The sequence below is a fragment of the Lathamus discolor genome, chromosome 7, assembly GCF_037157495.1.
Source record: "Lathamus discolor isolate bLatDis1 chromosome 7, bLatDis1.hap1, whole genome shotgun sequence".
Lineage (NCBI taxonomy): Eukaryota > Metazoa > Chordata > Aves > Psittaciformes > Psittacidae > Lathamus > Lathamus discolor.
This window is the reverse complement of record NC_088890.1, coordinates 14,337,868-14,459,763: the sequence shown is the minus strand read 5'-3', so window position 1 is coordinate 14,459,763 and position 121,896 is coordinate 14,337,868. Positions and strand designations below refer to the sequence as shown.

General features: G+C 39.6%; 1 protein-coding gene and 1 long non-coding RNA gene across 5 annotated transcripts; one reads left to right on the top strand and one right to left on the bottom strand.

Annotated features, from left to right (window-relative positions):
- Positions 1 to 10,543: 10,543 nt before the first annotated feature.
- On the bottom strand, positions 10,544 to 22,525 carry MDFIC2 (MyoD family inhibitor domain containing 2). The gene is made up of 4 exons (XM_065687650.1): positions 22,486 to 22,525; positions 20,745 to 20,849; positions 15,527 to 15,748; positions 10,544 to 10,803 (listed from the first exon to the last, which is right to left on the bottom strand). The coding sequence occupies exons 1-4, from the start codon at positions 22,523 to 22,525 to the stop codon at positions 10,544 to 10,546; spliced, it is 627 nt and encodes a 208-aa protein (XP_065543722.1).
- A 6,312-nt stretch (positions 22,526 to 28,837) lies between these two features.
- On the top strand, positions 28,838 to 74,398 carry LOC136018205 (uncharacterized). 4 transcript variants are annotated; one of them, XR_010614293.1, is made up of 5 exons: positions 28,838 to 28,966; positions 29,752 to 29,856; positions 72,211 to 72,278; positions 72,982 to 73,046; positions 73,311 to 74,398. It is a non-coding gene; the product is annotated as an uncharacterized LOC136018205 (long non-coding RNA). The 4 variants fall into 4 exon arrangements; XR_010614291.1 differs by having other exon boundaries at positions 72,208 to 72,278; XR_010614292.1 differs by lacking the exons at positions 72,211 to 72,278; positions 72,982 to 73,046; positions 73,311 to 74,398 and adding exons at positions 51,609 to 51,705; positions 52,135 to 52,318; positions 53,847 to 55,069.
- The last annotated feature ends 47,498 nt before the right edge of the window (positions 74,399 to 121,896 follow it).

Here is a 121,896-nt window from a genome sequence, read left to right as displayed (position 1 = left end):
GGAGGGATGTATGATCTTGTGACACAGTGGAAATAGAGCAAGTTTTGTCTGGTCGAAGGGAGAGTATTTCCAAGGAAACATGAGGGGTTCAGGAGGGTTCCAAAGCCAAGGCAAGGCAAAATACTTTCAATCCAATTGTCTGGCTTTCCCAGGCTTGTTTTATGAGGAGGCCCTAAGATGTGAATGAGGAGTGATCTTGTTCAGCCTGAAAAATAAAATTAACACCAGTATGAAAAGGACTGAAGCCCAGAGAACTGCAAGTGCCTTATATTTTTAACTGAAGGATGCAAAGTCTCAGCTGAAGATGTAACTGAGGTCCATTTGGGATAATGTATTTCATATTTGCCTATGAGTAGAAAGTAATGTTAAGATCCCTTATATGGATGCAAGGCCTTTTTTTGTGCAATAAAGGAGAAAAGTGTTCTTTCTCTTCCTTCTCTTATAGCACTTTATACCCTGTCCTGGGCCATTTCCCCTCAGATCTGTCATTTCTGTCTCTTTTAGATAGGTCACTCCATCCCTTACAAATCAGCCTGTCCTTCCTTTTCTTTCTGTTTCATTGCAGTTCCCAGACAAAGTTCAACAAAAGCCTGAATCCCACTAGCCAGGAACAAGCCTGGGTTGTACCACCTCCTTCCTTGAAACTGATACTCATGTTACTCTTTCTTGCCAGCACCTTTGGAGTTCATTTTGAGTCTCTGTACTTCTGGTTTGTGCTTTGTGTGCATTTTGATCCCCTCTCTTTCTCTGTCTCGTGCCAGCCCTGTACATCAGCTCACCCTCTCACTGATGGCATCTCTGGGGTTTCAGAGGGATTGATAACACTGAATGACAAAACTTGGGTAACCTGGGTTGTGGATGGATGGCTGCAGTGCCTGCCAGCAGTGGCTGCTGTAGGTAAACCAGAGCACTGACATTTATACCACTCAAGTTGCCTCACTTCCATGAGTGAATCTCCGCAGAGTTGTTTCTCTAGGTGTGACTGTTTAGAGCACAGTCCTCCCTGTAAGTCAGATATTCTGCAGTAAAATAGACTCCAGCAACTTCATTGCTATATATAAAGTTTCCCTCAAACCTTTTTCAAACGAAGTCCTGTCTCCTCCCTAGGAAGCATCTGCTTCCCATTGCCAAATTCTTCTGCGTTCCTGTCCCTTTGGTCGTGTTTTCTCTGAATCCTTTAAAAAATGTGCATTTTGGCTGCGCGGTCATGCCAAGGAGTGTGAGAGTTTGCACATTTCAAGCAGGGATTGGCCCGTCTCGAATTGGTGCATCCAGAGAACCTGTCACAAGTTCCTTGAAGCACTTCTGCCTTCTGTTGTGCTGGCACTGAGCTGACGGGCGCTCATTTTGCATGTCTCGGCTCCGCGTTTGGCTGGTGAGGATATTTGCAAGGCTGGATATTTCTGGTTCTACTCCACAGAAGCCTTAAATGGAGTATTTGCTGTGCCCTGCCTTACAAAAAGGAGCCTAGTAATAAAACTTTGAAGGCTCCTGCTCAAAACCCTTATGTCAGACCTGCCTGGGTGGTGGTACGTCTCTCTCCCTGTTTGCTGAAGGAGTTTCTGTATTTTTTGTCTGTCGCCACACTCTCTTAGCTCCCCTGCCGATCTTCTCCCTTTGCCTTACCAATGGGTTTCATAGGGCTTAATAATGACATTTCTTCTTATACCATTCAAGCCATCTTCCACACATGGATTCAAAGGCTTGGAAGTGGCTTGAAAGTCAATTCAGACCATGTGTCGTTGTGCAGGACTGCACTGATGCTGTTCCCTACACACTGTAGGGCTGACAGCAGAAAGCGTTTATGGTCTGAAACACCAGAGCAGGTCCTTTTCCATGAAATTATGTCCTTGGAGCCTTAAAAGCTACATTTCTGCTCAGCCCCTTAAGGCTTTCCCATAAGGTGGTGGCAGAAGGAGTCTGTGCTGACCGATTAGCAAACACCAGCAGCTGCAGATCAGTATCATGCAGCATGAGCCACATCCCTTGAGGTTACCAAACTTGAAGTGATAGCATATGGATGCAGGTCTATCACCTGCCTCATCTGTCAGTGGTGACTTAATTATCTGGCACCTGGAATCCTCTTACTGCCCAAACAGAAGGAAAAGAAATGACTGATTTAAAGCCTCCTTTCTCCAAGTAGATGCTGATCTTGTGTTGCCAGGTAATTTTAATGGTGCCTTCTGACCTTAAGAGGGATGAATCTAAGTTAAATATCAGGCATTTGGATCTCAGCAAAGTTCAGATTTCCAAAATGAAGAAATACAAATAGCTAGAGAGGCGACGCTGTGCCTTCTCTGGATGGCTGAACAAGTGCCATTAGCGCTTGAGTGTATTCCCAACTAGATATAAAAGGAATCAGGAGTGTTAAGGAAAAACAGAGTAAAGTGAATGCCTATTACAGCTGTCGCAATGGGAAAGTTGCAACATTTGCTTGTAGGAAAAGATGCAGAAGCACACAGAGTACCTGTTAGTGTGAGCGAAGCCAGACTTGGGCAGGATTTCAAGTGTTACAGACACAATCCTGAAGGCTATATGCAGAGCAGCGTGACTTTTCCATGATGTTGGTTAAGAAGACGTGCCATTGCAGATTCTTTTTTTCTTTCTTTTTTTCTTTTTTCTTTTTTTTCCTTTTTTCTTTTAAGGCTGTTTAAGTTTCCTTGGGCCTTTATAGATTAGACACAGTTTAGCGGTATTCAGTATGCCAGGGGACTGAACCAAGGGAACGGCGTCCTCAGTTGTGTTATAAACACAGCTTGTCCCCTACCCCCTGCTCCAACCCGCCCCCCCCCCCCCCCCCCCCCCGATTAGATTTCTAGCTGAGAAATAAAGTTCTTGGAGGAAAAAAAAATCCACCCTTGGTCCCTTTGTTCCGCTTTCCTGTTCACAGGATGTGTAGTCTTATACTTATCCCTCTTTTGTCTTTAAAATTAGGAGTTCTCTGAGTCAGAAATAGTCTCCTCCCCTGACTATAAAACACTGGTCCTGACAGAGCCATTACAGACAAAGACTGGGGAGTTTATTCTACCAGAGATTCTGGAGTTTGGGGAAAAACACCAGTTCAGATAGACGTTAGAAAATGAAAGAACTCATGTAGGATTGTCAGAGAAAACTCATTCTGGAAAAAAAAAACAACCAACAAACAAACATAAGTTTTCTATTCTAGTTCCTATTTTATATTTTAATGAAATGGAACAGATAGTTGACCTGAATCTCAAGGACTTCCTAGTCTCCCAGGCAAGTTCCTGGGTCATTCTTCTTTCTGTGGGGTGCAAAAGTCCCATGGAGCCCTCCAGGGAAATGAGCAGTTCCAAGTACTGCTTTGCCTGTGATGCTGCAAGGTCTGCTTTAGCGAATGATCACTCTGACATGAACAACAGTGTTACTGGAAAATTTCTGCTTAACTTTAGCTCTGATAATTATACAGCTTCTAAAGGTGTTTAACAAAGAATGTTGGTTCTGGCTTTGTCTTAAGAAGGTATCTACCACAATTAATCTTTGCCCACTCTCCATCCTTTCTTGCTTCTTGGAATATAGAGGCATTGCTATGAATGTCTGAGAGTCTAAACGTGGATTTCTACGTACACATAAACACTCAAGTGCACAAATGGATGTTTCATCACATCATGCCATAATGTCATATAACTTCACATAATGTTGCACGTCTGCAATGAGAAGGCACAGTCTTCCATCCTTATTAGTCAGAGTAAAGCATCAAAGGTTAACTACTTTCTGTCTGAAATTTGCACAAAGTATGTTAGATCTGACTTTACTGTGCCGTGATAAACTTTGCTTAGTGTATCTTGTATAAAGGTAAAATACATTTTCCATGACTTAAAACTTTGTGGATCAGTGCTATGCTAAGGACAATTAGATTTAACTTCTCTGGAAGCTCCAAAGGCATTTTAAAGGACTTGCTCTTTTGCTCCAACTCTAGTGCTCAGAGAGACTGAGACATTTTTGGAATAGGTTTTGATGGACTTACATGAAAATTTATATGACTAAGAATTGGATTTGTTCCTCTGGAATATTATGGATTATTTTTATGTTGGAATTACATAAGTGTGCAGAGCTGCATACAGTTGGCTTAATGTAGCTAAAAATATATATCCTGATTTCCATTTGGAAAGGTAGCTGGATTTTTCCAGCTTTCCCTCTCAGTGATGACTTTATGGCGTGTAGGGGTTATAGATTATAGGAAAAAATTGAAATGCATAGTAAAATCAAGGGGTTTAAAATTAATTAATATTTGATTATATCTTTGAGAAGATTAATATTGATGCCTGTCCTTCTCCACTCCTCATTTTGAACTGAGTTGAAATCCCTTACAAATGAAACTTATTTCAGTGAGACCATATGGATTTAAATGAGGACAGGAGTGGGCAGTGTGTGATGAAGCAGAAATCTCCAAAAGCTGGGGCAAAGGCCTGCTGGTGCTTGTCCCGCTTTCCTACTCATTGCCTCTGGTGCAGCAGAAATCAGAAAGAATAGTGTTTTAGGGAGCCACTGAAGATCATGAGCTAGTAACAACTACCATCAGTTACATTACCCAAAGTTATCCCATCTCTTTCTGCTTCTTAGTCCTTTACCTATCCCTCTCTATTTATATACAGTAGACTTTTTAAGACACTGTACTATGCAAAAAACGCATATTAGAGGGTCATTTTTCTGACTATATTTTTGATGAATAGTCTCTTGAAGTGCAGGGTGAGCTCTCCTGTTCCAAAAGAGAACAGATTAGAAAAACCTGATCCGTCTATTTTAAACAATTGACCATCCCATTTAACATCAGCCTTCGGCACATTTTGGTTCACCCTCCACGTAGAGCAAAAACATATTACAACACACCCCAGAGGTTTTTAGCACCTGAAACTGTGGTTCCGTGTGCAGCTTTGCTGTTTCCTGAGTAGAAGAGCTTGTGTGTATGATGGCTGTACCGAGTGATTAGGCACATTGACTCTCTGAGAGGATGAATGATGCAAATATACAGCAATAAAGATGAACAAAGGGTGTCCCTGGAAATTAACTGCGCACTTGTTATTTATCTAGAACAAGTACAGTATAAAATTGATGAGCTAATGGGATGTTTCCATCAGGTTTTTAAATGCTGTGTAAGATGGAATATGTTTCACAGCATAAAACCAACATTCTACTTTTGTTTTCCTTCCTCTGTTCCTACCCAGAATGTTTTCTAAAATGGACATGTCACTTTGGGTATACAATCTCATCATATTTAGATTTGATTTAAATCCTGTCTTCTCTCAGCTGTGCTTGCTAATGGAACCACTCATGCTTTTTATACAGTTGATCTAATAATATTTTCTTCACTGCTCTCTGGCATTATTTTTTACTTTATAGAAATCATGGCAAAACTAGCAATATAAATTGAGTCTGCATTTTAATGATATTGATGGTGATTTTCCTGTGCACTTGCATAAGGTGGGTTTTCATTTTTCTCTCTTTGTACCATGGTCATTTTAATGTACTGTGGCATAAGCATGTGAATGACTTCAGTTGCAAGATTCTGTATGAAGGAAGCAGATTTTTCCAATACACTTTGTCACTTAAACTGACATCAGCAGAATATTCATCAGACATCTTCATTTTTTGCTTTTTGTTTTATTAGTAAGATGGTCTAGTGGCCTGTGAACTGGTCACTTTTCAATACAAAGCCATTGTGGGCTCACCACTGAAAAGTACCAGGTCGGGGATTCTCACCATTTTCTGATTTGTTGATTCCTTGTATTTCAAATGGGGATTGGCGAATAGACAATTTTTATTTAGTGACCATAGATTATTTTTTTTTCTGGATATAGCTAGAAAGAGGACAAATTACATACTTAAGAAGGTATCTACCACTCTCCATCCTTTCTTGTTTCTTGGAATATAGAGACAAGATAATAACAGCTACTGGTTCTGTTTCATTTTATACTTGCACAACCTCCATGATTAATTTAATAGGTGTGGAGGGTAAGAGCCATAATGAGTGAGTTTTCTCCTTATTTTAAAAGAGATATGAGATGCCAGTTACCACCTCAGGAGAGTGAAGCCCTTTACAGAAGCAGCAGATGCAGCTCAGCATCACTCTATTGTGCGTCAACTTTGACCACGGAAGAGCTAGCTCTTGGGACAGAAAGTGCTCTGTTTATACTCAGACCTTGGCATTTTTCCTAAGGTACCAATTATAATGGTGTTTTTTGTGATATGGGCACACATCCATTATGACTTGGCTTGCACCCACCAACTCATTTTGCACAGGCCATGGAACATGCATCACATGGCAACAATTCCCATTGGTGAGCAATGTTAGGGAAGTCTAGATTGTTACCAGCGGAACAATGAACTTCATAGAACTGTTCCATTGTGCAATTATATGAAGTATGCTAAGAGAAAGTGCAGTTTCTCAATAATTCCCTCCTTTTTTTTTTTTCCAAACCACAGGAATGATAGATTATTAATCATGATTAATACTCAGTTACTGTGAATTATAGTGGAACAGTGCCTGGAAATCCCAGTCTGTTTGGTAAACTTCTTTTCTTGCATAACAGGAAACTTTCTTTGCATTTAAGACACCTCATATATATCTTGACATAGATGAAGATTAAAGCAACGGAACCACCCATTTCATGTAATTAAAAGGAAAATTTAATAGATACATACATTCTTAGTCCATTACTGTTGAGCTTTTTTTTGGTACTGTACAAGCATAACAATATGAGAAATACAATTGCAAACATCTTAATTGTTCCCATATTTTGCTTTCTTCCTGAGAACCAAACTCTTCTAGAGCTCAGGTGTAGCACTCAGCCTGAATCCTTCAGTACTGGAGTTAAGGCAGAGCTGTATGTTTTGAAATTTGGAAGATCTTGGTCATTCTGGTTGTGATTGCTTAGGAGAGTATGAATGATCAAAATGCTCTAGGAAGCAGAGGAAAGTCAAAGCAGGTAATATAGTATGCTCCATCCCTGTAATTGGAGTGTACATGGGCTAATTTTTGTTAGCCCCATATCTAAAGTAACTCATAATGTGCGTGGAGTGTAAGGCACCAGAACAGGATTATGGAAGGGCTCATGTTCAGTCAGAGAATTGAATTTCCTTAGAGATAACTGGTCTTTAAACCTTTGGAAGCACCCTGAGGCCATTTGTATTCAGTCCTGTGTGTGCAGTACAATATTTAGCGAATGAAAATTTCTGCTGTAAAGAGTTTATGTCCTGATCTGTCCTGTGTCCTGAGAGCCCAGTGAAAGGAGGTAAAAAGACATTTTCTTTTCAAGGGTGAGGCTGTTGGGTCATTTCCAAGAGGAGGTCCTTAGAGAGCATCCCATGGTCCCTTCCTCTAGAAGGTAGCAATGTAGCTCTTCATTATGATCTCTGTCTCTCTCTTCCCCCAGCCAATCTGTCAGCGCATTTATGGTGCTGAAGAGAGGCGTCGTGTCGGAGCGATGTTCCCGTTTGCAAAATGGTAACTTCTATTTGTTGTTCTGGGGAGCTGGTTTCACACGCTGCGGAGCTGACATCTCTCCGGGAGCACAGCTGAGTCCAACATGTTCGGAACAGCCATCCACCCAAACGCCTCCTACTCAAGCACTCAGACCTTCCTTCCTTCCTTCCCGGTAAATAGAAAATACAGAGACAGACTTGAATTGTTTCAAATTATTTCTGTTTCACTGAAACCCATGTTCAGATCTGATAAATGGGTATTTATCTGGCCCAGGAAGTCAGTTTAGTGTGGGAATAGGATGGCTCTACAAAGAGGAAACCACGTTTCTGGAACAGTTAATGGAAAGGTCTGACTGGCTTTCTCTGGTGTCAATATTTTAAAGGGTTCCTGTGTGCCGTGAAAATGCAATGTTGAAATCAACAATTTTGTGACAGAAAACAAAGTCATCATAAGCTCTGCTTCTACTACATTGTACGTTTCGTTGCTCATACAGAAGGCCTCTCAAAATCTACTTCCTAAAACAGGAAACAGAGCAATGTGCCATTGTACACTTCAGGCAAGAAGATATTGCTGCATTATTTAGAACACCATCATTCCCTACAACAGCAGCTCTCAATATATCCATCGTTCCCTACAACAGCAGCTCTCAGTATATCCCACAGCATGATTCAATTTGTATTGCTGGGACATCCTGTCTAGCCATGGCTATGGCCGTGACCATTGTAATTCTGTTTTCGACCTTACCATGCCCTATAGTAGACATGACCTCAGTTTGCCAGCCTATGGATTATAACATGGAGAAAAAGCCCTCTTGAATAATGATTCCTAGGAAAAGAGTTGAAAAAAAAACCCAGACATTTGTGCGAGGATTCCTTAATTCAGCTACATAGCTGATACATGGAGACTTCACTTGCCATGGTTGATCCCGGAGTGGTCAATATGTATTACCTTGAAGGCTCAGAGCTGGAATGAGACATTCTGGTTCACAAGACAAGTTCCCTATCTCTGCATCCCTCACTGGAAGCATTCTGAGGTATGCCACCCTCTGGTTTCCTCTCTTGAGCTCCTTCCAGCCATTGCATATGAAATGTACTCTTTTGGACAGCAGCATCAAGAGCAAGGACTGCCAGCATGCATTTCTATTGGTGCTTCTCTATGAAATGGTATGTGTCACAGATTTTCCCCTTTTCTCATTCTAAAATGCTTTGGGTCAGTGTCTTTATTCATACATGCACTGTTGCTACCTTGTTGAGAGCAAGCTGTGGTGGAAAGTGGAATTATCCAATCCTCTTATAAGTTGACCTGATAAGTTGTGCTGAGAGTTTAGTTGTGAGACTCACTATTGAGAAATTTAAGGTCAAAATCTGTAGGAGAGTGCAAACTGAAGCATTAACACTCAGCATTTCCCAGCCCAGGGTGTGCAAAACCAGATCCTCTGGGATAGGAATGGTTAGTGCTTTCTGGGTCTGGGTCCAGACCCAGCTGGCCAGCTAGCACAGGTGTGGCAATTAAGGCCTAATGACTTTGTTCCTTCAGGTGACTACAACTCATAATGTTATATCTCAATTAAAACTAGGAATCCCCATTGATGTTCTGGAAGGAGCACGGAAACAAGGTATGCTGGCCTTCGTGTTTCATTTCTAAGTTTTGTTGGCCTTGGGTCTCTAACCTTTCTAAGATAAGATCGTTAGCAGTTCTACCTACTTCTTACTTCCTGATTTTTTGAAAACATGAATTTTCCAGAACTTGGGGGGGGGAAACAAGAAATTCACACAAATTTGTGTTTCGATTAAATATTCATTTGTTAGGAACACAGATTTGAAACTTGGATTATTAAACAAGTGACTTCAATGATTTTAGCAATGCTGAGTACCCCAGAATCTTATTCAGGATTCTCCACGTACTTCTGCACTGAGATCAGTGGGGTTTAGGAAGAAGTTTCAGCGCCTATACAAAGCAAACACTGTCTTTGGTGTTAGTCTATTAATATCTAATGTGAGCAAGCAACACTGTGTTTTCCTCTGTGCTTAATACGTGCATTCTGCACCCTCAGGCAGCTGAATTTACAAGCTTTTGTTGTCATATGTATAATGTACAATATGTATTTCCTTTTTATTAATCAGACCTGCCATCAGAAAAGAAATAGAGGGAGTTTTGAAAGCACAGCCAGGATAGATACTGTCATTTTGCAATCTTTTGTGCACAGGTGGAGATGCCTGTTTCCACTAGAATGGGTGGTAATATTGTGCTGCTTGCAGAATTCTCACAAATGAAAATCAGGCAAAGGAGTTACTGGCTATCCATGGGGTAATTCTCCTCTGGAAGTGTGCAGTCAATTCCCATTTAGGCTAATTACACTTAAGGAGCCCTTTCCTATAGCTAATGAACAATAGGCATAACCTGTTATTACATAACCATAGGCACGCACATTAATACACTGTCGAATTGCACTACCCTGTTAAAATGCTTCCTCTACAAAATTCACTGGAGATTTTTAGAGACATTTGCTGTAATTACTGCTAGCATGGTTTCTAATTCATTTAATTTTCTTTTCTACCTAAACTGAGTGTATAAGTGTGTTTTAAGAGATTGAATAAATAAATTTTTAATTATAAAATGATGCTATATCATACATTATTAATAATAACCAACAATGTGTAATATATGTTTAGGTATGAATCCATTAGGAAGATGAACTAATATATATCAGTCCTAAAATAATGTCCTAATTTGTCCTGTATTTATGAATGGGGAAATCCATGTTTAAAGCAATTAGAGGTTTATAAAAGCCTTGGACTGACAGTGGGTAAAGCATTGAGCAAGCTTGGCACTTAGGAATTCTGTTGTTGTCTGCGCAAAGGAGAAGACCCTTTCTGGTCTTCTTTAAACCCTTTATTGGTTTCAGCAGTTTGTGAAATCAAACAACCAGAATAGTACAGGTATACAGACCTCCAGGGTGTGAGCAGCATGATGCACATAGTCCTGGTTGGCAAACACTCCAGTTATTATTGTTATCTATAAAAAACCCCCAACAAACCCTCCTTTGTACTCTGTCAGTTTACTTTCAGGTAGTTTTGAGGGATTTTGTCAATTATTTCCCTATTAGCGATAGCAGACTTCAGAAATCTCCATGGCAAGTTCCAGGCATTCACCAGTCTCGTGGCAGGACTCAAACAGGCTGCAATCAATGTCACAGTCACAGTTGCAGTCATTGTTGGCATGGTCTTCATTTGAGGTCTGGTAGTATCTATTGGATGGACAACAGGTATCTATCAGCCAATGTTCACAGGTATCAGGCAGCATTATAAGAAAGTCCCAAAATTGGCAGAACAAGCAGGCCAGGATAAGTGTCGCACATTCATCTAAGAGAAAGGAAAAGCAGCGAGATATAAGAAAAAGGACATGCTTGGTTACCTAGGTTTTAGGTGACCGCGACTACACAGAAATGAGATGCAACGCAGCACACAGGGTAGGCAAAAAAATATATTGATGATAAGTACTTCCATTGAGTCAAATGAAAGGATTTATTTTTTATGTTGCTTGTTCTGGAAAAACAACAGTGGCATGAAATTGATTTGGATGAAAATATTCTGTGGCAGTGAAGTTCAGAGGAGCAAGTACTCCAACCACCTTTATGGTTGTTCTTACAGGTCCTTTCCAACCTAAATGATTTTATGGGTTTATATTCTTAAAGTGTTTGGGCTGTAAATTTCAGCACAGGAGTGACCCTCATGAAGCAGGGATGCTCTGTGGAGGGGGTTGCAGCCTTGCAGGAGTGCACAAGTGCTACTGTTTCATGGTGCCACATGTGCTACCTGACCAAGCTTCCTGGTTTCACCTGGGAGAGAGTTAATTTGCTTTCCAGTAGCTGGTGCAGTGTTTTGGATTTAGTATGAGAAAAATGTTGATAACACACAGATGTTTAGTTGTTGCTAAGAGGTGTTTATACCAAGTCAAGGACTTCTCAGCTTCTCGTGCCCTGCAGAAAGAAGGCTGGAGGGGCTGGTAAGCAATTGAATTGTGCATCACTTATTGTGTATATTCTAATATTTTTTATTATAATTATTGTTATTATTTTATTTCTTTTCTATCCTGTTTAACTGTCTGTGTCTTAACCCATGAGTTTTCTTAATTTGACTCTTTTGATTCTCTCCGCCATCCTGCTGTGTGGTACTTAGTTGCCAGCTGGGGTTAAGCCAGGACACTAATGCACGTGACACTGGAGCTTATTTTCTTTTTCACAAGAATTTGCAATTAAAGATGGAAATCATCAGGATGGCCATGGTATTCTAGGAAAGAAAAAAGTCAGCAGAAAAAACTCCAAACAAATAACTTTTAGGGGCATTTTTTCCTGCATACATAGAGTTCAGAACTCATTCCTTCTTATTTAAACTATCCCTTTCTGTACTGTAAGTCTGGTCCAGTCTGGATCAGTCCTCACTGGAAGTCAGTGTGCAAATACCTAAAGCTTTCACGGAGAGTGGATCGGCACACATGTTTCTAGTGACATGATTAAATGACAGGTAGATTGCCTAGCCAAAGACAGGCAGGAGAAGAGCATTTATGGTGGACAGTGTGCTGATTGATTCTCAGCCCAGAGTCCTTCCACTTCATGACCAAAATGGGTTTCTCACCTCTTCATTCACAGACTTGTAAATTTTTGAACAGAGAGAAAAGTTTGGAAACCGGAATCATCCCGGATGTGTGTCTGGAGCCAGTAAATATTCCTGAAAACTTGCTCACTGTGACAAAAACTTTGTGTTATATTTGTTCCCCTCAAAAATCAACTAATCAGCTCCCAACCGTTTGAGTTACAGCATCTGGGGAAGCTGCCTCCGGGTGCAGCAGGGATCGGAGCAGGTGTGAGATTCTGACTGTGTGAATCCAGTTGGAGTGCAAAGACCCAGACCTTTCAATTTGTATTTTTTTTTCCCTCCTTGTTTTTGGAAAGGAAAAATGCCTTCAACAATATGAATGCCTTTTCATTGGTTCTTTCAGGAAAGCATATGGTTATAACCACATTTCTTGCCCTAGGATGACTAACTGTGAACTCATTCAACTGCATTGGTTCTGTTGTGGCATTTTCTATCTCACGTAACATAAAGTTCACTGCCAGGAACTTTCCAGAATTATGCTTTTTTTTTTTTTTTTTCTTTTGAAGAAAGCTTTCTTGATGAAAAACAAAATTAAAAAATCATTCCAGCTTCTTTATACATACAAAAAAGAAGCAGTTAAAGCAGGTAGCAAGAATAAATAACATGTGGTGGAACTTGTTTCTAAGTAGCATATCATCACCAATGTTATCAGTTTTAATACTTTTTTAAATATGTCAGAATCTATTTAAGTTCAGACAAGCACAACTAACTCCCAAGTCAGTTCTGTAGAATGAGAGTGACTAGATTTTGGTGATACTTAGTAAATTCATGCTTATATTTTTTTCTAACTAAATGAACTGAAATAATTATAAAATTGAAACATTTAATAAGGTGACACTGCTGCATTTAATTGTATGAAATTTACGCTGTAGAAAATGTAATCATTTTATTCAGTAGTCCTTGGTGTAATTAAGACTATTCTTCTTAGGTATCTTATGTTTATGACATTTCCTTCCTATACGTAGAAGCGAGGGATGAAATTCAAAATTATATACCAGTTAAAGATCTTTTAATATTTTTCCTCTCTCCAAAGATCTGTTTTCTAGTAACGTATTTGTCTCCTGAAGGTGTTAACCATAATGGTGCTTATGTAATCTGGAGAGAATAGATCTGATTCTTAGGGCTTCATCCAGGATAAAGAGCACACAAAAAGCAGAAGATTTTAATAATAAAGTAATGTTTCAGCACAGAGTCTGTGATGTGCAGTAAAGATGCTTTTAAATTCCCATCAGAGCACACACCATGAACTGTGATAATGGATGTAACACATTTCGAAAAATCTGCATGTGTGAGGCTTTTTTGTCCTGTTTTAAGTGGGGTAATGTATATAAATAATAGATATTAGCAATTAAACATCCATTCCTATGCATTCATTTATATATTTGAAAATAAATTAACCACAAACTGCATAAAAGAAGATGCAATCTCCTGTTTTCTCCTCTGTTTTCCCTGCTGTTTGTGAAGCGGCATTACTGCATTTATCTCGGTGAGAACAGCGACCTCAGCTCTCATTCTCTACATTAGTAGATTAATTAGCACAAAAGAAGAATTTCCAATAATTTTGCTAGTCTGCCTCATCTCTCAGTTTTCCTGCTCTTGTTTGATGGCTGACAGCTTACCCTCCGCTTGTGCAGAGGATGCCCTGAACAAACCAGGCCTAAATCTCACTGAACCCAGGATGGTCACTGTTGGTGAGATCTGTGAGCTTTGGATCTGCTCCTCTCTAAGCACAGAGAACAAAATAATTGCTGATTTCCTCAGCTACCTCTCTGTCTTCAGAGGTTCTCCATGCACCAGCAAACAGGATTTGGCCTCATGTATGTGGAACAAGCAGTAACTTGTCAGAGTAGAGTGAGCAGAGTATGCAGTGACAACCACAAATCTGGCTTCCTTTGGTTTCCTTGGCTTCCTTCCAGCCTTTAACATTATTAATTGAGCACAGATTGTTTGGGGTTTTTTTGTTAATTTACTTCGCTTTTAGCTTTTTTAAGGAGTATGAAATCTGTTATTTGCATCACATGGCACACACCTGTGTGCCAGTAATGGTTGAGGGCCTGATCAGATAGTCAGCAAACTGAGAAAACGGTGAGTGTCTGGACTAGAAAATGAGTCCCCTAATTAAAATAAATATTTCAGACCCTTCATTGAAATTAAATGTATTCTAATAGATGCATCAGAGACATCCTTTTTATTACAGGATCGGTAATATAATAGAGATGGTAATGGTTCCTGGAGAGCATGGTGGTTTATTGTGATGATCTGTATTTAGAAATTCTTTATTTAGGAATTGTTAAATGATAGACACGATAGATCCCAATTCCATTGGATATAGCACACTAGTCCATTACTGTAAAAGATACACATAAGAAACTTCAAAAATGCTTCGCAGAAGCCCCTTTTGTCACATCCACTGGTTACTTAACAAGGAATAGCTGGTTCTCAGTGTAACTCCACTAAAATCGGGGGTGTTATATCATTTAGTTTAACAGGAGTCACGCCCCTTGGTCTGTATGAGTGTCCACAGCCTGCTCTGCTCCTTAACTCTTGGTTATGCTCTTGCCTCTGAAACCCTTTCAAAAAATAGTGCAGGTATCCAGCTCTAACTTGTGCTTTTATGTGATAAAAAGGATCAGCTCCTTTACAGAAAAGGTAAGACAACTCTGATCATGAGCCCCAGAGCAAGTTATGTTTTAGTAATGTTGATTTGTGAAAATGCACTTGAACTACTGGGCATCTGCTGCAGTTATGGTTTGTAATTACCTTTCACAACACTTTGTTTTCAAATATGCTTCTTCAACACACAGAGCATACTGAGCTAACTAGAAGTCCTATCCATGTGTATCCACCTGGCCCAGGCATTAGTTTTCTGCAGAAGCAGACCAGAGTATGAAGATTGTTCCTCATCCTGATCCATGTGAGTTTTGCAGTATAGTCAGCAGGGAGGATTTGGTGATGGGTCAGCAGAATGGCAGGGTTCCATGTAATGGTCCATAAAGGAACTGCACACACAAGTCTGTAGAAGTAATATACTGACCACCAAACACAGCATCTGCTCAGCAACCACAGTACTACCAATGGCAAAAGTGGTAGCTTCTGCTATTGGGGAGAAATGTGTTCATCTGTTTATCTGATACTGACACTAGTACCTCTGTGCAAACACTCATTATATAAGTACAAATGCACTGTTGCACAATAGGCTCTAAACTCCTCTTCTATGACTTTAATATCACTGATAATTTAAAGTAATCTTCTGTAGATTCTCATCAATCACAGAAATGTTGCAGGGCAACTTAATGCTGCTTTTGGCTGTGTTCTTGAACCTCCTGTTCAGCATGCAAGCGATTATTTCAAGTTAGATACACATGGTGCTTTTTTGCAGTGGGCATTATTTAGAAATCAGCTTAAATGCGATCTGTTTTATAAAACATACCATCACTGTCTCTCTGATGTACTGATGCGTCATCTTCAATGTAAGTGAATTCTCTGCATTTCTCCAGGGAAGCAATGGATGATGTGCTCGCATCTGAGAATTTCTTCTCATTTTTGGTACCCTTTGATGAGGCGTCTGTGATGCTGAATTCTGCGACAGAGCTCATAACCATGCCTCTCATAGGCTTTTCATCTGTATGTTTTTCATTTGTAAGATGGTTATCTGGTGGGATTAGGGAAAAAAAAAGAAAAGACTTGTTTGTGATACCAAGACAGAGATCTGAAAGAATAACATGCAGAATCTCCAAGCCTACAGTTGTTTACTTCCAAGGCCTCACCTTTCTTACCTAATGATTTCAGTCTCTTTGTGCAAGTAAAGTTTATTCATAGCATAGGTATTTGTGAACTTGCATTCTAAGCTTTTCTCTTAATCCCAGTGGATTTAGAGGCTAAGTAATAATTCACTTCCAGTGCGTGGGATCAGGATGGAGAGAGAACAGGACTATTGCCTCAGCTGACATCTGCTTTGAGTGTGATATCCTAACTTCTGTTTGTGATAAGAAAGAAGACAAAACAATTATCTTGTTATTTTTCAACAGCATCTCTGTTTCCCTGAATTTACAGCCAACAACGTGCATGTAGGTGGTACCTAGATGCAGATGTGCCAGCTCTCCATGGCTCATAAGCTTGTAGCAAAGAAAGCCAGATGGTCTCTGTTTAACATTCAGATTCATTATTTCGTAACTTCATCTGCACTTGTGCCGCTGGCCTGGAAGTCAACTAGAAGATAGGATACTTCACATGCTGTCAGCGTGCCAGAGAGGCAGCTCAAAAACCAGAGGGAGAGCTTAATTTTAAGCCCCAACTAGGGGAAAGGTTAAGAATAGTTCTGAGCTCAATTTATTCTTGAAGAACTTCTCAGGCACAGATAAACATGGACTGATATATAGTTTCACTTACGCTCTGAAGTGATCAAGAGGCCAAGAAACACAGTCATTCTCTCTATGGGTGGGATGGTAAAACCTCATCAATTCTTATCTACAGCTGATTAACTCCTGCGCCTCACATCAAGCACAGCCTCACTTTTTATCTTACTTAAATCTTGTGATATGCTTGCTCTTGAGCTATATACAGAAAATCAATCTTTACAAACACCTCAGTTTTGCAAACACTATTTTCTGAGAGGAACAGAAAATGCTCTAAAGTAGTTACTGTGTGCTCTCCTGCAAGGAGCTGCGAGAGAGACCCTGCATATCTCTTGTTTTTCAGGTACCTTTGACCCCTAATGTATATTAAAGGAAAGCCAAGAAAAGGTTGTTAGAGAGTGAAATCTTGACGAGGCTGCAGTTGTGCCCCTAGTATCCTTGCAGGAAAAAGGAGGAAATGTGGATGAAATGGGTGGATTGCAAAGCAGGTGAAAAAACACTACGACCGTAGGGCTCACAGTGGGGGAAAGCAAGGATTTGAGGTCTAACCGGTGTCCAGTGAAAGCCACCAAGGTGGTGATAGGTCTTGGGGCATCTGATCTATCAGGAGAGGCTGAGGGAGCTAGGCTTGGTTGGCCTGGAGAAGAGAAGGCAAAGAGCAGTGCTGGGTGCTCTCTTCCACTTCATAACCAGGGTAGCGAAGAAGCCAGACCCTGGCTCTTCCCAACAGCGCACAGAGGTAAAAGGGCAAGAGGCCACTGTCACAAGCTGCACTCAGGGCAATTGGGATTGCATACAGGTACAAATTCTTCATCATGGGAGGTGTAAAGCACCTGGGCAGCCCCCAGCAAGGCTGAGGAAGTGTGGAGAGCTCAGCTGGGTAGGGATTGCAGTAACTGCTCTTACTGCAGAGTTAGCCATGCTTTGAAGGAAAGGCCAGATGAGGTCCCTTCCAAGCAAATTTCTCCATAGTTTCTGTGATTCTATTTACTTACACAGTGAGTCAGCAATTCATTTAAATTTTTACTCATAGTCAGATTTTATGCCATTTTAGATCATCTTCATGTGGTGAAATATGTAGTAGCAGAAAAGCTGCTTAGAAGTTAGCCGAGTAAGATGTTGGGAGAGGATAATAAGAAATACTAAGCTATCGTATTCATTTTATCTTTAAATCACTGCTTTTAAAATGTGCGTTGGCAGAGGTTTGGGCTTGGTTTAGAACTTGCAATACCGACAAAGTCTACTATGAGGGAAATATGAATCTTCCCTGTCCTGAAGACTTCACAGGCTGGCCATAGGCAGAGAGCTACCAGTGCGACAGAGAGAAGTGTAAGGAAGGAAAAAGCAGTGGCACACAGAGGGGTCTCAGAAACCCATACCTGTCAGGTTTTGTGAGCATTACAATGAAAGAAAGCCACAGGCAAGACTTGGGAAAGGCAGGAGAAGTGATGGCTCCTCCGGGTGTGAACCAGCAGTGCAGAGTGCAGTGGCGCTTGCCTGCAGGTTATACACTGGGTCGCAGGAAACCAGCATCCTGGGCAAGCTAAGTGTGATTTTACCTGTCTGTGATATTTTGTTGACGGTTTTCTCTCCAGAGTAAGTAAATGAAGCTTCCCCCCACCCCCACCCTGACATCTTGGCTGGCTTTTTTGAGACCAAATTGTGGAAAATCATGCATTTTGGATGTACCTACATGCACAGTAACCACTGTTTTCCAGTGTTTCTAAGTCAATGTCATACCACAATTTTTCCTGCACTTTCATTCACCAACATAGTGTCTGCAGGAAAAGTTGTGCTAATCGAAGTAGCAGAGCACTAGAGGAAACAATGTCCTGCTTATGCATTGGATTTGTTGGACAATAATGGATTTGTGAGCCCAAAAGACACATGCCCCACCTGTTATTCAGGTGCCAATCTTACAATGGATCTTTTTGTCCAGGTTGAGAGCTACACACAGGCTGAGCAGTTGAATACAACAGATCAGATTGAAAGACCTAGGCAAGAATGATGGTTTCTATAATTTTCCACTTTCAAAATTGGCCCAAAGGTCTAAACTGGATATATTTTAAATCGCAATGTATCTGTTGAGTTCCCCATTTCTGCAACAATATAATAGCCCACAAAATGCATTTAAGCATTCAACAAATGAGACTGAAAAAAATCAGACGGAAGTAATCAGTAAATGCCAGACTAACATTTACTGTATCCACTGACTTCTACTATTCATGCTTCGAGTCAATTTTTATTCTTGAAGTGCTATTGAAGAGAAATCAAAACCAGAAATAGAAAGGCATAGACATAACCTGAATTTTTCAATGCAGCACCATCAAACAAAAGGGTAACAAAAGCTGTCATTCAAGGACTCTTCTGTTTGTTAAAGCATACTACATCTTTGAAAATACAGTACATTTTAGTGTCAGACTCTTAGTTTGAAAAGCTCCCTTTCAGTAATGTTATACTTGTCTTGTACAGCTAGATCAAGTCTTCATGCAATCACCGTAACAAGCAACTTGCTATGACAAGCGGGATCCTTGCTTCCAGAAAACAGTGCGATAGAGGCTAAAGCAGTGTACAATTATAGGTCTCCATTTCATTTTTATGCAATTACCTTCAGTTCAGCTGTGGGTCCATCTACATTATGTCTTTTATCAATTTGATGTTTGCACAAAGTGTCTAAAGAAATAAAGATTACGCTAGACGAGCATTAAAAAAAGGTAGTTAGCCCTTTTTTCTCTTTTATAGCTTGTTTCTGTATGGATCATGTAGGTTGAGAGTTAGAAACAAATAAGTGGAGAAAATAAGCTTTAAGAATGTATTATGCACAAGTGATATTATTTAAGATTACTGCTAAATGAGAATGTAACAAAACCCCCTAAATTACAGTTAGAGATGAGAAGAGGGTCAAACTTTGTTACTGTTTTGTAAAAGCCTATGTTCAGCTCCAACTATGCACTAATGTCTGTGTTTTTCATGTGTAGAAATCATCCACTGAAGTGAATTAAAAGGGGAAAATAAGTGTATCATGATGAAGAAAGCTCAGATTATTCAGTGTTAGACTGTTAGCAAAGGCAACTAGAGGTAAACCCCCACAATGTGCCATTTTTAAAGGGTATCATGAAGTAGCAGCTTTCTCATACAAGAAAGCTGGGCTTGCCTTGGCTGTTGCAGTAGGACTGTGATCATTCACCCATGTTTGTATTAAAGATAGACATAGTCTCAAGACTCACACAAAATTCTTTTTTTAGTTGGATGACTCAGGTGGCTGACTATAGTGTCTAAATTCATGAAAACACAAAGTAAATCACTTTCCACTGATGCCTGCCCCAGATCCCTCTGGTTGATAATGAGGAACAGTGATATCAGGACTGGCATTTTACAGTAGGGCCCCTGACCTCTGGTTCTCTTCATTGATTTAGGAACAACCCAAGGTCTTGCAGCCCTGGAGAATAGATGGCTAGAGTTTCCTAGCAAACTTTAGAAAACAAATTTATATAGTGGCATATAAATGCTCTGTTTCTGGCAAGGGACTGTTCTGCTCTGTTCTGACTCTTCTGCTCTGTTCTGCTGGACAGGGATTGCAGCAACATGGGTAATACTAAAGATCTGTTCAGAGCAACTGGTTAGGGGGAGCTGCCACTAAAAGAGAAGGAGGAGAACTGATTTATCACCCTATGTAGGGCTCATACGCATCTCACAAGCAAAGAAGAAGGGAGCCTGTGGCTGGTGGTATTTGTTCCCAATCCATCCTGGCAGTGGCCCTTTGCCTCCCATCCCAGTGGCAAGGAGTCCCAAGGGTTAATAGTGAACTGTGCAAAATTCTGGCAGTCTAGAATGTGTAACTTTTTCATTTCACCATGAAACATCTTCATGTATCAGTGCAGTGAAAGAACCAAAGGAACGCCTGGCTGATCTCCCTGCCATTCGTTATCCCATGCACTGCTGTCGCTACCTGTCTATTTAATATATCACATAGTCATCACTGAAAGAGCTGTGTGACATGTCCATTCAGTCCTAAGATGAAGCAAGCAGAGCTACATCAGACCTGATGGATGATAACTTGTAAGTATAAAGGCTTAAACTGAACTCATTTGGTTTGAAAAGACTCATAGTAAAATGAAACCCAAACCCCAGGTTTCAGTGGCCATGTTTCAAAGAAGAAAAAGTAAAAAGAAAACAAAAAAACTTTTTCTTGTCATTCTAAAGGACATTATTGTCTGCCAACAGCAATGGGAAGGGATGTCAGGGATATCTCCGCATGGTGTGAAACATGCGTGGGGCCAGCTTCTTGCTTACCTGGCTGGTCCTCACTGCTCGGCGTCACCCCAGGGAGCACCGGGAGAGGCAGGGAGCTGGTGCAGCTGTCTTGGTGGAAGAACAAAACAACATTGCAGAAGAACACTGTAAATAAATGTGGTTTGACATGTGTATCACCCCAGACACTTAGTCATTGACTTCAAGAGTTGTTGCTTTGAGTGCAAATAGAAACAAGTGTGATTCCTTGCAGATAGAAATTACATGGGATGATGCACTGTTTCTGTTACCCTCTGTCTCATTTCTGGAAAGGAAGCTAAAAATAAAACAAATTCCTAAGAAAGTTTCATCTGAGAAGAGGGAAGAAGATCACTGGTAAACACAGAATTTCCTCTTTCAGGTAGGTTCAGAGAATGTGAGGGCTGGGAGGTCTGTGATGAAATGTGGGGTGTTAGCCATACCCAAACACCCCAGAAACCTTAGATGAGGTTCCCAAATCATAAGCAAAGGAGGAGAGAGGAAATTGCAGCTCAAGCTCCAACTTTTGTGGTTTAGCCGCCTTGACTGACAAGATGCCCAAGGTCCTCATTGTGGCAAGCCCAGGTCTCCACATGGGTGCTGAGCTCCTGCACTTCTGCTGTGCTTGCTAGGCAATCCACTCCACATGTAGGGCTCGGAGGCTTAAGCCTTCCTCTCTTTTCCAAGGTCAGGGAGGCAAAGTAGGAGGAGGTGTAGGACTATCCCTATGGTGAGTGCAACAGGTGGAGCAAACTCCATTGGAACTGCTTCCATCCACGTAGGAAAGGCCAGAGGGAGAGAGGGCCTCACAACTGACCTGAAGAAAGCTGACCTAGGCTAATATATCATGGATGGTTTCATAGTTTTGTGCCCATTACATTTTGCTGAGCACAGGCATAAGGATACAGGGGATTTAGAGACTTTATTTTTGTCATAAGAAAACAGGAAATAGTACACAAGACTATAAATATATATTTGGCTTCATATGACATCATGAACTTGTGCAAGTGCTTCTGTTCTGATTTATGATGATGGACTGGTAATTCACAGGAGCTTTGGGTTCATTTTATTTTGCTGTTGCAGTAGCAAATCTAATGGTGCAATCCCAGGAGGGGGTATTTTATCAATAGTGAATTTTTGACCTCATTGCATGCATTTTAACTTTATGAATTAGTGACCCAGGTGACTGTAAAGCCTTCTATATGCTTATTATAAATCTATCACAGGACTGGCAAAAAATTTTGGCCCAGATCCTAAACTCTGACAGGCATGTGTTGATGGACTGCATAGCAAACACTTCCACTAATATTTCTCACTAATTATACCATATATTAAGAAAAATGAATGAAGCCAATGTTTATACGCAGCTTTAACTGCTTTTGATATAAGAAAGCAACAAAATCCCTAATAAATTTTCACCTTCAACATTTCTATTCATTATAATTTTTACCATGATGAATGAAGTTAGAACTGTAGAGGGAGGGGGTTCATCTTGAAATCTGTTCAGTGAATGACTGAATTTACTTCCCTTCCCCAACTTGTGTTGAGGAAGGAGGGAACAGATGGACACAGGAAGAAGAGGGAGGCAAGTGCGGAATGAAGGAGATGGGTGAGGAACAGATGGAATCGGGGGAAAGTGAAGCGGAGAGTCAGCAAGGATGGTAGGAAAGTTTTCCACTTGACCTTGAGTTGAAATGAAGATTTGCATACACCATGGGGCAGCAAGATTTTGGGATGAAGCTTTTTTCCTTTCTGTAGCACTTACGCCTCAAAGTCTCATGGGCCATCCCAGCAGTTCGGGCCATTCCAGCAGTCCAGTCCACCCCGGGGGATGTGCAGAACCAGAATGGTGATTTTCCCAAGGCGATGGCTGCTACAGAAGGGTGCCTGCACTTTATAATGGTAATGGTGGGGGAGAAATGTGTGCAAATGCAGTACCCAAAACGTGTTGGGATGTGGTAAGTCTCCCTGGCATCCCAGCCAATCCAGAAATTGAAGCTTATGATTTTGAAGAGGTATCCTACGCCCTGTTTGTTAGGAGCCAATAGCCAAAATACTCAAAGTGATTTATGATTTTACCTGCTTAAACTAAGACATTTGAGATGGCCCGATTTTCAGAATATGCTGAGCATCTGTGCTTTGAGGTGTATTGAGTTATATAGCCCAAATCACTAGTAAGTCCCGGAAAATCTTGATTATATTCTTAATTCTATTAAATTGCCTGCATATAGTCCATTGATTCTGGCTTTGCTAGCTGAAGAATGGGAGAGGTGAAAGTTAAATATTGGCCATGTGTGTCATTCCCTTTGAAGAAAATGGGAGCCATGTGCACTCACCTAGCAGCAAAGTTTGGCCCCAAGTATGATTTCACAGCTGGACCCTAACTTCAGGAATGCCAAAGCACTAAATGACTCAATTGGAGTAATCTGATCAATGCTGTATTTTCACTGTGGATTTAAATTGCACACACAGCAAGAGCAGAGTTAGTTTCTTCTCTCTCAAAATCACTTTTCTCTGCAGATTTGATAGCATAAATACGAAGTTTTGCTCTCATCACAGGAATAAGTGAAATGGCAGAAAACGTATGTCAAATAAAATGCACAACATTATGTCCTTTTTACTTTTTGGAGGGTGTTTAAGAAGATGGCTTCATTAATTTTGACTGAATAAACGGTTCCTTTAAGGGATTTCAATAGGTGACATGAAAAATGTTAATACGAATGATCAAGACAATGGAGGTTAAAACTGTTTTGAAAATATGTTTCTTTTATAGATCTCAGCTGTTGGAAGAGTTACAGAATAAATATACGGTAGTGCTGACATTCAGTGCTGTTTCATCTTAGCAGAAGGGTTTTTAATAAAGACAATTCTTTTCAAGGAATGCTTTCTGCAGCCAGTCTTCAAAAAGAGGTTTTCCCCCCTCCTAGTTTAATAAAATCAAAGTAATTTATGTCATATTGATACGTCGATATGTTTTTCAATAAACTTTTTCAGAGAGTTTTTTTTTAAATTCTCTTCACTTTAAAAATTATAATTATATGTCTTCCTCCCACTTTGAAAATGGCACAAGGTGCTCATTTGCAGAGCTCTACTGTTCAAATCTTCACTGAGAATAGAAATGTCATGACTCAGTTAACAATGCTTTATTATTCACATTGATCTTTTTTTATAGTGTTCTTTATCTCAAAAACATTGTAAATCAGATATCTTCCTCCCACTCTTTTGTTCATTTGCAAATTTTTATTATTCTACTTTGAGAAAGCAACGGAGTGTCAAGAGTCAGTGTATATTGTTTATGTTCTTTTTTGCTTTAAAGTTACTTTTAACTATAAAAAGTAAGATGTACAGCAGAAAAAAAAAAGCTGGATTTAAGGATGCTTAAAAAAGAATTGAAAGGATCATCGTGAATTTTATGTTGTCGCTTACACTTTAGAGTTGCAATGGACTTTGCAAGAAGTGGGACCAAATGCTTAATGGAAAGGTTTTTATGTGCTAATTCTGAAGTCCCTATTGCATCAGACATCATCATCTGCATTTAGACACCACACGTAATTCGTGCTTTCAATGAACACAATAGCAAAATTCACAACTGCTTTTGTAGCGTGTTCAGTGGATGTTCGGTTTACAGGTGCTTGCCCAGAGACCTGCACTTCCTATTGCTCTGTGTCAGAACTTGGTGCCTGGTCCTCGGGAGCCCTGAGCTGATAAGCACCAAGATAAGCCACCAGATTTTCCCAGGAACTTCACAGCTTTGGTATTAAGCATCAACTGCAGCAGAAACACAGCCACAGCTGGTCAACAGGCCGTGCTGTCACTGAAATCCACGGGTCAGGGTGCAGGTTATAGCTGTGCATCCCCCAAGAAAGCCATGCTGGAGCTGCCATGGTTTGTTTCTAGCCCAGATCTCCCAGATTCTCCTTCACCCACTGTTTTCTTTCCTCAAAGGTTTTCTTCAGGTCTGTATTTCTGTCCTGGCTGTTGTGACTGTATGAAATGGCCTCTGTGAAATAAATTCACTGTAGTAATTGGGGATAGTCCAGAGAGCAGCAGGCTCTCCTGGCATTTCACATATTGCTTGCTGACAGGTAATTTTTTTATCTTTTTCCTGTTTTGAATTAATTTCCTCCAGGGCATCCTGGCACCCTGTTGTTACTCCAGCAGCTCTTGAAAGAGACCATCTTCTCTGGGAGGAGCGGCTATTTCTGAAGCTGAATTCAAGCCTCAGGTTGGATTTTTGGATCTTGCAGGTGCTGTGGCAACTCTATCACATGAAACAACCGTGAAAAGCTTTTGCAAAGAAAAATAAAGTTCCATATTCTTTTGTTTACTTCTTTCTGTTTCAAAGCTGCACTCTCCTGACATTTTGCTAAGAGATAATTAAACTCAAAGCAAGTAATTCTCAAACTGAACCTGAACCAGAAGCACACAGCCCTGTCCTTCCCCCTCCAAGTGGAAAACTAAGCATCTACTTATTTTCATTAATGTCAGTAGGTCACTCCAGCCACCACAGAGCTGTGCCAGTCCTTGGTCTGTGGGGATTTGGGGTCTACAACCCCACACACAGCTGCTGGAGCTGCATGGACACCCTGCACCATGTGCTGAGGCAGGTCCATCCCAAGACTGACAGGCAGGCGCTTGTTGTACTGCAGGGATAACTCAAACCTCTTAAATTTTCTTTATTCCTGGCTGCAGAGTGTGAAGCATTTTGATGCATTATCTTTTCTGATTGGATTGTGTTGTTTTCAAATTAAAGAAAAAAACAAGCTTTAGTATTATTATAGTCTTTTTCTCAACAGCCCTGGTGCATTAATTCAGTCTTCCTTCCTTCCTCTCACAGTTAATTACTCATCCCACCACTGAGGTTAAGATTGTCTTCCAATATGAACAAGTTTCAGAAATAAAATCCTAATCAGAACAGAGTAGCCAGAAGTGGACAGAGCTTTATTTAAGATGCTGACACAGTAACTGATGGTAGGCCTCACCCATGGACATGCTTGTGTGTGTAATTGCTCACTGCTCAGTTTGCGAATTTTATAGGTAATGTAATGTAAAACAGAAAATACTGAGTTTATTACAAAAGATTTTTTTTTCCACATAAAACTCTCTCATTAAATTTGGAAGGCACTTAAAATTCTGTTTTATTTTTGGTAAGCACTATCTATTGAAAATTGAAAATATCAGAGGGATCACTAGGCAGAATTTGTGAACTTTCCAATGAAAAGACAGCACAGTGTCTTCCTTTCGTGTTCCAAGGTCTTTGGCAATTGTGCTACTTTCTGACTGACACTAAAGATATGTCGAGAGTTTATTCCCAAAGCAGGTATTACACATGGTTATGGTCACAAATATATCCTTGCACAGCATCAATGCCAGAGGAGCTCTGAGGCTGTCAGAATTCTGATTTGGTGGGGGAAAACACCACCAAAACCACATATATTCTTAAAATGTGTCCAAATGTTTTAAACGCTGTCAAATAGAGCTTCAGATCACAGAAGAGGCAGCATTTCTCATAGATGGTCCTTAAAGATCTACTTGTGGTAAATTGGCATGTGATAATGTCTTCTAGTAAATTATGAAAGCTTTTCTTTGATTCAAATCCAATGACAAGTGGTAATCTGTGAGGCTTACATCTTCTAGAGACTTCCAAGCAAACACTTAGATTTTTCAGTCTCTCTTCTCTATGGCGTACTGAACACAACTGGGAGCCGGACTTGTCCTCTATAGCAAACCTCAGGAATCTTATTGCCATGTGAGTACCTCCCGAGGTGCTGTGGAGAAGCCTTTGCTAGACCATGATGGGAAACCATTTATTTAGCTCTGCAAGGGCCTGATCCAGTATCACCAGGTGTCTATGGAAAGACTTCCAGGGAGCTCAGCAGATCAGGCTCCAAAACAACCTACAATAGCCTCCAATAGCCTTCTCTGGGTTTCTTTGCTCTTTTTCTCAGAAAGTCATAGCCGAAGCAATCAGCAATATCTGAAGCAGAGGATGTATCATGCCATACATCTTCACAAAACATTTGTCTTCCCAGGGGACACCAAAGATGCAGAACATCTATTCCGGGGGCACACAGATGACATCCACTGTTTCTTAATTATGTAACAAGTACTTTTAGGACAGTGTATTCTTGCCAGCTCTGGCAAAGGCAAGCATGGTAACTGTTCTGCTCACAGTATTAAATACACTTTTCTTGCTGTGCAGTGGAAGGATGTGTTTAAACTCACAGTCTATCACTATTCCTGGATAGTGTAGGAGAGTCCAGGAACACTCAAGATGTCTTTTCCTGTGTGTATTAACTTGTTCAGAACAAAATAGTGTTCTTAGAAAACATGGATCTTACGGCAGAAGAAAGTTTCTTTCATGGCTGTACTACAAGGGTTTCCAAACAGCTGCTTGCTCATTTGGGTGCATGAAATATTAGGTTCAGCCTGCTCACACTCACAAACACATAATTTCTTCTCACCGTGGCACCTTCACTGTGGTCATTTCCACCTGGTTTTGTGATGCTGGCAAGTGCCATACTAGCACAATGTCTTCATTGTACAAACTTTCAGAGGAGAGCTGCAGAGTTCCTGCAACCTCAGTGAAACACCATCCTCTCCCCAGTGCCGGCTGTTTGTCCTGTTTAACAAGGAACTGCAATGCCAAGGAGTTGTGCTAGTGCCTGATGTGAACACCAGATGTTTCAGGTGTTGCTTGATGGTTGGTCAACACATTCCTGCCTCTCTGTGGACCATGCACAAGGATCAAAGGGTTGGTTGGGCAACCTTCAGCACACGGAGCTCACCAAAGCCCCAGAAGAGGCACCCTGGGCATTAAGGGTAGGAGAGCTCAAGAGTTCCTCACATCAAAACTTCCACTGTAGCCTTTGCTCAAGGCTCAGGTATATCACCCCTTCCAAGCAAGGAGGTCACAGTCCAGGCTCTGAGAGGAAAAAGTGCATGTGAGAGAAATGGAAGAGGTGTCACTGTTTCAACAGAGAGTAGGCAAAATCTAACGCCCATTAATCCTTTAGAGCAGGGCCTCTGGTTTGTTCTTTTTGCAATCTGTTCTGTATTCAAAGCAAGTACATTTTTTCTGTCACCATACCACTATTGTTAACAACTATAAATGTATTAAAAACACAGGGGCATTTTAGTATGTGTATTGTGCATAAGAAATATTGTTACATGACAAGCTCCAATTGGCAAGTGAAAAGAGGTTTTATTGAAGGAAATAGCAGTAGCAAACAGTGAACTATGCAGAATAATGGTAATTGTTCCTTTAACATTGGCAGCGCGCGTTCACTTAATATGACTGCTCCTCTGTCTCTGCCTCATCCAGACCCAGAGGACCTGTTAGACAAGCAGGCAGCCACCTCTCTCTGGGATCAAGCTGTCAATGCAAACTTGCTTTCTTTCTATTTCTTGAAGCTAAGCTATACCCCCAGAGCTCCCAAAGCTTTTCCTGAGTGAAAGCTTTAAAAAAGCTCCATTCTAAATTACATCACACGAGCTGTTCTCTTCAGACTGACAGAACAAAAGCAAGGAGGGGGGGAGGAAATGCCAAAAGTACCATCTGAATGACTTCTGAGTTGCTCAGAATAATTTACCTCCTCATGCTTTATCAGAGCAGACTAATGTTGTCTACCTTGCCTACCAAAGCCCCAGCAGTGTCCTCTAACTAGCAGAGAAAGTTTGCATCGTGTGTGTTTAAAATACAAATAGACACAGAGCTGTTGGGTGCAGGCGTTTTGCTTGCAACAACAGGGTCTTGGGTGCCCCGTGAAGAAAGATCATAATGGAGGGCATGGTGCTTTCTAAACTTAGGTGATGTGGTCTCTGAAACAGCCAGCTCATGGTTATTGGAAGAGCCCAAGCCTGTGGATGCTGCACATCCAGGTGGGTGCACTCATCTGCTAAATCAGTGACACCCCAATTAGTGGTCATGGTGAGGACTGCTGAGGGCCACTGCCAAGATCTGAGAGATTTCTCAGACTGGTTCCAGCAGGCTCCAATTAAAGATCATCACCAGAAGTCAAGGGAACAAATAAGCATTACCCACTTCTGCTGCGGCAGCGTGGGAAGTAGATAAATTGACACCTCTCCCCCTTCTAGAAGCTTCCGGGCAGCGCAGGTTGATTTGGGAGACCCCACTCAGGGAAAGCAGCCTCAGCTGCAAAAGGGAGGGGCCCATGGGCCATCCACCTTCTTTGGCAGATAAACACAGGCAAGAGGAAGAGAGAAAAGTTGCAGATGTTCTCTGGGTAAGGTGTGGAGTCAGCAGCTTTTGTAATGTGGTTTGGTGTTGGTTTGGGAGTTGCTTGATCCCAAGGTAATCTACTAAGATCTCAAACAGTGAGACAAGCAGACTTGTGTGGCTCATCAGCTGACCCTTTTGGGGTTCTTTCTTAAGTTTAAGATAATGGTTATGGGGCTAAGAGCTTCTTATTCTCCTACTCAAAAGCTTGCAGGTTTAGCTCACAGAACTTCTAGGCTTGTTCCCCTGTTTCGAGTAAGCCTTAAAATGTTTAAGCTATTAATACAAATAATAGTCCCATTTTAAAGATGGGCTAAAACAGATGATGAGTCAATATTAAGGCAAAAAATGCTGCTCGCATCCCCCATGGAGCTAGAATAATTGTGCTTGCTTTCTTGCATGAAATGTGCCACTTCAGTAGCTGCACAAATGCAGCACCATGCCCTAGGACACTGTGGGGAGAAGGTAGGGGACTTACCTGAGTCTCCAAGGGGCTGTAGGATGGGGCTGTCCAGTTCTGGAAAACAAGAATGGGAAAGGAAGGCTTCACTTAAATAGAGAAAGCTTCTCAGCTGGTGAGGTGGCTTTGTTATCCCACATCAGATCCAGTGTTTCGTAAATGCCTCAAAACTGTATTGTTATGAGAGCAAAGTGACTGGAGCTGAAGACTTAATCCCCTGATTGACTTTACAAGTACAGAAAAAACTACTCTTAGCAGAAGCTGAGAGATGCCTCTTCCCTTTAAGCATCCAGTGTCTTCTGGCCTCTCATGAAGATGATTTTTTTCCCCAGGGGACACAATTTTTGTATGATCAACGCAACGTGTCTTACCCAGAGGAGCAGAGGCTGCCTGAGGACCCTGACTTGCTAATGCAGTGTTCATCCCTGAACTTCTGAGTGAGTAAACTTTGGGTTTTGCTATTTGTTTTTTGTGGCTCCTGTCAGATGCATGAAGACATCTGGCTAGTGAAATTGCTCTGCCTAGATCCATAAGGCACCATCCTAATGCTCATTAAAGCTGATGGAAATATCTGGCTTCACGGCATACTTTATTATCAGGTGTTGTATCTGTTTCCTATGAAAGTCTTAATTAGTCAAAATATTAAAGTGATCATAACTGAGGAAAACACTGGTAATGAACCTGAATACAGACCTCATCACTGCGTGCTTCATCACATCCCTGTTCCCTTCAATGGTACATATGAAGGTGCTGGACTTCAAGTTTTTGAAGCTAGCAGTGTAAGTTATTAAACATAACCACTGTAATACTTGCAGTCTAGTTTTCTGAACCATGGTTTTAGGATATGGTGGGGTTCAAGTTTAGCTCAGCTGTCTTTATTTTTCTGTTTCAGCATGGCAATATTTCCTATGCTTTTATGTATATTAAGATTTTGCACTGCCTTTCACCACCATAGTATCTGACTATCTCAAAATCAGTGATGACAGCAAAGCAAAAAACTTCATGGTATTTGCAGCACGTGCATTTCTCCTCTCCTTGAAGGGGAAGATAGAGGTCTCATCTAAATGACTGAGTACTTGGGTGGCATTGTGATCCCAGTGGATGTGGGATTTTGTGCCACACAGGGGTCACTCAAAGAAATAATGTTCTGCATTTTTTTTCTGTACCTCCAGATCTGAATGCAAGTTGAGGTATACGTGGCAGGCTAGTATTTTTTCACAAGTTGTGTTTGTAATAGTGGCAACTAGAAGCTTGTTTGCTCATAAAATGAGGAAATTATCATCTGGAAATAACTTTCAGCCAACAGACAGGGTGAATGGACTTGTTTCAATGCTCCTGATTCAAGCATAGCTGGCCTTCCAGCAGAAGAGCAATGAACTCCTCATGGCATGGGGACAAGTGTGCTCGTAGGCGAAGGCTTTTGTCTCTTGATGCTTTACCACAAGCAAGGCCTGGAGCCCCTGGAGCATTGTGTAGCTGAGAAGGGATTAATATGCTTATGCCACCATGCAGACTGCCTCTAACCTGCAGGGATTCATGTCCTGTGGTGCTCTGGTACGCTGCTAGCTGTATGCTTTGGGGACATACTTTGTGAATCACTTGTTCTCATCTGGACCAAGGTCCGGAAAGTTTACTTAGCTGTTCAGAGCTAACTTTTCTCCTTTATCTTGTACAAGTATGCGTAAATGAAGCTTTCTGCTTCCTTTGAGCTTTACCAAAAAGAGAACAGAAATATATGCCTTTTTCTATGTGTTTATTTAAAGCTATGATTCTTCTGGGAAGTGTGATTTGTTTGTGTTTCCATAACAAATCAAAATGGTTAAGGCTGCATCTCTGCCAACCTCTAAGTAGTTTCAAATAGTTTACTTAAAGGGGGATTATTTCGTCTGTCATAGAATGAGGCAGCTCTGAAGCAGTGTCTAGCTTGCACACTCAAGTCCACTGAACACTAGCTTAAGGCAGAAAAATGAAAGTCCTCTAGACATTAGGATCACAAGAGCATGGAGTGATAGTTTTGAGTGTGCTGCATCTGAAGAGAAAAAGAAACTGTTTGACTTTCTCTTTTCTGATGGTAGCAGTAAGTCTGGAAAAGGCTAGCAACACCATCTGCCTGTTGGAGGTAGTGGCCACTTAAATCCTGCCTGTCCCTCAAACAGTGCTTGCTCTAACCATTTAATTCCTGTGTGCCTCAATCTCCTGTAAAGTGGGAGCCTGTATAGTTCCTAACCATATGATTGTTTCTGTGCTGAATTCAGGTCTGTAAGTTAATATGCGCTCTGTAAATGGAGTTTGCAATGTTTTAGGGTCATCTTCTTCAGCTTCAGAAAAAGTCTTAAATGTTTATGCAGACTTCTACAGTTATTACAGCTGATGTCTCTAGTTAGCTACAGCAGGAAGGTCAAACTTTGAAGGCTGTAGTTTCTTTACAGCCTATAGGTTTCCCCCTCTCATGTCTGTTTTCTATTCTTGCCAGTACCTTGCCTTCTGTTTAAAGGCATTAATAATAGCAAATAAAGCTAAAGATCCTTGTTATAACAAGGTAGTTGTTCATTTTTTAATCAGAGCATATGCTTATGCCAGAGTTGGCATGAAGAATCTGTATGTGTGTCTGATTAGGGCATGCTAAGCTGATCATTTGTTAGTGCATTACATATAAATTTGCCTTTAGTTATACAATTTACTGGGAGGTTGATACGAGCATTGGTAATCTAATTCTTGTTTGGAGGTGGTGGAAATATCAGCAATGGGGAAATAAGGCTGTTGCCATTTGTGCTGAATTGTGGTTTGGTAGCAGCCGTTGTCTTGGAGTTAAGTGGCCATCAAAACCTTTCTTGGAGTGGCAGTAAATTAAAACAAATCTTCCAAAAATATCAGTTTTCAGAGAGTAAAGAAAGATGCAGCAATTATTGTGACACAGGTTTGCAGTCTGTTTCTGATTATCCTTTTGGCTGGAGAGTCAGGATTTCTAATTGTAAGGTGAAGGAATCCTTTTTATCTATCTCTTGCCTCCTAATCCGATGCTAGACAGTATTGTTTTCTGTGCCTTTTGTCTTCTGGGGAAGGAGACAATCTCTGGCTCATGCGAACATCTTGTTAAAGTCTGTTGAGGATTAGGGGGTGTGACAGTTTTCTTGCTGAGCCTTTTTATTGGGGATTTTTATGCCTGCTTTTCTGGGAGGTCTTTGAAATGTCTTTTATGTAGCAATCATTTCACTCTTTCTTTGTTGCCTCAAATGTTGAGGCTGTATTCTTCTCATCTGTTCCTGTTTATATTCCATACTAGCTGGTCATAACAGTTTAGCTTGAAACTATCATCATGCCGTGTGCTTCTGAACCGCAGGAGTGTTGCAAACTGCTCTAGGACAATTGCAAATTTGAGCTTTATTTTAGGGTATCTGAAGCTTTAGCATGGTTGCTTAGTATGAAATACAGTTAAAGAGGTTCCAGATGAAAGACAGCAATCTAAGAGCTGGGCATTTCAAGTGTCCACAGCTAGGTATAAGCACTTAAAAATGCTCCGGTTATAATAAGTCTCCCTTAGGGTGGTCATCATATCAGCCGTAGCTGGTATGCTAGGTGTTCAGCCTGGCCTGAACAGTGACAATAATCAATGGCACAGATAAACCTGTCCTGCTGGCAAGCCAATCCATCTCGACAGAAGAGTTTAAGCCCAAAAAGTAAAAAGAACTTAACTTTTCCCTAGAAATCTGGAAAAAAAAAAAAAAAAAAAGCTGGTGATTTCACATTTCAGTTTCACAAAGCAGTGGGGTTGTTCAGTGTATTTTGTTTCCTAAAATTTTCATTAAACCAATGCTTCTGTCTTGAGTGCCTACCTCAGGACACATGGACTTCTCATATCTGTATGAGATGGGCAAGCACATGATTGCTGGTTTCCCACAGTGCTTACTTCTGATGCTAAGTAAGCTCAAGAACTCACGGGGGAGATCCCAGATTCAGTGTTAAGCAAAGAGCCAGGGTTATGTAGTCTTGCTGATAATGAAGATATCAGGCAGGTCTGGAAAAACTGGTTGCATCATCTTACTTTTTGAGAAGGTGGAGGTAGAAAATGTGTTTTCATGAAATAATTATAAAAACTAATGTGCACAGGATGCTGTTTCAATTTTTAAATCTCACTAAACTCTTATTTATTTCACTAAACAGTGTATCATATCCTTACAGAGGAAGAAGCTGGCTGCTTAGATGTGTATCTTTTGCTCCAATAAGTACTTTCGTAAAAGCTAGGGTTTGTCCCTATCAGAAATTTGCCCATGTAACAGCATTTCCACCAGTCTTGCTTGCTGCCTCTCTAGCAGAATTTTTAGTGTCTAAAACCATATATAATATGGTTCCATTTCACACTTAACCACAAACCTCATTCTTCCAGATATGACCTCAGTTTATTTTATATTGCATGTCTTTTCCTTAAAGTATTTTATACATAGCATAATATGCAATGATACGGCACTGATGTTTATCAAAATTGTTTCACACTGTACTTATTTCTATTTCTGTCTTTTGGATCAAGTACAATACAGCTGCAGACTAATACCACCTTCTAAAATATGTTTAATGTGTTTATTTTCTTACCACATTCACTCCATTCACTAGCTTGTTATATGGATTATATTTAATGGGAATCTTGTGGCACTATCAAAGGGCATTTATTTTCTATTGAAATAACAATTAAGATAACACACAAACTAATATAGTAATCAAATAAACCTGACAAATAACAAAAAACTTTTTTAAAGCTGCAGAGGCATGCTAACAAATCTATTTGATCAATATATGGGTTGTGAAAAAAGAGGAGACAAGATTGACTGATGAATAAAATGGAACTGACACAAATAGGCTGACAGCCAGTCGCAAGTCTCTTTAGGGCAAATGCAATTAACTTAGAATAATAGACTCAAATTTGATGGTTAGAAATGCATTTTTATTAACAATCACAGCCTGAATCATTATGCACTCTTATGAATAAAATTGTAGTTATACTGAAAGTCTGTGTATACATGTATGCATGTACCTGCAAAAAGCCTTGTTGGAAAGCTTTATTTTTGTGACAGAATAGCTGCATGAGACTTCTAGTTGTGCATGCTTTGTATTTTAAATCTAAATATTCGAGCCACTGATATAAAAATCACATATATGGTATGCTAGTATTAGTAAGGGCAATAAGCATCGGTCCCAGGACTGCTTGTTCTTTTGGGATGCGAATTTGCAATCAGGGATTTACAGATTTCATTCTGAGGCAGAGAAGTCATTACTAGAAACATAAGCTTATTCTCTTTACTTTAATAGCTATTTTAAATCATTCATTTAGAAAATACATTAACTATTTATTGTATAGGCAGTGCATTTCTATTGGCATTCCATTTTCATGCTTTTTTATAATCCTTTTTAACAAATTATTTTATTAAAAGAAGATTAGAATTAGTAGAAGGAACCTAAAAATTTTTGAAAATGCTACTCTTGAGAAAGGATATTTCCCATTATTAACAGGTAGGCAGTATCAAGACTTTAAAGGGAGGGAAGATATTCAATTGCTAATGTGTCCTTTTTCTTCTGACCTTCATTGCAGAGGCTGATTGCTATTTGTAAATTACTTTCAAAATTATTAATCACATTTAATTTCCGAATAAATACATAATCTTCTTTTTTTGCCACCAAATCCTTGGGATTTAGATATGAAAGAGCTGCCGATAGGATATGTTATGGTGCAGACATCTCTCATTTGTGGGAAAAGATAAATTACACCACTTGATGCAGAGGAACTCTACATGGTATTAGCAAAGTATAACAGGAATATGAAACTATGATACCTGACATGCTGCTTAAATATCTTGAGAAAAAGGTGTAATGGTAGGAAGTAAAACTGCACTGGGAATTAATTAGACCCAATGTTCTCCAGATCAGTGTCCTTTGTGGGCCAGTGGCTGGCCAGGGACGGGATAGCAGAAAAACATAATGCTCTGCAGTTGCCTACGCATGACGAGTCTGGTGTAAAGCATCATTGTGGTTCTCAGTTTCTGGGGTTGCTGAGCTGCATCCAAGAAGCAATCACATTTGGGTTTTCTCCACTTCGAAGGTGGTTTTAATCCCCCCTATTTCCCAGAAGTGAGACATTGTGCAGATGTACTGGGAAGGCAGAAGGAGGAAGCCCATGAAACCATTGATATCAGGGACAGTGTGTAGCTGGGGAACAGATTTTTCTGGTAAACACCTGGTGTCTCGGGAATTTTTAGGCTGCTGTTTTGGTTTTCTGCCTCTACTTAGCCTTAAAGTCATTGCCATGAGGGAAAAACTTCCCAGATACTCCAAAGGTTGCTGGAGACATTCCAGCTTCGCACCCCACCCACCCACCCCCCCGCCCCTAATCTGTTTTGGATACAGCAGTCCACCACAACATTTCCTAAGCTAGCTTCTTTAATAGCTGGTATTGCCTATTCTTAGAATAAGAGGGATCGATCACATGTTGTTCTAGCACCACCAAACCTGTTGTGTACCTAAAAATGGAATATTACTGTCAGGTCTGGCATAGTTGTTTTACTTTGAGCATTTTGCAGCAATTTCTGTCAGACTTGAACTGCTAAAGATTTCTCACAGAGCTGCATTTGGTGTAGAGGGAGTCTGAGTAGTCAAATTTACATTATCTGCTCAATTTCTCCTTACCATCTCTATAGATGTGTCACTGGAGACCAATGGAAGAAAGGTTACTCCTTGAATGTGTCGCCAGAAAAAGAATATGTGCTTTTTTATGACCACAGTTACTTAATGTTTAAAATGAGAAACAGGTCTTAAAATAACTTGTATGAAAGCTTTAGTAGGTAAGCAGACTAAGGAAGAAAGTCCAAATGATCTGCTGATTTAAACAGGGACAACTTCTTTATAGCCGATGCAAAACTAGTACAGGGGACTAGGTCTGTGGGCTCAGTTCTTCCATCTTGTTGATTTTAGGCTAGTGAAATACTGATGAGCTCCACACGATGCTGCTTGATGTACGGTGATGTAAGAAAGGAGGCATGGGCCCTGTATGGTGAAATTCTCCACTGATGTAATCACCCAACCAGAACAGGAATGACTCATTCTACCCATAAATATCTTGGGGCCTGTGTCTGATCGCATTTAAATTCGTTCACACCAACCTCATCTCATTTGCTTGAATGGGCTTACTCCTGAGTTAGAGTGATACATGTTAAGAGAAAACCCAGGCCCTCAAAAATCAAATCATAATTAGTTTCTCTTAATAGCTGCTTTATTTAAAAAATTTAAAAAAATTTTATTAAAAAAAAAAAAAAGGCAAAAAGCAAGCTGAGATCTTCCAAAAATTATATTAGAAAGCAAAAGAAGATGCTTTTAAGTGCATCAGGTTTTTTCTTAACCCAGCAACGGTAGACTTGTTGGTGATGTATCATACTTACAATATGTTTCTATTGGCACCCAGGTTCCTTATTTTTATATTCCCTTTTCAGAAGTTATTTCACTAAAAGAAGATTAGAACTAACAAAATGTAACTACCAGGTCTTGAAAATGTTTATCCTGAAAAGACTGTTTTTGTTCCACTCCATCTTAAACATTTTCAAGTTCAGAACTCTGATTTCACTACTTCATGCTCCCAAAAAATTAAGATTGCAGTCCCGTTGGTTTGCAGTTTTCTCAGTTTTTATATTCTACAAAAAGGGCTTGGCCAAGATGTTCTTGATGAAATAAAAATACTTTTGCTTTGCTTTCTGTTCATCTCGTCCTCCAGCAGGTGCCAATCAATCTGCAGTAGCTGTTCTGCTACCTGAGAGGCATTCATATATAGAAACACCAGGCCAGCTTCTGTTGTCATGGCATGGAAAGCCAAAAATAGATGACACAATAATGTATTTATTCCCTTGAAGATTTCTGCAACTATGTGAAGTCTTCAGATAAGTAGGTTTTAATGTTAGAAATGGATAGTGTTGGAATGAAGAATCTAAACTACAATATAAAAATAGTCTAATGTGTACGTTTGATTAGAAAGGGATAGACAGACATATCTGAATATTCCTCATTCCCTGAGTGATGAAAACGTGTGCCAGCAACTGATCCTCCATGGTAGGTATATGCTGTTTCCTTCTTTTAGTGTGGTTGGAAAGCCACAAAACAGTAAATTGCTTACAAAAGCCATATTTGTAGCTTATTTAATTGCACAGCACTAGTTTGCTGTGTGATTCAGGGCTATCCTGAAGGCTTAGTTGCACTAGATATCATGTTGTTTTAGTGCCACTAGCATGGGGGAAGATGAAATGTTTTAAAGCCAAGGAACGGTGCCAGAAAGGATTACAGATGATGCATCTGGAAAAGACCTCCTAATTCAACTAGTCCCAGCTTGCATAACAAGAATATCTCTGTAGGCTAATCCCTTAGGTGTTTTCCCTCTCATTTCTTCTTAGACACCAACAAGTGACAGTGCCTGAAACGTTTCCTGAGGCAGAGCATTGCCTAATCATCCTTGCTTGGAAGATATTTCCCTACCATCCAAGTTACGTGTTTTTTTCTTTTTTCCAAGTGAGTATGAGGGCAGGTGTCCTGCTGTGGAAGCAGAAAGATATGTAACAGGGTAAGTAATTCCAAGTGAAGTAAAGCAGTCAGCACTGCAGGTTCTTCAAAACTTGATTTTTATGGAATAATTTGCTTCCTACCCAGTCTTGGTGGTGCTGCTTATTTATGCTTTTCTTCACAGTAAAGGGTCACATTTCGTTCTACATTGTTTTTTTCTTAAACCAAATTGCTCTTAAAGACACCACAGTAATTGCCGTTTTAGTTAGCATCTAAATTTGCTAAGATTTGATAGACATTTTATTTATAATAGGTAGTGTCAGTGATAGAACAAGGGATAAATTCTGCTTTAGCTTTTATGACAGCGCTAATAAAGTTCTCTGACTCCCAGATAACATCTAACAGGCCCTATACTGCAGTACAATTATGGTTAAGACTCAGGTGGTGGTTATTGTCCTGTAAATGTTCAACATATTTTAGTAGCATATTAGTAAAAAGTTAACTGTAGTGACTGGTGATTTCTGCCATGGCCAGAAATCTGTCAAACTAGATGCTCGGCGCAGATAGAGTTGAAATGTTCCTGTCCCTGAAAACTTGAGGTCTGTGTAGGTAGCTGAATCATGATGATTTTACAGATAAGCTGCTGTGTGGATATGGCTTTTTGTTTGCTTTTTTTTTTTTTCTTTCTGAAGAGGAAGCCTAGGAATAGCCAGGTACTAAGCTTTGCTCTTTTGAGTATTAGATGGATAGTAAAAAACATATCTTTCTTCAGTTTTAAATAGTCTTAGTTTTAACCTTTATTGCTTCTATTTCTTAAAAATCCTTGTTTTATTTTCTTCTGTAATCAGGGAGGTGACTGCATTGATTCACTTTCTAGGTGGCTTTCCAGCTGTGTATAGTGTATCTCTTTAAGTCCTTTAGGTTCAGTTTGAATTGCTCATGAAATAACACTTCTGTAATTTTAGTGAAACTTACAATATTCTCCCAAGAGAAAGGTGAATTTATGAGGGTTGCCATTATGCATCTCTTCAAACAGTCTCTCCCAAAATATTAAAGGAGGAAAACCACAAAATTGCACTAAAATGGCAAAACCCACCTATATAAAATGTTGCATTCTCATGAAAGTAAGCAGAAGAATTGTAACTACTTTGGTATTCAGAATAGTCTATAGAGTTTTGTGATTTTGGAGAACAGGCTAGTCCAGTACAATTATCCTGTCTGACTGGAGCTCATAGAACAGCCGTCAGTAATTTTTCTTTCAGAGGGATTTATTCTTTGCTGCATTACTGAATGCAGTCAAACACCACTGCATATCAGGAGAGGCCCCCCCGTCTTTAAAGCTAGGTGCTGCTCCCTGAAAGCTAAAGGGAGTTTTGCCACCGACTTTGATGAAAGTAGGAACAAGCCCTTTTTTACAACCTAAAACAAGTAGGTTAGAATTATGAAGAATGATTATTTAAAATAGCAATGATGTAATATCAGTGTCAATTCCATTATTTTAACAGATGTAAATTTGCTCTGCTCTTGAACTCTGGTGAATTTTAATGGCAATATTAAAGAGATACTATTAAGACTACTTAAAAGAACTATTTGTAAAAAATGTCTCCAGTTGGGGGGGGGGAGTTTAAATTGCTTTTTTATTCAGTCTGCACGATTATTTATTTGAATGGTTTTGTATAATACAAATTAATATGTATTAGAAGCTGCATGGATATCACAGGATAATTCCAATAGGCGTTGGATATGGAAGAGCTTTCACTATTTAGACAAAACAAACAGTTCTTATCCAGCCATAGTTTGGGTACTGTCCACAACAGGGCAAAGAAAGATTTTTATTATGTACGTTATTAACAATGTAGATGAAGAAATCAGCTGCAAATAAGTTGTCTAAATAACTTTAGAGTAAATTTACATACATTCCAAGGCTAGTTCCATGTTAATACCTCAAGCGTTGCACCTGGCTGATGATCACTAATGTCACTTTCCTGGCAGTCAAAAAGAGTTGAGGATTCAGAGATATTTGCAGGATCTGGCTCTAATTTTACATGCAACTTGCATTCAAGTGGGACACCAATGGGAGAAGGAGGTCAGTGTGGCCAAAAAGACCTCTTAAATCTGATGTACAAGGCTGTAAGCATTGCTGTCTCAAAAATGTCGTATTTTCTGGAGGGAAAGTTTAGTTGTTTTAAAGTCAACTCTAGGGCCACAGTCCAGAGCTCATAAATTAAATGGAAGCTTTTGAACAGGCTGGCATTGTACAAACTAGGTTATCAAAGGCCAAAAAAAGGTGCTTCTACTTGTTTTTCTTCTTTCTTGTGAGAGAATTGGAAGAGTAATAAAACAAATACTAGAAATGAGGCTGAGAATCAGGGAAAGCCAGATTCCAATAATTCAGTACTGGCATTTTTATTAAGGGCTCAAACTTTCTGTCATTAAAATCAATGGCAGTCCTTTATGATCTTTACTTCATCTACAGCTACTAATTTTGGGTGCTACAATTACTTGTGTTTATTTCTTGGGAAGCTGCAGAACTCATTAAGTGCTGGGCACTGGCAACTGCAGTCAAGGGTCTCAGCTAGTGGGAAAGCTGAATATCTGAGCAGGACATATATCTAATGTGGATGTCTAATTTAGCATTGGGTATAGAAGTTTGCTTTGTTACTGTCTCAATCTGCCTCAATTCCTCAGGGTAAGTGGTGGCATAGGGGAAGTTGAAGCAAACATGGAAAGTTGGGAACTGAACTGTTCTGAAGTTTAAAAATCCCCTTCATGCAGCAAATAGGTTCCAATTTAGTGGTTAATGGCGGAAAGGGTTTTGAGATTCTCAAAGAAAAAGTAACAATTGTCAGATATTTTTTAACCTGATAAGGAAAAATAAAGTGCCTGAGCAGAGCTGGACATTGTGAATCATTTGATCAAGCAACTGTTTCCTCTAAGTATTTGAGTGTAGTCTGAGAATGTATTCTTGGAAGTATTCAGCTTTGATCCAAGAAGAATTGTCTCTTTCCATTAGTTTTTATTTCCTCCTCTTGCTGCAGACAGATCAGAATATTACAAAGGGCAAATCCATGAAACTTTTCCCAACTTTCCCTCAGGGAGTAAAGCAGGCTTTTTCATCACGACAGTTTTTCAGCTGTGCAAAAGCTGCCTTTCATTTCTATAAAAGCCACCACATTGAAAAATCTAGTCTGACTTATTGTGGCAGGAGAGAAGGTGAAGGTGTATTTAACTTGTAGCATACTTGTGTAAACTTACATACGATAGATTTAGACATCACTGTGTATAAATATGATCTCCATGGGCGGAGAGAGCATTTTTCCCCTGATGCTTCTTGCTATTATGTCCGGATATAACAGCGTTTTCTGTATTGTGCAACAAACCACAGTGGTCAGTTGCACAAAGCACACCTTCTTGTCTGCCAGGTCACCTAGTTTTGACATGAGTGACCCTGAGCAGAGTGCTCAACGCAGCCTGTTTGTAGCACAATTTACCAAAGCAACTATAGCTCAGTATAAAGTTTAAAAGCACAGCCAAACACAGTCTAACCGGCAAGCTCAGAAGAGATCCTCTGCCAGAATTCAAACCCTGTTCTGCCAGTTTGCTTGTAACTTACTGGTACCGTCTACACGGTGCTCTTGAGATTAATAAATATATAATCCCATATCCCACAGTCCATTACCACACAGTGTTTGAAACATTTCCCATTAACAAAACACAGTATGTGCAGGTAAAAATATCAGTGCATCTCATTAAAAGAGGGGGGAGAACGGAAAATATGTATTGTATTAAAGCCAAGTTTTGGGCTCTTGTGCAAAGTTTGAGGGGAAAAATGTATTTCTCCAGGTGGTGTCCCAAGTGGAGGGAAGGATAAAGTTTCTTGGCTACACTAGCAATTAGAAGCAAGACAACGCTATATCCAAGATGTGGCCTCTAATCTAGGCCAAGGCATTCTTCATCTTTCTCTTCTATCAGAAGCAGATTCAGCAACATGCCTAAGCACAGGCCTAACTTCAAGCATATGGGTAATTCTAGTGACTTAGTTCTTGAAATCTTGGTCAAAAGAATCATATCCAAGGTTTTTCTTTTGTCAGTGTTGCACAGGTTGTTTCAGGTTGCACAGCAACCCGTAGAGTTCTGTGCTCTGATTTTCTTCAGCAATAATAAAGAACTTGTGTGTGACAAAGAGATGAAGGTGGGGCTAAAGTATGGGGGGATTGAACCCTTGGGAAAAATAATACAGGAAAACAGTATGTGATGAATACATGCATTGCAGACCCAGGACATGAAAAGCCAACAGGCCAAACCACTCGAACCTTTGTGTGATATAATCTTTTCTTACCATTTTATAGGAATGCTTGAGAGTGAAATCAGTACTGCAAAATACCAATGGTGTAAATGGAAGAGAAACACTGGCATTGTTAATTTCAGCAAGCAGCTTATGTTCTCTATGTCTTCAATGTTCACCCTCTGTTGAACCATCTTATGCTTGGACACAGAAAATTGGTTGTTCAGTTTGTATACTGGGTCTAGGAGGGAGCTTGGTAGTTGCTATACACTCTGCCTAAAAGAGGAGATCCAAGTGAACCAAAGTCCTTTCATTCTTGTGAGTAAATAAACTACTTTCATCTACTCTTTCACCCCTTGGGCTAAAAGAATCGAAACCATAATTCAGTGGGAATATTTTTATGAAAGCAGCTCTACTGGGTGTAGATTTATAGAATTGTATACACCATTTTTTGATAAATGCAAGCATGTGGAGGATCCAAGCAGGTTTCCTACCATGCATTCTACCTGGGATCTTTTTACCTCACTATTAATGTAGCGTTTCTGGAAAGTTCTTTAATCTATGGAAAAAATAGCCAAAGAAATTATAAACTTGGAATGGGAGGTCTGTTGGTTTTCTGTTCACATAAATTACCTGCAAAAGACACTTGGCCCTTAAAGGGCTGTGTTGCGGGAATAATTCCCCTGGCAACGCAGCACCACATGTTTCTGCTAGCCCATGCACTCTGTGCAGCTGCACGACGTATCACATAACACAGTCAACTGCAAGCACACTAGCTTGCCATTCCAGTGGGGCCCCCAAAACTGTAAATAGCAATAGGCAAGAAAACTCCCTGAGACACAGCACTCTCTGTGGGACCATGAATGCTGGAGCCAACTGCCCAAGCCTTGTACTCAATGCAGGAAGCCTGACAGGTGGCCATGCCTGGCCCAAGGCGCTTGGTTTGTCTCAGGCTTTTGTCATTGTTGCATAGCCTGATGCTGAGCTGAGAGCCTGAGTGTCTGCCAGCATGGCTAAGAGGTTGCTGCGGCTTATTTGGGGGCTGAAGAAGTGCTGTATCCTGCAGACCTAAGGCCAGGCTCTTTGCAGTGTGCTGAGAACAACTGGGGTTCCCAAATCCTCTTGCTGACATTGCACTGAAGAATCTCTCTACAGGCTGAAGGGATGCACTGTGTGCAGCGAAGGTTTTATTGTTAGTTCAGATGAAGTTTTAACTGCCCATATTCTTTAATTGAGAAAAGCCACGACTACCTAGTCAGAACTGTTGTATAACCCATGCCCAACCTTCCCAGTACCTACCCTCTTATGTGGTGGTGTGTGCTCAACCTGCCCACATGTGATGTCCCATTCCACATGACATCCTGAAGCTCCTGATGTGTTTCTACCTTGTCCATCTCACCCTGTCACTAGGTAGCCCAGGTAATACCTACCCACAGTGATCAAAACCAGATGAGGGCAATTCTATGAACCAGGAGAGCTATCTAGCTGTGGGAGGTGTAACACTTGGCCAACACTTCTGTAAGGTTCACCAGGTTATACAGCAGGAAAGCATGAAGAAGAAATGTTGGATGCTGATTTACATCAGTACTAGGATATGAATAAGGATGTGTTCTCCTGTCTGTCTCCTTGCCTTTGTTCAAACTCAGCTTCAGAAAGTTACATGTGAATCACTGCAGTTTTTCCAGTAGTGGTTGCCTTACCCAGCAATAGACCCAAATCGTCATCCTGAACGTCTTCTGGTGACTGCACTCTGGCCAGTGCCATTAAAGGTGTTCAAAGATGAGAAATGGCAAATGGTAGTGACTTGGTCTGTGCAGCTTTGAAGAGGACTTGCCCTAGTATTGCTGGGCAGCAATAACGAGTGCTGGGAACAGGAAATCCTATGTATCCAGCGTCTGCCCTGCATACAATAGAGAGTACAGGTCTCTTTCTGGACACTCCAGTTCACATCTAAGTGGGCAGGAAGTAGGCAGAGTACAGCTGAAAGCTGCCAGAGCCTTGGCTTTTCTCCCCTGACCTTCTTGTAAGAGTAACTGGCCAGGTATGAGACAGAAGATAATTACACCTTTCTAGCTCTATAGGAACATACCTTCTTTGGTGAAGAAGTGGAGGAGTGGTGCTGTGTTTGCTGGGGCTTCTGAAAGGCAGCATGGAAGCCAAGGGAAGGTCAGGTTAGATCCTGGTCCAAAAGGAATTACCAAGACACGTGCATTTTGCTTTCAAAAAGTTGATAAGAATCTACAATTCAGTCGTTCATTGCTCACCTATCTGACAAGTTTTTGTTCTATGAAATGTTCACAGATTAAAAGAAAAACAAATTGGGAAAACTATGACATTTTACATATAAAACTGTTTTATTTTGTGTGAAATTTAACTGAAATGATCTTAATGATTTATGTAAATTGAAATGCTGGGTTTTCTTTTTTCTTTCTCTTTTAGCCCTGGTCTCACACAGGCATATTAATGATTATTTGTCAAAGTCACACTGTTTGCTTACAAGGTACGAAGGCTTTTTAGACACTATAATGACAGCTTTTGATTCACTTGATAATATTTAGAATAAGCCATAAAAGCCAATCTCTGAACGAACAGACCGCTTTTATTGGCTTTTAGTGCTATTACTGCTATCATAAGTGGTAAATTGGCCTAATGCAAGTAATACTGCTGTGTCATACTGTACAAACTGCTGCTTAGTTTTATATTGTATTTATTTTTCACGGGGGAAAAAAAAAAGGCATGGAGCCTGTTCTATCCTTCTACAACTGTTGGTGATTCCTCCAAGTGAGAGGTGGGGCAGCTTCCACTGGTGTTTGGACTTTGCTCAATGACATAACAGGGATGATCACAAAGTTAAGACCAAGTGTGTGAGTCAAGTGAATATCTACCTGAAGCTCATAGACAATTTAAATCATAAATAAACTAGGAAAAAAAAAATCATTGCTTACTGAAAGCTGAAATGGGTGTATTCCAAATACCTTATGCTAGGTTTTTTTCTATGTCTCATAATAGCAATAGTATTTGTTTTAAATAGTAAGCATTTAAACTATTTGAAGGCAATACATCTGGTCACAACTTCACCTAATCAGAATGACTACCAGCTGCCATAGTCATTTTTCTTATGATTCTACTGACTTCTGCCCCTCACTATCTCGTCTACTGTTTTGCCCACTCTTGGAATATAAACATGTATTTCAGAGATTTAAAATTCCAGTAACACACAACCTCTCTTTTTCTTTGTGTGTGTGTGTGTGTGTGTGTGTGTTACTGTATAATTTTATTTAGCTTCGTAGTATATGAGAGAAATTGTTGAGAAGCAAAGCGGAACAGAAGAAACTCAAATTGACTTTTGAATTTCCATTCTTTTATCTTTCCCTTCTTTCTCTTTGCCATGAACTCTTTCCTGTCAGGAATATGGACTGGTTTGTCAGCCATGATGCAAGTTTAGGACCAGCAGTTGACATAGGTGATATGTCTATATGACAGTCTTAAGAAGCGTATTAAGATTCAGCTTGATGTGAGTCAAATTCAGAATTGATATACATGTAATAGCATGTATTGCCCAGCTTACTAAGCTTCTGTTAACCAATAAGAGAGAAGTTGTGATTTAGTTTGGTATTTACTACTTTGGATTCAATGAGTGTACAGAGCAAATGCAGCAGGGTGGAAAGCTGCAGGAACAGCATCTGATAGAAGTGTGTTACATGAAGCAGCCCTACAAAACTGAAATTACCTGAGGATGTACTCTGGGGTTTTTTCCTCTAAACTTATTTCTAAGGCCTATTTAGTAAGAGTGAGTCTCATGCAGAAAGCGAGCATGAAGCATGGGTTAAGAGAGTAAAGTTAACCTTGAAGACCCTTTTTCTGACTGTCAACACACAACTCTGAAACCCTAGGAAGGCTAGAGATAGGAAATACCAGTCTGAATTTAGCTTTAATGGTGCATAATAAGAACATGTGGTTCGGGCTTCTTTATCTGAGAACCAAGAGTGAGGCAACAAAGATAAGTGATTCTTGTTTGGGGGGAAAGTGTAGTATGTTTTAAGTTTAGCTGAAACTTGATTATTTCAAAGCCAAATATAACTTCATCATGCCATAATATATGGCCATAAAAAAAAAAAAAAATTAGTCTAATGAAAGAGAGAAGTCTGAGTAATAATCACTAATCTAACTGAATGCATGCTTGAAATTATATTTATTTTCAATATGCTGTGGAAATAGGAAAACTCATAATCCAAGCCTAATTTTGGCATCAAAGTATTTGTGGATACATGATAGCATCTTGACACCTTAGTTGCCATGGTCATGTATCAAAACAGACAATTAGGTGTTAAAAGGGCTTAACCCCTTTTTAAAGACAACTATCTTTACAATCACACAGCTGAAAACTCTTCTCTGTAAATCTGCTGTTTGATGAGTTTGCTTCAGTAGGAAGATATTGATTTGACCTGTATTTAAACAACTCAAGTGATCTTATTTACTCAAAATAGACACTTCTGCTTCTAAATTACAGGTGCAGTGGTATAGTCAAATTGTGTTCCTATCTGCATCTCTGCTGCAATAACATTTTCTTTCTTTCAATACTGAATGCAAACATATTTCAGCAAGAAGAACATAATTTGCCAGTAATCAGTTCTCGGATGTCTCAATACTATGATGGCAATGTTTGTGTTTTTCTGTAGAGCATAACAGTCAGCAGTGCATCTATTTCTCTACCTCTGGAGCCTACTGACGTTTTCAGGCAGAATTTTTTCCCGCACATATTTCAGTACTGTGCATATTCATTTATGTGTGAGAGAAGAAAATATTATCATGTTTAACTGCTACAATCATAAGCACATTAAGTAGACAGATAATAAACAATCCATCTGAATTTATGATTAAGTTAATTGTGTCTGTGTTTTTCTAACGTGTTTATTCAGATTAAAGACTGAAATTAGAATGAGACTATATAATTAAGAGACCTTAAGAGACTGTGTGACTCCTATAAAATAAAAATTAATTTAGTTTAGGGGGATAACGAAGATCTTTGCAGCACTTAAATGTCGCTTCGATGGTAAAGAGGCCTTGCGCAATTCTCTTCAGAGAGATGAATCTCAGTTGTAGTACGAGCTATCAAGAAACTCATGTGACATTGAGGGCTTCAGCACCTAGTTTTTGCATATGCCTTTCTTCCCAGCAGGCACCGGACTTCCAGATCCAACTTACTGTATAGCCCATGCAGAGGACTGGGTAACTGGGAGCAATAAGCTAATGGAAGAGATGAGGAAACAGGAGGAATTTAGGTGGGAAAACTACTAGAAGAAATAGGGAGAAGGGACTATCCCAGTGTACTTATGGCTTTCCCACTTGCATTGCGGACCTCCACCAGCTGCTCCTGAGGCAGAGCAGGAGATGCTTTAGTCTTTTCCCACCTATGAGTGAGATGGCTGCTGGCATGAGCAGCTGGTGGATTGAGCATAGCCCAGGCTCAAATCCCTCTCTGGCTGCTCTCAGCAGTGTGTTGAGACCACTTGTCAAAGGGTTTCTACCTTTTATTGGATAGTTGAATCTCTAGCAGGAGTTAGAGTCAATTTCCTGCCCTTCATGCAGGTGTCTTGCCTGCTGGGCTGTAGAGTGCTTTTTTCTCTCTGGAGCAATGAGCTTTAAGCAGTCCACCCACAGGCACTTAGGAATCTCCAAACTACAACATTACATAGAGTATCTGATAGCTGGGGTTGAGAGTTTCCTTCTGGAAGGTGTGAATTGTAGTCTTTCCATGCAACAATTTGCTCTTAGACCAGATACGAAGTCACAAGAACTACTTGCTAATCACTAAGCTGTTCTGATAAGGGGTTTATGTCCAGTATTTTATTTTTAGGCATTTAGGGTATTCACTCCTAAATGTCTCAGTATCTTCCCATTTGGATTTAATTCTAAATAGTTATTTAAAAAATAGACGGAAAAATAATTCCTTTGAATCTCAGCTAACGATGAATATTAAAACTAATTTCACTTTTGGTCTTCCTCTCAACTTTTTCAGTAATATCTTCCATCAGCAACAGACAACCAGCATGGCCATGATTTAGCCATCCCACTGCATTTTGTTTTGAGTACTTTAAAGTAGTTGTATTTTGGAGACTGATGGCAAATATTCAATGAGATGCGGGGATGCTTTTTTTTTTTTTTATAATTTAATTATCTTTAGTCTAAATATTTAATTGAACCTCTTCAATAGTAAAGGCTTTCTCACACCTCTATGACTGTCAGTCTGGCTCTATGTATCAGTGTATATATAATCTTACAGGCCTATGAAACACCTTCTGAAAATGTCATGAAAATGGCACTGAACTTCTCACACCCACCCTTATCCTACCTTCAAGCTCAGGGTAAATCAGGCCTGCACAGCTGTGGTCTTGATGGGATTTCTATCAAGGAATTAAGTTTTATAAATGAACTAAATGCTCATTAATGGGTTTTTAATGTCTGGTTTTTCATAGTTTTTAAACATCTAATACAGCATTAGATTCAAAGCTCTTACTGTCTCCCTCCAGAAGAAACTAGTTATAATGCTGAGGACATTTGCATTACTACTCCAGATTAGACGGAATACAAATAATAACTAATTTTTTTGAGCTTCCAGAAATGCAGGGTAAAGTTCACTAAAGAAACCAATGTTGGGCTCCCTTTACACCTTGAAGAGATGTAAACCACCCTGAGAAGGGAATACATGTGTTGAAATCTAAAGCCAACAACAGCCTTAATGGGGAGTAATTATACACACAATCAAACACTAAAAACTATGAAGCTTCTGAAATACTTATCGCTTTTATTAGTACTGAGTTTTCTTTACCATCCAGGTTACTTAATTCTGTTCAGTACAGGCAACTTTCTGGCTTGTGTCTCCTTAGATCTAGGAGACCAATCTGGCATTTGACCCTTCCCTTTATGAATTGAAGTGGTTAAAATAAGGCATGTTGTTTCATTCCTCCTGCCTCATCGATGCCCTAAGATGATTACAGGTATCTCTCTTAAACATAATGGGACAAATGAAACCTTTTGCAAGCCAATGCAGCTCTGTTAATTAAGCTTTAATGGAATTAGTCACTGCTTTGATACTGACCCTTAGGCTAAGATTTTCTCTGCACCACAGAAGAGATATGGAAGCCCTTGGATATGTATATTCTGTTCTAACATGTCTATTGCTGTAAAAGTCAACTACTAATGAATGTCTATATTGTTGTTCTATCTTTTCTCTACTGATGCAACTGAGGGCAAACTTCTGAATTTTTGCCCAACTACAGTAAAGAATAGAATCGGTCTGGAAAACTTCCAGGGGTGAATGAAACAATATCTTCAGGTCTTTCCCAGCATTGGCAGTTGAATGAAATAGACCTTCTTCTTCCTTTGCGGAGCAAATTTACTTAAGGCAATCAAAGCTAAATAAACCTTCACTTGAATTTTTACAGTCGATATCTAACAGAGAAGTATAACTTTAAACTTAACCCTATCACCCAGAGAAGTACCACTGTCTTTACTGTACATCCATTCCACTTTTGTTGCAGTATTCACAGTCTTATACCTCCAAGGAGGCCCTCCAGTTCAAAGATCAAGGACCGCTCGGCTTATAAAACTATAATTAGGAGTGGTGAGCTGGGACCATTGCAGATTTCATATACTCCCTCTGCATTGGAAGAGTCTTTAAATCTGCTGGTTTACAACTTAAAGGAAGGGTTGTCTTGATTAATTCATTTGGTCGTAGTCCTGAAGCTGACAGGGCATCTTCCAGGAATTTGAGCCCCCTGGGATCCTTGTCATCAGTTTTTGAACGCATTTTTTTCGTATGTGTGTGTGGTGTTCTTATCTGGAAGTAGTCTGCTTGGATTTCAGCATTCATCTCGTAAGCACTTCAGCATTTACTGTTACATGAAACTGAGAGGTGTTTCTTTGTTATTGGTCTTCTATAAAGCATTTCAATCCAGTGACTTAATTCAGGCTGGAAAAACAGTGAAAAAAGCTTCTGGACCGAAGTCAGCAAAATTCAGGAAGCAAGTGTCCAAACGTGAAAGTTAAAACTGCATTCACTGGCTTCGGAGTTTTTAGAAAGAAATTCTAAAAATCTCATTTAGCTCCCTTGATGCAGGGCCGAAAGCTGGATCAGAACTCTCTCTGGAGAATAATCTCCGGAAAAGTCCAAGCCCTGTACTTTTACATCAGCACCTGCAAACCAGGTAAAACACTGTCAGGTTGTGAAAACTGCCTTGCGTGTCTCCAGGACAACTCTCCTGCAAAACCAGCCTCATGGAATTATGTCCTTCCTGTTTTATTACTACTTGTAAAAGTATCTTAAAGCCCCTGGGTAACCAGTGAGAGGGGCATATTTGGGAAAAGGCATTTCTGAGTGCTGAAGTATAGGTTTTGCCATTACCCCTGAGAATATAACTGAAGGACCAAGCTGTGGGATGTTTTGGTATGGTGCAGTTAGGAATAGCCCCCTGTATTAGATTTCTGGGAGGTACCACTAAGAAATGTGGCACAGCCTCACCCAATGGAATTACTTCTGGAATGAGATATTATTTGAGTAATGTGAATAATGTCACTAGGGCCAGGTCTATGATATGAGTAGATCTTCCTTTTCATATGAACCGAAGCCCTTTTAAGGGGAGAAATATAATCCTGAACAGAGGCTCTATTTACCACTTAAGCCCTATTTTATGGTGTAAGTGCTGACCTTGTACTGACCCTCAGTACAGGGCTGAATTTCACCCTACAGCGAAAATCTGCTGGCTAGAGTAGTGGATTAAAGAAATTGGGGCTAGACTTTTTACTATTTTCAAGACAATGAAAACAGGCTTATTTTAGACAAAAAATGTTTCTGATTTATGAGAATTTTAGTGCAGAAAGGGGCTATTTTGGAGAAAGTCTTGAGATTAGAATTTCAGTTATATTTTTGGCAGGAGAGCAAGGAAGCCATTTCATTAACTTTTCACTGGAAGTTATATATGGAGGGCATTTGTGTACACAGCTGGGCAGCATAAAACAGGAGGGCTTTGTGTGAAAATATCCTGAAATGAAATTTCATTTCTGTGCAACTTGGATCTGCAGTTCCTGGACTGCTGTGGCCAGTTTCAGATGAAGCCGTAGGAGGGCAGTGTTAGGCCCCCACACGTTTTCTTTTGCAGTCTATGCAGAAATAGTGAACAGACCACTGCTGGTCCCTGTACAAAATCAGTGTCACCTTTTACAGCTTTATGTCAGTCAGATAAGCTCCTGCCTGCTCCCATGTATCCATATGGCTGTAATCATCAAGTGATACCAAGAGATTCGTTTGTAAGGAACTCCAAAAGCCACATGCTGAGGCTGGTGTGAATTTAGCTCTGCTTTGACCTCTCTTCCCTCCAGATGGCTGCTAATCTGGAGCTAAATCACCACCATGGTGGAAGGAGGCCCTGGTCCGTGTGGAAGAGGCAGCTTTGTGCTGGTAGCTGTGCTGTGTAAGGTGGGAGCATCCCTGAGTTGAGTCACCCCTGGGAGTGTTCCTCATCACAGGGTTCTACATTTCTAAAGGCTTGACTTGTGTAGCTTACAGATTTCACAGGGCCCTCTTAATAATTATGCTTTATTAGGAGTCTGGAGAGAGATTTCTTGTTGGGGTATGATAGTCTGATTTTGCACATCTTGGTGGGGACACAGGCCCAAGAAGACATTTCTTTATTACCTTCAAGCTACATTGGTTGTTCTTATACACGTATATTCATTTTAATATTTTATATACTTTGTCATTTATGTCATTTTGTGCAAGTCAACAAAAGGTATATAGGTGGGGATAGTGCATGTGCTGGGGATTCCTGCTTTAGTGGTTTAGGGCAGAAATGAAGATTCTGCATCATCATCTGCAAGGTTAATTTCTTTTCAAAATATTTTGTAGACTTTGGCATGGGGAACTGTTTATCTCCATCCAAAACTGCCTCCCATCTCCAAAGACAAGCTCGTTCCTATGTGAAGAAACAAGCTGAGATAACTGGCTCCACTCCTACACAAAATAGGAGTCATTGTCTGGCTTTACTCCTATGTCCCTGGCTTCCCTTGTGTTACTTCTCATCAATACTAAGGTCAGAAAAACAGAACTACCTTTTCCTAGTGGTCGTTCATACCAGTTCTGGTTTATTTGCATGTGATGGTCTGATGCATACCCTCCAAACACGGATTTTCTCTTCTGTTGTGTGATCTTTAGAGATAATAGTCCTGAGAAACATGCTATACTATCAGAAAAGATTGCTGATATATATCCTTCACCTTGACATATCTTGGGATAGGTCCGTGATGATTTACCATCCTTGTTCACTCTCTCAGCACAGGGAATCTCTCATGTTGTCTACACCTAAGCTTAAGTGCGAAGTGCCTTAAGAGGTACAGAGATGTTTAGGACTTAAAGTCTAGCAAACCTGGAGCATGCATTTACTAGTCTGCTTCCCTGTTTACATTTCATTTGTCTTATTATAGTTCTACAATCCGTTAGGTGCTGTGGAGGAACTCGGGCCCTTCACCAAAAAAAAAAGCTTGTGGGATATGCAAGAAATAAAAGGAGAGGGCAAATATTCTGCTACTCATTAAAAAAAAATACAGTCTAGGGCCATGATCATGTAGATTTCTCTCCAAGACTGTACTGGCTTATGCAACATTATTTTTCCCCCCTTTCCTTTAACACTCATCAGTCTTCTGCTGCACTCGCGGCAGGGTGTGGGAGCGCAGCAGTGGGTGCAGATGACTTACTGAGAGGTAGAGGCATGAGTAGGACCACTTATGCTCTTCCTGCTGACACAATAAGATACAATCCTATATACGCAGCCTCAAGTTTTTCTGTAATACTCATCACAAGGCTGGTTTGTTTTCTGGTTTGCTTTGTGGAAAAAAATTTCCCTCAGAATGAGGCTTTGCTTTCTGCTTTTTGAAGCTTTGAGACAGAAGCAAAACATCTTCTTCCAAAAAATAAATAACTGGCAGCCAGATTAAAATCCCCTCTCCCTGCTATGATTAAACAGCTTCTACCATTGAAAGCCAACAAAATAGCAATAGGCATGTTATTTTGATGTTGACCCATTGCACTACCAGTCCATGACCTATTACTTAGCAATGCATTAGTTAAAAAAAAAAATGAAGTCTAGGAAAGGTACTAAAGCCACAGCCTAGTCTATATTTTTTGTTTATTTCTGATACTATGTGGTTCATCGTTGTTTCTTTTAGAAGGAACAAATAATCAATATGAAACCGTGAATAAAAATAACTTTTCTTTAACACTGGATGCTAAAAGAACATATAGTCTTCTTACTGTGCCTGATGGAAACAGTACAAGTCTGTTCTCCACAATTCGTTGTTTATTGGAATGCCTGAAATCTATACATGAGGTATTTTTAAAATATTTAAACATAGAAGTTAAGCTTCTGTTCCAGACAATTTGGTTCACCATATTCTAAAAATCCACTGTGTACCACAGAAGTGCTTCAAGCAAAGAAACAATAACAATTTTTTTTAAAAGCAAACTTCAATATATGATAAAACAATGTCAATATTCTTATCTCAAGGAAAATATGAGACACATTCAGCTATTTATTGACTCGGCTGCTGTACTAAACCTTCAAGGTCCAATTCTGCTCTGTGGCGCTTCAGAGAGAAGAGATGGCAACAGACCATGTTTGGCTTTTTCTGAAAGAGATTATGGCTGCTCCAAGAAGGAAACACTCAAAACATTGCTAATGATCTAGAAACTCTGGATGGTGTCTCCCCTTAGGAAGGGGAGAAAGAAAACATTGTGGATTAGCATCACTAAGTGAGATGAACTCAGGAACTTACAGGTGTGAGAGATGCCACTTGGCTACTGGAGTAGGTCTGGACGAGGGGATAAATAACCATATGGGGCTCTGAGGGCCCATGTCATTGGTCTTAACCTGCTCAGAGATGTGGACCAGTTAAAATCCTCTGTACCTTTATACCCCTTTTCTAAGGCACAAATCTCTTGTCTCTACTCTCTTCTGATGGGATAAAGATTCAATTCAGTTACGTGTTTGCTGTTTGCAAGCTAAAGTGCAATGCTATCCTGTAGGGTCAAACCCGGATCTCACTCAGTTGTATCACCCTCTGTAATGCTCGAACTGCAAATCATCAGCTTGCAGAGTTTTTACTGAGGTTAGCTGACACCTTGCAAGCAGAGGATTTTGGGTGGCCAGCCAAACAAAGTCTGCATGTTGGCCAGTCAGCTCTGCCTGAGCATGATTTTCATTCTGCGGAAATGCTGCATAAACAATGAAGACTGGAAGGCAAAGACATTAATTTAATCTACTTTATTGCAAACTGTCTTGCAACTAAAAGATCTAACGTACTATTAACTACATGAGCTTAAAATAGTGATGCACATTTTACAGATGACATAATAGTGGCTATAAATGAACCTCTTTCGCAATACCCCACTACTGAATGTTTTCATAATATGAGGTCACTTGTTGAATCTTCCCAAAATACTTTTGTCAGGATTAGAATATAGCTGTTCTCATTAAAAACTATAATTTACATTTAATCACAGATAATCAATTTTCATCATGTGCATCTTGGAAGTCTGTGCTTTAAGTTTCTAATTCATGTTGGTTTTTTGTGTGTGTATGAAATACAGTAAAATGACTCTGCTATGACCAGCAAACATGAAGGTGTAATAATCTGTGTGCTAACTCATTAAACGAGCTTTTTCAGAGAGAGATATATTTAAGAACCTTCCCTCTTTATGTGCACAGGGATATGCAGTAAGAAAACCCTTACAATCATATGTCTTTCTCTTCTAAAGTATTTTAATAAATGGAATGTAATATTTGAAATACCAGTATTTTGGTGCAAATGAGTTACTTGATACCTGTCATTTTTCAGCCTTTAAAACTCTCTGCCTGTTTTCTAGAACTTCTCTACTTTTGAGGGTCTGTATTTCATAAACTGCTGACAACTGATGGATGCTGTTTTATTCTAGGATAATACACTACCAAATCCAAAGATTCAGGGCTGATCTTTATTTGTGTTTGAGAAAATCAAACAAATAATCCAAGTCAGTAATAGCTTGAGTTAATAAAAATTTTCCATCAAAATTAAGATGATCCATACTTTCTAGTGGTTTCAGGTCAAATAAAACTTTTCCAGGAATGCAAGAATATCAGAAAAATTAGCTTTCAGATTACTTTAAAATTTGGTCTTTTAGGCCTTCCTGCTCCGTAAGCAAATGTACATGCATGTTTCGTAGAAGTCAAGTTATGGAATTTGTGTGGTAGGAATTCCTGGCCATACTTAAGCTCATAAGATATTCTTAAAAGCCTTTTTCTTCAAACAAGAAGTTTTAATAAATGAGAAATATCTCTGAACTCAAACCAATAACTAAGAACCAAGGAATGCAACTTACCTTTCTTCAGCCAAGAAATATTTTGCTTGTCATGTTCAAAACTTTCTGCTGGTTTGATTTTTACCTTGTCTGTGTTGGCTTCTGACATCTATGGGGGAGAAAAGAAATTTGGGATGACAAGTTGTTTTAAAGAAAGTTTCTGACAAAGAAATATATATGTTCTCTCTTTAGGTTTCAGCTATTATAAATTGTGCTTACTTGTACAGGCACACTTTTTCCTGCAGATTATTGATACTAGGTAATATCTGAGTCGTTAAGTTTTATGTTCTGTTCCTAAATGCTTTATCAATATTACAATGTTGCTGTTTGCAGACAGATTCTTTTGTAACGTAACCATAATTTACAGTATGAAATGAATGAGTGATATGCTTATAGCATGCTGGTAATAGATGTACATATAACACATAGATTCAGTCTGGCTAAAAAAAAGAGGCATCCAGGCTGCTGTTTGTTGTGGTTCAAAGGTGCTGTAAAGCCTGCTGTCAGAGAGGTATAATTATATAAATAATGATAAATATTTATAAAGATAACTTGTACCAAGTGTATCCAAAAAAAAGAGATCTCTACTGCCACTTGTGACAATTTATTTGCTGTAACGCAAAGAATCACATGCAAGTTACAGTACCTGAGGGTATTATGTATACAGTAGCTATCAGCCCGTACACTGTGGTTTACTTCCATTGCCTGCTAAGAATAAGATTAGGCTGTCCAGGCTTCTTCTAACTGCTTTATATTTTCATTGAATCCAGTTAGCTAAAGCATTTCTCTATTTTTACCTGTATCTCCCAACCGGGGGTGAAAGCAGCAGGGATCAGACGCCAAGGAGGAGTGCTTTCGGCCGAATCCCTCGCTCTGTGTTGATGTCCAGCATTCCCATACACTGACAAAACTGAAAGGATGAGCAGTGCACTCTCTGCCTGCCTGCTGTGTGGTGCTAGATTTGTCTTGCTGCCAGAATCAGACAACTTATTGCTGAGGGTTTTCTTTTTTTTTTTCCCTTTTTGTTTGCATGCACTCCTAGAGCTGTGTCGGGTAGGAAAGGAGGGGGGTAATCAGCATCCTAGCATTACTGGAGTGATTAAACAAAAAAAAAAACATCCAAAGCTTTGCAAGAAGAGAAATCGGTTTAGAAAGGTTATTACTGCAGTTCATAACCCTGTGAATCTGCAAGAAGAGGAAGAAGATAAAAAGGGAACCAGGAAATTAATAGCAACAAATCAGTAAAATGTGTCAATGTTTTTGGCTAAATGTAAGTTTAAAATACTGAAGTTATTCGAAAGGATGTAGAAAATTATACCCTGAATGTCTGTTTACAGCTGGCACTTTGACAACGAAATAATCTCATCCTGTAGGGAGCTCAGTGTTGTGATGCTTCTGAGCTCAGGAGGGTGAAATTCATCACCACCAAGGAGGGCAGGTCTGCAGAGATGAACAGTCACTATCTCCCTTGCAACAAGGTTGGGTGGTCTCTAGTGGAGAACAAGCCCTTGTGCTGGGTGGACTTGTCAGTAAGCAGCACAGTGGGTAAGGGGACACTTCATACCTTGAAGGCACCAAAAGTTTAAGGTTATTAGTTGGCATTAAAAATTCTCTTGCTGTAGTTACCAGCACTATTGCTGTAAAGTTAGTAGGAGTAGGGTGAAGCCTAAAGAGAGCAAGAACTTAGGATGCTCAAATGTTGCATCTTACTTTTTCTGTAGGGCAAGAAGAAAATATCACTCTGCTTCCCAGAACTGGATTTTGAAAATGGTGGTTGCAGAGCACATTCAGAATTACTCAGTTATCTTACTTTTTAAGCAATATTTACAAAATTTCAAGCAGCATTTGTCACTAGATACTATAATCCAAGATCCCAATGCTTAAGTGTGGCCAATAAATAATAACATATTCCCTCTGTTATGACAATTATCTTCCTCTACTCTCCCATCACATGTCATTCTTGCAAGAAAGAAATGTTTTCTTTCTTTTTTTTTTTTTTTTTGAATCTCCTGTGCCAACATGACTGAGATTCTTCTACCATCTTTAGCTAATTGTGAATTGCATGGTAAGTGCCTACTTACATCTCCAAATTGCAATGATTAGTCTTGCATGGTTTGAAAACCTATTTTAAGCAGAGTACTTTGGGAGTAATTGCAACCACAGGGGGAAAACATCTAGGGGTAATATTTTAAGATCTTTGTTCCGTTCCCCTTGGATGTCACTGTGAGAATTGTGTATCTTCAATTGAAGCTCCTGTCTTTTTCCCAGAAACGCTATTTTTTTTTCCATGTTGTTACACCTGCAATGCTTTAAATTTAATCATTGGTGTTGATTCTTCAGCTGGATTTGTCAGGGCAGTCTATAGAGCTCCTGCTGGGTCCTAATAAAATCAGCTAGGCTCCACATAGATCCATCTAGACGTATGTGATTGCGACTTGGACCTGGTGCTACTACACTTCAGAAGCACTGTTTAAAATGAAGATATGGATTGTTTTGAAAACAAACTAGAAAAAAAAATCTTTAGTTCATTTGGCACCACCTCCCTGTTTTTCTAGAGAATTTGTCAGAATCCTAATCTCTCCCAAAGACAGTAAAATAGACAAGAAAACTCCCTCCAAACCCACAGCCCTGAAAGCTGTTGTTGCTTGAAATAACATCCTCCTTTCCCCCTTTAGTCTTGTTCTTAAGAGGTTTTCTCACTTAAACTCTCCTTGAAACTAGAAAGAGCTAGGACTGAGGTAAATTCAGCCTCAAGGAGTGTAAGAAACCAGCTTCACTGGCAGCCCATTGCTAAATACATCCCCAAACCCAAGCAAACACAAGCCTACTTTATATCTGTGCTTCAACAAAGATAATACAGATTACTATTGAGATGACTACTTCACCTGCTGTTCTCAGCCGAGATGCCCTGTAGGACCCCTCTGAGTGTTGGTAGGAAGCCTATCTGCAGAAGTTACCTAACCTCAACCTCAGGAAACAGCCCACCAGTGAGTTAAGAAAACAATAAACAACTTTCCTAGTTGGAGTATTCATCATTGCTGATATTCAGTTAATGGTCCTAATGTTTTAAATCCAGGAACATTAAATGTAACCTTTCTCAATCTTGATCAACTTCAGTTTTCTACTGAGACGTGTTCCTGTGTGCTATTTTTTGCCTCTTTTAATTAAGTTATTTTGGATAAATGCATCAATATTTCTGTTTCCTAATCAATCTTAAAGCAGTTAGAGGAAAGGCAGGCTTGCCATGCATTCTTAGTAATGCCAGGTGTTGCAAAGCAAGAAAAAAAATATTATGAGAGAAGGTCATTAATATATTGAGTAAACTTGTTTCTATTAAAGCAATAATTGAATTTTTTAAAGCCCTGGCCCATTTTAGGCACCAAACTTTAGTTTATGGTTTGATAATTCATTTCACTTTTATTTTATAGGGTTTTTTATAACTGTTAAATAGCTATGGGCTATCACTTGTTCATTTTCCTTCCAGATTGTGAAATAGGGTATTTAAATGGAGGATAACAAAAAATAATCATAATGCCAAAATAGATGTGATATCAATCAATTGCCAGATAAATGTACTGAATCAAGTGCTTGTTGAGATTCAGGAGTGTATTTTTCTGGTCTGCTCAACTGGGAGTGCATTCAAGTCTTTACAGAGTTAGAGAACAGGAAGCATTAATAGGCCGTAATATCCATCAAAGCAGGGGAAAAATTTTGTTGTTGGTTCTAGCAAACATCTAAACCGTCAAGGCTTCGCCATGCACTTAATGTTAGGTCAGGAGTCCAGAGTCAGAACCTTTCCTGAGTTTAAAGGAGGATGTGTAACCACAGCTAGGAGAGTTTTGGGGTACATTTATGGGTACAGTATTTACAGCACGATACTTCACTACTCAAAGTGACTTCTTGAGGATGTGAACTGTGTGCCTAGAAGTTGAATTTTCCGGCGTGAATTTTCCACAGCACAACATTACATTAAGCAGTTATTTCTTTCTTGCACAACCCAGGTAAAATGTAGCCACTTGTCCACTGGCAAGTGGCGCTCTGTACCTTTGGAATACCCCACACTGCAGTAAATGTGGCCTAAGAAAAAAATAATCCTATGATGAAACTATGCCTTTGCTTCCTTTTACACCCTGGGGTGATCATTTCCAATAATAAAGTGAGTATAATGTGATGTGCCCTGTCAAAGTTAAGGAATCTCTTCTTGATCATGTATCTGTAGGTAGAATATTAAGTTGTGGGAACACGATATACAGCCAAATTATTCTGGTGATTGCATGTAAAATGCATGTTTTTTTTAGCCAAACCGTCATGTCCTGCGAGTGCTTCAAATGCAAAATAGTCTGTTTATAGAGACTACCTCAAACTGGCACTGACAAATGATCTATATGCTGCAGAGGCTCTGAGCAGTACTGAGACAGTAGGATTTTATTCTCCGTTGCTCTGCCTCTTAGGCACTCTAGATAATTTTTCAGTGACTGTGTCCTGCAAAGGGAGACATGAGGCTTTATTTCACTTTTCCACTCAGTGCCACTGTAGGTCAGTGAATGTCTGGGAACATGCTTAAACCAGAGAATGGAATAAAGCTTGAAAAGAGTTGCAAAGGCAGGTTAGGATAGAGCTTACCAATAAGGAGTAGATGAAGCACAAATCAGTAAGATTAAGAATGCTCCATATTTCCACTGAACAGTAAAGAGGGAGGCTTGGTGTTTTTAATCTTCCAAGAGGGTAAGAGGGGGGTTACTTGGTGTCTGTGCTAAAAAGTGATGATGGGGACAATGTTAGGAGGGAAGGGCAAGTGTGAAATGAAGTTGGAAGGATAAACAGTGTGGTGCTGGGATGGGGAAGGCAGAAAGACACAGCCTCTAAACCTGGAACCGCAAAAGCCCTATCCAAGCTGAGAAAGGGCCTCTGAATGCAGCAGTAGGATTTGGCCATCTTCCCTCCTACCAGCAGAAAACTTAAAGGCCCCAGTCAAAATCAAAGCCTAAACTTTATAATAGTTTTACAGTAGCCTACAAACTATGTGTGCTTTTACATATTCTGGCTTCAAGCAGAAAATCTCCCATGCTGTTTCATTCTGTCCATCATGGGCCAAATTCTCCATTACCTCTGTATGTGCTGTTTTTATAGATGCCTCTGTCTTTCCTTGCCATTTAGGTGAGTGCATTTGAGTGGAAAGTGCCTTAAACTCAAGAGCTTTTCAGAAAGTTGATATATAGTATGTTATGGGACAATTTTCCCTTTTAAAGTCTGTTTGATGCATTTGGAAAGGTGGGTTACAGAGGTCCCATGGGTGGACCCCTCCAGGCACTTGCTACAGATGTTTCTAGACAAATATTTTAAAGCCTCTTAGGCATTACAACAAAAATCAGGAAGGAGTTGATGCATGGAAAATAGAATAATTGCTTCAGTATCACAGTGTCTACCGGTATAAGGGAGACAGGAACGTGACCATCTCATAGAAAAAAATGATTCCTTTGGCACATGGGTGCAACCAACAGTAGTTTTATGTGAGTTTACAAGAGTTTGTGTAACAGGTATAAAAAATTAAGATAGTATCTTCATTACAACAGTGCATTACAACTTTCTAGAAACTGGCATCTTGGCTTATTATAAGGCCCCTAGTTTGATATTTTTACAGAAATTTTACAGAATATCAGGAGACCATTTACTCCTTGTTTAGCTTAATGCAGGGTTGACTTGCATCTTCTTGCTGATACCTGGACAACCTACTCTTGAAGTCCCATGAAGATACCCAGGTGCATGCCGTGTCCAGGGGCCTACTCTAACACTGGAGTATCCTGATAACAAACGCAAAAGCTTTTCTTGGTGTCTAACCTAACTCTTCCTTTGCTCTAGATTCAGCTGATTACCTCTTGTCCTTTCCGTTGTGCTTGTGCACAGCTGAGTTTTCTATCCCTTTGTGACAGTCCTTTCAGCAGATAAAGGAATGTTATCACATGTTCCTTCAGCTTTTTTCAACACATATTTAGATCACATTCATTGGCCTATGGTCAATCTTATGATCTTTGCTGGAGCTGCACCTTTCTGGTAACATGTTTAAAATCATTAAGTCATTAAAATGTTTAAAATCATTAAATGTTTAAAATCATTAAATCATTCCTTCTAAGACTTTGCCCATGTGGATTAGAACAGTGAGGTTACTGGAATGTCTTACAAGCTTTCTTCCTATTTATATATCCCCATATGATTATCTTATTTCATGACAGCATAAAATCGTTGACATATTTGGTTTATAATCTGTCCTGTTCCCCAGATTCTGTTGTGCTGCACAGCAAGGTTCTTTTTATATGCAACTGGTTATTTGTACCTAAGCATAGGATTGTGCAGCTTTGCTTCCTAAACTTTATCCCAGTCTTCTCCCTGGTGTATGAAGATATGACCATGCTTTCTTTAGCACTATTTGCAAGCCAGTTAGGTGCAACAGTGATTTGCTTCATCTTCAGTCACATGTAAAAAGCTGTTGGCAAGTATTTTTTAATGAAGAGGAATCTGAGCATTTACAGACTCCTTTGCCGACTGGCAAAGCTTGACAGCACCTCCCTAAACAGCACTATCCCAGACAAGATGTCAGTGAAAGCAATATGCTTTTTAAACAGAGAAAACTGACTTAAGTGTTTTTCCTTCATGCTTTTAAGTAAGCTGCTTCCCAACAGTGGTTGAGATGTGGCTGCCTTCTCGGAGGTGAGAGGCAGGGGTTTTGTCTAAATTACTCTTATAAGAAAAAGATGAAATTAGACCTCTACCTACAAGAAGATGTCAAGGGAACTTGTAGCTGCCTTGAGCTCAGCACTACTATTTCTCATCTGACTGTTACTGAAATGAGTGTCTCCTTCTTTTGTTAAACTTGTTCGCCTTTGTTTAAAACTTTACCAGGCCAGAGAGAAGTCAGCAGTAGAGAGAAAGCAGCAACTTTTCTCTTAGGTAGGGTCTCCCTGGGGTACAAGAAATCTCCTTCTCAAGGAGATTTCTACAAGGTTAAGCTCCTTCTGGATGAATATGTTAGCTTCTAGCTGGAGCAAAACAGGTCTAACAGGAGAGATCAAGAACTCACCCTAAAGGAACTGATAGGTTGGTGGTTGTGGGAGTTACTTGGGATCTTTCTTGCTAATGCTTCTGTGAGATGCTTTGTAAGGTCTGTGATTTGGACTAGCAAGATAAGAAAACTTGTGAAGTGTTAAAGTTTGTGGAGGAGGAAATACATTTCTTTCTGAGCACATAGAACTGCAACTGAAGTCAATGTGAGCTCTTAGAGTTCAGTACCCTGAAAATAGGGCCTGATGTCTAAATGAAATTGGACTTCAAAAAGAAAAGTAGTTTTCTGACCCTTTTGGAACCAAAATGAAGTATTTATTCTATTTGATCAGCTATTCACAAATGATGCCTTTGTATCTTTTGTAACTACAAACCAAATTTAAAACTGGAAGCTCATCTTTGATGTTATCTGCAGATAGGATAGAGCTTTGAAGCACTAACAGAGACTAATTGGAACAGAATACCAATACAACTGAAAATTAATGGAAAACACAAGAACTGTTTGGAGCGCTATCAGTCTAAACTAGAGCCATTTATTTTCAAATGCTATAGAATTCCAGGAAACAAGTGCAGTTCTCTGGACTGTAGATGAAAGAGGAGAATTACTTGATTCAGTGTTGCACAATACCTCAAAAATAATCATAGGGCTTGAAATTATTTGTATTTATTGTATTTTTAAGTAGCAAATTCTTTCAAATGTATTGCAGGCTGGAGGAAGATGGGGAAAGTGTGTCACAGGTGAAAGGATATCAAATTCATATTTTCATTTGAATCAATCTCTTTTTACCTGTTTTGAGGACATCATTTCTTTCCATCCTGAGCTTGAAAGAATTTGTCAAAGTTACTGGAAAGGAAGAAAAAAGTAGTAGTGCTATATATAGAAAGCATACAGATGAGAATATAGCAAAATTATACCTGCAATCAACCCTAGACCTGAGCATAGGTAATAAATCGCCATCGGTTCTAGCAGTACGCAAGTGATGGAAAGGAGAGTTTCTATCTCATACGCCAAGCCTGCTCTGATGCTCTGTGAGGTTTGGTCAGCTCACGATGAGACAAACCAAGAAAGGGAAAGAGCAGAATGGAAATGTACTTTAGAGTTATCTTGGGGAACAGTTTGCCCTTTTGCAAGTTCAGGCAGCACCTTAGCCATGCTGCTTTGCACTGTGGGCAACCTCAGATCCTAAGCTGGGATGATCCTTTGCAAGTTTGCTGAAGTAGCAGAAGTGAGATGTGTATGTTTGTACCTGTCCTTCTAGTAGTGTGTGAAGGCAATGTGCTCTCTAGATCTGTGCAAGAAACCCTTTTGATAGTAAAAGAAAATGATTCTGGTTGCTTAGCCAGGTAGTCTGATATTAAGCAATGCCAGAACTGGGGTTGCTCAGGCAACCTTTTTTCTATTCCCTCATTCATTAACATGGTAGGTGATCATATAATTGAAGCTACTATTTTTTAGTTTAGGCCATATCTTTGTTATAGACAAGTATTTGTGCAACACAGCTTGCCCAGCCATGGAGAGCCCAGGGACAGGGTTTCAGAGTTTATCAAATACTGTGCATGGTTTGCTGAAAATGAGGAGCAGGAGGTACGTGGCCATTCTGAGCAAATAACCTGTCAAATGTGAATGAAATCTCCTTTAAGGAGAACTGCTTGCCTGTAAGGTCCCAGCATGGACACCCTCTGCCTTCTTGGGACAACATTTCACTCTCACAAAGGGTTACCCAGGCAGCCCAGTCTGTTTACCCATAGCTCTACTTAACTGTTTCATTAGGTCGTATTCTCACACTGGGCAGCATCTCTCTGACCAAACAAGTATCCACTGACTTCTGGGGAGTCTTCATCTTGGTTTACTCTTAAACCATCATCTGTCCTTGTCGAAATTGCAATTGAAAATACTGTTGGTGTCATTGTCTAAAATGTTTCAGACCACTGATCATTACTGTTCTATTTTCTCAACTGCTTTGCTACCTAGTTAACAAACCAGCTTGTTTTTAACTAATCCAGTAGTGACTGTATTTTCAAATGTTACCTAGGTGATAAAACATGGGCTTTGTCTGGGGTTTTGCTTTGGTTTTGTTTTTGTTTGGTTGGGGTTCTTTCCTCAAAGGTCTCCTTCTACTGTGCAGTTTAGATGAAAAGCAGTTTAAGACTTCTTCAACTGTGCTTTGTTTTCTTCTTGAAAGCAAGATGTCTCTGTTACATGTAACACTAGAAAGTAGTACAGTATCAGCAGTTTTTGTTTTAATGCCTATTGCTTTTTCTTCTTGAGAAGCTGGAATTTTGCAATCCTGTTAAGTGCTTGTTTTCTCCAATAAATATTCTGTGCTATTGCTATATTTCAGTTGTTAGGTTTCTCAGGGGACAAAGGCAGTAAAGAAAGAAAATGAATAAATAAACCACTCAGTCTTGAGTGTCCAAAAATATTGCAGTATCTTGATTTGAATAATCGCAAATTGAAACACTTTATTTGGGTACATTTCATCACATTGAAAGCTTTACATGCAAATCTAAAGTCTGCCGTTCCCTCCAATTCTTTGAATGTTTTCATTGCTGATCATTTGGTTTGTCTCTTCCAACAAAAGGAGAAGTCTACATGTTATTCATTAAAAGTTAACTCCTCTTGTATTAATGTAAAAAAGATGACCCATACAATAGAATTGAGGCCTATCTTCCCACATTTTTGCAATGATTAAATAAGATCCCGTGATTTTTCTTCTTTTGTTTTACTGCAGGAACAAGAGAAATATCTACATTTGTAAATCTGTTTCAGAATATTTTAAGCTGCAGTTTCCTTAGTCTTAGCTGGAAATACTGAAAATAATCTAATTAAAACCAGCAACAAGCCCCCTGCTCTTAGTACTTTCTTAGGAAGTTAAACTTGAGGGGTGCTTAATGCCGTCATCCCAAATGGGAGCACTTTAGTGAACTTCTGTTTCTAATTAAACTCCAAAACAAAGCCAAGGGTCAGTGAAGTCTGACTTGTCTTGACATTGAGCATGCCAGAGGGTTTGTTCGAATTGTGTCTTTGGTCCAGATCTGTTTCTTTCCATGTCTGATCACAAAATCAAGGAAAACATCACTGGCAAACTTGAAGAATGGGGTGGAAGAACCTCATTCTTACTATCCAGCCAGGTCCTGGCTCTTCACACAGGCTGCTCTCCATAGCCTCCCTTATGCCTAATCCTTTATTTCACGCCCCCATTTCCTTTAGTTTGTGTCATGATCTAAAACCCTGCTGACACCAAATACACTGAAGAACTCAGGAGCACTTCTGAACATGCTCAGATACACCTGTATCACCAGGTGTGTCCCAAATACATGGAAAAAAGACCCAAGCCCATTGATTGGATAGGGTGGTGAGGTGCATGGAGGGAGCTGGTGGGGTTTGGGGCTGCACTGTGCATCAGCACAGAGCCTGACGCAGTCCTTGGAGGTTATGATGAGTGACATGAGTACATTGTAATGGGGGCCTCCGAAGGCTCTCATTGCCTGGCCCAGCTCGTTCAACAGTACTTAATTTTTAACATGTGGAAATTTCTGAAATATGCATCTTAGAATATCTGCTTTGCTCGCCTAGAAAGCTTTAATAATTAATGGAAATTCAGAGTTGAGGTATAGTAATGATTTATATGGGGAGCTGTCTTTACACAATCTGCTCTCAAAGCTTTCTAGAGTATTACTCTTAGTGTCTAATTAACTTCCGAAGAGTGATACCGCTCCTTTCACTACACTGATTGATCAAGAGCTTAACTGCAAGTCATATTTTCCAAGTGATTCCCCAGTGTCTTCTCAGCTTTTATGAGTTCTTGCTGAGGAATGAAACTGTCTTGGACATCAAGAACTACTTTCAAGTTTTCAGATATAATACCTTAGATGTCAGGGTGTTCCTGTTGCTGTTTAGCTCACATAGCCACAACACAGAAATTTCTAGTCTTTAGATATCACTTCGTGAGCTAAATATTTTTCCCAGTAGAAAATCTTCCTGGATCATCTTTCAAAGTATGACCATTCTTCGGGATTCACAGCAATAAAGATACGCTAATATACACTAATAAAAATTCAAGTAACTAATGATAGTTTACAGCTGTGGTATTACAAGTACCAGCTACTAGTTAAAGACTTTGAAAATACAGGATCATTTCTTTATTCTGTTGTATGCATGGGGAGTGATCTGGGTAAATCACTGTCATTTTCCTCATCTGTAAGAGAGACAGTGATCATACATTGTGATCTAGTTATGAAAAAGAAACCTATCGATACTTAGGACTATTGTAATTACTACCATATCTGGTTTTAGACTGTTGAGCATTTTAGTTTTCTAAATAAAAGCTGTGTTAGAGTGAAAAGACAGCCAACAGTAATAGGGAAGGTCTCATTGCACCTCAGGACTTCTTCTTACTGCCACTAAATTTTGGCTGTTGAAAGAGATCCAGCACACATCTTCCAGAGCTTTCACTCTCTTTTGAAGATTGCATCAGTCTATTCACAGAATCCTTTTAGGGTCACCAGAGGATGCATTGCAAAAATGCGCATTTTCTCAGTATTTATTTCTCCTGTTTGTTCCACCACTTTCCTGTCCCTTGCTCATGATCTCAATAGATCTCTTCGTTTTTGGCACAAGTTGCGTTGTTGTAAGTAACCAAAGCATTTTATAAGGGTTTGCTCACCCATAGCTATGTTTACATTTGATATTGGCAGCTCACCATCAGCTGGTGAAGCAGACCTCAAAGTGAGGCAGTTCTTCACAAGCATCCCTGTTCCTCTTGGGCTGCAGGTGGGCTATCCTGACCCCAGGAGATCATATTACCACTGATACATTTCTTCAAATATATCAGGTTCTAAGATCTGCTTTTCTTAACCAGTTCCTTCTCTGTTTATGGTGGTGAAAGAGTTGCTCTTAGACTAGTACTGGCTGTGCCATGTTTTCCCAGCATATTTTTTTTATCTTTTACAAAATGACTGTGCCTTCACCTTGCATCTGAGGGTTTTGCAGTGATGTCACTGGTTTTGGAGACAGTGTGCTCAGGCTCATCTGTACCTGACAGCTACCAGATTGAGAGTATCTACTTTCTTAAGATCCAAATATTCCTTTGACAGGATTAATGGCCCCACCTTTTAAGAAATTAGCTATATCTCCATTTCCTCTTTCCATCCAAACAGCATTTCTGATGATAATAACATCAGCCAGAGCAAAAGAGGAGATAAAAGCACTGGTGGCAGAGTTCCACGTGTGCAGGAAGGTGTCATAAAGACTTGGAAGGATCTAAAGTTTGTACCAAAATTAATAACTGGCTTTGTCATTTAAATCAGTCTGGAACCCTAATCTATTTATACAGTACCTTCATCAGGAAAAAGCTAGTCTGAGGGTGTTACATTAGGACTTACTAACAGTATCTATTTTCTATGGAACTAGAGGTTGATAACAACTCAGGCACTTTGGGTTTGTTTTCTTTCTTCCTTGTATGGAGTTTTGTTGAATGTTCTGATCATTCTGGTTAGGTGTAAGTGAGTTTTGGGGCTGCTTTGACAAATCCCTTACGCTGGAGTTCCCCAGCGAGAGCTATATAGGGACAGATACACGCGTTGGTATAGCATTTCTTCCATACTGAAACATTCAGACTTGATGCAAATTACAGCAGTTATCCTATGATTGTTTCAACTAAATTCTTACCTACTTTGCCAACAGGAGAGAATGCAATATTTAAAAAAGAAATAAGGATCTTCCTCAAACATTTGTCTTGTTTAAAAAAAAAATAAAAATAATTTTGACATCTGGGTATCAATTAATACTTCATCCTCCCATTTGTATTATTACTTTCAGAAAGAAACATTTTGTCATGATAAATATGCTAGGTACAGGTGGAACACAAACATAATTAATTCCAGATAATAATTCTGGGGTTGCCCAAGGTTCTGTGCTGTCTTAGCACTGCTCTTATGGAAGGATAAAACTAGGGCTAGCTTTTCTGCAGGTTTTATAAAGCTAATCTTCTGTGAAAATCTTACCCCAAATCAATTCAACAAATATCGCCATACTAGAAGAATTGTATGTATGTTTCTTATATGTAATACATATGTCATAGTATTGGCAGAAACCCTTTAAATATCTGTATCCTAAAACAAAAGCTTCCAGATTATGGCGTGGCAGCCATAGCAAATAGACACACACAGTTTTGGTAGGTTCCTGTTACTGCTTCTGATGCTGCCTCCAGCTTCTGAGCTACTACTACTGGTTAAATATTGTGAACCCCTCTGCAAAAATGTGTTTTCCAGGTAACAGTAAATATTAACTCATGTAAAAAAACTGATGTCTTGATATAGATAACTGTATCTCCTGATGCAGATACCTTGTTTATCAGGTTGATTTCCTCCTTGTGGTATAGCATAGAACTGCCTCGGCTTAAAAACAAAAAATGGAGGAAAGGAGGAAAACCCTTGCAAATCAAGGCATACAGTTGTATGTGTATTGGAGTGCATATATAAATCATCTTGAAATGCTCACAATCCTATTACAGTAACTTTAATAACAAAATATATTGCCCACACAGTGTGATGTTAAATGTGTGCTATTCTTTAGAGGAGAAGAGCTGCAGACAGTAATATTTAAATCATGGGGCTTCTCCAGGGTGAAGCTACAGAAAAGCTGATCAGTAAAGCAAGAAATCACTGCTCTAGTGTGTGTAAGGGAAAAAGGTAATAGGGATGCTGCTACCTGAGGAAAAGGGCAAGTCCTTTTACAGATAAGGGAAGAGAGAGCTGTGAGGAGGGAAAACCATGTGAAGAAAGATTGCAGTTTTTTAAAAAAGTGGAAAATTATTTAACATTGAAGTTGTATCTCAAGCTAGTCTCCTCTATCCCAAGACCATTGCACGTTTGTAACCTCAACTTTGCAGACCACACTGTTTCTCTAAGATAACAAGGGTATGCAGATAGAAAGAGGCACAAAAAATAAATTAGAAAAGGATTTCTTTAATGCTTCTAATAATGTATTTGGGCATGATTATCATAATGAATCTTGTAAAAGGAATTCACTGTTTCCTCTTTTATATGATGTATTTCTGACCTTAACCCACTGGATATGAGATTCCTATTCAGCAAAGGTGCCCATAATGGAGGGGCAAGAAGGATGATCAGAGTTCAAACAATAGGGTAAGAAACGCAGAGTAGTGGGAAGAAGCTTCAATTTTTCCCATAAGCTGGGGCATAGAAGATACTGCAGCCTCAGCTCTACAGTATCTTATGAACAAACAAATTATGCATGAGTTTGCTCAGGGGACTACTCAGCTACTCAACAATAATGGGTAATTGCCCTCACAAACTTATCCTCATATCACTCATACACACCAACACTTATACTGAAAAGAAAAGACGCGAAGAACAAATTTCAGTATAAAACACATTATTATTATGAAAATGACACATTTCCATTTAACCCTTTTCTAACAAAAAGAACTCGCTGCATTTCAAAGAAAATGGGTCTAGGAAATTTTAAATGTTAGTCTCAGTATTTTCCCTTGGAAGGCACGCTCAAGATTGTTTTACTTGGCACATTCTGTACTCTTCATTGTAGCAAAGGCTTGCGGGTATCTAATGACACAATCACAGAATGCCATAGAAATTTGGAACAAAATCCCCATCTTCGATACAATTCAGCAGATTCACGCCATATGGAAATCCTGCTGTTTAATGTAACACCATTAAAAGCCACATATTGCTAAATTCATCTCTCAAAGATTTCTGCAAAAGTTGCAGGAACAATATTATTTCTGAGTTTTTAACCTTTATTCAGCCTCCAGCATTCCTAAGAGTCAAGTGCATGTTTCATAACTGGAAATCCAACTACTTCATATGCTGGTTATATTTTGATTTCTCAAACATACGTAGTAATATAATGGCCTTGCCCCCTTCATAAAAAACTAGTAAGTTACAACTTGATCAATAACTGGGAAAGAAATGAACCAGAGCTAGAGCTCAGTGTCCTAAATTATGATAAATTCATTTTAATTTATTCTATACATCTTCACCATATGCCTCTTATTCCTTTTGTTTTCCATACACTTTCAGTTCTAAGTGGTAAGTTCCCTGGGTCTAAGATTGTGTTAACATTTTGAATTGTGAAACCCTTTGGTATTTCTGGACTGCAAATGATATCATTGACAAAGCTGTTTGCTGCACAGCTCCTCATATGCATTTTCAGTCCATCCCTTTAGGAAAATCTTTTACTGGGTGCAGTCGTTAAGGATGCACAATGCAAATCGGCAGAAGGAAGTTCTGGCTGCTGTGCAAATTCTTTACCCAACATTTTCAACCATTTCTGCATAGATCTCAGCTCACTGGGCTGCTTGTAGGTGCAAGGATTTCCCAGCTTCATCTGCTTGCAAGAATTGTATCAGAAAGGATGCAGAACTGATAAAGAATCCAACCCCTTGCTGCAGTGTGTTTCCCCCAAATCCTCCTGAAATCTGAAGCAATGTTTCTATCCAGTGTGAGAATGTGACTAATACCACCACAGAGAGACACCATGGAAATGGAGTGTGCATGCTGTTTGCTGTGCTAAAAGAAGTATCTTTAAACTCATAAGTGTCTCGTGTAAGCACTTTGTACAAGGGAGCTTGTAAAGGCACCTGAGAAAAGCCCTACATGAGCTGCCTTTTCAATCTGAACCTATTTCAGATTTATCGATTTTTCCATGTCTAAAGCTGGGGTTGGGATTTACATGAGAGTTGAGGCCAGCGTCTCCAGGGGTGGCAGACTCCCAACGAGCCTACCTTTCCAAATGCTGGGCCCTCCTGAGCACATGGTGGTCACAGGTGTCTAGAGAAGGGCCAACATCATTCTGAAAACATCATTCAGGAAGGATTCAAAATCTCTTCCAGGTCAACAGGAATAATGGCAGGTAACTCAGAGCCTGAGGGGTTTTGTTAGGCTTCTGTTATTCATACAGCTATGTCAGGAAACAGCAAGATAGGTTGGGACCAACACCTCCAGGAGGTGACTGAGAAGTTTAGAGAGGAATGAATGTACTTAAACTAGAAGAGGAAATGCAGGTAGGTGTCTATCTTTTGTTTGCAAATTCATGGTTTACAAGAGCATTGCCCCTGTTCTAGGTGGCCAAACTTATTCTGGTAAATTCTGAGTAGAGCTTTACACAGCTGCTGACAGCCTTGTCAGTCAGGGTTTCAGCTCCAGAGCTGGAACAAGATAATTACTCTCACTTTGTCAATACAAGCAAAGTGGGCTTTACATCTCTTTAGGGAAAACTAGCATAGCAGAAAACAGTTATAAAGCAAAGAATAGCTCTTTTAATAAGATCAGCATACTCTAAGTTGCAAATTACCTGGATGAGAGAGGAGCACCAGTCCTAGAAACCTTCCCAGATTCTGGCTGGTGCACATCTAGCTAGTCAAAACGCATCTCTAGCAGGAACCAGTGAAGCTGCATTTGAGGGCTATGATGACATTTGTATGTCCCTAATATATTTATAACTTAGGACAGAGTACCTGTGCGTATGTCTCACATTTTTTTTTTCCCTAGTAGATACCCTGAGATTTAAGCAGGTGAAAATGTGTCCACAAAGGACCATAAAGAAGAAAAGGAGTTATAAGGTAATGCAGCAAGAGCACTGATGCATGGTTATTGAAAGTAAAAATGGTTAACATGTGGAAAGAGGTATATAAATGACTGCTAGCCACTTTTTCAAATGTCTTTCCTTGTTGCTCTCAGCAATATCACTGAATATGATCAAATCGTTTTTCCGCTCCTTTGCCGCAGTAACTTTTGCAAGTTAACAGCCATCTTAAAAAGAGGGCACAAGGTCCACAACAGATAATGCACGTTCTGTTGTGTGATTCTCAAATGCTGTTGGGGCTCTTGATGTGGGAGCTTAAAACCACTCACAGCTGGCTTGCCTTTGCCCCCACTGGTGTCAGTGGTTGAGTGCCTTGGGGGGCTGTGTGTGGGCTCCCAGGTCTGCTGATGGGAGCCTGCAGGATGAGGCCATTGGCTGCAGGTTTAGTAGCACCCAGCATGCTTCAGTTCCCCATGTGTGAGCATTGGTATGGTTTTAATTTATTTTTAAGAACACAAAGATACATGATTTAAATATTGTGAAATCCTGTATATATTTTGGCTCAGTCAGTCATATGCCTGTTTACTCACAGATTCCCCAAAATCTGCATTTCCTCAGGCGTTCATGTCTTTCAGATCCTTTATGCTGCTTTTTCTGCCTCAGTTATTTCTTAACACAATGCTGACTGCTTTTCCTTTGGCCCATTGAAATATGGCCTTTTCTGTTAACCTTGGTTTTAGCATACATGCTCTGGTGACCACTGCTGGACTCCCTAAACACAAGGCCAACAGCACTTATTACCAAGGTGAGCAACATCTCTCTGCCATCCACCTGTGGAAATAAACCCCAAAACAACCAATTGTGAGCCATAGCATAATCACAAGCTGAAGAATGGCAAATGAACCCTGGCTGTTAGCTGGCTGTGGCTGAGTGATGTAGGTTTGTGTCCTCCCAAGACAAGAGCAGAGTCAGAGCTTTCTAACTTCCTGTGCAAAAAAAACATTTAACTAAAAACGTGCCACAGTTTTAAAGGGGATTGTGAAACATTTTCCTTCTTGGGTCTTTGCAGAACAGGCTTATGCTGCTGGGTACTGAAAGGCCTGGATTTTTGATTGTGTTTTGCTTGGAAGTACCAGATCAGGAGCACAGGCCGATCGCCGAAGGATTGGGTTTCCCTTCCAGGGTACAGGCACCCACCTTCATACCTGGGTCTCAGCCTCTCCATATCATGCTTATCATGGTTTCTTTGCTGCAAAATGGGCAAATCTTTTCCTCTCCTTTCTCTTCAAATGTACCATCTTTGGGACAGCACTGTGTGCCTGTGCTGCACCCCATATAATAGCATGCTGCTTTGGGTTGGAACATCTTGATATGTTAGTAACTAACATAAATCTAAAAGGTTGAAGGCTTTCAGTTTCTTGGGAAAAGTGGACTGCAGGAGAAAGCACACCTGCAAACTTTGCTAAACGCGCTCTTTTCCTGTCACTGAGAAACCTATGTCATTGAATTCCCCTTTCCCTTTCTTGCCACAAAGATCTTTTAATAAATAGCACAAGTTTAGGGTACTTGCATTATCAAAGAGATTGCAGTCCTGATTAGGAAATCCATTTAACCTGGTGTCAATTGGCCTCCTTGATGTGACAATACTCCAGTCCTGGGAGAGTGGGCAGGCAGGGCCCCAGTCAAACTTTCTGGAGGAATAACTTGGTTTAGGAAGAAGCAACGGCATTCCAAATGGTCAAAAAGCGAGGGGAATGTCTCAGCGGAGCACTGAAGGGAATAGATGCTCATGCTAGTGATGAGATTTTATTTTAATTATAGTGATAAACCTTTTAATTTTGGTGTACAGCATCAGCGGCTTTAAAAATGAAATAAAGGGTTTGTGACTAGCGAGAGTCCTTGGTGCTGCTTCCAGAGCATTGGTTGGGCTGTTATTAAAGCCCTGCCAATGGCTTCAAGTGGAACAGCTAATGTTTCAAGTGTTCATAAATAATTGTTTAATGTTCCAAGCACTTTAAGAGCAGGTTTTAAAAACTAGCCTTGCACTGATTATTTCCGCTGCTGTAAAAACATTCTTCCAACAGTAGCTTTGTCTGCTGCTTAGAGGTTTCTGTGAAAAGAAAAAAAGAAAACAACCACCATCCTTTGTGAGTTGATAGAGGGGGATGCACCATGTGTTGGACCTGTAAAATAAAAAAGAAATGAAAAAAAACCCCTAAACCTAGCAGATTTCCTTTCTAAAACTGGACAAAATTTGGAATAGCTTTGTGGTACTGTGTGAGCAAGGCTTTGAGCATGGCTGCTGTTAGAGAAGTGGTGATGGCCCATTTCTGCTGCTTTGGCTGCTGGAGGGGTGTGCTGGGATGGCACTGGGTCTTAAGAAGGTTGTGGATTGTCTGAATTTATTCCTATAGGTGATGCTTTTAAGGCAAGGCTAGAGGTGATTTTGCTGTATCCAGGAAGCCCTTGGTACTTTTAAACACAGCACAAGCAGAGCCAAGGACTGGGCTTGGGAGCCTAAAGAAAAAATGGTGTAGTAAAAGCAAAGGGACAGAAGCCTGGGGAGCAGAAATATTTGGGAAAGGTGGAGGCTGTTTGGATGCACACAAACCAGAGCTGCTGGGCATGGGAGGCATCCTGGCCCTGCTCTGCTTCCCTGATTTGGGGGAGCGGGATCTGGCCTCAGAGAAGAGGTAGATCTGGCAGTACCCCCATTGTCACTTCCATACTTACCATGGCTGTAGAAATTGTTGTGGGGAGAGAGTGAAATATTCAGCTTCAGATGGTCACTTTGAACAAGGTTTGTACTCTTAACTAATGAGTTTGGTTGCTCAAACCAAGTTAGGTTTTATTTTTTTCCTGTTAAAATCAGAGGCGGGGAGAGTAAGATAGTTTTATTAATAATCATTCCATAATAGTAATATATGCAGGAAGACACACTGACTACTTCTGAGCTGAACATTCACAATAGTTCAGAGAATGTTTTGGTTTGGTCCCTGTAACTTTCTAGGTTTTGTCTGCATGCTTTTCCACAAGTTGGTGCTTTAGTGTTATTTTGCTGTTGTGCATATCACGTTCATTTCTGATGGCTGAAATCTTACTTTAAATGGTAAATTTTTCCTTAAAATGATATATACAAGTCAGGTTGCCCAGAGAAGCTGTGCAGTGCTCAAGGCCAGGTTGGATGGGGCCTGGAGCAACCTGCTGTAGTGGAAGGTGTCCCTGTCTGGCAGGGGGGCTGGAACTGGATGAGCTTTAAAGTCCCTTCCAGTGGAAACCATCCTATAATATTATAAGTATGTGTTTATAAGTATCTATAGAAACATATACATGCGTAACCTTATGAAGGATAGTCACAGAAGTATCAACCTCCATGCAGATGAATGTTTTCAAGTTTGAGCTCAAGCTCTCAGCCCTCCTATGAGGTTTAACTACCAGCTCTTCTGCTGCCAAAATACATTTCTTTGTTTTCTATTCTAATTTGGAGATAAAAAGCACGACTTTTATTTTCTCCGTTTATTAGAACTAGATCATGCAGAAAGACTGGAAGCTTGTGCAAACACCGGTTACCACTCTGTCGTTTTCTCTGGTTTGGTGGTTGGTTTTGGGTTTGGTTTGTGGTTTGTTGGGTTTTTTTTTTTTTTTTCTTTTTCTCTGATAGATGTGTCTATTAAATATCTCATCAGTTATCTGGGTATCACAGTGCCTCCTGTTCAGGTGTAGAGAGCTGGTTAAGTAAGCATTGAGCTGCCCTGTCAAGGACACGCTTGTCAGGAAGAAGAGAGGAGAGTGAATACAGGAGAAAAGAAGGGAAAAACAGGGTTTTGAGGCCAATTGTTTGATGTGAGAAGTACCTGCAGGCAGCCGCTCTGCTCGGCCGGGATTATTCTTGCTTGGCTGCCCTCTGCCGGCATTCCCGAACTGTGCAGAGCAGCGAGACTGGGATCTGGCCGCGCAGCGCCCCGCGCAGAACTCCGCTCCCCGCCGCGCAGGAGGGAGGAAGGGAGGGCTGCTTTAATTAGGCATGAAAAATAGCCGGCGTTCGTACGGATCAAAGAAAACAATTACACATAATGGCTGAACAGAAAACAATTGACTGTTATTGAATGAGAGGATTGCTCTAATTAATCCAAAAGATATACCCACTGCTAAATGAGGTGAAGAAAAGCTCAAGAATAGATTTAACTCTGGAGCATAATACAGCTGAGGCAAGGGGGCAGTTTATGACTCAACACAGTAGAATTTCTGCTTGTAAATGTGATTGCTAGCGGTTTTTTTTTCTTTCCAGTCACAATCTTCCTAACTTGCAAATGAATCTGAAATCTGTAGAAATAATAGTGTCTGTCGTGTAAAATGAATGCGTGTTTTTTCTTCTTTAAGGTTTTATTTTTAACTGTCTCTAGTAAAAGTACATTAGTCATATTTATCTCACTCATGAAAGAGCCTCTTTCTGTAACTCGCTTCAGATTTAACCCCTTTAAGGTTATCTACAGTGTCAGCACAATGTCTGCTTTAGGATGTCAGTGTCTGTCCCTAACTCTTTACAGATGTTCTATTGACATTCAGAAGGCCACACTGTGTAAAGGAATAAATATAAATCAACAAGAAACAGCATAATATCGCCACTGTCCTGTTTGTGGTCAAGCAGTCTTATCAGTGCATAGGGAAAACTAAGGCTGAGAAAAGCAGTGATGAGGAGGGAATGCCACTTCCTTCCTTCTTTCTCCACCATTCCCTTTTCTCTCCTCACTATTTCCATTCCCTCTTACATTTCCCAGTTTAAATGATCAGTACCTGTGACCCTTACATTTCTTATTCTGTTACATTTACACAAAGAATATTATTACATCTGCAGATAGAATTAGAGACCAAACTAAATTCTTTTATATTGATATAATCATAGGAGTTATAATAAATGTGACGGATGTAACCTGAGAGCAGAGTATGTCCAGGATGTCTAAAAAGCAGACACTGTATGAGTATTTATGAAAAATCTGTGTGCTCTTAAGATGTCACGCATAATCCGCACTGTCTCTCTCTTCATTGTCACAAGCACATTTACATAGATTGTCATGAATTTCAAATTGCACCTCAAATCAATGCCAGAGCAAAATTACCTTTGAGCACAACGCAGCCTTACTTTAAGAGTTAATCATAGAGGTCTCACTCCATTTGGAGGTAGAGCTAGCCCTCCCGTGACACTCACGGCTCACTACTCACGGAGGGCGGAAGTCGGGTGTCCTGACATGTTTGTAGCACATCCATGGAACCTAATGTCATCAGCATCTGGTGCCACCTCGTCCCCTTTGCAGAACATGAAGCATGAAACCAGTCTGTTTACAAACGCAGTAAGTCCTTAACTGGTGTGAATGGTGTCTCCAACGGGTACAACATAAATGCTTAGGGCTCTGTTTTGACAAACGAGTTGTAAACATCCCCTTGGGACTTTGTTCCAACAAGTACATGAGCTCTGAAGCAAGCATTTTCCCAATGCTGTAATATTGTTGCTGTCATCTAATTGCATGTACCTCAGTCGTGGGGAAGGACTCCCCAAGTGTGCAATTTTTTGGTTTAGTCTAACCATAAAAGGCTAAATACGACCTTACTCCAACTCCATTGGTTGCACACACCAAAACTGAATTAAAGCTCAGTCAGCAAAACCTTTTGGTTGTGGGGAGACAAAAGGAGCTGGAGAGTTTACATGGACATGCTCGGTGTGACGCTACAGCACATGTAGGAACAGCTGGGTCATCTGATCCAGGGTTCTTGTCATGTGCTAGGGCACATTGCATCTTTCTAGAGGGCAAATGCTTCCACTATGCTCAGAAACAGTATTTGGCTAATGCAATGCATTTATTTCTGGAGAGAGACCAGACAGTTGAAGCAGTTTCTTGTGGCAGATTACCAGTTGCAAGTGCTGTAAATCATGGTGCATTTGATATTTTTGCCATGGGTCTCTGCACCAAAGGCCACTCTTCTGCTCTGCAAATCATCTGGTGAAACAGGCTTCCAGAAAGCATGGTCATTCAAGCCTGAGGCTTGAATTACCACATGAACTGGGGGCATGATGATCCTCTGGTGCTACTGCCGCTTCGGTAATCGGTAATTGGTGGGGAAGAAAGGAGGAGTGTTTGGGCCGATGGCATTGCAGTGATGAGAGACATGTAAATGCCAGCAATGCTATTTAGCATTTCTCAAGCAAGAGAATGGGCCAGCAGATACGTCGTGGATCCTCGCCAAGCATGTAGGGGGACATGTTGTTAACTTGCTGGTGGCTGCTGTAGCCAAGAAACTGAGTAGCCATGTAGGGACTGTGGCGGGCGGGAGAGAGAGAGCGCATGTAGAAAGAAGGCTTCTCACTCAACAAATTCTGCTGTTTGCATGCAGAAAAAGAGGTATTTTTGCAAGCGGGGACTTAGGAACAAGATGAAATCTTCCCACTTTTATCAGCGAGGCAGTTAGTGACAAGCACATGGTGAAAAGCTCGAATTCTGGTGCAAATTATCATGAAAATAACAGAACACACAGAAAACTTGGAATTGCAAATATCAGGAAGCCATGGCTTTTTGGACTGACAAAATGGAAAAGATATTCACTCTAAGGGTTTTGTGGTGTAATTTAGCCCTCTGGGCTCTATCCTCACTTCATGGGTTTACTGCAGGTTGAGACACCTCCGCTAAGAGAGACAACTGGTATTTATGTACACAGAAAACAGTAATCCCAGGCACCTGGGACACCCAACTAAGCATGGAAACTCTGACCAGGACTAGGGTGTGCTGTCCTGTGAATGTTCTCCTGGAGATCAGCCCTCTGTGCATTTAGCTACTCACCTGAAACTGTGTAGAATTACTTTTTCATTTCTAATCACATTTTAAAAGATGCAGAGAGCTGAAAGCTGTTTTGTTCCATCCCTAAGGTAGCCGCAGTTTGGTGGTAGGTGAAGTAATGACTATATATAGTCACTAAAGTGCCTTCAGATAGTTCTGGAGAACAACTGCTGTATAAATTTAAGGTATTATTATTATTAAGGTATTATTATTGTAAGTTTGCCGCAAGTTGCAACGAGACTGTAAGAATTACCTTGGAGCACCTAATTCTGGCACAGCTGCAGAGTTTAAAGTTCTCTTTCTGTCGATATTGTGTTAATTTTATCTGGTGCTTTTGATTAAACAAACTAATCTGGAACAATTTCAGTAGCTGATTTTCTAAGTAGAAAAAGCACTAATAAGTGAACATCAAGTTGCACCCCTCTGGCATCCAGAGAAAGGAAAATCCTTTATGAACAAATCAGATGTGGTCACACTGAGTCCTAAACACTGCTCAGCTACCATCATGCTGATTTAATCAATCCTCACGAGGTAAAAAAAAGGTAGAAAGTGGAGAATAATATGTCTGATGATGAGATATTTTAATGAAATGCATTGGGATAATTTAGTAGGGAATGAAAGTATTATGGGTAAAAGTGACTCAGAAAGCATGAAAAACAACAAATGTACCAGAACATGTACAATATCAAAAAAGCTTTGAACATCCTTAATCTGTGCTTCATAGGTAAAGGGATGAATTAGAGGTGGTTTGGCTACTCATCAGCAGGGTCAGGGAGGAAGTGGTGAGAGAGTTAGATAATGGATAAAGTTTGGGAATCAATGGGAACAGGTCTTTTGGGGTTCTGCAGTTGCTGTATCTTGCTGGTTCAGTAGGAAGCTTGTGCGGATAGCTCCTGGAGTGGGGAGATGCGGAGATGTATTTTGTAAGCGTGAGCCTATGCGCTTATTGTGCTGCTGGCTCTGGAGGCTGAAAAAGGGTCCTCAGTACACAAACCATTGTGGGCTGAACTAAAATAAGTGGCTTTGCACACTGAGGGTAAAACATTTATCTTTGCCCCTGTGGACCTGCAGTGCCCTGGATAAATCATCTTTCTTCACATATGACATTATCAGTGTGAGGAAGGCAGAAGGGTGTTGGAAGTTCCTGCGGAAGGGCAGAGGGAGTTAGGTGATCATGTTTTACTGTTTGGACCACATTCTGAAGGTAAAGAGAGGTTGACTAATTTGTACTTTGATCTTTTGTCAGTAAGACTGATCTGAGAGGTGTTTGGGACATAAAGGCCCAGCCAAGGTTCATGCTCAGGTAATTAGATCTTAAGCAGAATTTAGGTAAAAATCCCTTTAGCTGCAGGAGTCCAAGTGCTCTGGGTGCTGGAAGGCACCAAGAGATACTCCTTACATTGGCATGTAATGCTGAATGTGTATGAACAAGATGTAGGCCTGTGTTGTAATTGTCCCATCCTGCCATGTGCTACCATGTGCTGCTGACAGCTGCACAATGGGAACTTGTAAAAAGAAAAAACAAAACCAACCAACCAAAAAACCCAAGCAAACAACAGAAGACAAAATGACAGTTTAGAGAAGGGTTTCTACATCCGCATCTGTATGTGTAGTATTTACATGCGCCTAACAAATCGCAAAACAGGAAAACCACAGGACAGGTGTTGAACTGATGTGGAATTCCTGTACCTTGGTTAACCAGCTGGAGATCAGGTCCATAGTTTTTCTGAAGCAGCTTAGCTTTTGTTTGTCTTTTTTTTTTTCTCAGAATGCATCCAGGAAGCAGATCTTTTGAGTAGGAAGGTGCCAGTTTTACACAGTCACTGTTCAGACCATAGCCACACTTGAAGCCAAAAATAGAAAATATATTTTAGAACTTGTTAAATTAAAAAAGAAAAAAAAAAGGGGGGGGGGGGGAGAAAGGAAGAAAGAAAAATCTTCAGCAGAACTTTGCATTCTCTGACTTTTCAGACTTTCAGGTCTGCTCTCCTGATTACACATTTTCTAGCTGATGACATGCCATCAGCTAAAGATGGATTTTAAACACAAGTCATGTCAAAAGTTTCATTTAACCTCTTCAATATAACAAGCTGCTGATGGTTTACATTTCTGACAGTAGAGGTAAATTAATCTGTGATGGATGTTTGGAAGGGAGAGAGAAGATTTGCAAAGAATGAGGAAGAAGTAAAGCGGTAACTGGTGAAGACACTGGACATCTTCTGGAGTATAGTGAGTGGTGGGTGGGAGGGTGGGTATGGTGATATTTCTAGATCTGCATCTCTAAGTATAGATATATCACACTCGCTATGTGTGTGTATGTGTGGTTTTATAAAAATAGTTTTCCATTATAGTGTACAAGTCTGACATTTGATGAGGTAGAATATTTCCAGATGGGTTGGATTTTGGAGAATAGGGAGTAGGTTATGATTTGTCTAATGAAATGTTAATTTTTTGGCAGTCAGAGGGGGTTAGGGTAAATCAGTTAAACCCAAAGATGATTAAAAAGGGATTTGTGAAACTTTGGAGTAGTAATTAGTATTAATTGAGGCCATCATTATTTTATATGATAAAGGTAGTATGCATGTGTAGTTGGACACCAAAAAATGCTAGGCTCATCCTCCTCCTTTATGGGGGCTGTAAAAGTTTGTGAGGGAGCTCTTGTTAGTAAGTAAACCCAAGAGACATAACACCGTAAAACCTTGACACAAGAAAATTCAGCCAAGAGACAGTTGATTTCTCAGCTGGGAGGTACTTTGGGAAGAGATGGCATCTTGCCGTCTCCACCAGGACTTGGTAATAATTCTCACTATTCATGAACAGATGTCTTTGGTTAGATTCCCTAGGTGCATCTGAATTCATTAAAGGATCTAGGGAATCAAGATATTAATTCTAAATTATTACATATTATAGATTTTATTTTCTGGAAGAATGGGAACATGGCAAAAAAGAGGTTGTAGTAAAAGTGGTAAATGATGTCAAGATAGCATAATCACAGAATACTGTTATGCCACTTCAGGCTATATTGCATCTTTTCTTTTTTAACACTGGCTATCTCAAATAGTTTGGTGAAAGAGTGAGTTTTAAACTGTGTGTGCTAGGAGACTAAAATTCTGTAGTTGGAGACATTCATAAGTGACACTTGTCCTGCTATTCAACTGGAATAAAGTAATAGCGCTGTAAAGTAATATCAGTATGAGGATACCAATTTACAGCATATGAGGATCTGACCACCTAACCTGAAGCATTCTGTAATTGCAAGCTGAGCTATATTGCATCTAATTGGTAACAACTGAATTAGAGGATCACTAGGCTTACGATATTGTGAGTTACTCTTAATGATCAGCACTTTGATATTTTACTGGGACGCTAGAGGATTGATACAAACTCCCTGCAGATGGGAATGTGTACTTTTTAAGAGCAGCCTGCGAAGCTTCCTCTCCCAGGTCAGCTACTTTAGAGATCTTTAGAGACAATATTTTGAAACTGAACATCCCAAAGCTTTTCAAATCTTCATTACTAAACTCTATTCCAGTACTTGGTTGCATTAACAGATGTGATTTTTGTCAATGGGAGCTTGGCAGAAGAACAAATTTCATCAGCTAATATTTGTAAACTGCTTTGAGATCCACTGATGGAAAGAAACCTGGACTGAGAATAAAAAATGCCAGCTATTGAAGTTTATTTGCTGAATTTTCCATCTTTGAATCTATATTTATAGGATTTCTTCACATCTCCTTAATTATCGCCTTCCAATTTTATTCCTATTTTTTTCCCATTTTTTTATGTACAGATGGTGGTTTAGTCATTTTTCTGTTCACCCAAAGTTTTGCTAACACACAGAAGGGCCAGGTCATTTCAGTTGGTGTTACAGGTATGTTCAGTTTGAGCTTACTACATCCTCTACCTCTTACTAAACACAGTTTAACCCATTACAGCAGATACCTAAAGCCTTTATCCAGCTTGATAAATATTTAAGAATTGATACTAAAATATCAAGCAGTGTCTCATTCCAGAATCCCTTTCAAAGGATGTCTGGATTTTTTTCCCCACTTGATTTATAATTTCTATGCTTAGATTTCTTTTTTTTCCTTGTTTTTCTATAGCCTCATTTTGCAATGGACTTGAATAAGGACTATGCTCTGCAAATGGCATTGCCAGTGAGATGATAGCCTGAGAATAATATAGATAATGGGAAGGCCGAGATACCTCCGGTAGTAATGCTTGTGTAAGTTGCAGCAAAACTTGCAAAGACTCTTGGTCATCTTCTTCAGTCATCCTCTTGGATGCATTCATCAGGATGGTCAGAACTCTTATTATCAGAGAAAAAGAACCTGCAAGTGTACATTTCCTCTACTTGCACTTGAAAAATTCCTCACTGGGCACTTTCTTACATTTGTAAAAACAGCTAATGCAGTACAAGGCCTTTTTTTTTTTATTATTTTTTTTTTTTTTATTTTTGGTAATTTCTTTGCACAGACTCCAGAATTTCAGAATTTTTTAACTTACAAGTGTTTGCCTGGAAAGACATCTCTTCTGAAGTGGGTACATGCTTTATTTTCCCCTAGCACTAATGCAGCATATGTTTCAAGCCAGTCCTGATAATGTTTTTCAGTGGTATTCATCTGCAATATTTGTAGTGTGTTTCTTGGTGTAATTGTAATTCAGAAGTTGTCTGTAGCCCTGTGATATGTGCATAATTGTCCCTGTCCACTGTAACCACCAACACCTCTTGTCAGCAGGATTGATGGTAACGTTTTGGTTCCTTTTTCAATAATTAATTGCTGTTCCTTCCAACAACAGGGGATTCAAGCCAAGCTTTTGTTGTTCTAAATTTGAAATCTTAAGTCTGTGGAGATGTTTCCAGAAGGTATTTTCTCCGGTTCAACATACACTCCAACCACAGGTGTTGCAGCATCAAAGAAAGAACTCATATGCTAATTTAAAAATAACAGACCTGTTTATTGTTGCAGTGCATCACCATCAAAGAAAACAACAACAACCGCCTGTCTTTAGCTGTATAATTAAGCTGATGGGTCTTTATTCTGTGCTAAATGATATGGTAATATATGGAATTGGAGAATAAGAAGTCATCCTTTCAAACTTTCAAGAAGTTTACAGCACTGTTGAAAACTGCATTTTAAAATTAGAGTTGTTTTTAAAAATTATGTTAGTAATAAGATGCTTTTCCTGGTGTAGTTAAGCTTCCTTTAGCACTTTCTACCACACTGGAAATTCATCTTCCCATAGCTTTGGATGGCCTCTTGTTCTGGTATCTTTTTCTGCACCGTCTTTGATGATTCATTCCCTTTCATTTTTATCACTTTTTCTTTATTGCTTTCAAAGACCAACTTTTGTTTTCTTTCTCCAAAACTCTTCAAGCAAAGGCAAGCTCAACACCAAAGCTAGCCCATACTGTGACCATTCCCACCACAGAGATCCAGCCAGCCCAGCTCCTCTTGCAGGCAATGGTGGACCTGCTCTGCATACAACAAAAATCTGCTACTCCTTTTAAAACCAGAGTAACTCTAATATTTTTCCTTGCCAGATGCTAGCAAATACTTCAGGCTTTGAGTGTTAACTTCTTGGTAAAGGAATCAGTAGCTGAATCTGTGTGTTTATAGGTTTCACTTGGAGCATTTGCACACACATACCAGCTCTGCATTGGCTTGGTCAGACCACCACAACCAGTCTGCTAGCTGACCATGTTTCCTACAAAAACCCAACTTTTAGAGAACATGCCTACTCCTACAGTTACTTTAATTGGAGAACAAATTCCAATGTTGTTTTCACAGATCACTCTTTCTCCAGAAACTCTTTTGACACAGAAACTTGCATAACTAGTGCTCTTAGATGAGTAATCTGAATCGTGTTTTCTTTCAAAAGGCCAATCCTAAATCCCTTTTGCTTATCCACTAGGCCTGTTAGTGCAGGCAGAAGATTGTGTTGACCTGCAGGGATGTGTCGTATCGAGCCTGTCATATAGGACATGGCTCACAGAGAATTTGGGGCATTAGGAATTTAAAGTCATTCACAAACCAGTAACATTCATTATGAACTACGTATTTTTGCTCAAGAACTGGTGTGTCTTGCTGCTTTTATGATGCTCTTATTTAAATATTTCACTCTGATTAAAAATGAAAGGTATGCCAGGTCAGCTGCAGGGCTCTGCAAATTTCCCCGTTCTTGCAGGGACAGAGGAAAGGAATGTCCACCTCTCTGAAATCCCTTCTTCCAGAATTCAGCTTTATCTTTTTAGGCTTGTTCTCACGCACCTTCCTGCTGTCCTGGACTCCTAAGAAATGTGCCTGTCTTACAGAGTGTGCCTTCTGGGCAGAGACGCTGCCAGGAGCTAGTGGGTTGCTATCTTCATCTTGGCAGTTGTGGGTTGTTTATTCTGAGGGCAGTGGTTTGTTTCTGAGGTGAGTTGCTGAAGCAGATATTCTTTAGTGCAAGCTAGTAGAAAGGTGTATTTTCTTCAGTGGGTTGATATGGATGAGTCAATGCCAGGCAGGAGTGTTCCTTTTGTGGGTGCTTTTTGGGCGAGTTTTAAAGATGTTTATAAAGTCATTGGTGTGAATTTTGGGTCTGTTTTACCTTATTTATTCAGGTGCCATAACAGGACAATAAAAACATGTGGTTTTGTGTAAAGGAACCAGTCCTTTCTACAGAGGCTTGAGAGGTGGTCTGCAGAAGCCCCATTAGTCACTGCTCTTGTTTAATGAGCACTGCAGTAAACCTGACAGTCTTTTCCACATGAATGTCCAAGCCACTAATTAGCTCCACTAGCCTGCTTAGGTTTCTTTGATCATTGGTCTAAAACTATTTTACACTGTTATCTCAAATGCTGCCCTGTGAAAGTGCTTAATTTTGCTGTGCAGGTTCCCCCCTCCAGGTTACTGTCTACACATGATTGCATTGGCAAATCTCTCATGTACTTTTCGCTAGGACTCTGTTCTGTAGACTTATCTCTAATCATCCATAAATAGACTCATCTGTGTTAGGTCTGTATGTCTGACTAAGGGAAGCCACATGACAGCATGCCTCACTTGTTGGAGCAACAGCAGATCTGGGCAGAAAACTTGGCTTCATGGGAATGGGTGGAAAATTCTCATTGAATTAAACACATCCAAATCTCTGACAGCTTCTTCTCCAGACTCGGATTCCTTGTGTGGGACGGGGTGAGCTGCACAGGCTTGGTTTATCCGTCAAAAATATGGCTAGTAATACTCAGTTCTGTAACAGCCCTGGATCCTGAGAGAATAAAAAGCTGAAAAAAGTATTCAACTTATTTCTTTATATTGACATGTGCAGTGCAGTTTGTTTTGCCTTTTCTCGCTAGTGGCTTTGGCCATTTTATTGTATCAAATATACATGTTATAGGAAGTTTAGGAATAAGGCATTATGATCAGTTAACCAATGTAATTATGGACTTCACGTGTGGAAGGGCTTACAGTATTAATTTATACATTTCGCTGTAGAGATGGCCTGAGAGATAGTTTTTCAGCAAATAATTTTGACAGTTTTGGCTTGGTTTTCTGTTTTAATACTTCAGTGAATGATTGAGGGAAACGTGAAATAAAAAAATATTTTTCCCATTATATTTGGTCATTCCTGATGCTTTGCCTTTTAGGAAAAACAATAATGAAACTGGAATCTTTCAAACTGACTCCTTATAGCTTTGAGAAATCCCAGTGATTTCATCAGAGCACAACTGATGATCCAGTAGCCTAAACCAGTGAAAATGAAAATCAGGGCTGTGAAACATTACAAGTAAAAGCGTATGTGATTTATTTTTTTCCTTTAAAAAGAGCTACAGTTTTGACTATTTTTCAGTAGTTTCTGAATTTTATTTAAAATATCTTTGCAGTCTGTGAGCCTGTATAGATATGAGTCATATTATGTTGCATAATTCCCTGGGCTGCAGGTGTTGGTCCCAAGGAGCCATCTTCCCCATCTCTCCACCTTAAGGCAAGACCACCTGTATCTGTCATATCTGATGGACACTTGTTTAATCTATTCTTTAAGACCTGCAATGACGGAGGTTCTCCCTCCTCCCCAAGCAATCTTTTCTAGTGCTTCACTAGCCTCGTTGTTCAGTAATTTTCCCTAATGTTTAACCTTAATCTTTCTTACTGCAATTTAATCCCATTACTGCTTCTCCTATCTGCCATGGGCATGGAAAATAGATTCCTCCCTGCTTCTTTGCAGCAGCTTTTTCATGTGTTTGAAGGCTGCCCTCCTATGCTCTGTCTAACTCGTCTTCTTAAAACTAAGCCGCCAGTTTGTTCATTTCCTCAGAGGTCCTTATAGCTTCTAGCCCTGCAATGACTCTTCAGATTGCAACTCCAAATATATTTCTCAAGTTTCTGTGGTGTATTTTATGTAGCTAAGGAAGCCTTGACATTACAAAGTCTTGCAGAGTAGTAACGTCAGTGGGACGAGTGGGTAAAAAGCTACACTATTGTGCATGTCTGTGGACATGTTGCCCTATTTCTGGGGATGTTACATACTGTTCACTCATGCCAGTTGCTCCTTGCATGGAGAGGGTATGTTCTGCATTTTGTTCCCTTGTAAAATAGGTTTTAGCCCCCAGTGATTCTTGCAGCATCTGTCACCAGACAGCCAGAGGTGTTCTGCAGCTCCCCGCTCTCATTGCTCCTTACCCTCCGCACACATACCTTCCTCATGCTGGGCTGAGGCGTTATTTTCTGCCCCGTTCTACAGTCTGGGCATATGGACCTGAAGTAGAAACTTACGAGTATATGCAAATGTTTTAATGATGCTATTTGCATATCTGGAAGTGATTTACAAAATGCTGCACATGGAGCTGCTTAAAACTTGGCACCAATAGTTCTTAGAGGATCATGGCTCAACACAACAGAAACTGAATATTCAGCTGGGTTTTGCCAGCTCTCACAGAGAAGCAGTGCAGTTCTGGCGACTGCTGAAGCGAGTCTGTCAATGAAGAAAGGCGCTTGAGTCCTTACACAAGTTTCAGCCCTGCCCAAGGGGTAAACATCCCATGATGTACTACTGCCTTTCTCTGCTTTCTTGCCACTTCGGGACAAGCAGCCAACTGTAGTTGGTCCTGGCAATGGGGAATTGCTCTCCTGCAAACCCAGAGGAGTGCAGGCAGACAGGGGGTCTGAGCAGCCCAGGGACTGTTTTATGCCGAAATCCATGCTGTTCTTCCAGTAGTTATTTATTTATTTTCTCCTCCTGGGGTATGCTTTATAAGACTAAATGAACTGAATTTAAATACCTGAGTTTAGATTCTTTTCAGAAACAAACAGCATTTTACATTGATCTGTATAGTGTGGTTTTAGGTGGACCCTCTTTTCAGAGCTCCTGTGTTGGGAAACAAATTCATCTTTCCCATGCCTATTTGTAAGAGCTGATAACATCAAAACTGTTATGCATACAGTCCTTATGGAAATGTTGTGGGGGATGCTGTGCTGGCACAAATGAGCAGAGGCACCTAAGTCCTGCAGCATCATTTAGCTATTTCTTTAAAAACTCATTAGTATAGGACAATCTCAAAAGGAAAGGACAGCAGGCCAGACTGGATTTGTGTTCACCTTCAGATTTGCGTTCACCTTCAGATTTGCCAGCTCTGTTTCCTCTATTTTCCTTTATTTTGGCTTGAAGTTAGCAGTAATAAGAATGAGGGCATTGGTATTTTTGGAGAGTGCATGGAAAATATGTTGCTGTAGTCAGAAGAAAATCTGCTCTCAAAACCCTAAATGCAAGTACATGATAGGTGAATAGCAAATTAATTTAGTGGGAGCTGAGTTCAAGCACACAAAATGTTGTAGAATTTTTATGTATGAGAAGTTCCTTGCAGAAGAACACCGTTAATGCTAAAGTCCATGAGTTCGATTCTAAATGCTAAATGCCATGAGTCCAGGTGGAGACTGGATAGGATCTTGGAAGAGGAATCCACAGGGTGCTATTTAACAGAAAGAAATAGCACATGACTAAGAAAAAAAAAAAACAGAACTAAGAAGTATTTAAGAGGGGAAGTTTTATATATGCTTGACCTGTCATTACACTGCTGCCCAGGCATCTGCTTCTGTCTGGTGCTGGAGGCAAGGCCCAGGATGAGAAGGACTTTTGCCTAATGCAGCCGTTCTTATGATTGTTTGACTTTCTTGCCACAAGACACTCAAGTTTTGTGCCATCTAACAGGAAAAGGAAGGAGAGATACAACACCGTACTGTATAGTGTGTTTAGGCACTCTGTATGCCCATGATGAAAATATCCTTTTCCCAAATGCCTTTGTTGTGTGAGTGCAAGGGTGTAGCTGAGGGCCCTTGCATACTAAATCACAGGTTTCTCGCCTACTTATGTCAAGAAGCAAGTGGTTACAGCAGATGAGGGAAGTGCAAGGAAACATCAAGACAGGGTATTTTGCAGTGCACCAACTTCTGAGCCATTGCCAAGCATTTTGTCAGCTTCATAAGGGGAGAAAAATACAAGTAAAGCTTTTTTAAGAGAGAGAACCTAATTCAGGGCTGGATTCTTCCAGCTGCTAAAGGCTGCTCTTCATAGAAATATCTGTCTGTTTAGTCTTATTTACGGGGTTCAATGTACTGCTTGAAACTCTCTATGGGATGCACTGATAGGGTGGAATACTAAAGACAGAATATTTCCTCTAAAAGGAAAATCCTGTTGGAAAAGACAAAAATTGTTCCCTAAATTGTCCAGACAATGCATAGCTAACATACCACTTACAGAATGTTTTGTCGCCATTCTGCTAGCATTGCATGTACTTTATATCTTTGTGATTGTATAAATAGCATATAGGAAAAGTGAGACTATTTAGGGAAAATACTAATTAAAATGAACAATAGAAAATAGGAGATTTTATGTTTCTAAAATTAGAGGCTGGTTATTCAGTAATAAATAGCTCTGTCATTATTAGTTTGCAGTCTCTCCATTCTCTTGCCTGACACACAATATCACTGTTATCCATGGTTTGCCTGTCTAAACATGGTTTCTTTCCAATGCTCAACATTGTTTTCTATCCCTTGTTACAAAAGCTCCCCAGTTCTGGGCTTATCTGGCAAAGAGAATATAAGGAGAAATATTCTTCCTAAACAAAATGAATTTGATGAAGGCATAAAAAGAGTGTTAACAAAGGTACTTTCATGTGCTTCCTGCTAGACATTGCTTATTGGCCTCCAGTAATTTCAGAAACCTGGGAGCATGGACCATGGTTTTATTTCCTAATAATTGTTTTGATGAGCTTAATGCCTATGTTAAGAACATGCCTGCTTAACTTACAGGGAAAGTTTAATTTGCATCTTGGAGTTCAGTGAGTAATGGTTATATGCAGGCATGGCTGCAGTTGAAAGAAAGTCACCAAGTTTTGTGGCTGTGAGAGTACGGCTTCAAATTTGTGTAGTTCTAGCAAGTCCTTGTGCCAGGTTAATGAGCAGCTTCAGGACTTGTAAGTCCCGAGAAAAACATGGAGGTTGGTTCAGTTTATGTTCCCTTCGTGTACATAGCAGACAACAATTTTTAGCTGATAGTGGCACCATGCTGGGTCCCTGTCAACAAGTGTTGACAGCAGAAATCTCTGTTTGAGGGTCAGTTAGTGCTGTTATGAGTTACCTGATCTTCTCCTGTCATGGAAGATCAACTCTTCCTGCAGGATCCACCACCGCATGGGCCATGAATTTACCCTCCTGCTAGGCTTTTAAATACTCAGAAATGAGTCCTACCCCTACCTTTTTACTTAGAGCTGAGATTGTGTAGCTTGTCACCAGATTGTTCTGGATCTGTTTGAAAGACTGGACTAAATGAAGTCACCTTGTGCTGTCATTGCTTCATTTCTATTGTTGTCTGAAACAAAAAACAACCTCTATGAGAGGTGAAAAGGGAATGTAGAAGGTGTAGGAATCTGTGTTGGCTCAAGGGACAGTAATAAGGGAAACAGAGAAAGGAAGAGAACAAAATTCTCAGGGAAAAAAAATAAATATAAAGGAGGAGCAGGAAAGAAAAAGGCATGAGCAGCCACAAAAATCCAGTGCTGTCAGCTGAAAATTGGTGCGATTCTGTCATATTAATGACAGGAAACCATACCTCTATTTGCTTTCACTGACAGAGCTGCAAGCAGCTGCTGTGGAAGGAAGGTGACTCGAGCATCAGTGAAAATATCTAAGACATTGTGCACTTATTTTGTAGAGAGAGAATTTAGTGAGGATTTGTCTGTCATAATCATATCCTCTGTTGAACGTGTTGCCCTTGGCAATGGGTACTGAGTAACTAATTTAGCTTTTTTGTTGTTCAGTAGCAAAATTGTGCTTATTTCACCTGGTAGCTGTGATTTTCAAAAGCTAAGTAATGAAAAAACGAATCCCTGAATTATAAAATAGCACTTATGAGACATATTTTGAGTCCTGATGCTACCCATCTCCTGGCATTTAATATGTCAGTTGCAAGTAGACTGCTTGCTAATTGCTTTACTGGATCTCCTGTTTTCTGTCATAACTACATATTAAGGGGAGGTGGTGATGGTAGTCAGAGCTTTCTGTTTTACTAGATGAGTTGAAACTGAGTGAAACTTCTACAAACCCAAAGTATATAGCTAGGGAAATATCAGCAGATGTTAGTTCCCACTTGATTTTCAGCACAAGGCCAGGCTCTTAGCTGCTGTATGTCAAGGTGCCAAGTGCAGGTGTGTAGCAGTCCAGATAAAGGGAACCCCACAACTTTCTTCAGAATAAGATACGGCTGTGACACTTGAAGCAAGAACACTAAAATAAATACTTGCACAAGTTCTTTCTAAGGACTTGCGTGAAAGACCCCACAGAGTACTTTATGTGCGATTTAATACGTTTAAGTTGAGGGAGAAGAGCTGTCTTGACCCTGCTGAGATACATGCCACATGCTCTGGCTCCTGACAGCCCTAGGTAGTTCTAACCAAGTGCTTAGGTCATTCAGCCATTCTTTGCTTTGTATTTGTCGTTCTACCAGTGCAATATTGTATGATAAAATGGAGTAGCTAAGATACTGTGCACAGCAGATATCAGCCCATGTTTAAAGCCCTAAGTGAATGACCAGTCAAACCTTCTAGGAGTGTAAAACCCAACCAGCTTTCACTAAACCTGTTTGCAGTGACTCAAAATGTGAACTTGAAATGAGCAGTGCAGGGTGTGACACTGAACCTTTTGTGATCATGTGCTAAGTTTTGTGGGCTTTAAAAACTCCATAGCAGTTTAGAAGAGGGACCAGTCTGAGATAAGAGTTTTTTTGGGAATGGACTCATCTCCCTTTACAGCACTGATTTCTAAATCTGCCCCTTCCCTCTGCATAGTCACAGAGAGCAGAGCCTGAGGACAGGTTCTGATGTTATTGAGGACTGCCTTCCACCGTCTCTGCAACCTGTCGTACTCAAAGCGAAGCTTTTCCTGCCTTCCCCTTCTCTTCCTGTTCATTCTTTGTTTGCTTTGGATTCACTCCTCCTCCTTTCTTAATTAACTTTAAAAAATATAGGACATTAAAGTTATTTGGGAGGTGTGGTGGTTTTCAGAGTTAAACAACACTGAAAAAAAGTACTTTCCCTTCATTTAGTATTTTTAAAGAAGTAATAAGTAACACGGCAGGATACAATTGTAATAATATGAACAACTCTGAGGTATTTGAAGCTTTATTCCTTTGCCTCCTGCCTCTCCTGATCACTATAAGTCATGCATGAGCTATTACTTTTACAGTACGTAATTTCTAGTATCCTTTGAGATCCAATCATTCCTCTGATAAAGTGATTTTCTGACTCTTTCAGCCATGCTTACATAGCTGTTTGTGTATGTGTGGATGTAATTTATCTGTTTATTATAATTCTAATAATGAAAAGAAAGTGAAATGCTATTATAAATCTCAGCATGGTAATCAGTTTGTTGTTATTGCTGGTCATGACAACCATTTTAAAATCTCTCTAATGGCACACCTTAAATTTTTCCAAGTTGGATGGGATTTAGCCATAATTTTAATTTTATGCGATGGTAGAAGAGGTAAACTAGGCCATAGTTCAACAAAGCACTTGAGTGTGTGAAAAACTTCACTCTTGTGAGAGTAGATGTTTAAGTTTTAAATGGAGAATTCCCACCTAGTCTTTAAAGCATGTATGTTTTTACACTGGGGATTGGGGTCTTTATGCTGCCTTACAAAATCTAAGACTTGTGGGATCTTTGTAAATAAAGTGATTGCAACTTATATCAATGAGAAATTTTTGCCTAGATAACCTTCAAAAGATAAAAAAAGAAACATTTCTTTCAGCCTTGGGTGACATGGTCTTGTGTGAGGTATCCCTGCCCATGGCAGGGGGATTGGAACTGGATGATCTGAAGGTTCTTTCCAACCCAAACCATTCTGTGATTCTAACTGTGTGTCCATATCAAAGCAAATTGAACAAAGCAATACATAGTCAAAAGATAATGGATAAGTAGCTGTCTGTAGCAAACACTTCCAAGAGAACCATCATAAAATTAGTTCTGTAATTTGAGCAGTAAAAACAGTGGGAACAACTCCTCAATCAGTGGGCAAACAGGTTTTCTAACATTGATGGATACAAGCTAGGAAAAGTATTGAATTTTTTTCTAATTAGCTTTTTCTCCCTACAAAATTGCCTCTTAATAATTTCTCTTCATGTCCTGCGATTAAAAGTATCTGTGTATATGAATTTAATTTATATGCCAATGCTGTTTTATACATTGTCTTGTCTGCATCTCATTACTGTCATTAATAAGCACTCCAATACATCTCGTTACAAGGTTAATTGGGACAAATCTAAAATGCGTCCCCTTTTATATTGTAAATATGATATCTCCTGGTGGCACATTCCTGGTGGATGGACACAAAAGTTATGGTGTCTTATTAAAGGTTTCTATAAGGTATCAGAGTTGCGTTCAGTGGCTGCATTATGCTGTAAATACAACTGTATGAAAAATGGGCTGCATACAACATAATCTAGATGAAACACGTATTTTGCTAGGACTGGATGAAGTACAGTTGTGTACAGCAATTCTGATAATTCTTTTTTTAGCATACTTGTGGAGCAGTCATTTATACCACATATTCTAGTCCTTTTGTAAATGGCTCTTTTCTGATTTTGAATTTGTATGTTTTAAAAAGTCCCTTCGTAAGGCTCAGATGTACACTTTGTGTCCAACAAAAAGAAGAATTTTGCAAGTAAAAGGTATTTTCCCTGGGCAACAGATAAGAGCCTTGCTACTTTCATATCAAAATGCATCTCATGTCAACATCTGTCAGTCATCTAAGATAACACACTATAACACACACAGGGGTCACATATACACCTTTGCAGGACCAAGAGCTAAAACGCAGGAAAAGTGGGACTTTCACTGAAATGTGCTCTTCTGTAGATGTGGCTTACCTGCCAGACCCTCCTATCACACAGAGAAGTATAGATAAAGTCTTTTCAACATGGTTGGAGAGCAGGGGCTGCAGATAAGAGGGATCTCTGGGCACTGCATTCCTTTTCCTGGAGTGGTTGTGGAGTTTCTGTGATGAACTTGGAAGGCCTGTGAAGCCTCCCAAAACTTGGTGGCTTTACCTGAAGTCTCAGTTCTGTAGCACACAGTCATGAGGAGGATGTGCTGCTTCTCAGAGCATCATAGTTTGCATTTGTTTGCTACCTAAGAGGTATAGGGTAGGATGCACTGGAATTTTACCTGGATAGACATAGGACTGGTAGTGTACTGGTCTGTTAGCTGCTATTTTCCAGATCCCATATTCACAAACCTGGCCTGGGAACTCTATCAGGCAGATCTGACTTCCCCCAAGCCATGAGCTTCACCTGAGAAGCACAATTTGCCCCACAAGATCTGAGACTTGAGTTTGTCCCTAGATTATATTGAGTGCAAAGGGTTAAAAGGTTCCATAGCATCTAGGTGTTGTGTTTGTGACGATTCTTACAGAGAGATTTATGTCATGTACTGGGGATGAAACTAATTCCTCTCTAAAGATCTGTGCCAAAACTAATACACTGACTAAGTCCCTCCAAAAGAGGGCTGTCCTGGCCTTTGTTTTCTCTTTACAGAGTTGAATTTCAGTCTGTCTCCCTCAGGAGATCACCCTGCAATAAATTATTGAGTATTAGAAGCACCAAATTGGAGACAGGAAACCTAAAGCAAGGGCTTTAAGCAATGTCCTGCAACTCAGTAGCTCCAGCCATTCCTGCAAGGTAATGCCTGAATGCTGGATTTAAGCTTGTCTTAAGTTCCATCAAAACTTTATTTACTCCACAGTCTACCCGAAACAATTATAAATAAATCAACTCCCATAATGCTGCTGCTATGGGAGGCACAGAAATACTATTTATGTTCCCAGTTCAAGAAGGATGCAACAGTACAAAACACTGGATAAGAAAGTGAATGCATATTACAGAATATGATAAATTCCAGCTATTCATTAGCACAGTAAGCCCAGCCATTTTCCCCTGACATAGACTGTAAAGTTTCACATCCCCAAGCATCAGCTAAGTAGCTTAGGAAGTCTGCGTAGCTCAGCCCCAATTTAATTGATACAGTATTGTTACTTCAAACAAGCCGTATTAGTGGCATGTTATCTCTCCTGTTGTGTTTGTTCCAAACCCTAGGCAACAATTAATTTTGTCATGCCAACAAATATTTCATTTGATTTCTAATGTACCATTGCCATAACAACTTGGATAAATATAACCTCATAAAATCCATAGATTAGGGGTTTTTAAATGCAGTTAATAAGAATTTGGGAAAAAAAAAAAAATACCAGCCACAAAACAAAACCACAAAACAGTAAAAATCCCCACAATCCCACCCCTCTGTGTTCTGAGGCTGCTCAGTGGATTCATATATGTCATGACTGGAAAGACAGTAGCACAGAAACCAGTAGGTCAATGCCAGTGAATACTTCACTGTGTATGGTCTCAGCAACCACTTTTGCAGTGTAAAGCTGCATGGTGCAACCAAGAGCGAAGCTCATGAAGTATTGAAGGGGGCTTCCTGTGTCAAGACCTGTCTGGTACTGGTGTAGGTTGGGCCTAAATACTGTGTTGTGCATTAGTCACATGGGCTGATGAGTAGATGATTAGCTAAATAACTTTCTTAATTACATTTGTCTAAAATGACAAATGAAACATATAATTCTTAAAGGAAATATAGGCTTTTGTGTTAGGAATAGTCTGCAAGTAGCATTCTGTATTGCTAATGTTAAGTAAATGTTTTAACAGAGTAAACTCTAAATATTGTTATCATGCTTGAAACCTCTCTATCTTGGCAAGAGCAAAACAAACAAAGAGTATCAGAGATCTCATCCTGTGGAAAGTATGTTTCAAACCAAACCCCCAAGCATGCACTTTTATCTCTTGAAATCATCCAGTGTACGCATGCATCTGTCAGCTCTGTCCGGTGGTTAGGCACTGCATAATGCATTGAGAATAGCTTACTTATTGTTTAAATTTACACTTGCTCTGAAAGTGTCTGGAAAAATGAAGTTTAACTTTACTAATGTCGTGTTTGAGCACTGATGACAACGTCCGTATCAGCCACTTTGCAAACACTTTGTAACTAATACCTCTATGCACTACAAAGTCATTTGTTCCTATTACTCTAAGAAAAAATGTTTTCTATGCATTAAAAATCCAGCATCAAACACATATATTCAAATTCTTACACCTGATTTTTCACATACTAAATTCTTCAGTATCTGTTATGGATATTAACATTCATGTGGTTTTGTCTCCCCAAAATTTTTATTTCTTTTTTTTTTTCTGAATGACTACAATTTCTGCAAGAGTCAATATGAGCATCAAGTACCTGCTGTGACACACAAACATTTAAAAAGAGCTTGGAAAAATTCCCCGTAGTCCATGTGCTCCCGATGTGCATACTGATGTTCCTACTGGATTTTCAGGAAGAACAGATTAGAGGGGAAAAAGCAAACTCCAAATTATTTTTCCTTTATTTTGAAATCCCTTAAGATCAGACAAGACACACTGGTGGCCCCTGAGGAGAGAGGTCCCTTATTTCTACCTCTTCTTTCCCTCTGTATTGCTGAGCTAGCACCACCAGCAGTTTTCCCAATAATCTCTGTAGCTGCCCAAGGCACACACTTGAGTTCAGCAGCCTTCCATTGCCACTCAAGAGTACTGCAGATACTCCTTAAATCTCAAGAAGTATTGCAAGATGCCAGTTGAGTCCTCAATGATAGAGCTATTAAATGTCTGCTGATTCAGAAGGGCAAGGATGTATCCATTTGCTCTTTCTGTTCTTCTGTACCCTGAACAGACTGGGAAGCAGAGCACAAACATCTCCAGAGGGTATATTAGCATGTTGAAGGATTTATTTTCTGGTACAGTTTTGTTCATTCTATTTGGACAGTAGTTCTCTTTTTGTTTGGTGTATGCGCAGCAAGTCCAGAGTTGCTCCATGATTGGTTAGGGGAAAATATGGGAATATTCCTTTTCCTGAGAAGCAGAGATATTGTTAGTACTTACCCAGTGAAAGCAGCAATCAAAGTGTCATCTAACTTTAAGGCTTTTCAGACACTAAAACAAGGAATCATCTCCATGAGAATAATTCATAAAGCTTCTACCATGTGTGAAGATAACAAAGCATATTTTAATAACCCTAACACACTGGCTGCAAAAACCATAAGTCTTTCTTTTGTATAGTTATGAATTCCTTCCTAAAATTCCTGTTACCCTAAAATATATCTGAAGACATGGAGATAACTTTGCAAGCATGGTTGTGTCCTAGCACTCTTCTCTAACTGCTGTAAAATCAAACTATTCAAATGTGCTTCAAAAGCTGAAACAACATTAAAAGGAAGCTAGTCTTGTCTCGGAGGCACCCGTTTCTAATAGCTGAAGTGTTTGAAGTCCAAACGGTTTTCAGTGAATATGAACCAAGGAGCTCAGCCACATTCTCCAAGCACCTGCCTGCTAGGCAGATGCAACATCCTTCATATGGACAAAGGATGCTTCTCTCATCAAAGTGAAACTTTGAAATGAATTGTTGGATGTTTCTAAATTCTCCTTGTTTGCTTACTGGTAGCCAATGACACAGTCACTTCTGTGTTTTGTACAGTAGCTTTAAGGCATTTTAGTCTCCCTCCAGACAACTGAAGGTTACTTCACCATGAAGAGCTGTAGAACATCTCACTGTGATACTGTGGGCTCTATTTTGTTCTTGTTTCTTGCAGTAAGGTCACCCGGTCTTCACTGGCACAGGGGAAATCTGTGGAAACTTCCCAGTAAAATGATAAAGCCTGGTGCTTTATCAAGTCTTGCTCTTGGAAGGTAACAGCATGCCTTCTGTCTGAGGTGAGGTAGTGTGTACTTTCCCTTTGACACTAGATAGCATCTCATTCTGCCTCTAGATTACTACCCAAACAAAAACAAGTCTTGAATGCCTAATCAGTGATGGAGTTATGATTTTTCTGTTAGCCATAAGTACCACCAGGCAATCATCAAGGGGAAAAAAGAAAAGCATGTTTGCGCAGTCTATTTTTAAATACAAGTAATTGGCATTTTCCCTTCTGCTAACTTAAGTTCCAGGTAAGCACAGCTCAAAATTGACCTCATCAGACAAGCCTCTAGGGAGGAGAGGATGAAAAAAAAGAGCCAAGGAGCTGTGATTTGTACCTGTGAACCAGGAGAAAGCAGAGCTCAGCACCCTGCCTGCCCTGGCATGCATTGGGAATGCCTCAGCCCTGTTGCTATCTCAAACCCTTCCTCTGTTCTGGTTGGCCTGCTGAGAGTGGCTGGGCCACGATGCAGCGAAGAGACTAGGTGCATATCCTGGCTGTGCGCCACCAGGCAAAACATCCCTCAGCAGCTTATTACTCCAAGGTAACACTGCATTCCTCCCCCTGGTACCTCGCTGGGCTCTTTCTACTACATTCAGTTTCTGAGCAATCCTTGCATCTACTATTGCCTCCATAAAGCAAGCTGGGAGAAAGAAAACCCCTTTACTGCTGTTCTGCAGGCTGCCAAACTCCAGGATGGCTGCATCCTTTGGTGGCAGACTCTTGGGGCTCTACCTGAGTCCCCTAAAACACTGACCACAGAGGGAAAGGTGAAAATACCCCTGGAGATGTGGGATCTAGGAAGTGAGACAGGAGTTTGCTAGCAAATGTTTAGAAAGCAAGTTCTTTAAAAGGCTGGAGAGTGGGAGAGTAGAAAACAAAAACAATGCAAGATTTTTCTGCTGTAGATTTTCATTTCAGTCCCACTGCTGCAGAAGTCTGGATCATGGTCCCACTGCCTCACCATTACTCCAAGTGGAGGGATTTGTTGTATGTACTTAAAATTGACAGAGCAGCATTTTGCTGTTAGGATGAGTGTGTCCTTTTGAAGCCAAAGGTGACCACATATGCTGCAGAGCAGGTGAGAGGAGATTTTATTCAACCAGATAAACTCCATATTTTCTTTAGGAAGTAGAAAATAAGTAGGTTCATGTTGCTCTAGTAAAAAGAAAACTTCATCACTGATGTTTCTGCTAAATTCTTCAAACTGACTTTGTTTAGATACTGGGAGACTGACCCTGATCCTCCCAGTTTCCAATGCAAATTGGAAGCAGCTCCTAAGCTGTTGTAGCGCTGGTGGAAGTGGGAAACAGCCAGACTGCTGCAAAAGTAGGAGGTTTTTCTTGTCATTCTCAAATGTAAACTTCTGTTACTGAGGTTTCTTATCAGAAAAAGCACAGTAGAACTAGAGTGCATGAAAACGAGACCTCCTACCAAATGTCAAAGTCACTGCTGATGACATGAGTTTAGTAGCAAAGCCAAGATATTATAGTTTATCTCCTCGTTGCATTGTAACCATCCCCTCTGAAACACAAAGATCGAAGGGCTTGAGTAAAACAGGCTCTGCTAGCAGCCACCCTGTAAAACATGGGGTGGGCTTGTGTTTAAGGGAAATATGTGCATCAAGAAGTGCAGGCGAGGTGCTGTGGCCCACCCAGGGGAAATTAGAGATAATGGTATTGTCTGTTGGTCTTCCCAAACACAAGTGTATTTATCTGGGGGACTGCTCTCTGCTCCTTTGATGAGGCCAAATGAACGGTTTGTACCTAGTTGCATCATAAAGCAGTTTCTACTTAGAGCATTTTGAAACCAGGGTTGGTTGTTTTTCTTAAATCCGTTTGGAAAAGCAGCCCTCATCCAAAGGCTGGGTTGGAGGGAGCTGTGCTGCTTGCCTTTGATGTGTGGCCAAAGGTGGAAAAACTACTACATTTGAGGTAATCCGTGAGCTGCATCCAGTAATGGGCTCGAGTACTTACATGCAATGGAAGCAGGAGTTTAAAGCATTATAACTCTGAAAATCCTACTCACCTTCTGCCTAATGCAAGAGGCAGAGAAAGCTAGTGGCTGTGAAGAGCAAGTTTTGCTTCTGCAGATGCCAAGAGCTGACCCAGCCTTGATGGTGCTAATCATTTCCATGTGTGCTCCCAGGATGAATGCCAGGATGGTGGGGCAGGCACTGTCAATGGCACAGCTAGAAAAGTCTCTCCTTGCTAGGTAGTTTGGAATTGCATTTGATTTATTATCATAGCTGTAAGCATTTGTTTGCAAATGATTTTCTTGAGTCAGGAGAGCGGAGCAGTGAGTCATGCCACAAGCTGGCACTGGCAAAACCCCTCTCTGCTAATGAGTTACACCCAGGAAACGTCTCCTTTGCCTGGAGGGACTGCACCCCAATCATTCCCCCCTCAGGCTCATCAGATCCTTGGTATGGTGGCTGGCAAGTGTTGAGGGAGGTGGGACAGTGACAGTTCACCCCTGGGCAGTGTTGGGATGTACATCCCCTCCTCATCTCCCATGCAGGAGAGAGCAGAGAGGTGCAGGGGGGCAGCGCTAGCATCTCTTCGCCTTGTCTCACATTTTTAGGGAACAAACACAGTTCTTCAGGGGATGTACCCCTGAGTGAAGGTCTGGGGGTGAGTGCTGCCGGTTTCCCAAGTGAGGTGTTTGGTCTTTGTCCTTGGAGCAGCTCTGGGGGATGGCAGTGATGAGCAGCGGTTCCTGCTGTGGTCCCTCATTGAAGGCTCATTCTGTTGTTATGTGCATATGAACAACAAAAAGTGTTACTGGTTCTTTGCTTCCTTTTGTGCTCATGTTGCAGGCTGGCTCACGATGCTCTTAAAACACAGTAAGGCTCATAATGCTCTTTAAAAATCACTTTTTGAGGAAACAAACATGCTTTCCCGTGGATGACTCAATGTGCGTATGTAGCAGATATGTTAATATCTGTTAATGAATTACAATACCAAGATAAGTGACGTTATCTTTTAACACAATTTTTTGTGTGTACTAATACTTTATCAGACATCATACCAGGAAAAGAAATTATCCTTTTTTGAGGCTGGTAACATAAAGCTTTATACATGTGTCTGTCTTGAGTGTTGCTTAAGAATAGTGAAACAATGGAGGCATTTGATGAAGACTATTAACAGAAAATGAGCTCAGCCATTGATTTTGTTTCATTTAGTACTTTAAAATAGTCTCATGTTTTCTTCCACTTGCCCTATATTTAATGATCATGAAACAAGTTTTCAAGTGGCTTGGTTTGAATCCTAATAAAAAGACGCTCAGGACGCCATTCTGCGACAGTTGTGTTATTTTTCCCAACTGATCAAGCTGGGTTTGATGAGGGCGGGTTCCTAATGTTGACTGAAACAGCACTTCTGCTACATCAGTGAGCAACATCCCACACTTGTCACTCAGAGAAGCAGCCTGGAAAATGCAGGATATTTTCTCTTACATCAGTTTTAGCAACCCCCACTCTCAAGTGGAAGTTGCAGACAGGCACAGTGTTTGGGGACTCATGGTCTAAGTGGGTACTACAGTATGAAAATGTAAATTTATTGTGTTTAATTGTGAAAACAATAATTAGCATTAGAGCTATGCAGGTATCTGCCAGGTTAGGTAATGCTTGTACTGACATTTTTATAAAACACTTTAGAAGCTTATTTCTGTGATAACGGGTTTTGTGCATGTGAATTAGGCATATGGGTTAACACTATTATCACAAAGTACTTGTGAAAATCTATATTAAAGATACCAAACTGGATATGGTCAAGCAATATTGCTAATAGCATTTAAATTTATGTGGTAAATTTAATCACGTGATGTTAAAAATACATACAGTATCTAATTAGAGGAGAAAATCCTTCACTACACATGTATTTTATTTCATACAGCAAGGACAGTAATTCCTCCTGTGAAGTTTATGTTGGTTGAAAGCATAAATTTTGCTGATATATATACAGGTTTCTGTTCCCAGTGGTGAACACTGTTACATTTAGAAAATTGACAAAATCAATGGTAATAAACCAAAGATCAATTTAAATTTCACATTTAGCTACTTGTTTTAGAGTCTCTCTGAAATTTACAATCACTAACATGTTTTATGTTTAGAAGAAATAGATGAATACAGATGCTGTCCATTTGTAGCAATTGTTTCCTAAATTTGTGAGCTGAGAGTATGTGTGTATATAAATACAGATATAAAATTGCACCTATGATATAGTATACCCAACACTGTTGTTCTGCCATAAAATTCTCTGCTCTCTGTATGCTGTGTGCTTATCTGTTCAAGGTATTAGAGAATGGTCACTAATAAGTGTTATAAAAGTAATGAATAGTAGTAGTTTTAGATGCTTAAGCTTTCCAAGTTGCTAATTTACTATCCTATTCTACAATAGCTGTCACTATAAAATCAGGTCACTATAGAGGTAAGAACCTATTAATATAGTGCCTATGTCATATCCCATCATCTCCAAAAGGATCATGCTCTCTGTCTGTTTAAAGAGGTTTACATGTTCCTCATAATACATGTATGATAAATTAAGCACTCTTTTCTAGGCCCCTTTAAATGGAAGGAATTGAAAACACAATAATGATATAATTAATTACAGTCTTATTCTTGTAGAAAAATTACACCTTTTTCGATTAGTGTGAAATATAAGTGTCAAATCAGTAATAAAATCCTGATCAATAAAACAATAATAACTATGTTGTTAAAAGCAGACCTAGAAAGGTGTTCATGGCAACGTATTTTAGGGGTTAGAAACCCTTTTAAAATAAACGGATTTCATCTTTACACTGTGTCATCTAAATCATTACAATGTTTGTGTATACAATTATCATCAGACGATAAATTGCAGCTATTGAATGGATTAAGTTTGAACTTTCTGACCTCATAAATCTGAGTTTGTCATAGCTTTAGCAAATGCTTGTGTAACAATCAGTTGATTACATGGCAGAGCAGATGTATGTATGTTAACTGGAAAATATGAAGGGACCAGGGTAATTCAAAGTTCATTGGAAGAAGTTTATAAATGTCTGACAATATCATGCTAACACATTCTCACTATACCTTTCTACTTATGAATTGCTAATAGTTTCTATTTTATTTTTCCTCCTATTTTAATGAGAAATTTACATTTCATAGAAAAAAAGATGAAACTGAAAACTAAAATCTTTGTTTGGCAGAGCATTTAGTGGAACTCAGGGCGAAAAATATTTTGGTAGGATCTAGTGAGCCATGTTCTCAAGAAATCATTAAAAATAAACAAAATGGCAACCAGCAGTAAATAGCATCTTGGAAAAAAAGCAGAAACACATTCTTAAAGTAGAAAGATGACATGAAAAAACACGAGCCATCTGAGAAATGATGAGCTATAGATTTCTGCAGGATTATTTTAATGTAAGAAACAGATTCCACAGACAGGGACTACTGATCTGTGTGACGTTATTCATCTGAAATAGGCGTGGACAGAAAATGAGTGAAGACTAGGACTGTATCTCCAATTTTTTTCCCTTCATGTTGGGAAGGCCAATCTTTTTTCAGTAGGTACTGACAACCAAGAGAAAGGAACTGGTAGCAATAATTAATATTTCACGCCAGTGCTTGTGATTATGGGTAGCAATTTCATTACTGGATCAATTTTCCGAGGAACTTCAATGTTTGTGCTCAAATTTCCCTGTGCACACATCAGCTGTGTCTCTGCCTCTGTCTTCTCATAAGAAAAGAAACAACCAGATCTTTGTGTGCTTGTTACATGTAAAATCAAGCTCAAGTTATTGGGCTTGATCAAACGCTTTGTAGGCTGATAATCATTTGTGAAATCTGTTCAAATATTATGGTAACATCCGGTTGACTGTCAATATCCCACTGGTGATAAAGTCAGGTTGAACTGATTTGGGCCAAAATATTCAGCTGCAACAAAGCAATTAGATCTCTGTATGCATCTGGGTCAAAATTGATAAGCTATTTTTGACTATTTTAATATCATGTCTGATTTGATATACAAAAATATTTTTTTTAATCATATGTAGTTTTTCCAAGGCTGAATTTAATTTACATTAATTTTAATATTTTTTTTAAGAATCTTGTGTTAAAATCAAACCTTCCTATGGTAAAATACTTCATTAAATCCAAAGGAATTTTCTTCTCATGTTTTCATTTAAACATTAACATTATTTACTTCTGGCTCCCACATAAAATTGCCTTTGTTTTTCCCCCCTTAATTTCTTAGCTGACTAATGTAATGTAAAAAAACCCCAGCTCTTTGAATAAGAAGAGACATGTTCACAGCGTGCACACCCACCAAAAGGTATGCATAGTGTAAGCGCATTCTGTGCTATCCATGTCTCTTCCTATTTTTGTTCAGAATGCCTTTGGAAAAAGGTTTTCCTTCTTGTGAGAAACACCGTGCTTAACAAGTGTCACTTGAAATTACTATTTTTGTATGCTCCTATGAGAAATATTTGCAAGTAGCTCAATCGTGCTGCTCTTTTTGAACAGGTCTGCTATGCCCAGGCTTCAGAGCAGGGACTTGAAGGTTGGTTGAGGGTACAGCCTTTATGTCATAAAGTGCCTTTTATTGTGAAAACCTTCAAAATCTCGCCAGGTTATACATTGACAGAAACTGCGGTTTGCACTTGAACGACAAAGACTTTGATATTTAGCAGCTCCAATTTCCATATGTTCTGTCATTGAGGAGTGAAGTCAAGCCTCTCGGCAGAGCAGGAGGTGCAGCTGCCCCCTCGCCGAGCCCCTGAATGCACCCTTCCCCTTAGCAGTTCCCCCCCACCAACAGCAGTGGGGCAACGGTACCCCAGAGTAAATCAGAATATATTACCATAGCTGTTCCTAAACTTATTTATTATTGAAATCACAGTAATAATTAAATAATGAGAATGTAATGTTAATAATCACAATATTAATATTTAAGTTTTACTGGAGGAATTTCCCTTTGTCATTTAAGGTAGGCACCTTGGTTTACAGTGTTCCTGCATGGCTCTCTCTCTTCTTAGTTCAAAATGTATCTGCCTTGAAATAGTGAAGGCAGATTCTCAGTTTGAAGCAGATCCTTAGGATGTAAATTGCCATTATTCCAAGGAAGTCAGTTAAGTGATAATTTTCACCACTGGAGCATACTGCTCTTAAATAACACTGTGCTAAGTGTAACGGGAACCACTCCACATGGGAAATCTCTCTGTCGTTAGTCCAGGTGTCTGTGTCAAGTCCTTGTAAAAGTACCTGGGATTGGATTGCTTGTTTGCTTAATTTTTCTTTCACCTTCAGCAGTATGGCTGTGGAGGGGTTAATTCGGAAGGCATTACAAAGTCATTTGTCTAGCTGCTGAAGTGGAAGTCTGTCTGAATTGGTGCCATTCCTTCATATTTAAAAATAAATAAAAAATACTAAACTGTCATAGAGATAATGTTGCAGTATCACTGGAGTTGCCAGTGAACAATAGTCTATATCATAAGAAAAAGATATACATATTTTGCCATAAGTCTTTGATCAGTAGACACTCCACACAGAATGAGCATAGCAACTACATTATCTTTCACCCTGAGGTTAAGGTCATTGTCAAGGATTTGAGGACAAGCTTGTATTGCAGCTGCCTACATTTAGAGCTGTCAAAGCTTAGAAAAACCTGCCTGATGGACACGTTCTTGTTTTGTACTAATTTTTTTTAAAGCCCTGCAATCCTATGGGGGATTTAATGAAGACCAGTGCAGAAATCTCTAAGAAAAGAATAGCACCTTTAAGTACCTGTAGTTGTTTTTCATTCGGATCCTGTGAACTCCTACAACCGAATTTAGTGTAAGAGAGAACAAACGGCTAATGAACAGTACCTACTCTTCAGTCTAGCTCCCCATTCTTTTCTGATGCAGTGGCTGAAAGGCAAGACTCACTAAACTTCCAGCTTTGGAGGGGCTTGTTTCACGGATATTCAGATCTCAACAAAACAGCTTGCTGAAGCCGTTAACTGTGTTACAATTGGCTTCTTAATGAACAGATGAACTTTTCTTTTCACCGTTTCAAGTCTGTTATCCAAGACTAAAGGGTAGCATGGCTATTTCATTTCTGACCTGCCTAACATATAATTAGAAGGTTCCTAGAGGTACTTATAATTGAATTATGGGTTGTTTCATGAGCATTCTTGCTAGTAGGTAGAGATGTAAAAAGCAAAGCTCATCTGGAATGCATGCAGGGAAAGTGGATGATTTAGTAGGTCTGTATATTGCCTGAAATATTAGATTACAAGTATGAATCAAAAATCTACTGGTTAAAATTTATTTTTATTAGGAAAATTATCCTAAGTCTATAGCACCAATTTCTGTGACAGTATAACTGGATACAGCTCGATTGATTTTAGTGAAGCTCTACTCATTTATACCTAACTCAGGTTAGAGAGGGGTCCAGTGAATTAGTCCCAGTCACATATTTATCAGACATGAAACATTCAGCTAATCTCTTGGAGCCCTGTAATTGGCTAACATAAAACACTACTGGATGATTAAAATTACAGTTGACTTTCAGATTTGTTGTCAAATAGATTTGAAATGTAGGGAAATAACTTAAAGGGTCCAATTTTGAGCTCTCTCTCCAGTGTTTATGGATTGATTGTCAGATGCAGAGTCCTTGTAGGCTAGCAGCTCACAGTTGCTCTCAGCAATATACGTCCTTCACCTCCTGTGGAAACTGCTGCTCTCAGTGCATGCAAGGGATTATTTAGCTGAATGTCAGTTTGGAAAATACAGGAGTATTACTAAAGGGGAAGGACAACACCTTCCAGATATGACCAGCTTTGGCTTCTGCATAGTTGTGGCTTTGGTTTTGATGGAGGTCCCAGTTTCTCTCTTTCAAAATGCTGCAAGCCAAAAAGTCTTACTAATCTGTACTTTTGACTATAGGTAACTAAATAATAGGCTGTTTCATCCTGTCAAGGATACATTTGGAGCAGGAACTGTCACTATTCACACAACAAGAATACCTATCAGATAGCCTTGGCTTGTTTATAGCAAAACAAAACCTCTGCACTTTTATCAAAATATTAACTTGCCTAATCTGATCTAACTCACTTTTAATATATACGCTATTTTGCCCAAAAGATAAACTAGGGAAAAGACTGAACAAAACACAGAAATTGGACTATTCCCCTTTCTGTGGCAATCTCTGCAGAAACATGGAGAAGAAAGGAGAGGACAGTTGAGAAGTAAAAATGTTGACCTTTTCAGCTGCAGAAGAGGCAAAATGGTCTCAGGCTACAATATGCTGTGTGGTGGAATAGGGGTCAGGAAGCCACCTACCCCAGACAGCATTACCTATGGGCTCGATGCCATCGTGATGGATATTTGCAGTCTCTCACTTAGAAACTGACAAGTCTTAGTCTTTAATTTAGAACGGCATATTTCATGAATTTGTAAATGATAGCAAGGCAGGGCTTTTATACTGTGTATTAAACCATTTGATATGGGGGGAATCTATTTTAATGAAGCTAATGATCCTTTCAGCTACTTTAAAGTACAATTGCAGGGGAAGAACTAGACAGTATTGGATTTATTGTATCTGTGGTACGTTGTTCACAGAAAGCTTTGTCCTATCTTACCTTTTAAACTAAGAACGTATTGACAAACTTGGCACTCCCAGTTTACGGTACTTCAAACAAAGAGTATTTTAGTAATATCTAACGTCTTCAAGCATAATGACCTGTGAGTGTTTACTAAGGATCTTCAAACAGTTTCTGATCTGTTTCCTAACAAAGCACTGAACAATATCAATACAGGCACTGTGCTATGCTCCAGCAGAATTAAATTAATAAATTACATAAGCAATGCAAATAGAATCTGATACCCCTTTTCTGGCATCAGAAAACATATATCTATTTGTATTGTTCTGTTCTGGAGATCTCATTTGCTGAATGATCTTCTTGTTGACATTGACAGTCCCTCTCTCTTTGGTGTAATCAATATTTCAAATATGAAACAAATGCAGACTAGGAGTTTTAGACATTTATAACTTTATCATCAGGTTTTTTTGGTAATGATAGGGTGTTAGTCACTTCATTTTGAAGGCTCTTTAACTGGTAAAAGTATAAAGATAGGTAGCCTAAACCTCAATATCAATATAAGTGTCAAGTATGGTAAAGGTAGATATATTTACTTTAAGGTTAAAAAGTCCTGTATTGCTTAAAGACTTTAGTAACAAATTGCATCTGTCTCATGTCTGTATGGTCCCTGACTGCAAAATATAAGTAGCAGGCTCTGGGGATCACAAGCTTTCGTTTACCAAGTGGCTACCTGTTAACATGATTTGAAGTGAAGTGTTCACGTTTGCTCTTGAAACTCTTGCCATTGAAACGGACCACCACAGTACTGCCTAAAGCATGAGGGGATTTTTATTTTGTAGCATAATGTCTCTATACATTTTTTGAGTGATTTTCAGTCTTATTCCTTGCAATTTTTCCTTTATGCAGTGGAGGTTACCATGCAAGAGATTTCTTCCCTTTTCTCCTCCTCTTCCCTAACTGGTCCCTGATCTCATTAGCCTTAGGTAAGAACAGGAATCACATTCACCCCTCTTTAATGTATATATTACAGTCACAACCCAGGATCAAGTCTTCAGTAGTATTTTCCCCAAACTATGCGAAAGATGATGTAGAGAAAAAAGCACCAATGCAAAGTAGGAAAAGAGGAATATGAAATAGTAGAATAGTAGAAAAGAACTTGTCTTGCCCCATTTCAGCGTCAAGAACACTTAACAGTGTAATGCATCCTGTTTTGGGATCCATACTTCAAAGAGGATGGGAAATACTCATAATATTCCAAGCAGAGACACGAGAGTTGATGCAACCTTTTTTAGCCTGTGCTTTTGGCCACATACGTATGTCTACAGGGCTTTCACACTAGAAGTTGTCCTCATCAATGCATCAGAAAGCAGATACACAATCTTAATTCTCCTTGACCCATAAAAATGTCTGATTTCTCTCTTTTCTTTTTGTTGGGTTGTTTTTTTTTTTTTTTAGCCTATGTGTGGTAACTCCTGTGGAGGGACACTGGTTTTTAGTCATTCATCTTCAGTACTTGTTTGGTTTGGTTTTAGTTTAACCCAGTGCACTGTTACTTGAATGTTATATATGGCTGACTGTGAACATGTGTGCAGGAGGCGATGTTTTTATAAGGTGCAGGGGGATACCTTATTGCTCAAATGAGTGTGCGTCTAACAAGAGTTTGGAAGATGTTGAGGAATTTATCATCAATGGGTAGTTTATCACAGCTGCATGCACTGACATCTTTTTTTATTTGGGGAAGAAATTTGCAAGACCATAAGATGCCTTTCAGATGCATCATATTGGACACCCCTAACGACAAGTTTTGAATATCTTGGCTTTGATATTTGCAGTGACCTAAGCTAATGCCAGTATCATTCCACTGACTCCAGCAGCCTTACAAAGCAATGAAGTTGCTTCATTCATTTTACTGCTAGTTTTAATTTCTATGTAAGCTCTTTTCAGCCTTTTAGACACTGGACATGCCATTCAGCCAGGCTGCACAGTTTCACTGATTCTTAATTAAGCTGATAGACTTCCAGTAGTCTTATCAGTCTCTTTAATATTAGTTTACTGTTACAGTTAGTCCAGTAAGCAAACTGCATTTCCCCCTTTCTAAGAGGGAGTGTTTGCTGTTCTGTGTTTTTTTCAGTGCTCCTATCTCTAGCACACATTTCTCTCTGCTTCTTGTTTCTTTATTTAAGAAATTACTATCCTTTCCGTTTTCCACACACTGCCTTTCTCCTTATTATTTCTTTCTGGCTCAGTGCATTTACCTGCCAGCTGCTTCCCCTTGAATTTTTTTGAGCTTCCTTTGTATTCTTTCTCCACCCATCTACCAGTATAATAATATATCCTGTTGCAACAAATGCGTCTGATCCTATGCGCAGTAGTTAATCCATGAATTTCTTTAAGGTTTCTTCATGTACAATTTGCTCTGCAGATGCCACTGTAAAATTACATTTTAAGTTGTTAAAACCTCTGATAGTTATTAATAAAATCAAGTTAAACAAATATATTTTTCGAATCAAAGCCTGTATATAGAAGGAGACTGTAAAGACTATCATTGCGTCTTATTTGAGGTTCACGGAAAGTTTTCAGCCATCTCAAAGAAAGCATCAGTATTCATTTTCAATGCTGAGCCTTATGAATCCTTATGTTTATAACACTCCTCAACTGGAATAAATCTTCCAGCTGATTATCACAGCATTTGGCACAGTGCCACAAGCAGTTCTGGGAACAGTATTCAATCAATGTGTAAACTAGTGAAATGCCAGGAACTTTTGAAAGACCATGAAGGATGATTAGTTAGTAAAGAATAAACAATGTTAGAATGTTGAGTATAGCTACTAGCTAACACAGGGCTGAGAAGAATTTTCCATGATTTAAAATGAACATGTAACTTATAATTTAGGCAGGTATTTATATTTTGTTATCTCACACTCCAACATTTATTTAATTGAAGCCAGGTATACAGGGGGAAGACTTTAAAAGAAATAAACACTTTGATTAAACTGTAACGTGTTTGCATTACCAACCAGTAACTCGCCCTTTTTTTATAGTTAAATAGAAAACTAATGGAAAAGCAAAGAAAAATATTTAAATATTAAAATAACTAAAAAATCCCTTTTAGTTTTACTGCAATAGTCATGCCTTAGATTGTTGCCATTTATACTGTTTTGATACTTGATTGTATCCTTTTAATGAGAATGCATCCTTTCTAAGTTAATATCTCTTGTACTATTGGGGAAAAAGGATTTTTCCGTCTATGTATGCTTGAAAGAATCTAGTTTTCAAACAGTAATAGACTTCTGCATTTCCCTCAGAATTTAGTGCTCTTCTGAAGTGCTCACTTAAATCCTAAATACCAAAATAATCCCTGAGTCTCAGAGGACAGAGTTAGTCCTATATACTTATATGCTTAAGTTCTGATTTCCATGGCTTCCGGCTTATATACAGAGATGTCTTTCATTTAGGCATGCCCATTCCAGTGTTGATGGGATCCATGGGGGTTAATTAAGGGTAGTTCCATAATCTTTAGGAGATCTTAAATTTCCCTTAAAATATAATAACCAGTCCTGTATGCAGAGCTCAACAGCTGAGATATGTAACTCTATCTTCTAGAGGAGCATTTCTGCATATAAGCTATTTTTCAAATGGTGCACCAAACTTTGGCTCCCTGTTTACTAGCCAAGCACATCAAGAGCTAGGTGAAAAATCGAAGCCCAAAGTGTTTTTAAATTATTTGAAAGAGCTGCATCAAGTAGGCAAAGTATGTGCTGACAGCCTCTCAGACACACTGTGGTAGCACAGAGTCAGTCTGTTGCTGCATCCTGCCTACTGTTTGGTGAATAAAAATAATATCTGCCTTGCTTGCGTGTGACAAGAAGGTGTCAGGATATTCTCCTGGTGAGGCTGGAGACTGGGGATGTTTATATGCTTCATGCTATATCATTACATTTATTGACGACTGTAAATATAATACATCTGAACTCTGCCATGCTACAGGAAAAAATATGTAGGCTTGCATTCCTCTCACAATAGCATTTAGTTCTTTAAGTCCAAAAACTGCACGGGGTCATGCACTGGGTTTATTAGATCTCACAGTTTTATACTTCTATACCCAAAAGTTCAGGTCAGCTGTGTGGCTTTTCCCATGATCTCATTATGTGTGTCAGCAATAGACATGCATACAAAAGCGAAATCTTTGAAAAATATTTGGATAATAGAAGAGTTCAAGTCTTCTATTCTCAGACAGAATTTGCAGTCATCTTTTGAGCAGTGCTTTACAGTAGTTGCACTATATTCCAAGTGGGAATAAATACATGTTTTCTGAGGACAAGAGCAATATTATGACAGAAAACATAATAAAACATTGAATTGGCAAGATACAACAAAATAGGGGTAAAAAGAGGACTGTTCAGTCTAGTTTGAAATCTCTAATTTAATACTCAGCTGTGTAGAGATATTACAAAAATAAGAAACTAACTTAAATTACAAGTATGCAGTGTACACAAAACTGATGCCCTGCAACAAATAAGATGTTTTGCTATGTATATCCTCTTTGAAATATCTGCCTTTATTATTTATACATAGAAATGTTGTATTTCACTTTTTTCTTCAGACTAAGTCCTTGAGCATTTAGGATTTGTACTGTAATACATTATTGAGATATTACAATGAGATGAGAGTGGAGAACAGAAAAGCAATGGGGGGGTAGCAGGGGTGTTTATGTATAAGAGGCAAAGAGGGAGATTTGGCAGTAGGCAAAACAGACTTAGAAACAGCAACAACAATTGTATTTCAAGATGCTTTAGTGTATACTTTTAATACTAGATTTTCTTTCAAAAGGATTTCTCTTTTTTTATATATGAAGAAGGTTCAAAGTGGTATCTTTGTTGAATAGCTACTGTATATCTAATTCTTGGAGGTTTTTTCCCCTCGTGATGTGGAAATGGTTCCAATCCCTTTTAATATTCATTTAATGTCAGTGCAATATATATTGCCATCTTACTTACTGCATTAGTAAAAAATGTGCTTATGTGCTATGATTCTCTTATGATAGAAACATAAAATCTCGGAAGGATCAAAGTCCACCAACATTCACCCTCCTGCAACAGCAGGAAATTGATCATGCGAGAGATGCTCACTTAATGCTAGCATATTATTATTATTTATTATAGCACTAACAGTGTGCTAGGTGCATTAGACGCCAGTATGAAGATGAGGTCCTTGTCCCGGAGTGGCTTCAATCTCTGGGGTGATCTTGCAAACACTTAACTATATGACTAACTATATACGCATGAAATCTTTCAAGCTCACATATTTAAGTGATTTTCTTTCTTATGCATAAGACATTCCTGAAGGGTCCGCAGCACTAATTAAACTGAACATTTCTCCTCTGCTTTAGAGAGTGTGCATACATAAAGGGGAAATGATCAGGCTTGTCCAGTGCCTTATGATTTATGGAAGTTTTATTAAAAAAAATGCCACCCCTTTTCAATATGTGTGCCTTATTTCCCTACACTGTATTTCCCACTTAATATTTTACAGCCAGTAAAAACTTTATTTTGTTATGCAGTTTTATTAAAACAAAGATCTTACTGACCACAGTGAAATTCCCGAAAGGCACTGCCATTGGACCATAGTCTACAGAGGCAGTTATGTAAACCAGCTCAGAATAAGGGCATACATTATACTCTGTCATGTATATGTTAGGGTTATTCAAATGGCAAATTCTGGTCTAAATCCAAACTAAAGTAAGTTTTGCCCAGACCTCCTAAAGACCTCACTCTTTTAACCCTTCTGTGTTTGTTCCAATGTATATCAAGGAGAACTTGCAGAGCATCACCAGCATTACTGGCTGTAATGCTGAGGTCTAGCAGAGCAGGAGCTGGCATCTTGTTATCTGCTGTAAATTTATCAGAAGATAACAGCAGTTAACTTCTCAGTAAAATTATTCAGCAGATTTCAATACGAGTGTGGCAGTTCTGTTAATTTGCATTGCCTAAAAACGTATGGTTTTGTTGCATGTTGTTGGATGTCATAAAAGCTTTCATTTGTGAAACATCTTTTTTCAGAAGTCCCAAAGATGCTAGCAAATGTGAATAACTTAAATCTCTCAGTTTTGGACATATGAAGCTTAGAGATTGCCAATCCATTTTCAGATGCTGTTGAGAGAGGGATGTAAATCAAGTCTTTCTCGTTAGTTTTTGGTTTAGTTTTGGATACGTCTCTCGCTAGTTTTCTACCTAGTTTTCTTGATAGTTCTCCAACCGATGCAGTGGGACTGATGGAACAGGTCGGCTTTCTTGATTCCCACAGTTTTCTCATCCAGCTACTGGTATGTTTCTCACATATTTGACCCAGGCTTTTTATCCTGATCACTCATGGACTACTGAATCCTGGCTGTGGACATCAGGGCTTTGAAATGGACTTCCCATATGCACAATCAAAACCTAAGTTATGTTTCCTGTATTTAAAACAAACAAGCAAAAAATAAACCACAACAAAACAAACTAACAACATGCAAAATATATTGATAATGAGAACAAGTTTATAATTACTAAATGCAAAGGGAGATATCAAAGCTGTGTTCTTCAAACAGGATATTATTTTGTAATTAAAAAGAACTTCAAAAGAAAAATGCTAAAGACATGATCATTATAATGTGCATTAAGTGCAGCTGAAACACCATTTGAGTAAAATCATGTTTGGTAGCAGGGAGTAGAACTTAGAGGGAAGGAGAAATTAAAACTATTCAGTGCTAAGAGAAGCAGGTCAAATTATATTTGGAGAATTGTTTTCTTAATATCAACATCATAAAATTATTCTCTGTGTTATTTATTTTACAAGTCTTAATTGATAAATATTAGGTGACTGATTCTTGCAAAAGAAAAAGTGCTTGGTGGAACATATTCTGAGCTAGTTTGGTTCATACTTATCATAAAAATGGAAACTACTGGAGCATAAAGAACTCACAAAAAGGAAGCATTACTGTGGATTTAGTACAGTTGGTATTAGATACACTGAGTTGTATTCATCACATATACTGTGTCAAGACACTGCTTGCAATACATCAGATCGTATTACAGGCCATAAGCAGCATGATATTTAAATTGAATGATGCATCTTGTAGCATTCTGAGTTAATTCTTATATAACAAAGTATTAAAAGGACACGTAATATCCATTTCCACATAATCACTCTTTAAAGTTATCTCTTTAACTGCATTTTTCTTGTTAGCTTAAAAAAAGCAAGTATAACTGAGAAGCCACCAAATTTAAAGAGGGTATTGCGAAGACTTCTAGTGAGGACAGGCTATTTATTGGCTTTTTGATGGCTATAATGTTTAAGCACTTCACAAACACAAACAGGCTTATTTCACAGCTTCCTGGGATCAGGAAGCATTAGTAATATTCCCACTTACAAACAGCAACCAAAGACATGCAGTGCCATTTGGTGACATGCAGGGAATCTGTGGTGCAGCTGAAAAGAGAACCAGATTTCTTTTTTAAGAGTGGCAGCTAAACCAGTAATTTCTAACCATTTTTTGTCCCCTACTAAGGGAAGCTCTTTCCCTGTTAAACCTCTCTATCCGTCTAGACACCAGTAGACGAATACACTCTCCTCTTCAGTATTTAAAAAAACACCAAGGGAGATGTAACTGCTGATGGAGCACTGGGAATAGCAAAGTTGTGTTTTGCCTGTCCCATTTCACACATCAGGAGCTTTGTTGCTCTTCACTAGGACCATTTCTTTACCTTTCTTGCACATGACGTGGCCCACCTTCATGGGGTCACCCCAGAAACACATAGACATAGCTTACTTGAAACGCATTCCATACTTTCCCTGAACAGGAAATGTACATTTTGATTTATTTTGCTCAATATGCAGTTCCCAGGAAAACCTTTTTATTTCATGTTCCATAGGTAAAATAAGAATTCGCGTATAGTTTAACTGCTGGTCGCCAGCCCCCTGCAGTTACATAGTACTTCTGCTTGAAAGAATGCCCTAAAATATATCTCTCTTTTCAAAGCTTTATCAGTATGTATCCTTGTTAAAAGGTTCTCTTGTCAAGAATTCTGATTTTTTTTTCCCCCATGTGTTTATGTAGATGATATTCTCCTAAATCACCAACATGGACTTCAGTAGCTTGCTAGGGGTGGAGGTATGGTAACAAAAATTGAAGAGATTCGTTTAAGTACGTTTGAAATTTGGGCAAAGTTTACTTTTCCCCCCACACACTTCAAAACACCAACAGGCTGTCCTTGGTTTTGGAGCTTCTAGTTTTCAAGGCTCTCACCTTGCAAATCTCCACATATGTGCTTTAATCTTTAAGTGTATACAGACCACAGTCAAAGCATGGGCATATGTGTGCGTAGGACTAGGATGTCGTCTGGCAGATGGTGTCATGGTACCTAGATTTCTTCAGAAGTCAACTGAAGCCTTCCACAATTTCATGGAGATAAATAGGAAAGCAAATTCTGAAAGCATTCTAAAGTGTTATTCACTCAGAATTGCTTAGAGGGAATAGCCAACATAGCATATAGAAAACTGTGGTTAACTTATGAGCTCCATGCTGTGTATGTGAAAGTTGAATGCCAGGGTTTGTCTCTTTATTTAACATTTTGCATGCAAAAACCAAGATATTATACCATCAAAACAAATATTTTCCATACAAGGAAAACATGTACATCAAAATCAAGGAGAACAGCCCTGAGTCTTGAATCTTAATATAACTCTTAGCTCATTAACATGAAACTTGGCGGGTTTTGTGCGTCCCAAAATGTCCTTATCTCTGCAGAGCTCCGTGCTGATTGCTGAAGGTGATTTTGAGACAAAACACTTGCATAATGGTGTGATACAATTTGTCTTTGTGTCAGAGGGAACCGTTTAAATGACTTGAGGTAAGTCAGCGGAATAGTATAAGCACATGTTTGCCCATAGTCTTACCTGAAGATATAGTTGAGCTTGTATTACAAAGAATTCAGCTGTATAAATACCTCGTGCCATCTGTGTACGGCAGGGGAATTGAGCCAGTAGAAGCTCAAGACCTGTGTCAGTGTTCTCACAGAAGGACTGTTTATGAACAGATGTTATGTGGTGTTTTTCACAGAAAATGGGCTCTGGAGAGAGAAAATGTCTATCAATTACTGAGGTATTATGTATAACAGCAATTTTTAACCTTGAGAAAAAAGTTCTCTGTGAAATATTCAGTGCCGCGACCACTTCCTTTGTGCAAAGTAGCATACGCCCTTGCATATTGGACAAATTCTTTTTAAGACTGCATTTTAAGTTCTTTTGGAGAAATAAATTAGGTTTTGTAGAACTCCTCATTCCCCCAGAAAAAACAAACCTGTGTCCTGACTGGAGAAATTTTTCTATTTGCTCTTCTCAAAATCAAGCTGGGTTTTCAAGTTTCGGTTCTCGTATATTAGGTTTTGTGTTTCACAGACTTATCTAATGAATACATGGATTCAAAAAATGTAATCTCCTACACAAATTATGAACATTAACTGACTGAAAAAAACATGTATTCTCAGCTAGCCTCTGTCCAAACCTTGGTAACTAACACTAATATCAGTAGGGTGTTTGGAAGAATGAGGTCTTACTAATAGTGAATAAAGATGAATTTGCTTGAAACTGTAAAATCAGGCAATATTCTGTAGAATTTAGTAATTATTATATGAATGTATTTATTTAACAGATTGCCAGCACTGGTTCTATTAGACTAGCCATATCTTAGTCTCTATTTTTATCCCTTCTGTAAGATTTCAGAGGACCTTTGAACTTGAGCTTTCCAATATACAGTGTTAAAAATGGAGCCCCCCGGTTACTGCTAACAATTACAGCTATCAGTGTTGTACTGCATTTTACCAATCTGCTCTTGCTTCAGGAGACTAACTATATCTTACAAAAATGCACTGTTATTAAATATTCTCACATGGGATGTCTATATGTCGGAAGACCCTCATGTGACCTGTGGACAGACACCACGTTTTACATAGCATATATACTTTCATTTTCTCTAGCTTTCTTATTATTTATTCAATAAATCCTTTTTTCTTGCTGACAGCAGTTGTATTTATAAAGCTAAATCCAACACAGCAAAATGTTCATCACTTTATAAACTAAACGCTAATGTTTTATTTATGTGCAATGAACAGAGAAAAAAGAACTGAATTGATGTTTACCTAACAAGCTGCAAAAAAGTGCAGTAACATAATAGTGAAGTTCATAAGCATTCTGGCTTGTAATTTTTGGTGTCAACATTTGAATTGCAGAAAGAGCTTATGCAGACATAGCACGTATACAAGTGCAGTTTAGATCTACATCTATAAAAATAACATCTGTTTAAGCATACATTACATTTAAAAATAACTGTACAGTGATCAGCTGGTTAAGTACAGTTAACCAGATGCCGTTTGAAAGTGCCAGATGGAACAATGAAACTAAGATTGAAAATTAAAAAATACTGTGAAAGGTCAAATCAATTAAGCAACCTGTTTTGTTGGCATGTAACAGTTAAAAGTAAGTTTAAACTACTTAAGGAGTGAGCAATGTGAAGACGAAGCAGTTAATTTTTAACTTGCTATTTAAAAGAGGGAAAGATAAAATGCCTGCCGTAGTTACAGGGTCCCTTGGCAAGTCTAACAGGATACCAGGAAAATAGACACAGTTAAGTAATGTTTGCTTTGTTTGCTTTCAATTTAAAATAAATAATATCTTTCTGGCTTTTAAGTAACATCTCTTACAGCAGCCTGGGATTGTGCAGCACATATGCAAACATCTCTTTCTCCTCCCCTATGACCAGGGGTGAAACCCTTGGCTGAATCCTCTCCCTGATCTTGCTTTCTAGCAGCGGGGATGGTGCCCAGAAGGGACAGAGATGGGCTTGGGCACCTGCTGACACCAGGGGATGCCATGGGAAGCAGCCATCATTTGCACCTTGGCTCCCCAAGCCCTGTTTATTTCTGGGAGCTAAACACAACTGCATTAGGAACAGCATCTAGTAAGAGGGGTAATATGCAGGTTTGGAAACAGATGTGCCACTGTGGTTCTGTGAATAAATGACAAACATTTGTAATATTTCACCCAGTATTAAGCCAGAGAGATATGTAGAAATGAGATCTTATAATCCTACCTGTTTTAAGCACACAGGGAAGAATAACGTCTTTGAAATATCAGTGAGCTAATGTGTGTTTTTCTAACCAGCATAAAATTCACAATCTAAATCTAAATTCTGGGCAACGGGACAGTGGTATCCTTGCTTTAATCAGAAAGGTTTAATAATACCTGCAGGTCTGCTGGCAGGCAAAGCAGCACTGAGGCCAAGGAGAGAGAAGGTGCTGTTTCTTCCACGGAGATGACTACTGCTACTTCTTGTTTTGTTATTTCCTAGCAGTAACTGATGCTCAAATTGCCACAAGTCAGAATCTGTATTACACAAGTATATTGCTGGATAATACTCCAGCAGCAGTTCAGAAAACAGTGACATCAGGAACTGTTTTGGAAAGGGTCTAGGCACCAAATCTGGGAGAGCTGTGGGGCTCTAGGTTGGAGATGCTCAGCCACCTTGGGTAAGAAGAACCCCCCACAGTAACAGCAGTGCCATCCATCAATGATTCAAGGATGGCTGCTAACTAGAAAGGGAATTTTTCCTGAATGAGTGTAGGGCTATTTTCAACCTAGGAACTTGATGTTGTTCCTTTGTTTTAGTAACTTTGTTTATATCTTGGTTGTTGGAAGCAAGGGGAGGAGGGCAGAGCACCGGGACACATTGCTCCTTCCTGACACCTCCCCTCTTGCTCCCACAGTTCCCAGTAAAAGAGCAGCTGTACATCTCTTGCATGCACAGCCAACTGTTTAGACCAAGAACACAATGAAAAGATTCTGCTGCTGTTCAAATAAATAGCTTCCCTGTAGGGGGTGGAATAGTATGGCCATGCCTAGGAACTTCATGTACCCTGCTTTCAGACAGTACTGGGATAGGACACACTATGGGGAGAGAGAAAATAAGCCTGGCTTCTGCGCTTGGCTCACTTTTCCTCCTCACACTGAGAATAGTTACCCTACAGATCGCTGGTCCTGTTGGATTCCCTTTCATGGAAATATTTTGCGTTCCTGCTGGTTCAGTGGCTGATGTTCAATAATTTTTGTTATTTTTTTTTTCTTTCCAAACAGTTTCTCTTCGTTGACAGCATAAAGCAAACATTTGGGCTTGCAGTAAATAGAGAACATACCAGACCAATGGCAGGTAGCTTGTGATTTGTAAGTGGGTTGCCAACCGAAGTTTGTAAATCTGGGAAATCGAATCATTATATTTAACAGACAAATGTGTATAATATAAAATCAGTGAAAAGATAACATAATAAGTACTTTGACTATTATCTGGGGGCCTAATTAGATTGGTGGAATCACTGTAGTCAGTGAAATTAGCGTTATACAACTGGGGGGAAGGGAAATCCAGCCCTGTAGCTGAATGAACGCTAATGGAGCCCTTGTTGACATTTGCTGTTGCAGGTATTCAGCAGCTGTTCCTTTCCTTTGCAGAAAACAGGGCTGTGCTCTTGCCAGACCATATTGTCTTCAATTTGACCCTCTGGTGGCAGGGAAAGCAGTGGAGAGACAAGAGGGGTTAAACCCCACTTGAAGCCCAGACCGTTTCACCAAGCATTCTCCCATCCTCATTGCTGCTTCTCTCTGGTCTCCTGTGATAGCTTGGAGCAGGATGGAGCTTTATGTTAAAAAGGAAAACACACAGTTTAGCCAAACCCTGTGTTCTGCTTACAAGACTTGGGTGTTGAGAGACCATTAGTCTCCAAGAAGGTGTCTCCCCACTTTGCTCACCCCAGCACTCCTGGCACTGAGAGACACTGTCCTGGCAAGGGCAAGGTTACTGCCCTGGGGCTGCAGATACCAGCAGCCAAACCATGTGCAAGAGGCAGAGGGATGTGTGGGTAGGTGGGCTGAGGTGGTCTGAAGGACAGTGATGGAAAGGCTGGAGGGTATAGCAGTGAGCAGAGAACAGCATGAGTTTTACTGGGATGTGTTGGGCTGGTGATTCTTTTTTTGGGATATGAGTCATTTAACCTAACCAAATGGATTCCCTGATGAAGGAAATAATTTTCAAGAAAGATTTTTTGACTGATTTTGCCATCATGCTTAGGTGCAGATGAGATGTCTGTGCTTGCAAGGCGCAGTACATCATTAGCTGGGTGAACTCACAGTGGTAGAAGAACATTTTGGCAGCTGAAAGCAGGACTGGGGCACTTCTTCCTCTGGGAACAGGAATGCCAGAAAGCTGGAGCCTTTGGAGAGTGAGAAAGGAGATCTACCTGGTTTCAGGCTGCTTGCTTGTGTTTCTGTTTCCCCCTACACCCAGTGCCTGGTCAGCCTTCCTCATTAGTCCTTTCCTCAGTGGTCTCCTAACCTGTAGCTAAATCACCCTTGCCAAGATTTCCTTCCCTTGCAAAGACGGTAACTCCCCTGTCAAGTTCTTGAGCGTTTGTTTGTGCAATGAAATCTGTGATGCTCTAAATCTCAATGTGCATCAGCTGGCATGCTCTGACATTTGGAGAGCCTCACATTCATTGTGTGCCAGACACACAACAAGAGGCCTCAGCACAGATGTAGCTGGACCCCAGGTTCATCTTCGAAGGTAGGGAGAGATGTGCTGTGGGTCAGCAATTGACCTGGAGGCTTTTGGCGGGGGAGGGAGGACTGGAAGAGAGCAGTGGATAGCCAGCTGGCTGATTGCTCCAAAAGCAGGACAAACAGTTGAATATCATTTTCTTCTGAATTCCTAAAGTGCCAGGACATCTGGCTACCTGAAATACATCAACAAATAGGTCAGCTAAGATTGCAGAAGCATGCCTCACACCGCAATGCTGTTATGAGAGCGAGAGGGGACCCTGCCAAGAAAAGTCTTCCTTTTTGCAGTAACATTTTCTTCTACAATCCTCTGTAG

Excerpts from the sequence above, each read along its gene's own strand:
- MDFIC2 (XM_065687650.1), bottom strand. The coding sequence starts at position 22,525 with ATGGCCCGAACTGCTGGGATGGCCCATGAGACTTTGAGGC. Across the intron at positions 20,850-22,485 it reads GGCCCATGAGACTTTGAGGC|TGTTCTTCTGCAATGTTGTT; the intron begins GTAAGTGCTACA and ends ATTTATTTACAG. Across the intron at positions 15,749-20,744 it reads GAGCAGTGAGGACCAGCCAG|ATAACCATCTTACAAATGAA; the intron begins GTAAGCAAGAAG and ends TAATCCCACCAG.